We start from the raw sequence: 144,179 nt of genomic DNA, 5'->3' as shown, positions 1-144,179 counted from the left end.
ACTTATTTATCAGACTACAACTATATACCAGAAAAATCTTTCAAGAGCAATGCATCAAAGGTCAGCACTGAGCCTGATATCACTTTCTATTTTTTTAAATTACCCACAGGGGAAAACTGGTCTTCGTTTTAAATTGCTCTGTGGAATCAATATTGGGAAAGCATTGCAATGAGCTTCACAGAGGATCATGAAGCACTGCACACTATCGACAGATGCTAAAAAGGTGTTCATTTAAACATTCCGAAGTTAAAAGCAATCTTTTGAGATTCGTAGAATGCTGCGTGACTAATTGGTTAATTGCTTTATGATTTGGACATTGCGCACACTGTCTGAAAGCAGTTTCTTTGCACTGTTAGTTGTCCTATCCTGCTGACATGGGAAGGCTGCCAGGTTTGCTTTAAGAGATTTCAATGTGCACGTATCAGAATATCGCGGAGCACTGGGTTGCTCGTTTTTGGATGGTCGTAGACATTTCTTATGAAAATGCAGGAGTGACCAAGAGTTGAGAGGGATTCTGAAGCAGCTCTGGAGGGATGGGGGACAACTCACCAAGAGAACGTTTTTTTTTAAAACAATGAGTGTAACATATGCTTTTTGCAACACACTTTCTGAAATAAGCTGCACGAGCCGGACATGGTACAATCAATTTTGTAGAGTAACACATTAAACAATCCAAGAGAAACCATGTCACCAATAGTGCGTAGGGGCATTTTACAATTTATTTGCATAAAGCCTTTGCTCACAATATATGACAGTGTTCTCCGAGTATAAAAAAATAATGTGCATGCAAGTTGCGTGCATACATTTCCATGCTGGCTTCACAAATATATGCCAATAGTCCGACACAAGAACATAATCAGGTTGTCTTTGCCAACAACAACAATATAAGAAGACATATAAATGCCAGTATGACCCTTCAAGGGCATACCTCTGTTAGCTTTGCCCATAATGCCAATAAAACGTCATGCCACAGAAGGAAATCATGTCCATTGGTGGCTGCAACAATGTATGCCACAATGCCCACATAAGAACACACATTTTGTTGGCTTTCCCAAAATGTCAGTAAACATATAATGCAGCATAAATAACACCAATGTAGGTCAGGTTGTCCCAATAAGAACACCATCATTTTGGCTTTGCCATAATTTGCAGAAAGAAAACACCAATGTGGGCTAGAATTTCTGCATAAGAACAATCATTGTGGTGATTGTTTGTCCTGTAATGTCTCTAATAAATGCAATGCTGCAGAAAGAAAACTTTCAATGTAGGCCAGCCAGAATGCTCACATACAAACAGTCATCATGTTGCCTTTGCCATAATTCCAGTAAAAATGCAATGCCAATGAAATAAAATACCAGTGTAGGCCACAATGCCCACAAAAGCATACTCATCATTTTGGCAATAAAGAATGCAGTGCCAGTTATGACACAGAAATAAAACACCATTGGGCTAGAATGCCCATAAACAATCACTCAACATTTTGGCTTTGCAATAATGGCAGTAAATGCAGACAAGAATTGTTATGCAACAGAAATAAAACTCCAATATGGGCTACAATTCAAACATATATGAACACTTAGACTCCCTTTAAGAGGCTAGTCTGTCAGGCGACACTTAATTTTTTAATCCTACTGGTTTTAAATTGCTATTAATCCATTCAATCTGTCACGTTTTATGAGTTGGGTGGTAAAAGAGTCTGCTCAACCACCTTACCAATAGTATTTTATCCACATACTCAGAGTGCAAGAAATGCGCCAGACTATGTTATTGTGTTACTCAGCTTTTAATTTTTGCTCATAGTGATGACATGTGTTTCGGCTACTGAAAGCCTTCCTCAAATCAGGGCTAGTAGTACTGTCATCATACAATGAAAAGGTAAAAAAAAAAAAAAATACACAGAGATTAGGGGTTGGAGAGCGGGAGGATTGATGGGTGGTTTTTAGAAATTGGAAATAACAGAAAGGGTCAGATTTACACAGTGCACACAATAATAAAATATCATTCCATATTACTCTCGTATGGGTATGTGTGCTACTGATGGTCCACATTACCTTTGCAGCATTGTTAGAATGGCAAACGTTGTTAGGTATTAAACCAATTGTAAGGGTCCGATCCCCGTGGGTAAATGCCATAATATTGGATTCAGTGTCTATTACTGGTTGTTGCCAGAGAGTTCAAATAGATCAGATATTACAGTTTTATGCATCCTATATAAACTAGTCCATTTGGTCTTGTCTTTATTCCATTCAAAGCTAATGAGTGTTCTGTCTTCTCACAGCTACATTTCATCTAGTTTGTATACCGTGTGATTCAAGTATTTCAACTAATTGCATGCACACTTAGACTGCTTGCGTTCTTAATCTCTAGTCCAGAAGTGCCAGATCTATGCTTACATCATTTTCACTATGATCTAAACACATTTGATTTATATAGTGGTTTCCTATCTGTACTGGGGTGTGCTCGTAATGTATACCTTATATGGTGCTATTGATCCTCATATTATAGTGTCTGCGCCTTTGTACTTTCTTGATTGTTCAATAGATTAGCGCATACGTGACTCCCGAGCCTTTGAAAATCCCTTTTTTGTTTACTCGCGATTAATTTCCCGACCATACCATTTCGCATATCTATAGCAAAGTTGTTTGTTACACTGATGGTGATACGTTCCCATTATAAGATGCTAATGTCTCTATACGTATTCTAAGCTTGTTACATTACATTGACAGTCTCTTACCTGCTGATTATGCCCTCTTGCGTCCCTCACGTTGGCTCTGTGTTCCACCTCCCTTTCTAGCGAAGCTAATATTGACTTTCCTTTGTGTGTGGCCCGGGCAATGGTGGATGCCTGTGTCCTTCCTTTGTGTCTATCTTTGAGCACTGCACACTACGGCCACCATCTTTTGGGAATACACTTTCCTTGAATCTAGTAAACCCTAATTACATGTTGCCCATTCCTGGATAGTTACGCGTCTAATGCCATTGTGTCGTTATATTATAGTGTTAAGCCGCATATTCATATTCGTGAAAGCACATTTGATGATTAGAATAAATTATTGTGTATATATATTGCAGCGCCTAATAATAGGATGCTAGTGTTATTCGCGTCATAAGTTGTACCATAATATTATTCCACTGCATACTAGTATTCGCAAAGCGCATTTAGTGATTAGATTCTAATGTAGTGTATGCATGTGTCAGAGCCTAATCGTAATATGCTAGTATTCGTCACACCATGGAATTGCTTTTTAGTCTTCATTGTGTATGTTGTACGAATACATTACAGTTATTGGCTTTTCTTACATCCAAATATCAAATAAATGCATTTTAAATACCAATGATATGCATTTTAAATACATTGACTAGAGAAAGGACACCATCTCATTATCAGAGTTCAATCCAGTCACAGTACTGTTAAGTCTACAAATAATTCTTGCTTCTGCCTGGCGTAGTGCTTTCTCTCTGTCTACTCCTCTTTTGCACAATTGGACATACTGTAATCCAATATATTAAGGTCACTCTTCTTCTCCATTTGATGATATTTCTGCCAATGGGCTGCTAAGGGCAAACAATGGTCCTGGCTCCCAATTTTGGCCAGGTGTTCCCTTATTCTGATCTGCAGCTCTCAAATTGTACTCCCTATGTATACCATATTACATTCACATAATATTCCATATACTACATACTTAGTACGGCAGTTAATAGCTTGTTTTATTTTGATTTCTTTGCCATTTCGATCCTTGAAAGTTTCCGTTGGTTCACTTGCAAATTTGCACATTGTGCAGTTTCCACATTTTCGAAAGCCCTTGATAGGTGGTAAGATCCATGTCCCGGTATTACTCTTTTTAAGCTCTGGTAAGAGTGATGGACTTAGTTTGGTCTTCAAAGTGTCTGCTTTTTTAAAAAATAATGATTGGTTTGTCACCCTCTTGGGGTCTAATGTGTTCATCTAATTTCAAAAGGTGCCAATGTTTATGGAGTATCTTATTAATCTTGTGGCTTTCCTTATTGTTTCTGGTTATGAACCCCACTTGCCTTTGGGGATCACAGTTCTTGGTTTTAATGTTCTTTGGAGTTAGTGTTTGTTCCTGGGTCCATGTTTTAGTTTTATTATATGCTTTTGTCACACACTTGTCTGGGTATCCACGCTCAAGAAATCTGGTCTTTAATAGAGTACATTCTTCTTCAAAGGTGTTCTGTCCACAGCAGTTCCTTCTCTCCCTCACATATTCCCCCATGGGGATATTGAGTATTGTAGATTTCTGATGACAACTGCTTGCGTGCAAGGTCGAGTTAACCTCTGTGTCTTTTCTGAAAGTTCTTGTTTTAAAAGAATATTGTGAGGTCTAGGAAGTTGATTGTTCTGGAGTCGCAGGTTCCTGTAAATTGGATGCCAAATTGATTGGTGTTTATCCTGTTGGTAAAGTCTTTGTATTGTTCCAAATTATCAGCACACCGTTGATAAATCTCATCCATTGGATCAATTGGTTAGGGTAGGCTGTATCTTCATAGACCACTTTGTCCTCAAATAGCCCCATAAATAAGTTTTCCAGAACAGGGGCATATTTAGTGCCCATTGCTACACCTTTTAGTTGTTGGTAGAAGCTGTTGTCAAAATTGAAAATATTATATTCTAATGTCGATTTCAACATGTTCTTGATCATGTTCTTGTTCTTGATCATCTCAATTTGTATATACATGGATGCTGATTCATCTTTAAATGAGTATTCAATTGTTTTAATTGCCAGTGGTGGTGAATAGATGTGTATAAGGCTTTGACATCTAGACTGGCTAGTTTGAATTCTTCATTCCACTGAATATTTTTGAGTTTGATGATGACATCTGTGGTATCCTTAATATATGATTTGAGTTTGCTTGCTCTTGGTCTCAACACATGGTCCACATATTCTGAAATATTTTCTGTATCCCAGCGTATACCATTGAGGATGGGTCTGCCTTCAGGTATATTATTGAAGTTTTTACGAACTTTAGGCAAAAAGTACATTATTGGTGTAACCGGTTCTTTTATCATTAGGAAATTGCTTTCATCATCGGTTAGGAGTCCATCCTTATGCCATTTGTTAATCATTTTCCCTAGTTCCGATACAATGTCTTTATTTGGGTTGGTTGGTATTTTTTTGTAGCATCCCAAACTGTCTAAATCATTCTTGGCCATTTGTAACTAATCAGTTCTTTCCATAATCACTATGTTGCCCCCTTTGTCGGCTTCTTTAATCACCACAGATGTATCTTCCGTCAGGTTTTGAATGGATTTGTATTCCTTAAACGTTAGATTGAATTTGCAAGGTTGTTTGCCTTTCTTTTCCAATAATTTATAGAAGTCTTCCGTTACAACTTTATCGAAAGTGTCTATGACATTGTCAGGGGGTAGTTGAGGAACAAATTTAGACCGTGGTTTCAACTCCTTCATAGATATATTTTCTTGTTGGATATTCAATTCCTTTAAGATATCCTCTATACTAAAGGTTTCCAATTCTCCTACTGAGCTGAGAAGGTGTACATCTTCTATTTCTTGTATAGTAGTCTCACTCGGTTGTTCCTTGTCCTTTCTCACAAACATCACAGGGGCCCGAGTTGCAAAAAAAGTTTTCAATTTCATTTGCGGATACATTTATACAGATCAATGTGTGAGTCTATATAGTTGCATGTTGCAGTTGGAGCAAAGGAAAGACCTTTGTTTAGTAGTTTCCTTTCCTCTTCCATAAGTACTGTTTTGGATAAATTCCATATTAGGTCTGTTGTTACTTGTTTCTGTTGGTTTCTCTTACACTGGCTCTGGTAAATCTTCTGTTGACATTTTCTGAGCTCATTGGGTTTACTGGGTTTCTCCACCCCCCTTCCTCTCCTCCTGGTGTGGGTTGTGTTGGTAAGGTATTTGTTATTAATTGCAAACAGACCTGTTTCTGTGAGATGTTCCTGTTGCCTTTTTTGTATTGTTTAATCTGATTCATGAATCCTTGGTTATTCACTGTGGTGCTTGCAATGGGTGTTGATGTTGTGTCACCCTCTGATTCTGCATCTGAGCTTGCTGAAGAGGTGTTAGGTGTACTGTTTTTAGATTATATTTTTGAGTATTGTTTATATTTTTCTTGGAATGTGTAAACTCTGTCGTCTCTGTAGTCTCTCTCATCTCTATAACTTTTCCTTAGTTTCTGCAGTTTGACCTCATCCTGATAATTTTTCAGAATTTCGTGCATTGTTTTATAGTTTTTTTCTTTGGTGGTTTCCAGAGATTTCATTTCCAATATTTCTTTCCTAATTTTGCCAATGTGTTCTATTGCTCTTTTGTGTTCCCTCGTAGCATGTTCTATTAAGAGTTCTAACATTTTCTTTGAACTGCAATTTAAGTTTTTTTCCCCTCACTATCGTTGGTGAAATTTGGAAATATTAAGATCCGTAGGCCACATAATTCAAACATAAGCACACTCATCATGTCGGCGTTGTCATGATGCCAGTAAAGCATGCAATGTAAGTTATGCCACTCCAAAACAAAACACCAATGTGGGCTAGAATGTACACATAGGAAACCTTAAAAGGTTGCCTTTACTTATAAGGCCATTAAAACATGCATTGCCACTGTAATGGAACACTTTCATATTGACTACAGTACCAATTCTGGCTTGTCCCGCCTACCCCTATCACCTCACATATAGTGGCCCTTGTCTCTCAAACTTGTACACCGTGACTGCACACACATATAGAAATTACGTCTCCCCGCCCTTTCTTCCCTCCAGTCTCATCCACCAATTGCTTTCATTACCCACCTGCCCACCGACACATTACACAAATACACATGTGAGCATGAAATCACTATACATGTAAATACAGTATCCCACTTACCTGCTTTGACTCTCTGCTCGCTGTGCATGGTGGTCCAGATTATCCTCCCCTTCAACTTCCATTATTTGTGAACCATTGGGAAGCTGGCGGGGCCAGGATATCTACATTCCACTGGCCTCTTAACAGTTTGCTCTGTCTCTTTTGCGTATAGCCCATTGCACGTCACAAAAGAAAGTCCATAGGTGGATTTGAGTTGCTGACAAAGTTACTGCTCCTGGCTGCCTCCTAACTCAGGAAGCAGGAATAAGCAGTGAATGTATTAGCAAAAACAGGCCAGGCGAAACATGTTCACCTGATTAACAGGGGCAGAAACCTACCTTTCCAACAGACCAGCCTCCATTGATCAAGTCTGTGACAACCGTTGGATATCATTTTGTAAGAAGGAGACAGGTAGACATCATGGCTTGAGTTTCTGAGATTATGAAGGGATAATAGCCAATGAGTTTAGCTGCCAAATAAGTCATGGTATGAATATCAGCAATTTAAATGCTCGACAGGCTGATTCAAATAAGCCACAGCTGCATGCAGCCAACAAATGTAGTGATCATCTTGAATGAGAACATGTTCCATTTTTTTGACAAGACCATGAACTCTACTCTCTCCCTTTACCTCCTCCAAAGTACCTATCCTACTCACATGCCCAATTTGGTCTTCCTCTGCTCAAAGTTCAGACCTTAATATTCATCAAATTTGCTGTTTCTTGCTATGCTGTTTGCCTTCTAAGCAGTCCTACTGTTCCCCTTCCTCACGTTTCATAATGCCAAGGTACTGTGTGAAACACTGTGCCTCCCTCAGGGTAAGAGTCACCTCACATGCATCCAAAATTGAAGGAAAGTAAATAAATAACTCGGATAAACATTACAGCAGTGAACATGGATGCCTGAAAAGGCATTTGCCATATATATATATATATATATATATATATATATATATATATATATATATATATATATATATATGTAAACAAAAGGAGGAGAGGGGAAGGACCGCACTCTCCGTGAATTCATATCCAAGTAAGGAAAAAAGCGCAGCTCACACAAATTAGAAACAAAGAAAAATATTTAATCAATTATAAGCTGTGCAAATGCACAAAACAAAAGGCTGGGAAAACAGCATATACAAACAGAGGCAGGACGCCAAAAGGCACGGCCCGCTTACAACGCGTTTCACGCTCGACTGAGCGCTTGATCACGTAACACAAACAAAGGACAAAGGACACGGTTAAAAAGTGTATAGTCCATCTTCTATGTCAATTATGAAAAATAGGTGATGCATTTACATGGTGATTCAACAGTGGCCATCTTGAAACAAAAAGTCGAGCATTTGCCTGTCATACAGTAGGTCATGATTAATGACAGCATTTAGTTTGTGTAATCAGTTTAAATACACATGGGAACAAAAATTGTCAAACATCCCAATTATGTTTTATAAACAAATGCCACAAAATTGTTAAAGATGCCATTTCATATATCGTAATTTCCACCTTATGTTTCCATAATTGGCAAAGCCAAGCTAGATTGGCATTTAATTACAGACCCAGTACATTGACTTAAGACAGATAGTATCTGATACAAATACAGGCTACGGCTTGTATAATGCAATCAATTCTTCATAGTACCAATTATAAAGGGGGGAAATGTAATATCATCATATACAAATAGATTAAAAGAGGGAAGCCAGGTCAGGCTATGTCATTGTAGATGGTTTATCAAGGTAACCTCCGATTTGGCATTGTGCAAATATGCAAATTAGCAGCATCAATGTGCATAAATGGCATCTAATTACTGAGATGGAATAGAGCCTATGTCTCATGCAAAATTGCAAAGATAAAAACACATAAAATATGGTTAAAAATCCAATACGATTGCAGTATCAAAACTAGACATAGAAATCACAGTTCAAGTAACAAGAAAATACAACACAATTATAATTATCAAAAATTAATTATAAAAAAATGTATCTTTGGTATTTAACCTAATCATGTTTAGGAAGGAGGTAAAGTGCAAGTGCAAATTCAACAATGGCAAGCTAGGCGATATGCAGAATAGACACAGTTCTAGGAATAACCACGTTTAAAAAATGTGAAATCATCTGCGTATCACCGCTGCCAGTTATGCCAGTAACCTGTCCAGGACTAGAACTATATTGTCCCGGCCTCACAGACATAGATATAATCTAATTTGGATGACAATTACTTTTCTAGCTGTAATCTCAGACTAGACATATGTAAATCTGAGATCTTATGTGAAATGCACCAATAATGACATATTTAAACGAGTAAAAACCAGAGTGGAACTATGGACACAAAATATCACATTATTCACCCGTCCAGAGTCCTTTAGGTCGTGAATAAAGCAACATAAAAGAAAATTAGTCTTTCCTTTTTTACCCCCACTAACCCTATTATAAACCATAGTGGCAATTTAATCATAGGCACGTTAGAGGGAAAAGGAATTTTAGTACTAAAAACACAGGCCAAGGACCAATCAATGAATTTGAGGTATACAGTGATAATCAGTAAATTACTGGTTAGCCCACACTTAAAGAGCATAGATTAACTATATAATGTCAAAATAAAATAGTAGATGGAAATAGATCAATTCAGAAAAACATAATAGGGAAAGAACACATTGTTATGTACCTAGAAACGTATAAAGCTCCTCATCAAGGTTATGCCCATTAGGGGATTTTGTGTCAAAGTCCAAGATAAAACGGGTCTCCAACTGTCTCAATTTTAATACACGATCTCCACCTCTCGGATGAATCGGAACATGTGCCACCGCAAAAAATTTAAGAAAGGTAAGGTCATTATCATGTTCTAATCTAAAGTGCTTAGCCATGGGGTATGCGGGATCTAGGTTTTTAATTGCCCTGAGGTGCTGCAATATTCTAAGCTTCAATTTGCATGTAGTGCTTCCCACATACCATTTCATGCAAGGGCATGAAAGGACATAGACCACGAAGGTGGTGTCACAGTTTATCGAATACTTGATTAGTTGTTTGCATTTGGTGACCGGATGCACAAAGAATTTACATGCAGTGGCATGAGCACAAGCCTTACATTTTGAACATTTTGTAAAACCTATGGGAGATTTCATTAAAGATTGCATCAAAGAGGGATTAATGTCATTAGTTGGCAAAAAACTGGAGACCAGTTTATCCCTAAGTGAGGGTACACGTTTATAGGTGATAGTTGGACGATTGGCCAGCAATGGGCATAAGTCTTTGTCCACAGTTAGAACCTGCCAATGTCGCTCTATGATTTTGCGAACATGATTAGAGGCATTGTCAAAAGTGACTATAAGTCGTGGTTCATCATTCATAGCGATTTTGGCAGGTTTGTTACCATACAATAGAACATTCCTACTTAATCCGCGAGCTTTAATGTAGGCCATTTCTATCACTCTGCGTTCATAGCCTTGTTTGATAAAATCTACAGCCGCCAAAGAACAATGATGGTCAAACGATACTAGATCGGTACAGTTTCTACGGTATCGGATAAATTCACCATATGGAATGCTACGTTTACATGACGTAGGATGGCAACTTGTTGCATGCAAGGGTAAACCAGTGTTTGAGGGTTTTTTATGTAGTGCAGTCTTGAACCCAGATCTTCCAAGGGTCACAACTACATCTAAATATATGATCTCAGTCCTGCTATTGCACTCTGTAAAACGTAAGTTGACTGTGTTGATATTAATATGTTTTACAAATGATAGCCATTCAACTTTAGTCCCATTCCATATGACGAAAACGTCATCTATGTATCGCCACCAAGCGACGATATGCATAGCAAAGCTGGATGTAAGTAGATCACTGAGAAAGGTGGCCTCCCACCAACCCATTGTCAAATTTGCATAGGATGGTGCAAAAGTACTCCCCATGGCAGTGCCCCTTACCTGGTGGTAAAACGAACCTTCAAATAGAAAAACATTGTTGGTTAAACAAAAAAACAACATTTCAAGAATCATAGAGCTATGGCCATGAAAATTCAATGAGCGGCTGTCAAGGAAGAATTTACATGCTTTCATCCCAATTTGATGGTCAATGGAGGTATACAGGGAGACAACATCAAGGGTTGCTAAAAGCAAACCATCCTCCCACGGTGTGTTTGTAATGTGTTGCAAAAAATCCTTGGTATCCCGTAAGTAGGAAGGCAAAGCTGATACCAAAGGAAATAGTGTTTCGTCAACATATTGGGCCATGTGTTCAAGGAGGGAGCCACATAAAGTGACAATAGGTCTCCCTGGTGGATGAGTAAGAGACTTGTGAATTTTTGGTAAAAAATAAATAGTTGGTATAGTGAAAAAGGAGGGAACAAGAAATTTTACAAATTCGTCATCAATTAAGCCATTGTCCACCCATTTTGTACAAAGATTTGTAACTGCCAATTGTATATCAGCAAAGGGATTTTTCGAGAGTTGGGAATAGCATGATCGATCCTTTAGTTGACGATTAGCTTCTGCCACATAATGTATCCGATCTTGAATTACAATGTTAGACCCCTTATCAGCTGGTTTAATGATGATGTTTGATAAACCTTGCAATTCGATGATGGCCATAAGTTGGGCAGAAGTAAGGTTTTGTTTGTTTTTGATGGTACTTCTCCTTAATTTTCTCAAGTCGCTAATACATAGATCATTGAAAGCTTCAATGCAGCCACCAATTGGAAACTGGGGATTAAATTTGGATTTAGCCTTCAATTTTGTATGTACATCCCAATCCGGGTCAATATTAAAATCAGAAAGGCAGGCATTGGAAGGATCAAAGTCAGAATCTTCAAGACAGGCCAGATCCATTAAAGATGGGATATCTGAGATCAGAAGATTAGTGCGGCCCAACCGCGGTGTTGTCGGTTTGGGCACAATAGAATTCGATGAAAAGAATTTCTTAAGTCTAATCTTACGAATAAATTGATCAAGATCAAGGCGTGCTTGGACATAGTCAAATGCTTTAGTAGGACAAAAATTGAGTCCAAATGAGAGAACCGAGGTTTGTGCTTTAGTGAGCACATGGGAGGAAAGGTTAATAATTTGGCACAGCTTCATATTGTCAACAATTATTTTTTGGTCCCAGAGCGCGTAGCTCTGCTCTCTTGGCGTTTTTCTGAGCCGTTTCCCACGCTGGCCTCGCCGAATTGTTTTCCTCCTCGTGTCTTCTGTCCCCTTCCTCTTCCTTTCCCTCTTCCTCGACCCTTTCCATATTGTTTTTGATTCTTTCCATCCTGGCAAAGCAGCCGCATCTCGTCTAAAAAATTTAATCTGACGGTGGGCTCCTCATTGTCCAAAGCTGAAACATCTGATTCGGATGAAATCGAGCCAGAATCACCGTCAACAATGGGCTCAGTTATATATGTAGACATCAAGGAGAGCATGATTGGATTAGTGGATGCAAATTTGATGAAACATGACAGAGTGCTATTGCTATTGGTGGTCTGTCATGGGGAAGTACAACCTTCAATAACCTTGATTAATTTGGCATTTTAGCTGATGTGTGGCAATACCTTCCCTACTTCTGTGTTACATGCCTTTCCTAAAAACCTCAATACACTAAAAACAATGACTTCCCATGTATTAATCTAATTTCAGTGGGGACCAGGTCCTTGATCCGTGTGTCTTTATGTGCTCCTCTGTATATCAATATATCATTATATATATGGATCTTTCAATTGTCAGTTTGAAGGGTTGTGTTATGCAATGTTATGTTGATTTATAGTGCACACGACTGCCATTTTCATGGTCTCCAAATGCTCATGTGATATGATATGATATGATAGGTTATTTATAACATGCTTAAAACCCAGAGGTTTCTAAGCGCAGAACCGGTGATCGGACCTGTGTTGATCCGTGTCGTCTTGCTTCCAAGGCGAGCATGTTGCCCCTGAGCTATCCTCCCAAGCCTGTGGCTCTGTAAATAAATAAAGTAGGTAGGGTTTGTAAGTGAGGGAGAGAAGAATAGGATAGCGGTTGTTCTCTGATCTGCTGAATCATGCTGAACCTGGAGAAGATGGCATTGGTGTGTGTGAGCTTTCTCAGTGTGCTTTGTTATATGCACTGGGCTTGTTGTTTCCGCAATTGTGCTGTCCAGTGTCTGAGCTGTTTGTCGTCTGCAGATATTGGGTTTGTAGCATGATTAGGGAACAGTTTTTTGGTGGGTTGCTTCACTAGCCCTCTGTGAGTGTGTAATACATTAGAGTTGTGGGTGCGTGGAAAAGTGATTGATGTTTCGTTAGTTGACTACTGATGATCTCTGTTTTTTTGTTATGTTTTATTGTCAGTTTTTCATTCTGTATTATTCGGTCACACGTCATAGGAGTGTACGCTTTTTGCTCCATAAACGCTGTGGTTCTCCATGCCCTCTCTTATATTCCTAGCATTTGCCATGGCTGCTCTGCCAATACCAGGAACCTTTAGCCAGACTGCGTCCGTATCACTTGCATCCCCATTGCCTGGGTAACAGGAGCACGGCGGTATGTCATTGTGTATCACCGCCGTTGTTAAAAGGGGACGGGCGCTAAACACTGGCCCTTCTAATTGAAGTTAGCACGCTTGTGTTTACTCCTTGTTCCTCGTACTCCTGTTGACCTGCTTGTTTGACCCTGGCTTTCCCTACACAGTACTGTATTTTTATTCTGAATGTGTCTGAAACCGCTTCTGTGTTAACGCACTGCCTTTGGATTACTCTTTTGCCCTTGTTACTTCTGCCCGCTTGTTGTCAGACCTATGCTTTGGCTTACGGATTGAAATTGAATTTTCCACTACTTTGTACTACTGGAACCTGTTCACTTCAGGGTATACCAACGGGGATTGTCAAGTATTGGATTTGTTTAGTGAGATTGTCAGGAGAATACGCTTGCACTGGACATGCAAAACGTATCTCCATTAGTCATGAGTGCGTCCTCATTTCACCAAGGGACATGTACATACTAACTCGCTCTAACATTCTGTACAGTCTGCTTCTAGGCTCACTTCCAATAACAAGCTTCTGGCCCCTCATCGTGTCAACCAGGGTAGGTCCTGTTCCTTACACGTTATCAAATCTTGGTCCCTTTATTCCATCCTTCACATCTACCTTTATATCTTCCCGACTTAGATACCGGGCGATTCCACCAGATGTCCTTCCACATCATATTCAAATCCTTGACTAGGAATTGCCCAGGTCAGTCCTCCTAGTATCACATTCAGTATACCTTGGATTAGAATATGTGCTAACCCAATCTGTTCTTTTTTCCCACAACCTGGCGTACACCTGGTGGTATTTGCTCTTTCATGTGAACCTCAGCATTGTCTGTCCAATAGAAACAGACAAGCAGTGTTTTAATAGGAAAGGTTGCCATCCTTGGAGGAGATCCCAAAGTTGTCAGGTCAGAACACCACATAGGTCTTGCCTACTGCTTTGTGAGTACATTTCAGTCCTTGCCCTTTGCTTTGTAAGTGCATGATATATTCCATGTTTGCATTTGGTATGTAAGAGATTTTGTCTTATTGGGGTAAATTTGGGATTTGGCGGGATTATCTTACCGTAAAAATACTGGTGTTAATTTGGCAGTGAACTGGTCTTACATTTAGAGTGGGTCTGGTACCACACTATTATAGTGACCATATCTTGTTAGCTTGTATTGGTGGTAATTTTAGTGGTATCTTACCTTGCGGTATTTTCAGAATTATCTTATTCCTGTGGTATAGTGGTGAGTATGTTTTTTTTTTTATTATACTATAACCCCAGCATAAAACAAACCTTTCCTTTGTATTAGAATGCCTTCTAGTCGCCTCTAGAGAGCCCCAGACTTAGAACAATTCAGAAAACCCAATGAGTTTGTTCATAGCGCCATCTAGAGTTTGTGACTGATATTACTGGCTTATGTACATCCAGTAATCTATGTGCCGGATTAGGCACCCCTTCCCATCAGCATGTAAGGAAGGAATCACTCATCACATTGCACACAACTCACTACTTTGTAAATGTCTATTATTGAGTTTCTCTTGTTTGCTATTTTATCTACAATGATACATTGGTAAATACATGTAACGCTCACCTGATTCCCACGGAGGCGCAGGTCTGACTTCGAGTGCTGATGCTTCTTCAATGGTGAAGCGCAGGACTCTGAAGATGGACATGAAGGGCCCTCTTCTCTGGCTTCTCCGGCTCGCAGGAATATTCCCCTGTGCGTGAAAAGGGAGTATTACCTACTGACTGAGTTATGATCAAGCCTCCCACTCTCTTCCAACCCTCCACGATACCCTTCCACGATTCTCCGTGAAGTCTCACCTTAGGGTCAGGAAGGATGAGCTCTCCATCCTGCTTCTGATGCAGGGGCGCGTTGAAACCCAGTTACTTCACTGGATTGAGGATTGATGGGAGTTCAGGTAAGCTTGACTATTCAGGTAAGGCTCTGTAAAAGTTCTGTTGCAAGTTCAAAAGTCCAAACTTAATAATAATGTTCATTGTCTTTTTGCAGCAAGCGCTAATGCTTATGTCTTTTTTCCCCTTTGGGGCCGGGGTTCGGAATGCCAGAGATATGGCACCGACCCGAAGTGAAACGTGCAGTTCCAGTTCCAGTAAATGGCAGGTTAGTTCTGAATGAGTGCTCGGGAACTGACTTTGCATACGCTCATTCAATGTCTTTGTCTTTTTTCCCCATAGGGGTCGGGGTCCGGAAAATGCCTGGAAGCGGCAAGACCCGAAATGAAATGAGGTAAGTCTTATTCCCTTCCTTCTCTCACCTTTTATTCTTGTCTTTTTCTCTAGGCTCTGGGAAGTGGCTGTGTATCCGGATGATCGCTGCTGAAGATGGAGGAACCCAGGAAAGGTGAGTGAAATGCAGCGCTGCAGCGATCGTAACAAAATGCTTTTTAAAAATAATGTCTTCCCTTTCAGGATCGTCGGTGATGTCTCCGTGGTGCAGATTAGCTGGTAAGGTCTCTTGTCTCCCTTTGCAGGTGGCCCAGGATGCTGACAGGCGTGGCTGAAGTCCAGTTGCAGGAGCTGACACGGTGAGAGTCCAGCTGCGGCGAGCAGAACACCGCGAAGCGTGATTTGCTGATCGGGTGTGGTTTAAATAGCTTTGGAAGAAGTCCCAAGTGTGTATCCTTCCTCCGATCAGGTATGTATCCTTCCCCGACCACACCCGGTGGGAAAGTAGTCCCACAGGTAAAGTAGTTCCATTCAGGCCTCAAGAGGGCCTGGATGTGGCAGCATGGTCTGCATCAGGTAAGTGCACATGAAAACACTTGAACACATGTCTAGTTTTATGAGCCTGGCGCCTAAGGCACCAGGACTGCGTCCAAAGGGCCCCAGGTTGGGCCTGCTGGCACTCCCCTGGGTGTAATGATGCCTGCCTCTGGGGTCGCTGGGTCGGACCTGGCTCCTTGGAGGTAGGCATCATGACAATACACTACTGCACTGGTATAAACATCACTTTTGCACTTCATATATAAATGATTCACAGATGCATGAATGACAACAAAGTCACTGTTTTAAAACAAAAAAAATCATCTGCACTTTGTGTTACATGGCATTTACAGTCCATGATATCTTACCACATGATATTCACAGCATCATCTGCAAGATAAAAGAACAAAACAGAACAAGGAGGTATTTTGCAAACATGAATTAATGTTCCTACACTTTGAAAATAGAGAGAGAGATAAACATATAATATTCCTAACCTCCCTGCACTACAATAAATCCTAGCCACACACGTACGGCATACTATATGTTCCTCACTTAGCACTTATCTTACCAAGGCCAGTAATCTTTAAAGTCCCAGCACGACCTTGCTGTGTTTCGCAGTCCCAGTGCGAAATTCCTCCGTACATGTGTGGGGAGCGCCAATTTATTAGATTCAAAGTTAGCGCTCGACCCTTATAGATAGCACCGTCTGTCTGTCTCCTCAACCCAGCAAAACTCCCAACTCCCTCTTTTTTCTTCATTAGCAAAACTCTCATTCAGCCCCCTTGTTGATGTGGCTTGTCTGCCAATAATCCCTACCAATCAGGGTAAAAAGAATGTGCCCTGTGACAGCTTTCGTTTTCAAAACAATTAAGACTTGTAAGAAGATTCAATTCAACACTACAGCTAAGTCAATGCCTAGTCTGGGATACTGAATGGAAACCTTTATTGATATATCTTTATGTCCAGTTCATGAGTTCTGGATGACCACCCTTGCATAACACCCTCTCTTAGAATCCCCCTGACCCCACTGAGCCAAGAAGTAGTTCTGTTTTGCAAGTTTAAAAGGTTTATTTGAGAATTTAAACAATATATATATATCACACTTTATAATAAATTAATATCTGATAGTACACTTAGACATATGATGTTGATCAAAAATGGGTAATCTGGCACTAGCACACTTCTTTACAATCAATAAGGAGTCAGTATAGGATGGATAAAGTAGCAAAACTACTTTTATGATTTCAAGGGAAAAGCAATGAGGAATAAAATGCAGTACAGAAATACTTGATATGACTTCAACAAAACAAGCAATCACTTTTCTTTGACAATTCACCCCCCCTTTTTGCAATGTAAGGAGATGAAGAGGAGAACACACAGTTCTCAGGAATGAAATCAAATACAATACGAAATTCAGTTCCCCCCCAGCAAGTTTAGAGAAAACCGGTATGAGTTTTAAAACACAGGCCCAAGTGCTTTGAATGTGGCGGCAATGAAGTGCAAAATATGCCGAAAATGGTTTTAATTCCCTTTAGGAAGTTCAGGGTGAGTGAGAGATACTTGGGATGAGTGCAGGCTCACTTTAGCAATGATTCAGAGATGGTGATTAAGAGGCAAACGAATTTTTAGCAAGAAAAGAAATGACTGCTGATGGTTACAAGTGGCTGGATGTTTAACCAAATCGCAAATCGCGGTAAAATTTGCGAGTGCGTGAATCGTGATTGCGGAAAAAGTATAAAGAGTAGGAAGTCGGTTCTAGGCTTGTTGAAAAGCTGAGATTCTAAACGGTTCCAGAGATACGAACGATTTTGTAAAGGTCGTTTTTCGGATTTAAAGTAAACTCAAAATGACAGGTGACAGCTTTGCAGCTGCAGAATTGACAAGTGACAGTGGTGCAGCTTTACAAATGACAGGTGACAGTTAGTAGGCAGTTCTACTTAGGTTAAATAGATTGAATTATATTACTTTAAACTAAGAGATTTGGTTTTGCCCCGTCCTAGTTGTACTCACAATATATTTGGAAGGACTGGGTCTCGTCACGGATCTGATCAATCAGGCTAGCGGCACTTCACAGCGATCTGGTCTCTGGGTCTGCGGTTCTGCACGGTCTGGTCTGGTCTGGCACTGGTCTGGTCTGTCCGGATACAGCGGTCTCTGCACGTTCCGGTCTGGTCTGGTCTGGCACTGGTCTGGTCTGTCCGTATACAGCAGTCTCTGCACGGCTCCTGGATCTCTGCACTGGTCCTGGCAAAAGTTCTTGGCAAGGGATTCAAGCAGCTCGCCCGGCTGTGAGTAGCTTGCAATGATTTGAGGTTGCTGAAGCCTGCTGAGAAGAGTTCTCAGTTTGTGGGTTTAGGCCCTTGCTTTAAGTTCTGAAGTAAAGTTCTGGTCTTTGGAGATTGATGGATTTGAAGTCTGGATCTCTGGATGTGAAATCGTCGGTCAGCATGCTCCGCAGCAAATGGAATTGAATGTCTCTACCTGTCCCAGCAGTCTCTTTTTATGTGTTTTGAAAATGGGTGTGTGCCTGGGCCTAGCTAAGCCTGCCCCTCTCTACTTGTCATTGGCCCAATTCTCCCCTCTCCCATGATTGGGGGAAGGAAATGTGAGTCAGAGTGATGCTGTAGGTTTTATGGGTCAGAGGATCCTCCCCTGGTCAGTTTGCCCACAAATCTATATTTGATTCAAATACATATTGCACAGATACACAGTTGTTTAAAATTACATGCACCCATCACATATCACATGAGGTATACTCTGTTCAAACTCTGCTCTTCCTGGGGGCTTGCATTCAGAAATGTCAACATTTTGCGCTTTTTAACTGGTTTTGCAATATCGGACATTTACCCAAATTTACGCTCGTGCGCAAGGAGTATGGACATTAATTGATGAAGTGTCCGATTTTTAACATGCAGACATTTGAAGTGAGACCCTATTTTCCGCTAGCAACCCCCCAGATCATACCACCGGGTCCTAAAACTTCTTAAAATGTGGGCAGAAAAATCACAAGAATTATGGTATCATTTAGATAATTTTGACAAGTACGCACCATGAGTTATACATCTTTCTTAAAATCATATTCTGGCCAACAGGGGTGTGACTTCCCAGGTCACATGGTGGAGAAACCAGTCTATCCACTTTCTTTAAGCTCAGCCTGTCCTCAGAGGGGGCAGCCCCTCCCTGTTTCTGCCAAGAGGAAGCCACTTTTACGACGCCCCCAATATAACATTTGCCTGAGTCCAGGACAGGCCTTTGTTCAACTCCCTGTAGCTGCTCCACCCCTAATCTAATCAGAGAGGTGACAACTCCTTTTGGCAAGGGGAAGAGTGGCTGAGCAGGTTTTAACTCCTGTGGGGGGAGACGTCAGGCAGAATTGGAATCTCTTTAAGCAAGTTTTTAGCTACATGTCAATTTTTTGTTCCCAGTTTAAATCACTTACGATTTTTACATACACATTAAATAATTACTTCCTTCAAGTCATTTCAGAATATAGCTTTACATTGTATCGACCTCTTAGCAAGTCTTTCCTTGGTCTGGTTTTGTTTCATTTGTTCAGTTTTACACAAAAGTCTGGTGGTTTTAAAACGCCGGCTTTCTGATAGTGGTGAGTACTGGAAATGCAACCATTTTTGGGATTTAAGAAAATGAATTCCCCACAGTTCTGGGTTGCTTTTGGCAATCAGCATTGCCATTCCCAATGGTTTCAGGCTACTGTGTGGGTAGCCCAATGGTGGTTTTAGGCAGTGCCCTCCTGTGCTCACAACATGGGCAAAAATGGGTGGCAGCATATTCTTCATGCATTTCCCTGTGCATTTCCTGGGAAGTTCTGGCCATCATGATGTTTTCCATGCCAGTACTGCACAGTTTTCCTATTCTGGCGTACATGTGGGCTTTTTGGCCATCTTGGATTTTCTAAGCCCACAGCACAAAATGTTGCAGCATGATAGCTCAAACGTGGGTCAGGACACCCAACAAAGCCCCCCCACGCGACTGCACTTTGAATTTGAGTCGATGGGGAGTCGGGTGCACAGAATGTTTTGACCCACGCACTGGCATGTCCGCATAATCTTCTTCCAATTCTGCAAATGGCACAGTTCAGCATCTTTTCCTCCATCCGGTACTGATCGATCGGTTCTCCTCACCTGTCCTGATGGGATTTTTGGGCAGTACACCGGGCCCCTTGGGTCTCTGCTCCCGGTCTCCGGATCGTCCTCCTTGGCCAGTCTCCAGGTTTTCTTTCTCCTAGGACGACAAAGGAAAAGCGGCAATACCTATTCATGGGCATTTCTCCCCCACCATTGTTATAGTGGGGTGGCATATATATTTTAGAAATCAACAGATATGAACATGCACATTTTTTTAAATTAAGCGACAGGAACACATAAACTTGAGAAACACAGAATTTGATAGGCTATATGTAGGATATTTTAGGGCTGGAATTGAATTACTCTGGAGCGGTACCCTCTGGGATTACAGAGGACTCCTCCAGTTGCTGCAAAGTGTGCCTGGGATGGCAACACTTAAACTGGTTTATGTGGACCCACTTGTCTTCCCCCTCTGCCAAACCACCTTTGGGGATGCAGATATTGTAGGCCACAGGGGAGATCTTGTCTATAATCTCAAAGGGTCCCTTCCATGTAGGCAAAAAGTTGCGCTGTTTTGCCTGGTTTCTTTGGAAGTTGGATAGATAGACCCGGTCCCCCACCTGATATTCCTTCCTGGAAGTTTTCAGGTCATAGTGGGTCTTCATACTCTCGGCTGATCTTTCTAGATTCCGCTGAGCATAGGCAAAAGCATGTTGAAGGTGTTTCCTTAAATTCTCCACATACTCATGAGTTGTGGAGGCATTTATCAACATTTGCTCTTGGGTTCTGTAGAGCAAATGCTGGGGAAGCACCATCTTGCGTCCAGTCATCAACTCAAATGGTGACATTTTTGTTGCAGATGAAGGGGTAGATCTGATGGCCATTAGGACCAGAGGTAATCGGATATCCCAACTTGGCCCAGAATCTGCCACAAACTTTTTTAAGATGCTCACAATGGTTCGGTTATATCTCTCTACTGCCCCAGAAGAAGCTGGCCGGTAAGCAATATGTAACTTCCTTTTGACCCCCAGTATCTCCCACATCTTTGTCATTACTTCACTGGTGAAGTGGCTATCCCTGTCTGACTCAATCCTTTGAGGTAGACCAAAACGGGAAAAGATGTGGTTAATCATCAGGGCAGCTGCTGTTTCTGCCTTGCAGTTTGGGGCTGGGAGACATTCCACCCACTTGGTAAACAAGCATGTAACGGTCAACATGTACTTGTTTCCTCTAGACGAGCGAATCACAGGGCCTACAAAGTCAATTTGCAAATCTGACCATGGCAGTGTCACCCCCCTCTTTTGGAGAGGCGCACGGTGTGTGAGGGATGATGGCTGAAATTGTGCACACACAAGACACCCCTTCAAGTATTGGTCGAGGTCCTGCCCCATGTGTGGCCAGTATGCAACCTCTCTTAAGATTTCCAGTGTTGTGTGAAACCCCCTATGACCGGCGGTGGCCGCATCATGGGCGTGACTTAACATCAGGCTTCGGAATGAGGTAGGAACCACCCACTGATCGTGGCCAGCTTTGGATTTCCTTACCAGCAAGCCGTCTTGGATTCGGAACATTTTTGGACATTTCATCAACACTCTTAGGTCCTCTTTCCCAATGTAATCGGTATCCGTCAGGGGAAAGCTCTCAGGGTCCTCAAGGTGTTGGTAAAACTTACCAATAATTGGATCCCCCTTCTGAGCTGTAATCAAATCAGCATCAGGGGTCTCCTTGCTCCATTGGGCAGTTGAAAGAACATTGTGAGCATTTGTCTGGGACCTAGTGATAGCAGTGACCTGGATTTCCCCCAACAGGCACTCTATTTCGATTAGATCCCCTTGGATGGCCCCGGTTTTGGCCAGCTGATCAGCTAAGTAATTTCCAGTTTTGTCTGGTCCCTCTACTTTGGAATGACCCTTGATCTTTTTCCAGTAGATGGTCATCCCATTTGATGTGACCAGATCATCAATGTTTTGGATTAACTTCCCATTTTTCAAGGGTTTGGTATTAGCACATAACATGCCTCTGGTTTTCCAATTAACCAGGTGCTCCACGAATCCGTTCCGTACATAATCCGAATCGGTGATTATGACCAGTTTGTGGAGTTGATGTTGGACAGCAGTGAGGATGGCCTGATGCACAGCCATCAATTCTGCCACCTGACTACTTCGCGGACCAATTTTGTTTCCAGCGGAGGCTTCTGGGAACTCCTTCACCCATGCATTCCCTACGCCAGCCACCAGTTCTTTCTCCCCGTCGTTGTCAACATGGTAAGAGCATCCATCCACATAGACAGTGGGCATTCCCTCACACTTGTCTTCTTCAAAAACTTTGTGTGGGGAATTAAGGTATGCCTCTGTGTTGTCCTTGATTTTTAGACTTTCGTCCTCGAGACAGTTTTCTCTGGCACAATCATGCAAGTCAGCCAGACCTTGCGCGAGGGGACTCTTCTTGTTTTGGCCATATCTGACCTCCACAGGAAAGCCTTGCATTGACAGTATCCAGGAAGTAATTCGGGAATTACTCACATTTCCGGCCCGGATTCTGTCACTTTGGAGATATTGCAGAGGCTGGTGTGGAGTCTCCACTATGATGTGTTCCCCATGGATAAACGGGCGGTAATTCTTCAATGCCCACACCGTTGCCAGGAGTGCCTTCTCACAATCGTTGAATTTTTCTTCCACAGTGGATAAAGTTTTGCTCGCATAGGAGATTACTTTATTGACCTTGTCATGCTTTTGGTATAATACTGCCGTCAAGCACGTATTAGAGAACCCTGTCTCCAGGAAGAACTCCTTGTTTCTGACAGGGTAAGCTAGGCAGGGTGCTTGTGAGAGGCTTCTTTTGAGTTGTCTTACTGCCTCGGCTTGTTCTGGACCCCATTCCCACTTGACCCCCCCCTTCAGGAGATGAATCAGGGGTCTAGTGATCTCTGCGTAGCCTTCAATGAACTTTCTGCTGTAATTAGTCAGTCCAAGGAGGCTCCTTAGTTCCCGCAGAGTTGTGGGGTCTTTCAGTTTCTGGAGTGCTTCCTCTTTCTTTTCTTGGGGACAGAGACCCTGAGGAGTAATCTCATGCCCCAAGAAATTAACACGGGTTCTACACCACTGTGCTTTCTGAAAGGAAAGTTTTGCTCCGGCGGCCCTCAACTGTGTCAGAACATAACGGATCTCCGCTATGTGTTCCTCCACAGATGAACTTTTGATGAGGACATCATCTACATAAGCCAGGTTACCCCTCGCACCCAGGCCGGGCATGGCCTTATGTAGGAAAATGTTGAATTAATTGCCGGAGTTCAGGTATCCGAAGGGAGTCCGGGTCCATGTGTACTGCTGGCCCCCAAAGGTAAAAGCCAGTTTGTATTGGTCCTCCCTACTGACAGGCACGGTCCAGTATCCATTGGTCAGGTCTATTGCAGTGAATACCTGTGACCCCTGGATCTGGGCCAGCCCTTGGTCAATGTAGGGCAGAGGCCATCGGGAAGTATGGACCCGTTTGTTGAGCTCTCAGAGTCTCCACTGGCCGTTTGGCTTCAATATTCCCAGCACCGGGTTATTGAAGGTGCTGTGAACTGGACAGATTATTCAACCGGGACTCCAGGTTCTTAATTATTTCAGTAAGGGACTCCATTGATGCAAGAGGCAAGCGATATTGCTTCACAAACACTAGAGTCATGCCAGGGTCCGTGGGGATTGTTGTTGTGTGGATGTCGGTGCGACCACAGTCATATGAGTCTACCGCAAAGAGATCTTGGAAATCCAAGAAAACTTGTTTCAACTTTTGCTTCTGTTCCAGAGTCACACAGGCATCAGCTAGGTTGACTCTCTCTTCCACCATCTGCCTGAAGCCTGGAAAGACTTCTGGTTTGGCTATCTCAGCGGCCTCCTCCAGCTGGGTGGAGAAGTCCCTGGTCAGAGTGCTGATTTGGACTGGAGGCTTCAGGTGGGAAAGGCAACCCTCATGGACCTGGAAAATCACCTCATCCCTCCTGAAGTCGCAAGTCACATTTTCCATACCATAGGGGCAGGAAGTGTACACCAGGAAGTTCCCCCCATGCCGGGTAAAAATCCTGTCTGGTGTTGTATTGTCATCACTGTCACTGTCAAAGCAGTCCTTGGGGATTGGTCCTAACAGTTCATTTCCTAAATCGATGGAAAAATGTCGGTCATCAACCGCCATTCCAATAATGGTGCCTGCGGCTAGAGTAATACTCTTTAAGTCGCTGTTATCCACCTCTATTAGAATGGTGTCATGTTCTATGTTGACTAATGGAGTTGGGTTTACCCGCAACCCTTGCTGTTGGAGAGAAGCGTTTAGATGTATGTAAGCATCAGGGTTTTTCAAATGTTGTCCTCTTTTAACTTTCACTTCCAGGGAGAATTGTCGGGTCCTTTCTGGGATGGTGACTTCCTCTTTGATCTGAATTTCAACTGCATAAGGTAGCAATTGAGCTGACCTAAATGCTCTTTCTGGATCATCAAAGCCCATGGGATTATCCGCTAATCGGGACCAAGTTTTGAAGTTTATTAGGTCCAAACTAATGGCAAAGCGATTGAGAATGTCACTGCCTAAGTAAAAGGCGGCAGTGACGTCTCGCACGACCCAACAGTTATGGACTATGCTCTTGTTGCCAATGGAGATTTTGAGCATACACCTGCTTGGCAGGAGATGTTGGGAATTAGGTGCTTCCAGGTCCATTTCCCATTTGTCTAGCAGTTTGAATGTGGGAATGGCTGGATCTTTTGGGAGTTGGCGGAACATGGCTTCGCTGATGAAGCTCTTACCGTTGTTCACACACACTCGAGCGAGAACAGAGTCCTTCCCATCATTTAACTGAACAGGGATGAACAACTGCTCTCCAATTTGCTGAATATCAGCCAGGCTCTGAGCTGATTTCACATCTTTCTGGACTATAGGAGTGGGAGTGTCTGATTGTGGATTAGTAAAGAATGTCAGGGTGTTTCCTTCCAGTGTGGAATACCACCTTAAACTGGAAGGAAGGTTGATTTTCAGAAATAGAGAGGACCCCCCATCACCAGTCTGTTGTCCTACTGCTATTACTGTCATGTCTGGAGTTTGGTTGTTCTGGAAGTGAAATTCTACTTGGTCAGATTTTTGTTCAACCATGTGGCAGGTGCCATTTAAACTAGCATGGTTGACACTCTGTTTTAATTTTACTGGTCGGCTAGTCTGGGTCCAGAGGACCTTGTTTACACAATCTATTAGGGGTGACAACCTTCTCAGTAGGTCATTCCCTAGTAAACAAGGGGTGCCCTCTGGAGTCACTACTATGACCGGCTGTTTCACCTTGTGTCGCCCAATTTTAATGTCCAAGTATGCAGTCCCCTCAACGGGAATCTCCTTCCTGTCAAAGTTCTGCAGTTGTCCAGGAAGAGAGGTGAGAGGAATACAGTAATTCTCCCCCCTTCCTGCATTTAGTTCCTCAAAGGCCCTTTTAGGACAGAAGGGTAGCTTGGGATCCAGTGTCCACCAGTGCCAAAATTGTACCCTGCCCCTGTACTTGTACCGGGGCATAGTATCTTCCCTCCTTCTCCTCAAGGGGGCACAGATAATGCACATTTTTGGACAACTGGTGGGCTAATTTTCTGGTTTTGGACATTGCTAGCGAAGAGATTTGGGCAGAATTCTGTGGAGAGCCTTGGGAGTCTGAAAGAAAAAGTTGGCAACTGGAGATCAGAGCCATTGTGGGTTCCCCTGGTTCCGGTTCTGGGCCGCCCCCCCCCCTTTTTGGAGGCAGTCACCAGGATGGGTTTGAACCAGGGGATTTTGGTATTGTGGGTTCTGGGATGAGATGATGGGTGGCGGTAGCACAGTCTCCATATCTCCCCAGTCTGAATTGACATCCCCTGGGACCCATTTTTCCTTGGGAGGAGTTCCCCCATTTCTAAAGGAGAAGATCCTTTCCCCAGGATCCTCTGAGGATGTCTCTCCCTCAAATTAGAAGACCTGTACCTCCTCCACAAACTGGGTCTGTTTGGGTACTTTGTTTCTTCTACCTCCTCTCTGCTCCTTAGGTGGCAGACTTTCAGGGGTAGGAGATTTTGTTTCCGGTTCCTGGTTTTCCAGGGGCTGTTTACAAGTTGGGAAGGAAGCTTCCTCCAATGCTTTACACCCCCCTTCCCCTTGTGCCTCCTCCCTGGGAACCGGTGTGTTATCGGGGTGCTGCCCCCGTCATTGTTCTGGAGCACCTGGTCCAGAGTTTGGGGCATTCTGCGGTGGCATGCTCATCTGAGGGTTCTGTTGAGCCCTCAGTATGTGACCCAGATCTCGTGCCATATTTTGGACCTGGCGCTCAAGCTGGGAAACCCGCTCGGGCTGATACGGGGCTCTATTTTCTTCCCTGGGCTGATCCTGGGAAGGGTAGCTATCCCTTCTCTGGTAGTACCCCTGGTTGGGAAGATTTTGGTACCCCTCCACCCTTGGCCTCCCCTCTCCCGGATAGGTTGTCTGGGCTCAGGGAATTGGGGAAAGAAGGATGGATGATTTTGCGGCTGGAAATTGGGTTGATACCTGGGGAAAAAGTTCTGCCCAGGATTTGGAGAATTTCTGCCCTCCTGTGGGAAGTTGGGAGGGAAGTTCCCTGGGTTGGGTGCTTGGCTGGATCCCCCCCCTTGGGCTGGAGGAGTCCACACATAACCCAGGATTGGTCAGTTTCCCTTATAGCGGGGACTTACATAGTCAGGGGAGCTACCTCCTCGACTCCCTGTCTGTGACAGGCCCGAGGGCCTTCTGGGCTGTGAATTATTTGGTGCAGGCAGGTTTTTTGGCCCCCCCATCTCCAAATCTAAAACGGGGGCAACCTTTACCTCTGCCACCTTGGCAGCAGCAGAGGTGCTGTTGGTTTTGGGGTTTTTCGGCGCGTTATTTTTATTTTCGATAGGCTTCTGCACCTCATAGATCCGGGTAGCCTGTTCAATGACCCAGTCTAAAGATCTTTTCTCATGAAAATCTCTCACGAGCTGGGTCATTATATATTTAGGGAGAGCATGGAAAAATGTATTGACAAACTCTTTGCTGTCTGTACGCACCCTTCTGGTGGTCTGCGCAAAAGCACGCTTTAATTCTTGCACAAACTCTTGTGTTGCCTGATCCTCCCCACATTGCAAATTGTAGGCTGCCTTGCGAGCCTCTTGAGGATTTCTGTGAACAGAAAAATGTTTCAAGATGGCCGCCTTATAGGTGGACCATCTTAAATGATTTTGGTCCTCCAGCCCCGCAAAGAAACTGGAGTATTCTGTGGAGAATGTCCATTTGACGTACTGGATGCAGCTACTGCTGTACTTCAAATGGAAAGTCTCCATCATTTGCTCATAGAGCTCCAAGTGTTCCCAAACGGAATACTTGGCGTTCTTATGATAAGGCGTGATGACACTCCTTATTGCCTTTATTTGCTTCAATGGGTCCTTAAGCAAGGCCCTTTTTGCCTTATTGGCCTTTTTGGTTCGGGTAACCCCGGTCCATTCATCCTCTGACTCAGAGGCACTGCTCCCAGAGGTTCCTGTCTGCTCTTCCAGGTTTTCCCGGATTCTGCGAGCCTGGGAATGGCTGGCAGAATGTGGGGACCTGGTCTCCTGTGTCCTGCGCCATTCAGAGGAGTCTTCAGATTCCTCCTTGCTGCCAGGATTTGATGGGTACCCCCCCCCCCCCACTGACCTAACTGGGCAGAAGTTTTCAGGATGCCCTTAATGGGCCTACTCTCCTGGGGTTCCCCACTAAATTGCACTGTGTTTGGGGGCCCATACCCGGATGCCCGCCCCTCCATTCCTGGGAGGTACTGGCCTATGAGTCCCATACTTCTGGTTGGATAGTAATCTGCCAACCCCGTGGCCCTGGGCTCATGTGCGCGAGGGGACATGGGGGTGGCAGAGTCCAGGTACTGAGAGATATGAAGGCCTCTGGTACAAGGGCTTCTGAGGTTATGCTCAGGAGTCTCCCTCTCCCAGCGAACCTGGTCTCTATCCGCCCCTGCTCCCTGTTGCAATGCAAGAGCCTGCGTTTTCAGTTCCTCAGTTAAGGCCTTACTAGACTCTATCAGTCTCTCCTGCATCGCTACCTGTTGTTGGAGCCTATCATTGTGCTGACAGAGAGCATCATTTTCTCTCTCTGCCTCCTGATTGGTCCTGGAGTACTGGGCCAGTCTTTGCTGCAGGAGGGTTACCTCCTGAGTCCCTTCCCTACTGGCCTGCTCCTTTCTTGCCAGAGCCTCCTCCACCCTCCTGGTGTGCTCTAACAAGTTCTGGTGTTCTTTTTGGAGTTCACCCAGTCCCTGGAGGGCCAGGTGATTTTCTTCCATTTTCCTTTTTAAATGGCAGACTTCCTGGCCTAAGGTGTCCCTTTCCTGACTAAGAGTCTGCATCTGTGCCGCCAGGTCGTCCCTTTGCCTTTGGAAGGCACCAGCTCTCTGGCGCTCCTGATCAAACTCTGCCTGGATATCCAGGTCTTTTAGAATCAATTTATTGCTTTCTGCCTTTTCCATATCTAGGTGGCTTTGCAGGGTGACTACCTGCTCAGCACATACCCTATTGAAATCTAATTGTTGCTCCAGCTTTTTCTGGCTCTGTAGTAGGGAGTCCAAACCTTCTTGGTACTCCTTTTGCAAGGCCAGAAATCTGGTATCCTGGTCAGCCTTTTCCTGTTGCAGGATGTCCATATCCTCTTTTATTTTAATGATATACTGCCTACTATCATTTTCTAACTCCTGGCTCCTCTGCAGCCTCGGCTCAGAAGAGACCAGGTCAGATTGGACCTTCTCTAACGCCATCTGTCGCTTATTTGCCAGATCTTGGCTTTCAGTACATTTATCCTGCATGTCTCCCATATATAGGTACAGGTATGCTGCTATCCTGGCAATCTTATTGTGTTCATCTTTGGCTTTAGGAGCCATATATAGTTCACTCAGGGCCACATGTAATGGACCCTGATCTCTCCATATTTCTGACCCTGTTTCAGTGACCTGTTGCGCGATGGCCTGCAACCAGACCGTTTGGTCCTGGTGAGTCCACTCACCTCTCACAAATAGCTTATGTAAGAGGTGCTCCCTTGCTATTTTCATGTCTACCAAGGCAGTCATTCTAGAGATTGATCTCTGTCCTGACTTACAGAAATTAGTATTTTATTTTTGCAAAACAGACCTTTTCCTTAGAGTGTCCCTTTGAAGAGTGCTTTACAGCGTAAAACAGCGTGGTGATCCGACCGGATGTATGTATCCCGTCAGTTAGCACACTGTATTAAGCTGCACAAGTGATAGATCTAACCCAGACGTCCGGCTCGAGCCCCCAATTTGTAAGAAGATTCAATTCAACACTACAGCTAAGTCAATGCCTAGTCTGGGATACTGAATGGAAACCCTTATTGATATATCTTTATGTCCAGTTCATGAGTTCTGGATGGCTACCCCTATCTAACACCGCTCTCTTAGAATCCCCTTGACCCCACTGAGCCAAGAAGTAGTTCTGTTTTGCAAGTTTAAAAGGTTTATTTGAGAATGTAAACAATATATATATATATATCACACTTTATAATAAATTAATATCTGATAGTACACTTAGACATATGATGTTGATCAACAATGGGTAATCTGGCACTAGCACACTTCTTTACAATCAATGAGGAGTTAGTATAGGATGGATAAAGTAGCAAAACTAGTTTTATGATTTCAAGGGAAAAGCAATGAGGAATAAAATGCAGTACAGAAATACTTGATATGACTTCAACAAAACAAGCAATCACTTTTCTTTGACAATTCACCCCCTTTTTGCAATGTAAGGAGATGAAGAGGAGAACACACAGTTCTCAGGAATGCAATCAAATACAATACGAAATTCAGTTCCCCCCCAGCAAGCTTAGAGAAAACCGGTATGAGTTTTAAAACACATGCCCAAGTGCTTTGAATGTGGCGGCAATGAAGTGAAAAATATGCCGAAAATGGTTTTAATTCCCTTTAGGAAGTTTAGGGTGAGTGAGAGATACTTGGGATGAGTGCAGGCTCACTTTAGCAATGATTCAGAGATGGTGATTAAGAGGCAAACAAATTTTTAGCAAGGAAAGAAATGACTGCTGATGGTTACACGTGGCTGGATTTTTAACCAAATCGCGGTAAAATTTGCGAGTGCGTGAATCGTGATTGCGGAAAAAGTATAAGGAGTAGGAAGACGGTTCTAGGCTTGTTGAAAAGCTGAGATTCTAAGCTTTCGGAGGAAAGTCAAACCAAGTTCGTAACCAAACGGTTCCAGAGATATGAACGATTATGTAAAGGTTGTTTTTCGGATTTAAAGTAAACTCAAAATGACAGGTGACAGCTTTGCAGCTGCAGAATTGACAAGTGACAGTGGTGCAGCTTTACAAATGACAGGTGACAGTTAGTAGGCAGTTCTACTTAGGTTAAATAGATTGAATTATATTACTTTAAACTAAGAGATTTGGTTTTGCCCCGTCCTAGTTGTACTCACAATATATTTGGAAGGACTGGGTCTCGTCACAGATCTGATCAATCAGGCTAGCGGCACTTCACAGCGATCTGGTCTCTGGGTCTGCGGTTCTGCACGGTCTGGTCTGGTCTGGCACTGGTCTGGTCTGTCCGGATACAGCGGTCTCTGCACGTTCTGGTCTGGTCTGGTCTGGCACTGGTCTGGTCTGTCCGTATACAGCGGTCTCTGCACGGCTCCTGGATCTCTGCACTGGTCCTGGCAAAAGTTTTTGGCAAGGGATTCAAGCAGCTCGCCCGGCTGTGAGTAGCTTGCAATGATTTGAGGTTGCTGAAGCCTGCTGAGAAGAGTTCTTAGTTTGTGGGTTTAGGCCCTTGCTTTAAGTTCTGAAGTAAAGTTCTGGTCTTTGGAGATTGATGGATTTGAAGTCTGGATCTCTGGATGTGAAGTCGTCGGTCAGCATGCTCCGCAGCAAATGGAATTGAATGTCTCTACCTGTCCCAGCAGTCTCTTTTTATGTGTTTTGAAAATGGGTGTGTGCCTGGGCCTAGCTAAGCCTGCCCCTCTCTACTTGTCATTGGCCCAATTCTCCCCTCTCCCATGATTGGGGGAAGGAAATGTGAGTCAGAGTGATGCTGTAGGTTTTATGGGTCAGAGGATCCTCCCCTGGTCAGTTTGCCCACAAATCTATATTTGATTCAAATACATATTGCACAGATACACCGTTGTTTAAAATTACATGCACCCATCACATATCACATGAGGTATACTCTGTTCAAACTCTGCTCTTCCTGGGGGCTTGCATTCAGAAATGGCAACATTTTGCGCTGGTTTTGCAATATCGGACATTTACCCAAATTTACACACTTGCGCAAGGAGTATGGACATTAATTGATGAAGTGTCAGATTTTTAACATGCAGACATTTGGAGTGCGACCCTATTTTCCGCTAGCAATCCCCCAGATCATACCACCGGGTCCTAAAACCTCTTAAAATGTGGGCAGAAAAATCACAAGAATTATGGTATCATTTAGATAATTTTGACAAGTCCGCACCATGAGTTATACATCTTTCTTAAAATCATATTCTGGCCAACAGGGGTGTGTCTTCCCAGGTCACATGGTGGAGAAACCAGTCTATCCACTTACTTTAAGCTCAGCCTGTCCTCAGAGGGGGCTGCCCCTCCCCGTTTCTGCCAAAAGGAAGCCACTTTTACGACGCCCCCAATATAACATTTGCCTGAGTCCAGGACAGGCCTTTGTTCATCTCCCTGCAGCTGCTCCACCCCTAATCTAATCAGAGAGGTGACAACTCCTTTTGGCAAGGGGAAGAGTGGCTGAGCAGGTTTTAACTCCTGTGGGGGTAGATGTCAGGCAGAATTGGAATCTCTTTAAGCCAGTTTTTAGCTACATGTCAATTTTTTGTTCCCAGTTTAAATCACTTACGATTTTTACATACACATTACATAATTACTTCCTTCAAGTCATTTCAGAATATAGCTTTACATTGTATCCACCTCTTAGCAAGTCTTTCCTTGGTCTGGTTTTGTTTCATTTGTTCAGTTTTACACAAAAGTCTGGTGGTTTTAAAACGCCGGCTTTCTGATATTGGTGAGTACTGGTATTGCAACCATTTTTGGGATTTAAGAAAATGAATTCCCCACAGTTCTGGGTTGCTTTTGGCAATCAGCATTGCCATTCCCAATGGTTTCAGGCTACTGTGTGGGTAGCCCAATGGTGGTTTTAGGCAGTGCCCTCCTGTGCTCACAACATAGGCAAAAATGGGTGGCAGCCTATTCTTCATGCATTTCCCTGTGCATTTTCTGGGAAGTTCTGGCCATCATGATGTTTTCCATGCCAGTACTGCACAGTTTTCCTATTCTGGCGTACATGTGGGCTTTTTGGCCATCTTGGATTTTCTAAGCTCACAGCACCAAATGTTGCAGCATGATAGCTCAAACGTGGGTCAGGACACCCAACAGACTTCATGTCCAGAGTAACTGTTTCGTTTTTCTTCCTGCCATATTTCTGCTCTCCACAAGCTGAATAAAACGCTAATGTGCATTTCCTCGTGTAAAAAAATGAATTTTAAACAGTGCACCCAAGACATGGACTGTACCTCATTGTGCATAGAAGGCTGCATTATCATGTTAGAAATTAGCACTCTAGTAATGTTAATCAGTTATGTATTCTAATATAGTCTTCACACATGAAGCATCCAATAAAAATTGTGCACCTCATTATTTTAACCTGGCAGCACACTAAGTTTTATATATTTTTTTTTATTTTTTTTATGTGTGCTCTGAATGCCTGCAGTTTCAAACTGGGCCTGGCTGTGTTTCTCTACTGTATATTGTATGCTGGCAAAAATGCTGTATTTTGTATTCTGGCAATAAAAACCCATACATGTTCTTACATAATCCCTCCTTCTTCCGACAATTTTGGCCACCAAACCCACAATTGGAGTAAACCCAAATTGTTCTTCTTTTGTTTTCCATCATATGAATCACAATTGAAATAATAGCAACTCAATAAAATGAACATTTAAATATTTCATAATAAACCACTGCTTAATCATACAAAAATAAAACAGATCCCAAATGAGCCCATAAGTCCTCATAGAAATATTGTACATGTTTCTTTCCAACTGAAGTGTCCACGTATGTTTGAATGTCTTTTCAATCAATAGTCTTTACATGCGTGTGAAATCAACATTTCATATATGTTAACAAAATAACAAAATAAAATAAATAGATAAAATAAATGACTGATATAACTAACTAAAACAAATAATTAAAATAACAAACACGTGAGTCTCCATCACTCTTATTTTCAGTCACATAGGATAATACTATGCTTCATCAGCAATGCTGCAGAATTAAGTTCAACTCACTACTGTTCCCTTGATGGCATTCACCATCTTTATGACCGCACCTCTGAGATGTCCTGATTACCAAGTTTTCATTACATTGTTTGATGGAATTCTTTCATCCTGGCGCTCTTGGGTGTTTTTCCACATAAATCATGTCTTTTGGCATCCCATTCCCTTTGTCTTCACCTCCATACTTCGGTGCAGAGGCTTTACTTGGGCTTCAATCCGTGGACTCCAGGACTCCATCATCGCTCTTGTTCTCCGGTCCTGTGACCTCTGACCCCAATCAATGTTAGTTTGTTTTCTAAATTAAATAGAAAAGGGAGAGATTAAGTACATAGTACAATATCAATTTTACCCTTTCTACTACTTTGTTGAAAGCAAAAGTGTGGCTCAAAATATGATCTGAATACCTGCAACCAAGCACATGTTAAAGAGAAACCAACAATATATACATTTCACATTATCATTCATCAAAATAATGTTCATTCAGAACATTTCAGCACATTATATCATAGTAAGTTAACTTGATTCAGCACCTTCTACTAATATATATATATACTTCTACCAATATATATACATATATATATATATTGGTAAGCTTCTGTGTGAAGGATTTCCACTGTGGTCAGAGGTCAGCAGCCTTCTATGCTGCTCGAGTCGGAGGACCCGCACAACACAGGTAAGGCAGCTGTTTTCCTGACATTGTCATCAATGTTTAAAACATTGATTATTTGCACTTTCTCCATTTAAAAAACACAGATCGGCATTAACACGCCGTATATTCAGAGATTAAAACACACGTGGCAACACTCCTTTTACACCATGGGATACTAAATAAATAAAAAGACTATCGACGTTTCAGTCCTATCTAAATGTAATAAGGAAGAAAGGCGTTAACTCCATCCACAGCAGCAATGTGCATGTGTTTGTTTGTTTATTAAATCAAACGCACTACCACACTACAATGGCAGACAAGGAAGGCAGCAGAGATGCAGAGGCTTCCATTTTATTTAATGAAACCTTGCAATTACTACCCAAACAGACTGAGAAAGCAATGCCTCCACAAATGAAAACGATACAACAGAAGATGTTTAAATTGGAAAAACTGCATAAAAAGGAAACAAATAAATGGTGGGAAATCAAGTCCTTACAAAATTACTTGGATAATCGGAGAATACCTAGAGGTCTTAGAATTTTCACTATACCAACATATGAAGACCCAGACCCGGCAATGCTAAATGAATGGGGTGAAGCCACCAGTGAATGTTCTTTTAAAATGTTGACCATATTAGTTAAATATGCTAAAAGTGATAGAACCAAAGCGCTCAAGGAGATTGAAATACTGGAGCAGGACATATACAATGGTCCAGATGCTGAAGCAGCGCTCAAAATAAAGACCCAAATGCAAACTAATGTTAGCAAATATGAAGAAGAAATAAAGGAGCGCAAACAAAGGAAGTTTTTAAGAGACAAAGAAGACTATGATACAGGTCGTATCTATACATTTGCAAGAAAATATGATAATGTTCGCAAAATTATTCAAAAAAAGGCAGAGGTCAATGATGAAAACACGAGTCTGATAGAATCAGAAATTGAAGAAGATGCCAGCACTTCCACAGATGTCTCAAACTCAAGCAGTGAGGACACTCCCATTAGGTTACATTTTTTAGAGGAAATGAGACTTTTACATCAAGTGGGAAAAACAACACAAGTGCGAAATACAAACAAAAACAAGCAATTTCAAAAATCAACATCAGCAAAAGGAGGCCAACAAGGGGGCGCCGGGGAAAGAGGAAGAAAAGGGGAGCAACCGACAGGCCGTCTGACACGCTCTGGCAAAACCAAGAAGAATATTTAGTAAAGGATACAATGCAAGTAATTAATTTATCGGACAGACCCTTAACTCAACACGAACAGGAAGTACTAGGAAAGGGTCTGACTTTTTGCCCTACAGCCAACTTTAATTACTCCCAAGCAAGAATTGATTTATATTGCTTTATCCGCAAACTAAGACTGACTAAATTTCATGCCAATCTGAACAACGTATCAATGCCTGGACCCAATATAACTCCCTCACATCTAAACATCAGTGATATACCAGCCTTAAGAGACCTTGCAAACTTGGGGGAGTACATGACTACTCAGACTTCTCAACATGCAGTACAAGATGAGTGGCAAATCGAATTACCAACAGAAATAGATACCGGTATGGCAGCTCCCAGTGGTATGAAAAATAAGTCCAAATTTAATCCCTCCAATCTATTTTGTCCTACGATAGATCTATTTGAAGATCTTGTTATAGATGACCTCAAAAAAATGACGATCAGACCAAGCACAGTTCAGAATTTGACGAGATTGCAGCATACAGCTATGGAAAATTTACAAGCGGATACATCGATCATCATTAGATCCTCGGACAAAGGTGGAAATGTGGTAGTCCTTAACACCAAAGACTACCAAGCAGAAGCAGCTCGGCAGTTAAATGACACCAGTAATTATGTCAAACTGCCCTGTAACCCCTACCCAGAGTACAAAGTACAATATGATATCATGTTGGACCAATGGCATGGTTTGGAACTCATTACTACTAAAGAGAAACAATATCTAACCAAAGACCATCCCAAAACACCAATCATACACTTTATACCGAAAATTCACAAATCCCTGATTAGACCACCTGGAAGACCCATTGTGGCATCAATAGACTCCTTATTTGAAAATACCTCCAAATTTGTTGACAACTTTTTGTTCCCCTTTGTGGAAACGTTACCTTCATATACAAAAGATACCACAGCATTTTTGAACCAAATCGCACATATTCCTTGGCAATCCAACTTTCTTTTGGTCACATTAGATGTTGTTTCCCTTTACACATGCATTACTCATTCAAAAGGTTTGCAAGTAGTTAAAAGATTCCTGTCAACTAGATCATTGAGTTTTCGAGAACACTCTATTATGCACTTGGATATGCTTTCTTTCATCTTAACACACAACACCTTTATGTTTCATTCCAAATATTACAATCAAATCTGTGGCACGGCAATGGGTACAGCAGTGGCTCCTACCTTTGCTAATCTATACATGGGTGCATGGGAAGAAGACCTTTTTCACAATGACAACTATAAAGAACATACAGATAAAGTAATCATGTGGCAAAGATACATTGATGATCTTTTTATTATTTGGAGCGCGACGAACACTGAATGGATAACTTTCTTTCATACTCTGAATCAAAATCAGCAGACTCTACAATTTACAGAACATCATAGTAAAACAGAAATAGTTTATTTAGATATTAAGGTGAAAATTGTTGGAAACAGCATAAGTACAGAACTGCACAGAAAAGAAACAAGTACTAATACACTATTACATGCAACCAGTGCACACCCACAAAGTCTCAAAAACAGTATTCCATACGGAGAGTTCCTACGGGTAAAAAGAAACTGTAGTGAGAATGAAACATGGGAAGAAAATGCCAAAAAAACTGCGGCTAGATTCTTAATCCGAGGCTATAAGAAAACAGTTATTAACAAAGCCTACGATCAAACCTGCAAGAAAACCCGAGAGATGATTCTAGCCAAAAGAAATACAATAAAAAATTCAACAAAGGATCTACCGCATGAAGATTGCGCACTCAGATTCATTACCACTTTCAATTCTGGAGCAAAAGAAATCAAACAAATCTTAAAGAAACACTGGCATCTCTTGAAAAGAGACCAGGACATTACTCCATACTTGCCAACACATGCCACTATGACTTATAGAAAACCACCTTCGATACAAAGTAAACTATCACCGAGTATGTTCCGATCGCCCAAACAAAGTACTAACACCTGGCTACCCACCGAAATATCGGGTTTTTTTACTTGTGCTAAATGTAAAGCATGTCGTCATGGAATAAACATGAAAATATTTCTACATCCTCGGACCAAGAAAGAAGTTAAAATCAAACAAGATCTGAGATGTTTCACACAATTTGCCATCTATGTGATTATTTGTTCCTGCAATTTATGGTATGTAGGTAGCACTAAACTAGAAGCTAGGCTAAGAATATTGCAACATCTACGTGCAATCAAAAATCATGACATGTCTTACCCACTTGCTAAACATTTTAAAGAAGTACATCAAAATGACATCAGTTCTTTTAAGTATTTCATTATTGACTCAGCTAAAATTCACCCAAGAGGAGGAGACAGACTACGAATACTCAGACAAATGGAATCCAGATATATAGTAGATTTTAACACCAAGTATCCAGGAGGTCACAATCGTGACGAAGAACTATATGCATTTTTGGGATCCTAAACATTTAAAGACTTCAAATCTCAATCATTCATAGACCTGAGCCCTTCCGAATTTTTCCAATTTTTCTGCATTTTTCTGCATTTTTGAAAATTCTATATATATTATTTGCATATTTTGTGTATATCTTGTCTATTTGGTGGATATGTACAATGAAATAAGGTTTTTAGAAAATTGAGTCTAATTTGGACGCCTATGCATCCCTACACGGTTTTCCCTGCAAGCAGTTTTTCACTTTGATTGTGTGTTGTTTCATATCACCAATCATTTTAAATTAGCATCTTAGCTCAGGGAGAGGATGTTTTATCTTTAGCTCTACCAAGTGCTGTTTTTATCAATATGTAAAGTGCATTTATCATTTAGTTGTCAAATGTATTGCAAGTTCCCTCAAAACAATGTGCATCAACCGCGGGATTGTTTTAAATGTAACCGATGGGTTTGAAGTATGGGAGAAGGTAATAATTTGAATGTTAAAAATATCATGCCCCATATCCACTAAAAAAACTTTCAAGCATAAAACACCAACACATGAATGTGACATCCAGCACTATGCACCTTAAATCATTTGTACTTGAATTATAAGGAGTAATCTTAACATATAACATCAAGCAACTTAACTCTTTTTTAAAACTTTTTTCAAAACTTTTTTCACAATATGTCCGTACAACAATTTTAGAAGGCAATATTTATTCTTGCATTTGTATTAATTACTTTTTACTACCTTGCTAAATATACAGGTTGGCACAGTCACAATATATAGGCGCCCGCAAGGGTAACACACTGCCTATGTGTACATATTAGACCACCTATATGTTTTATTATGAATATTCATAATATATATCATGGATCGTATGTCTCTTCCAAGTATAGTTATGCACAGTAGAATCGACTGATATGTGAGGCACCCGCAAGGGTCATATACAGCCTCATGTCACAGCATCTGGGCGCCCGCGAGGGTAACACACTGCCCATTAATATCAACATTTTTGATACTTATGATATACAGAGATCTGAATGGGATAGAATACACATTAGAGGCACCCGCAAGGGTTAAGTACCGCCTCTAGATTTAATTCCCAATCACTTGCGATTTTGCAATATGCACTTTATACTATGCACTTTATTGATATCACTCAGCACTTTATCAATCAACCGTTTTTCAATGTTTACAAAGCATGCAGCACTTTATTACCTATAAAACACCTGCATATCTCAATTTTGATGTCTGCAACATATATGTTGTAAAACAATTTTTGAGAGCACACTTCAGTCCATGTTGAGACACTGTGTCGGCCCACTTGGGCTGAATTAAACAAACCCAGCACAATAGAAAACGGTGTACGATCGTCTTACCTAATTTTATTGACATTGGCAAATACCAAGATGAAACCACATGATTTAATATCAGTGATTCAATATCAGTAATTTCAGGCTTTCTGTCCACCCCTTACCCACTTGGGACATTTGGTTTGATCAAACAAACATGTTTCGAACCGCTACACTGTTTATGAAAATGCCGTGTCTCTTATAAATGCACTGAGATGTGTTGTTATTTAGGTTCCAACATGGCTGCATTTTTGTCTACCACTTGTTACCTTATTTTAGTGCAAAACATTGAAAAAGGACTCATATACTTGTCTATATAATACCACAGTCCTCTCTCTATGTCACTTACCAGACGAAGCCCGAGTAGGGTGAAACGCGTCGTTCCTTTCTTGCACCTAAGACCGTTGCTGCCTCCTTTGTCCATGTATCTTAAACAATAAAGGACACTTTGACTGCACAGAATACAAGTCTGTGTGTGGATTTATTGAAGACATCCAGCCTTTCGCTTTCATCACAGCCGGAGTGCCTATGTAACCCGGATTGGTTTCCAGTCCTTTTTTCTACATATATATATCTATATACTGCACCTTTCCAAAATGTGTATCTTTATTTACATTTATCTTCACACTAAACATTATATCTAGTTTTTTATGGCGTGAGGCATTATGAAAATAGTGACTGCATCTTTCCTTTCCATGTACTCAGGGCACTTAACCTGTTTCCACCTGCTCAAACCTCCTGACTTAATTTGGTTAACATGAGCAAATTGTTCTGTCACCATTTCACCCCCTGTCTTTAATATCTTATAAATTACTGGGAATAACTTGTCCACTTCCTGAAATGGCCTTTGCCATGCTGCAAGAAATTTAGAATTTTTATGCTTACCTTTTCCAAAATGAAACTTATATACCTGATCCCCTACATTATACTCTTTCACAGATGTCTTTTTTATCATAATATGACTTTGCACTATCAGCAGCTCTTTCCAAATTTCGCTTCACAAATGCAAATGCATGTTGTAAATGCTTCCTCGGTTCTTCCACATATTCATGAACTGTAGATACACTCACAAGTGTCTGCTCATGTGTCCTGTATAATAAATGTTGTGGCAGTACCATTTTCCTTCCTGTTAACACCTCATGAGGACATATAACCGTCGCTTTAGCCTGAGTCGATCTAATTGCCATCAATACCAGAGGCAATCGTAAATCCCAACTGGACCCTGCCTCCGCTAAGAACTTCTTCAGTATCTCCATGACAGATCTGTTGCCACATCTAACATTTCCTGCAGAGGCGGGCCGGTATGCGATATGTAGTTTCCTTTTTACCCCTTATATCTGCCACACCTTGCTCACTAAAGTGCTTGTGAAATGACTTTCTCTGTCTGACTCTATTCTTTGTGGTAATCCAAATCTTGAAAATATATGATTTACCAGCAATGCAGCTGCTGTTTGTACACTACAATCTGGTGCAGGAATACACTCTACCCATTTCGACATCAAACAAACCACGGTCAAAAGATAACGGTTTCCCCTACTCGACCTCTTAACAGGCCCTACATTGTCAATTTGTAAATCTGACCATGGAAGAGTTAAACCTCTTTTCATCAGAGGGGCTCAATGCATTGGTGAAGCAGGTTTAAATTGTGCACATACTAGGCTCCCCCTGGTATATAATTCCACCTCTTGGGACATGTGTGGCCAGTAGGCATAATCTTTCAGTATTTCTAAAGTCTTTTGTGAACCTCTGTGTCCTGCAATTATTGCATCATGTGCATGGTGTAACATTAGCCCTCTGAATGAAAGAGGTACCCCCCACTGTATCTGTCCTATTATGGATTCCCTGATCATAAATCCATCCTGTAGTCTAATCCATTTTTTATTCTTTAATAACACCCTCAACTCTTCTTTTCCTGTACAATCATTTTCAGTTAAAGGATTTTGTTCGGGGTCCAGCAAATAATTATCATAGATCCCCAATATTGGATCATCTTTTTGTGCCTTAATTAGATCTTGATCTGGTGTATCACAACTCCATTGCACTATGGGTTGTTCAACTTATTTTGGAGCTGTAGAGCGTGTAACTGCATATATTTGTATTTCACCAATCAGGTGTTCAACAACTCTCCCATAACAGCCCCAATCTTGGCTAATTGATCTGCTTTATCATTTCCCTCCTTATCTTCTCCTGGTGTTTTCAAATGTCCACAAATCTCCTCCAGTATACTGTTAAATCATTCTCTGACACCAATTTGTCTATAAATTGTATAATTTTCCCATGCTTGAGGGGCTTTTTATTATATGTGAGCATGCCTCTTGCTTTCCAGCCAGGCAAATATTCTACAAAACTATTTTGTGCATAATCAGAATCAGTCACCACGACAATTTCACTGAATTTGTTATCAACTGCAGTAGTAATTGCTTTATAAATGGCTGCCAACTCTGCTACCTGGCTACTCCTAGCCCCAATTCTCATCCCTATACTAGGAATATCCTCATATTTCAACCAGACATTTCCTATCCCTGACACCAAGTGTTTATTGCTGTCATTTTCAATTTGAAAAGCACATCCATCAACATATATAATTGGTAAATTCTTGCATGTATTTTCATCAAAAGCTTTGTGTGGTGACTGTTCCTGCAAACTAGATTCCATTTCTATTTCATCTGATACACATTTAGCTGCACAGTCATGTAAATCTGCTAACACCTGAGGAATTGGGCTCTTTTTATTCTGGCCATATCTCACTTCTACAGGAAAGCCTTGCAATACCAATGTCCATGAAGTAATTCTGGACTGTGCTAGATTGCCTGATCTAATCCTTTTACTCTGTAAAAACTGCAATGGTGATGATTTGTCTCAATGATTACCTTTTCCCCTTAGACAACGGGACAAAAATGTTGCAATGCCCACACAGTGGTAGAAGAGCCTTTTCACATTCACTGAATTTAATTTCCACCTGAGAAAATGCCTTACTCGCATAAGCAATAGTTTTGTGGTCCAAATCATTGAGATAACACTGCTGACATAAATGCTCAGTGAAACTTATTTCTATAAAGAAATCTCTGTTCTTTATGTGATATGCCAAGCATGGTGCCTTTATGAGACATTCCTTCAATTTAGCAACTGCCTCAGATTGCTCCTTTTCCCATTTCCAGGGCGTATTCAGCTTCAATAGTTTAATAAATGGTTGAGTAATTTCAGCATCATTTTCAATACATTTCCAGTTATATCCCGTCATTCTTAATACACTTTTTAAACCTTTCACATTTCTAGGATCTATTCATTTCTGTATGGCCTCTACCTTTTTCTTTTGCGGATTTAGCCCATGTGCAGTTATCTCATGGTCTAGGAAGTTCACCTTTTTCTTGCACAATTGGGCTTTCTGTAAAGATACTTTGGCACCCACCTTTTTCATTTGGTCAAGTACATGTCTAATTTCATCAAAATGACATTTTAAGTTTTTATTTTTTATCAGGACATCATCTACATAAACTATGGTTCCTCTTTCCGCTGCATCTGGCATAGCCTTTCTCAAAAATATGCCAAATTCGCTCCCACTATTGACATGCCCAAATGGTGTTCCAGACCAAGCATATTGTGTTTTATCAAATGAAAATGCAAATAAATTCTGAATATCCTCTGCCGATGGCAAACACCAGTAACCAGATGTAAGATCTAATGTGGTAAATACCTTAAACCCATGTGCTTGAGCAAGGCCTTGATCAATGAATGGCAGCGGCCATCTAGACACTGGCACTCTTTTATTTAATTCCCTCAGGTCTGCACACAGACGCCATTGACCATTTGGTTTTAATACACCCAAATAATGAGTGTTGGAGTACTATGAATGGGTCTGACAATTCCCCTAGACTACACATATTTAATGATCTCTGCCAATGACTCTAAGCATGCCAGTGGCAATCGATATTGGTGCACAAATACTGGATTTCTACCACACCCCTCTGGTAATGTACCAACATGTAAATTAGTTAGGCCGCAATCATATGCGTGATTGGCAAAAACTTCTTTCAATTCCATAAATATTTTTCTCAATTCATTCTTATCCTCTTCGCTATCACATGCATCTGCTAACATAATCTGCTCCTCTAACATTTTTGAACATTCTGGGAAATCCTCCAGTGGAGGAACCACTGTGCTTTCTTCCAACTGTGTGGCTGTATCTCTCTGTAACGCTGCCACGTTTAAATATTTTGGCATATCAGCTTCCATTTCAATGTGCTGATTTTCTGTTTCATTTTCATTTAAGTCAAATACTATACAATTGTCCTGGTGATAGCAAACTGTCCCATTGGAATCATAAGGGTATACAGATAGAATTTGGAAAATCCCTTTGGGCTGAGAATCCAGATACTCTAGCAACACACCCTGTGCATCTACATATTTTTTGTACGGCCATTGCTAATAAGGAAAACTCTTCTAAATGAATATCTTGACATCCTTTATTATCCACCATGATTTTTACGGGCCCCTACCCAATATCTATCAATGGGGTATATGCATAATCTAGCTCTTGCTGTTTCATGGATTCATTCAAGCACACAAATGCATCATAATCCTTCATTTGCTGTCCATTCTTGTACTTTAGTATTATAGCAACCTGCTTGGTGAATGCAGAGATAGTAATATCCTTCTCCACCTGTAATTCAATTGCATATGGGAACAATTGTGCACAATGATAAGACTTTCTCTTGTCTTCAAATTCGGGGTGGTAGATGTTTTTTTTTGTCCAACATTAACCTATAGCATGAACCTTCCTGCAATTCGATTTTAAAAATCTGGCTTGTCCAAACCAGAGATATATTGGTTAGTAATTCTAAATTTCGGGATCTCCCCCTTTCCATTATTCTCTGCAGTAGTTTCTCATTAATAAAACTCCTTTCCTGTTCAAGCGCCAAAGTGGCTTTTATCATTTTAGAATGGCCATTTATACCAATGTGAATCCATGGCTGCTCATCTTCCATGTGTATTTCAGCAAGGCTGGTGATGTGTTTTTCTATGGCTGCTTTAGGAATAGTGTTCTGTTTGCACTTTTTCTCTTTTAAATAGAAGTGCAACGTGTGTTCCTCTATTTCATTTTGCCATTTCTTCCTAGGGTCCAAATACATCTGTATGGATTGTTTTTCCCTTTCATTTTGCGTTTTGTCCTGACATATCAAAATAATGGTGACACTAGGCACACAGCTATTCTGTAGGTACACCTCCACTGCATCATTCGATTTGGCAACAGTATGGCATTCATTTACACTGCTGTTTTTTTTACTTTATTCTCTTAGGATTTAATGTTTCATTTTTCAATGAGAGGAGACAATCTTTTCAGGCAATCTGTCCACATCAAGAATGGAATTTCACAAATAGATGTGATCAATACTTCCTGTTTCATTCTGTGTTTTCCTATCTTTATGTCATCCTCGTTGACACCCTCGATAGGCACCTCCTCACTGTTAAAGTTATGTACTGGGCCTTCACTCTTCCTCACTTCGATCTGATTCTGTGACGATCTCCCTTCAATGATAGTTTTTACCAATTCTTTGGACATAATTGTGGCCTGTGCCAATCATTGCAAATGTATTGCACTTCTCTTCAACAGTAATGGGAGCATAATATCTGTCTTCAACTTCTTCTAATACACACAAAAAGTGTGAATTCTTACTGATTTCAGGATTCACCTTTCTCAGACCCTTCTCACGCTTGATAAGCACATCGGTAAATGAAAGGACATCTTTCCCTCCTTTCTGTCCATTTCCATTTCAGAAACCTTACTCATCTCCCCATATTCAGAGGTCCTTTGGAGTGTGGCCACTGTTTGCCCTTCCATCCGAGGATCATCAGAGTCCACACTACAATCCTCCAACTGAATATGTGTATAAACATCAGCTGATAAGTTGTCATGTTCTCATTTTGGATATTTGTGGGTATTTGGCATGATACCAGTCTTTTTAACTTCCTCAAAAATCTGTGGCTCATAGAACTCTTCAGGTGATTGATCTGTACCCTCCTTTTTAGTATGTATTACTCCTGCCTGTATTTTATTAGCATCTTGATTGTCTAGGGAGGGCATTTTAACATCCACACTTACTACCTGATCAGTTATTTTATCCATGCATGAGTTGTCTTTCTTAAATTTGTCTCTTTGTTCTTTTGGAATTTCATGTTTTTCTCGTTTTCCTTTTTCATTTGTGCAAGTTTACAACATTTCATTCAACTCCAGGTTAAACTATGCCTCTTTTTTAGATGTATAAGCAATTTCTGCTTCATGTTCATTTGCATGTATTTTTGTTTTTAAATCATTAAACACCTCAGAGTCATTATGCAAAACCAAATCAGGAAAATCTGTCTTTTTATCATTGCAGGTGTCATGAATATTTAGTCACTTATTATCGGAAGCCACCCGGTCAATACTATGGCCTTCTGCCCCCTCCTTTGATGACTGTTTTTGAGCCATACAGAACTTTCCTATTTGTTCAGCCAACATTTGTACTTGGGCCTCGAGACACTGGAATCTTTCCATCGCTCTAGAATCTTCTCTTTGCAGCCTATGTCTATATTGGGTATTTTCCCCCTGATTAAATCTACTCTGGTATCTCTCAGGAGAGTGATTCCTATTGGAGTCATTTCTTAACTCTTGATTCATGTGGGGCGGGGAGTGGGGTGTGCCTATTTTTTGGTTGTAATCCCCTGGTGGCGGTGATTGATTGTACTGATGTGGAACATAGTTCATATTCTGTCTCATGTCCAGTCTCTCATTTTGTGAGTATTGTCCCCTATGCTGATTCCCATTTTTAGTAAATCAATCCATGTACTGAGGTCTATCCTGGTTGCCATATACCATGGTGTTGGGGTCAAAAATGCTCTGTGTCCCCAGTGTCTGGTAGGGACCATTACTTCTTTGATACTTATTTTGTCTCTGATTATTGTTCATACCTGACATATCAGGCCGATATCCTGCCCGGTGTCTGTCTCCTAAATACCTAGGGCTAATGTAGATCTCCCTATTATTAGGATCATGTGACTGAAACATCGGTGCAGAGGGCGGCAACCTATGTGGAATACCCCCCAGTTCGGGTGTTACATTAATTTTGCCTGGACTTTGGGCAGACCCAAGTGACATTTTAGCTGACCTAATCTCCATTACCGTTGCCGAGGATTCTTTACATTTTGATCTTGTATATTTCATTTTATCACCCTCTCTACCCTGACAGTAGAGCACTTCATATAGTTTTGTAGTTTGGGGCACAATCCATTCAAGGGACTTCTCATGATCAAATTCGCGGACTAACTGTGATATAATGTCTTTCTGCAACCCATAGAAATAGGCAGTTTTAAACTCATTGGAATTGGGATCAAAAGATACATCAAAAGGAGAAAAATATCTTTTTAAGTCTTGCGAAAATTGGCGAGGCGATGTATTTGGGCCAGCTGTAATCGTGTATGCAACTTTTTTTGCCTCCTGTAATGACTGGAATGGAGAAAAATAACGTCTAATCTCTTTTTCAAATTCTGCCCATGTCATGCTCTGCTGTTCATTTAATCCTCTGATTATACTTGCTGTTGGAGCGTCCATAGTTAAGTGAAAGTATTGTCTATATTGTTCCTTAGGTATATAGAGGGCTTTAACGAGCCGATTCATGGAATTAATGTGCACTGAAATTTTCAGCGCAAGCGTGCGAAAGCGTGCGAATCGCAGTGCCAGTGCAAAAATCGCAGCGAAACCCGCGCACAGCGATTCATGGAAGTCCGTGCGCGAGGAAATTCCAGGATGTGCGTCAAAACTCTGCGTGGCGCACGCTGGTGCACACGTTTCCAAACAGCATGCGCTAAGCGCACAGCGAAATCACACATAGCGCGGCACACACAACAAAAGTAGGAAGAACAGGGGGCGTGACACGCGGAATGGGGAACAACTTGTGTAAATGTGGGCGACACCTGGGAAGTACAGGAGGCAAGTGCGCGGAACGCCCACACGCACGTTTAAAACACGTATTCATGGAATCGATCGGGGCTAACGCGTGCACCAAAAAAGATGCGCTAATCCGGAAACACATAGGCCAGCATTAAGCAGGCGTACGTGGATCCGCGCAGCATAAAAGTGCACGCAAACAATAAACAAGTACAGACGCCAGGATGAATATACCATTCCTAGCAGCAGTGGTCGTGGGATACCGCAGGAGGAGGAGGAGGATAGTCAGGCCCAGAATTTTTACACCCAGGACCAGCCTTTTTGGGATGCCTGATGACCAGGTGTATGGGAGGTACAGGTTTCCACCTCACATAATATTCGACCTGGTCAGTGGGTGGGAGGATGAACTCACATCACCCACCCTGTGCTCCCAAGCACTCAGCCCCCTGCATAAGGTCCTCAATGTACTGCACTTCTTGGCCACTGGATCATTTCAACGGACAACTGCTATAGTGGAGGGGGGTCACAGGTCACGCAGTCACGCTGCCTACACCAGGTCTTGGCCATCATGACTGCACGCCCATCAGTCCGCAGGCACATATACCTACCCAGAACACCTGCAGAAACGCAAGCTGTTGTCCAGGATTTTTAAGGGGTGTCACACTTCCCCAAAGTGCTAAGTGCCATTGACTGCACCCATGTGGCTCTACGTCCCCCCAGGGCATCAGAGCACATCTACAGAAACCGCAAGTACTGGCATTCCATCAACGTCCAGGTAGTATGTGATGCCAAGGGAATCATCACCTTAGTATATGCCAACTATCCATGGTCCACTCACAACAGTTTTATTTACAGAATGTCAGCCCTAAACCGGGACCTAGAAGCTGGGCGGCATGGCGATACATGGCTGCTCGGTGAGTATAAATGCCACAGCACATGCATGCATGTCAGATACCGGACAATGTCACAACCCCACTAATGATACCCATCACCACCTCCCCAGGGGACAGTGCCAACCCTCTGAGCACCCACATGATGACGCCAATTCGGAACCCCGCCACGCCACCCGAGGTAAGATACAACACAGCCCACATTGCAACCCGGGGCATGGTGGAGAGCACATTCGGAGTGCTCAAGTCACGTTTTCGCTCCATTGACCGTTCTGGCGGGCAGCTGTTATACGCTCCCCCAGTACTGTGCAGGATCATAGTGGCAGCATGTGTCCTGCACAACGTTGCAACATGCCGGGGCCTGCCCGTGGACATGGTGGTGCCCCCACATCCCCAACCACAAGAACGCCCGCTGCGCATGGGAGGGGAAAGGGCACGGGGTGAGGCAGCCCTTACACAGCTGGTGGATAATTACTTCACCTAAAATCACACCCCTGTGGAGTGCACACAGCCCTGGCACATGCCAGCTGACAATCAATGATGATGACATAAGGGACAGTCAACTGTCACAACCATACCAGCCTGAGATTGGTCACCTGGAAGTGTTACATTGTGTGCATCCCTACCTACACAAACACCACCAATGCTGTGTCTTCAAAAGACTCACTTCTATGCTGCAAAAACCATTACCCCCTTGCAAAATACAACATGACAACAGTGCCATGTCACCCAACTCCTCCCCAGCACCGCCACCCAACACACCATGGCATGTCATGCTATGTGAGAGCAAACAAAGCAATCCCCAAAACATCACACAAGTGTCAAAGTACAGTGTCCTCAATGGAAACTGCCCACACACAATATGCTCCCAGTAATGTAGAACTAACAACACACATGACCAAATACTTACCAACAATACAATGCAGCTACACAACCTCAAACATAGCATAAACATGACAGTACTAAGTTAAAGTAGTGGTAGTCTTACAACGTGATCATGCCAGCACATCAGCCACTTCAAACTGTACAGTGCTGCTGCCACACAAATGTCCAAGTGCACTGCTTACAACATGAACTCCATCTCCAAAGTAGACGGCCTTGTGTAGACATGAGGAGTTAACCTGCAAATTAGGCGAAAGACAGGGATGCACAAGCACATAGCAATACACCATGCAGTGTACAATTCAACAACAATATCCACTAGGAATGTATACACAGTATTGATTACTGACTGCCCACACAGCTCATGGGGGTCCTACGTCACTGTGTAAGTCAATGTCACTTGGGCACACCCTTTGCAAGCCCATGGAAACGGGAAGCAGGAGGGGTGTGTGTCTCATGAACCCAAGCATCTAACCCAAACTCAGGACAAGCCTGCATGTGCCCAGCTGGAATACAGTGGATGCCCACGGGAGCCACACAAGGCATCACACTGCAAAAAAAAAAAAAATCAAAAATCAAAAATGGCCATGTGGGGGCCAGGAGGGGTACACCCAGTAGGTCCGAGGACAGGGTGCGCACCAACACCGACCTGTGTGGATGTTGGGGAAAAAACACCTCCATGGGCTCATGGCCTGCACGGCTATGCCAATGTGGGAGAACTGCTGCTGTCGCTATCATCACCCTCTGCTGCTGCCACAGGAGGTGGTGCTGCCACAGGAGGTGGTGGTGCAATGGGAGGCAGCCCACGCAAAGCCCTGGTATGGTCCTCCATGGCAGCAAGCATGCTGGTGTGGAAGGTCTTGTTTTGGAGGATTATAGTGTCGAGATCCCCATGCAGCACCTGATGTGATGCACGGATCTCCTCCCGAGTTGCCTGCATCTCAGCTGAGAGCGAACGTGTGAGCCGCTCCAGCAGCTGTTCTGTCCTCAAGTTAGTGGAAGCCTCAAGGTCAACAAGAGTCTCCCTGAGGTGATGGAGTTCTACCCTCAGGGCTTCCCTGTGGCGCTGGGACTCTATTGATATCGATTGGCGTAGAGTCTCCAGTGCCGCCCATCTGTCCCTGTTGGACGCCAACATGTCCTACCTGTGTGATTGGCAAATGGAGTTTGTTGCCTGCTGTAGTAGCTCCATCTGCCTTTCAGGTGAAACAATGGAAGTGGCCACCCTCTGGATTGCTTGAGCCATCATCTCAACTGATGCTGCCTGTTGGGTTGCCATACCGTAAATGGATTGTTCCCATGCGGTATTGCCTGGTGGTGTACGGCCACCACGTCGGCGGGCACCACACCTGTTTGGGGCAAGGCGAACTGCGCCTTGCTGTGCCGGCACTGCCTGAGGCTGCAGGAATGCATTCCCCCTCTGATCTGCTGGCACAGGAACAGGATCAGATGTTGTGCAGTGTGACCCTGCATCCGTAACCGCCAAAGGCGGACTTACCAACACTGACATCCCCATAGAGGGTTCTACCCCTGGTACAGGTGGGTTGGACAGAACAGAATCCCTGCCAAAAACACTTACCTGCGATGGCACATAGGTCTCATCATCGAATCAGCACCTGAATAGAGGTCTGGGGAGGTGCACTCAGAGGCACCCCTCGATAGAATGTTCTGCAGCAAGATTGAGTTCTCACCCACCACCACACCACGTCGCCCACTGCTGCCCGGTCGTGCCTGAGATTCCTCCTGGGTCTGCACCATCTCCTCAACCTCAACAGCATCAAGTGCGTCATCCCCTGCAAAAACATGAAAGACAAAAAATGGAAACAGGCATTAGCACCATAGCACACAAATAGGCCTGACAAGCTACATAACCAGTACATGATTTACAGGATTTACACATGTCCCACATGACTATAACCCTCCCATGCATGCACTGTCACTGAGTTTGAAGGGGACCCAAAAGGCAGACACTGATGACACCTACATGGAATAGCAACACATTTTCTGCATGCTGGGTAGCACTGCCATCACACATTGGCCTGTGAGTGGCATGTCCAATACACATACATGACACATGCCATCACACAGATGGCATGTACCATAGGTATGGTAAATTCAACATGTCAGTGAATGAATACTGTCAGCCATCCATGTGAGATGGACATGATGAGATGAAAAATGCTACATAGTGTGACAAAATAGGCATGTGCCACACACTGCAGCACATCCAGTGTACACAAATACAGGGATTGCAGGCCTATTTACACATCAATGTTTTGACACTTCAACATGACAGGAAACAACTATCATGTTCCACATTCAAACAGGCCCCATAAATTCCTGTGATCAGGCTAATACTCAATTAGCCTGAATGGTCAAATCATTCATCTAACAAGGTAACACATGTGGTCCAATGTGGGGTTCATCAATGACAGAAGCATGTCACAAATGTGACAATAGGGCTGAAGAATGCGTAGCCAAAGTGGGAGAATTGAAACAATCAGCCTGAACGAACACTGAAAAATACAAACAATGTTGTTGCAAGATGACACATCAAGGGCAACTGCCGTAATGTTGATCCAAATTACTAATGTGGGCAGAAGGGATACTGTCACATCCAAATCCAAGGCTGCTGAATGTTTTGGATGAAGCACATGGGTGACCCATGCCACTCAGGCACACACACCCTCACCTAGCACTCAATCAGAACCTGTCACCCAAACAACATACACATGCATTACACACACATGCATGGGCACTCACCGGACAATGCTTCATGATCAGGTAGTCCTCCCAGACCTTGGATCTGTTCCTCTGTGACGAAGGCCCCAGCAACAGACTCATGCTCAGTGAGTTTGTTGTCCTCTTGTGGAAACCCACCGCCAGTCACCAGAGTACCGGCATAATTTGAGGCCAGCTTGTTCTTTGCTCTGCGTTTCAGGTCATTCCACCGCTTGTAGCAATCATCAGCTGAGTGCCTCACAAATCCAAGGGCACTTATGCGGTCGGCGATGGTCTGCCAGTGTGCCTTACGTTGACCAGGTGTGGTCTTGCACCCTGCAGTCACCACCATTTCGCGGCTATGTGCCGACACATAGCCCACAAGTGCATCAAGTTCTGTCTCATTGAAGCAAGACTTCCTTGAGGTACCTGAGTGTGTAGCCGTGTCTGGGGTCTCAGCCTGTCGTGCCATAGCACCCTTCTTCCTCTTCTTTAAAGGTGGAGCAGAGCCAGAGTGGCTTACGCCGCTCTGGTCAGTAGGGGCAGAATCACCGGTGGACTGGGTAGTAGGAGTGTGGGAATGCACAATGACCATAGGTCTTGATACAGGCATTGGTTGCAGGGTAATGTTGGCAGGGGGAACGTCAGTTTGATGGACTGGGACTGACACTGTCCTGGCTGGGAGAGTCAGAGCTGGGGCGGATGGAGCTGCAGCTGCCCCTGCAGCCTCCCCACCCTGCATACTTGGGTGCAACGGTGATGCAACATGGATGCTTGGAACACTGATATGTAGAAGATTGATTGCCAGATGTGACATGGATGCCGATCTCATCACTGCGACAGTTGGTGGAGGTGTACACATGCATGTAAGTGTGGTGGCGTGTGTGCATGTCTAGTGCACTCCCTGTGTTTCATGTGATGTCTGGCTCACCTTTGGCTGCTCATGCTGTTGTATGTGTATGGATGGTGCTGGCTGTTGCCATATGGCTGTGGAATTGCTCAGGTGTGTGAGTTGACATGCCATGTGTGTTGGGGATTGTGATGCCATGTCTGAAGTTTGACACTGCCACTCATGTGCAACTGCCCTGTGTGTATCAGTCCATTGTACAGTGTCCTGATGCCTGTCTCCTATCTCTCCCTGTCTGCAGCGTCAACTGATGAAGAGGGCGGAGAGGGTGCTGTGGAGCACAGCAGCGGGGATCACACCACCAGCCGGAGACGCAAGGCCCGGCTCCCCTCCCAGGTTGTGATCTCGTCAGGGAGTGAGGAGTCCGGTGCCGCATCCCAGGCCGCAGCTGCCGAGGGTAGGTCCAAGAGGCAGAGGTCGGAGTTGGACTCCTCTGCACCAGAAGGGGCAGCTGATACCCCACAGGGTCCGACAAAGGAAGATGGCACGGAGTCATCCAGGTTGGTGGGGGGTTTGGTGGAGGAGGAGGCCGCGCAAGGGACAGAGACGGGGTCTGGAGGTGGGGATTCCACTGGTGCCAGTGGTGCAGTGCAGGGGCAGGGACAGGAGGCAGCACAGGCCGCCGCGGAGGTGCCTGTGTGTAATCCTGTCCCCGATCCTGTGACTGCATCATCCCGCACCAGCAGGGATGCCTACTTCCAGACCCATTTTCAGGCAGGGGATCCACTTACAACAACTGGCCTTCCTCTCTCTGTGGACGTGGCTATCTGGGACTGGGTTGAGCCTGTCCTGGATGGGGTGGCGTTGTGTCAATGGGACATGCAAGGTGACCTGCAGTCTTTTCATGGGGAGACCGCACGACATCTCGAATGGCTCGTTGACCATTCAGCCTACTGGGACAGGTCATCCAGGCCGGATTCCTCTGTTTGCTGAACCTTGCTTCGACCCCCTCCTCACCTGAACCCCTATGTGCCACTCGTACTCCGTGCCATCTTCCCACCCATGTATCACCTGTGAAGCTGCCTCTGACCGTGCAGCCAGGCTGGTGGAGGACACAACCCTGCCACAGTCGGGAGTCGGACGTCAAGCAGGGGTGGCCACCTCAACAACTGCACCCCAGCCGGAGGAGGATGTGCAGGCAGCAGGAGCCAGGGCATGGGCACAGGCACAGCAGCAACAGCAAGAAGGTGGGAGCCATGATGGCTCTGGGCCTTCGACATCGGAGGGGCAGGCATCGGCCAGAGGGCAGGAGGACCCAGGATGGGAAGTGTCTTCCGTGTGGCAGCGGTTAGGCCATGCTATAGATGCGGAGCGGCAGCGGGCGGAAGAGGCATGGCTCACGATGGTCAGGGCGGAGAACTCCATGCAAAGGGCTCTGAGGCGGGCCGAGTGCCTCCAGGCAATACGCAGGGACCTGGAGGTCCAGATGTCATCGTCCCTGCGAACCCTCGGGGCCTTGGAAGAGGACTGCCTCCGGGACATCGAGCAGGAGTTCGATGATGCCCTGGCCCGGGAAATCAGGAAGTGAGCCGTCGGACTAGCCCGCTGCCATTGTATATAGTTAATTAGTGTTAGGTTTCCTTTTGGTTTTCATTTCATTTGGGGCACTTGGACAATGCCCCACCTTTTTGTATATAGTTGTTCATTAGGTAGGGTTTTTGTAGGTTTACTTTCAATGGTTGGGCTCATGTACCCTGGATTTGTACTTTATATATTGTTCTACACTGGATTTCACTTCATTTAAGTTTCTTTTTTACCATGGATCAATGGATGTGTCTTATTTTTACACTTTGGATTTGGTTGGACGGACAGACTCTTTGGACCCATTTGCTTTTGTATTGATTTGGATTCTGCTTTCACACATTTATTTTGAATATTTTGGACATGCAGCTTTTTCTTCATTATTTCCATTATTGTGTGTTTTTTTTTATTCATTTGGTTAATTATTGAATACACATTTATTATATACTTTACTGATGTGGTCTTATCTCTTTTGTTTTGTGCATGTCACAATGTTGATCTTTTCACAGTCATGTGTCACCATTGCGTGGGTCTGAGGGACATTGATTCATGGCCATGATGGTTATGTATTTTCTATCATGACTTTGGGAATTCAATGTGGGGTGTTTGAACTGGGGTGGGATTTGGGTGGCCATGAGGGGCATGGGTCTGGAGTGTGATGACCTGTCGGGGGGGACATGTGTGGGGGCCTGCTGGCAGGAGCCCCTGACTGCTGGGGGGTGGGGGTGCAGGGGGACATGTGTGGGGGCCTTCTGGCAGGTGCCCCTGACTGCTGGGGTGTGGGGGTGCTGGGGGACATGTGTGGGGGCCTGCTGGCAGGTGCCCTGCACTGCTGGGGGGTGGGGGGGTGGGGGTGCTGGGGGACATGTGTGGGGGCCTGCTGGCAGGTGCCCCTGACTGCTGGGGGGTGGGGATCCTGGGGGACATGTGTGGGGGCCTGCTGGCAGGTGCCCCTGACTGCTGGGGGTGGGGGTGCAGGGGGACATGTGTGGGACATGTGTGGGGGCCTACTGGCAGGTGCCCCTGACTGCTGGCGGGTGGAGGTGCAGGGGGACATGTGTGGGACATGAGTGGGGGCCTGCTGGCAGGTGCCCCTCACTGCTGGGGAGTGGAGGTGCAGGGGGACATGTGTGGAACATGAGTGGGGGCGCTGGCAGGTGCCCCTCACTGCTGGTGGGCGGGGGTGCTGGGAGACATGAGTTGGTGATCATATTGCAATGTGACATGTGGCTTGGCTGGGGGGCATGCCCATGGTGGATGGGCTGCCTGCGGGACATGACCAGGGTTGCAGGATAGTCCCCTGTGGTGTGGGCTGCCTGCAGGGGCCGTGGAGGGGGTAGAGGGGACACCTGGGAGAACCCACACTGCCAATTCACGTGTAGGACTCCCCGCGCACCCCCGAAATACGCGTTCCCCGCTCTGACAGCAAAATCGCGTGTGAAACTTCATGCGCAGCCCAGTAATACACGTACCCTACTCCAATCGTGTGTGAAACTTCCCGCGCACCCCTGAAATACACGTACCCAGCCCAATCGCATGTGAAACTTCCCGCGCACCCCCGATATACACGTACCCAGGCCAATTGCGTGTAAAACTTTCCGCGCACCCCCGAAATACACGTACCCAGGCCAATCGCGTGTGAAACTTCCCGCGCACCCCTGAAATACACGTATCCAAGCTAATCGCGTGTGAAACTTCCCGCGCACCCCTGAAATACACGTACCCAGGCCAATCGCGTGTGAAACTTCCCACGCAACCCTGAAATACACGTACCCAGGCCAATCGTGTGTGAAACTTCCCGCGCACCCCTGAAATACACGTACCCAGGCCAATCGCATGTGAAACTTCCCGCGCACCCCTGAAATACATGTACCCAGGCCAATCGCGTGTGAAACTTCCCATACCCCACTCGCACCGGCCCTTTCACGTGTGAAAGTTCCCGCGAACCCCGTAATACACGTACCCTGCTGAAATCGCGTGTGAAACTTCCCGCGAACCCCAGTAATACATGTACCCCACTCGCACAGGCCCCTTTTGCATGTGAAACTTCACGCGCACCCCAGTAATACACGTTCCCAGCTTGCCGTTTGCTGTTTGGCAGCCCTGTAAACTGGTCCAGGGTTAGCGCAGCCCTTTGCGCTGAATTGGGAATTTTGATGGCTTTTCCTTGCGCAAGAGCTTTCTTGGGGGCGTAACTGGCACTGCTGCAGGTTCGCTGCGGCACTCTGCGCCACAGCTGGTTTTGGAGGCTAAAATCCATGAATACGCTGTGCGCGGAAATCAATTTTAGCGCACGCGGCTGGCGCAGACATTCGCATGCGCACACTGTGCGCCAGCTGCGTGCGCCACTTTTGTGCAAAATTCTATGAATTACCCTGTAAATATATTGTGCACCGCTCCTAAGTGGTCCTCTGTACAGCACTTCCCTCCTTTTTTGAATGGTAAGATCAGAGCCTTGATTGATTTCATTATCTTGATAGGATAACTTTGCGCTATGTTTGGAATTGCACTACTCTGTAATTCAACCCTTGTTTCAGGCGTATGGGATTGGTGGCAGCCCCCAATGGGTGTGTCAAACCCCCCAAAAGGTGCTGCAACCAAGCTCAGACACCGGCACAGCCACTGGGGCACTATCCCCCATGTAGAAATGGAATTCACCTCAATTCCATTGAAAGTGGTCCTCTGTTGTTTATCCTGGGACCTGAAAGTGCATATTTGCTGTTCCAAATCCTTGCACTTTTTAAGGAGCCGATCTGCCTCCTTATGCAGGTAATTGTTTTCATCACCCATTTTATTAATCACATTTTGCATATTGCTCATTTGCATTTGGCATTCATTAAACTCTTTGTCTCTCTTGTCTCTTTCTTGAAATATTTTAGCGATCTCTTGTTCAGCAATCTGAAGCTCACCTTCTTTCTCGAAATGTTCTTTTTGTAAAATTTGCATTTCCAAAATACCCTTGTCTTTATCTTGTCTAATATGACCTACCAATCCTTTCAAGTGTTTTACTTCTTGCTCACTATCCTCAAACTGTTTCTTCCTTTGGACAATTGAGTGTAGAGCTCTTTACACTTTGATTGCATGTCCCTTTGGCATACCTCCAGTTCTGCTCTTAACTTTTCCTCCTGTTCACTAGCTCCAGCTAATTCAACTTTTAGTCTGCTAATCAGCTTGGCACAATTTTCTTGCATTTGCAGGGACCTATTTAAAATGAACCATGTTTTGGCACATAGCCATATCAGGCAATCTTTGTCTGCATGTTTATCAGCAGCATTTAATAATCTCAGAAGACAGACCTGAATTATGCTACCTTCTTCAAAAATGTTGTCCAATGGCTCTTTTTGAACTTCCCCATAGATATAGTCATGCCACTCTGTGGCGTGATTTGATGACCATGTTCCATGTGCATATAATTTTGCCTCCAGATGTTGCACCAACTTTGGGAATGTGGCCTTCATTTGAGACATTCTGAGATTCACTTCCAGTGTCACACTGCTCTCATAAAATGAGTTCCCTTTAATGCACGTATGGTAGTGTTAGACACACCTGCCACGCCCAGTAGATGCTCTAGAGTCTATTTTCCCAGCCATAGCACCATTATTTGTAAGCGATTTTGTCTTATTGGGGTCAATTCGGTATTTGGAAGTATTTTCTTACCATAAACATATTGGCAGTAATTTGGTAGTAAACTAGTCTTACAGTTAGAATGGGTCTGGTATTACACTATTTTAGTGACCATATCTTGTTAGCTTGCATTGGCTGTAATTTTAGTGGTATCTTATCTCGCAATATTTTCAGAATTATCTTATTCCTGTGGTATAGTGGTGAGCATGTTTTTTTATTATACTATAACCCCAACATAAAACAAACCTTTCCATTCTATTAGAATGCCTTCTAGTCGCCTGTAGAGAGACCCAGACTTCAGAGAACCCAATGAGTTCATTCATAGCGCCACCTATAGTGGCTGATATTACTGGCTTATGTACATCCAGTAATCTATGTGCCAGATTAGGCACCCCTTCCCATCAGCATGCAAGGAAGGAATCACTCATCACATTGCACAGTACTCTTTACTTTGTAGATGTCTATTACTGACTTTCTCTTGTTTGTTATTTTAGCTACAATGATACATTGGTAAATACACTACTGCACTGGTATAAACATCACTTTTGCACTTCATATATAAATGATTCACAGATGCATGAATGACACCAAAGTCACAGTTTTTTTTAAATTTTTTATCTGCACTTTGTGTTACATGACATTTACAGACCATGAAATCTTACCACGTGATATTTACAGCATCACCTGTAAGACAAAAGAACAAAACAGAACAAGCAGGTATTTTGCAAACATGAATTAATGTCCCCACACTTTGAACATAGAGAGAGAAATAAACATATTATATTCCTAACCTCCCTGCACTGCAATAAATCATAGCCACACACAAACGACATACTATCAGTTCCTCACTTAGCACTTATCTTACCAAGGCCAGTAATCTTTAAAGTCCCGGCATGACCTTGCTGTGTTTCGCAGTCCCAGTCGCAGTACGAAACTCCTCCGTACATGTGTGGGGAGCGCCAATTTATTAGATTCAAGTAAGCGCTCGACCTTTATGGATAGCACCGTCTGTCTGTCTCCTCAACCCAGCAAAACTCCCAACTCCCTCGTTGTTCTTCGAGGGGGCAAGGGGAAAATTCAGGTGGGGAGGGGGGATGAGGGGAGCAACACGGAGCATGGAGGGGGGTGGTGGGGGGACAGGGGAGCAACATGGAGCATGAAGGGGGGTGGGGGGACAGGGTAGCAACACGGAGCAGGGAGGGGGGTGGGAGGACAGGGGAGCAACACGGAGCATGGGGGGTTGGGGGGACAGGGGAGCAACACAGGAGCATGGGGGTGGGGCAGGGGAACATCGGAACATGGAGGGGAGTGGGGGGACAGGGGAGCAACATGGAGTATGGAGGGGGGTGGGGGGACATGGGAGTAACACAGGAGCATGGAGGGGGGTGGGGCAGGAGAACATCGAAGCATGGAGGGGGGTGGGGGGACAGGGGACCATCAGAGACACAAAGTGGAAACAACGGAGCATGGAGGGGGGTGGGGGGAACAGGGGCGCAACACGGAGAAATGAAGGAGCAAAGAGGGGGGACAAGGGGAGGAAATACAGAGCAGGAAAAATTAAAAGGGAGGGACTCACCGGTAAAACGAACAGGGAAACAAACAGGGCCTTAGAAGGCGGGCCTTGCGGAGGCGGGCCGGCATCCACCTGCCAGCGTCGGGATTGGCCCTTAAGTGGAACACAAAGGCCAATCACAGTGCAGCAGGAGCTGTGGTTGGTAGGGACAGCAGACAAAGAAGAAAGTAGCCATCATCTTGGAAGGTGGATTCAAGCATATGGCTCCAATGAAGCTGAGCACTACAAACACTGCAAACAAAGCAGATAATGTGGCGCACACTCACCAGGCTGGGTGAAAAGAGCCAGGAAGAGCGCGGAATGCGCACAATCATATTTTAAATGTTTGTGAGTCTCGTGTGCATGGGACTCCATGTTGAGCATGCCAGGGTCCATTAGGCAGCATTTCTCTTCCAAGTCAGGCGCAGCCTCATGCTGGAGGTGAAGTCTCCATGGGAAGAGGAGAAGCAGGTCCATAGGTGGTAGAAGAATAGATGGAATGGAGGTCCAGGGAAACAAACAGGGCCTTAGAGGGCGGGCCTTGGGGTGGCGGGCCGGCTTCCACCTGCAAGCGTCGGGATTGGCCCTTAAGTCAATGTCACTTGGGCACACCCTTTGCAAGCCCATGGAAACGGGAAGCAGGAGGGGTGTGTGTCTCATGAACCCAAGCATCTAACCCAAACTCAGGACAAGCCTGCATGTGCCCAGCTGGAATACAGTGGATGCCCACGGGAGCCACACAAGGCATCACACTGCAAAAAAAAAAAAAAAATCAAAAATCAAAAATGGCCATGTGGGGGCCAGGAGGGGTACACCCAGTAGGTCCGAGGACAGGGTGCGCACCAACACCCACCTGTGTGGATGTTGGGGAAAAAACACCTCCATGGGCTCATGGCCTGCACGGCTATGCCAATGTGGGAGAACTGCTGCTGTCGCTATCATCACCCTCTGCTGCTGCCACAGGAGGTGGTGCTGCCACAGGAGGTGGTGGTGCAATGGGAGGCAGCCCACGCAAAGCCCTGGTATGGTCCTCCATGGCAGCAAGCATGCTGGTGTGGAAGGTCTTGTTTTGGAGGATTATAGTGTCGAGATCCCCATGCAGCACCTGATGTGATGCACGGATCTCCTCCCGAGTTGCCTGCATCTCAGCTGAGAGCGAACGTGTGAGCCGCTCCAGCAGCTGTTCTGTCCTCAAGTTAGTGGAAGCCTCAAGGTCAACAAGAGTCTCCCTGAGGTGATGGAGTTCTACCCTCAGGGCTTCCCTGTGGCGCTGGGATTCTATTGATATCGATTGGCGTAGAGTCTCCAGTGCCGCCCATCTGTCCCTGTTGGACGCCAACATGTCCTACCTGTGTGATTGGCAAATGGAGTTTGTTGCCTGCTGTAGTAGCTCCATCTGCCTTTCAGGTGAGACAATGGAAGTGGCCACCCTCTGGATTGCTTGAGCCATCATCTCAACTGATGCTGCCTGTTGGGTTGCCATACCGTAAATGGATTGTTCCCATGCGGTATTGCCTGGTGGTGTACGGCCACCACGTCGGCGGGCACCACACCTGTTTGGGGCAAGGCGAACTGCGCCTTGCTGTGCCGGCACTGCCTGAGGCTGCAGGAATGCATTCCCCCTCTGATCTGCTGGCACAGGAACAGGATCAGATGTTGTGCAGTGTGACCCTGCATCCGTAACCGCCAAAGGCGGACTTACCAACACTGACATCCCCATAGAGAGTTCTACCCCTGGTACAGGTGGGTTGGACAGAACAGAATCCCTGCCAAAAACACTTACCTGCGATGGCACATAGGTCTCATCATCGAATCAGCACCTGAATAGAGGTCTGGGGAGGTGCACTCAGAGGCACCCCTCGATAGAATGTTCTGCAGCAAGATTGAGTTCTCACCCACCACCACACCACGTCGCCCACTGCTGCCCGGTCGTGCCTGAGATTCCTCCTGGGTCTGCACCATCTCCTCAACCTCAACAGCATCAAGTGCGTCATCCCCTGCAAAAACATGAAAGACAAAAAATGGAAACAGGCATTAGCACCATAGCACACAAATAGGCCTGACAAGCTACATAACCAGTACATGATTTACAGGATTTACACATGTCCCACATGACTATAACCCTCCCATGCATGCACTGTCACTGAGTTTGAAGGGGACCCAAAAGGCAGACACTGATGACACCTACATGGAATAGCAACACATTTTCTGCATGCTGGGTAGCACTGCCATCACACATTGGCCTGTGAGTGGCATGTCCAATACACATACATGACACATGCCATCACACAGATGGCATGTACCATAGGTATGGTAAATTCAACATGTCAGTGAATGAATACTGTCAGCCATCCATGTGAGATGGACATGATGAGATGAAAAATGCTACATAGTGTGACAAAATAGGCATGTGCCACACACAGCAGCACATCCAGTGTACACAAATACAGGGATTGCAGGCCTATTTACACATCAATGTTTTGTCACTTCAACATGACAGGAAACAACTATCATGTTCCACATTCAAACAGGCCCCATAAATTCCTGTGATCAGGCTAATACTCAATTAGCCTGAATGGTCAAATCATTCATCTAACAAGGTAACACATGTGGTCCAATGTGGGGTTCATCAATGACAGAAGCATGTCACAAATGTGACAATAGGGCTGAAGAATGCGTAGCCAAAGTGGGAGAATTGAAACAATCAGCCTGAACGAACACTGAAAAATACAAACAATGTTGTTGCAAGATGACACATCAAGGGCAACTGCCGTAATGTTGATCCAAATTACTAATGTGGGCAGAAGGGATACTGTCACATCCAAATCCAAGGCCGCTGAATGTTTTGGATGAAGCACATGGGTGACCCATGCCACTCAGGCACACACACCCTCACCTAGCACTCAATCAGAACCTGTCACCCAAACAACATACACATGCATTACACACACATGCATGGGCACTCACCGGACAATGCTTCATGATCAGGTAGTCCTCCCAGACCTTGGATCTGTTCCTCTGTGACGAAGGCCCCAGCAACAGACTCATGCTCAGTGAGTTTGTTGTCCTCTTGTGGAAACCCACCGCCAGTCACCAGAGTACCGGCATAATTTGAGGCCAGCTTGTTCTTTGCTCTGCGTTTCAGGTCATTCCACCGCTTGTAGCAATCATCAGCTGAGTGCCTCACAAATCCAAGGGCACTTATGCGGTCGGCGATGGTCTGCCAGTGTGCATTACGTTGACCAGGTGTGGTCTTGCACCCTGCAGTCACCACCATTTCGCGGCTATGTGCCGACACATAGCCCACAAGTGCATCAAGTTCTGTCTCATTGAAGCAAGACTTCCTTGAGGTACCTGAGTGTGTCGCCGTGTCTGGGGTCTCAGCCTGTCGTGCCATAGCACCCTTCTTCCTCTTCTTTAAAGGTGGAGCAGAGCCAGAGTGGCTTACGCCGCTCTGGTCAGTAGGGGCAGAATCACCGGTGGACTGGGTAGTAGGAGTGTGGGAATGCACAATGACCATAGGTCTTGATACAGGCATTGGTTGCAGGGTAATGTTGGCAGGGGGAACGTCAGTTTGATGGACTGGGACTGACACTGTCCTGGCTGGGAGAGTCAGAGCTGGGGCGGATGGAGCTGCAGCTGCCCCTGCAGCCTCCCCACCCTGCATACTTGGGTGCAACGGTGATGCAACATGGATGCTTGGAACACTGATATGTAGAAGATTGATTGCCAGATGTGACATGGATGCCGATCTCATCACTGCGACAGTTGGTGGAGGTGTACACATGCATGTAAGTGTGGTGGCGTGTGTGCATGTCTAGTGCACTCCCTGTGTTTCATGTGATGTCTGGCTCACCTTTGGCTGCTCATGCTGTTGTATGTGTATGGATGGTGCTGGCTGTTGCCATATGGCTGTGGAATTGCTCAGGTGTGTGAGTTGACATGCCATGTGTGTTGGGGATTGTGATGCCATGTCTGAAGTTTGACACTGCCACTCATGTGCAACTGCCCTGTGTGTATCAGTCCATTGTACAGTGTCCTGATGCCTGTCTCCTATCTCTCCCTGTCTGCAGCGTCAACTGATGAAGAGGGCGGAGAGGGTGCTGTGGAGCACAGCAGCAGGGATCACACCACCAGCCGGAGACGCAAGGCCCGGCTCCCCTCCCAGGTTGTGATCTCGTCAGGGAGTGAGGAGTCTGGTGCCGCATCCCAGGCCGCAGCTGCCGAGGGTAGGTCCAAGAGGCAGAGGTCGGAGTTGGACTCCTCTGCACCAGAAGGGGCAGCTGATACCCCACAGGGTCCGACAAAGGAAGATGGCACGGAGTCATCCAGGTTGGTGGGGGGTTTGGTGGAGGAGGAGGCCGCGCAAGGGACAGAGACGGGGTCTGGAGGTGGGGATTCCACTGGTGCCAGTGGTGCAGTGCAGGGGCAGGGACAGGAGGCAGCACAGGCCGCCGCGGAGGTGCCTGTGTGTAATCCTGTCCCCGATCCTGTGACTGCATCATCCCGCACCAGCAGGGATGCCTACTTCCAGACCCATTTTCAGGCAGGGGATCCACTTACAACAACTGGCCTTCCTCTCTCTGTGGACGTGGCTATCTGGGACTGGGTTGAGCCTGTCCTGGATGGGGTGGCGTTGTGTCAATGGGACATGCAAGGTGACCTGCAGTCTTTTCATGGGGAGACCGCACGACATCTCGAATGGCTCGTTGACCATTCAGCCTACTGGGACAGGTCATCCAGGCCGGATTCCTCTGTTTGCTGAACCTTGCTTCGACCCCCTCCTCACCTGAACCCCTATGTGCCACTCGTACTCCGTGCCATCTTCCCACCCATGTATCACCTGTGAAGCTGCCTCTGACCGTGCAGCCAGGCTGGTGGAGGACACAACCCTGCCACAGTCGGGAGTCGGACGTCAAGCAGGGGTGGCCACCTCAACAACTGCACCCCAGCCGGAGGAGGATGTGCAGGCAGCAGGAGCCAGGGCATGGGCACAGGCACAGCAGCAACAGCAAGAAGGTGGGAGCCATGATGGCTCTGGGCCTTCGACATCGGAGGGGCAGGCATCGGCCAGAGGGCAGGAGGACCCAGGATGGGAAGTGTCTTCCGTGTGGCAGCGGTTAGGCCATGCTATAGATGCGGAGCGGCAGCGGGCGGAAGAGGCATGGCTCACGATGGTCAGGGCGGAGAACTCCATGCAAAGGGCTCTGAGGCGGGCCAAGTGCCTCCAGGCAATACGCAGGGACCTGGAGGTCCAGATGTCATCGTCCCTGCGAACCCTCGGGGCCTTGGAAGAGGACTGCCTCCGGGACATCGAGCAGGAGTTCGATGATGCCCTGGCCCGGGAAATCAGGAAGTGAGCCGTCGGACTAGCCCGCTGCCATTGTATATAGTTAATTAGTGTTAGGTTTCCTTTTGGTTTTCATTTCATTTGGGGCACTTGGACAATGCCCCACCTTTTTGTATATAGTTGTTCATTAGGTAGGGTTTTTGTAGGTTTACTTTCAATGGTTGGGCTCATGTACCCTGGATTTGTACTTTATATATTGTTCTACACTGGATTTCACTTCATTTAAGTTTCTTTTTTACCATGGATCAATGGATGTGTCTTATTTTTACACTTTGGATTTGGTTGGACGGACAGACTCTTTGGACCCATTTGCTTTTGTATTGATTTGGATTCTGCTTTCACACATTTATTTTGAATATTTTGGACATGCAGCTTTTTCTTCATTATTTCCATTATTGTGTGTTTTTTTTTATTCATTTGGTTAATTATTGAATACACATTTATTATATACTTTACTGATGTGGTCTTATCTCTTTTGTTTTGTGCATGTCACAATGTTGATCTTTTCACAGTCATGTGTCACCATTGCGTGGGTCTGAGGGACATTGATTCATGGCCATGATGGTTATGTATTTTCTATCATGACTTTGGGAATTCAATGTGGGGTGTTTGAACTGGGGTGGGATTTGGGTGGCCATGAGGGGCATGGGTCTGGAGTGTGATGACCTGTCGGGGGGGACATGTGTGGGGGCCTGCTGGCAGGAGCCCCTGACTGCTGGGGGGTGGGGGTGCAGGGGGACATGTGTGGGGGCCTTCTGGCAGGTGCCCCTGACTGCTGGGGTGTGGGGGTGCTGGGGGACATGTGTGGGGGCCTGCTGGCAGGTGCCCTGCACTGCTGGGGGGTGGGGGTGCTGGGGGACATGTGTGGGGGCCTGCTGGCAGGTGCCCCTGACTGCTGGGGGGTGGGGATCCTGGGGGACATGTGTGGGGGCCTGCTGGCAGGTGCCCCTGACTGCTGGGGGGTGGGGGTGCAGGGGGACATGTGTGGGACATGTGTGGGGGCCTACTGGCAGGTGCCCCTGACTGCTGGCGGGTGGAGGTGCAGGGGGACATGTGTGGGACATGAGTGGGGGCCTGCTGGCAGGTGCCCCTCACTGCTGGGGAGTGGAGGTGCAGGGGGACATGTGTGGAACATGAGTGGGGGTGCTGGCAGGTGCCCCTCACTGCTGGTGGGCGGGGGTGCTGGGAGACATGAGTTGGTGATCATATTGCAATGTGACATGTGGCTTGGCTGGGGGGCATGCCCATGGTGGATGGGCTGCCTGCGGGACATGACCAGGGTTGCAGGATAGTCCCCTGTGGTGTGGGCTGCCTGCAGGGGCCGTGGAGGGGGTAGAGGGGACACCTGGGAGAACCCACACTGCCAATTCACGTGTAGGACTCCCCGCGCACCCCCGAAATACGCGTTCCCCGCTCTGACAGCAAAATCGCGTGTGAAACTTCATGCGCAGCCCAGTAATACACGTACCCTAATCCAATCGTGTGTGAAACTTCCCGCGCACCCCTGAAATACACGTACCCAGCCCAATCGCATGTGAAACTTCCCGCGCACCCCCGATATACACGTACCCAGGCCAATTGCGTGTAAAACTTTCCGCGCACCCCCGAAATACACGTACCCAGGCCAATCGCGTGTGAAACTTCCCGCGCACCCCTGAAATACACGTATCCAAGCCAATCGCGTGTGAAACTTCCCGCGCACCCCTGAAATACACGTACCCAGGCCAATCGCGTGTGAAACTTCCCACGCAACCCTGAAATACACGTACCCAGGCCAATCGTGTGTGAAACTTCCCGCGCACCCCTGAAATACACGTACCCAGGCCAATCGCATGTGAAACTTCCCGCGCACCCCTGAAATACATGTACCCAGGCCAATCGCGTGTGAAACTTCCCATACCCCACTCGCACCGGCCCTTTCACGTGTGAAAGTTCCCGCGAACCCCGTAATACACGTACCCTGCTGAAATCGCGTGTGAAACTTCCCGCGAACCCCAGTAATACATGTACCCCACTCGCACAGGCCCCTTTTGCATGTGAAACTTCACGCGCACCCCAGTAATACACGTTCCCAGCTTGCCGTTTGCTGTTTGGCAGCCCTGTAAACTGGTCCAGGGTTAGCGCAGCCCTTTGCGCTGAATTGGGAATTTTGATGGCTTTTCCTTGCGCAAGAGCTTTCTTGGGGGCGTAACTGGCACTGCTGCAGGTTCGCTGCGGCACTCTGCGCCACAGCTGGTTTTGGAGGCTAAAATCCATGAATACGCTGTGCGCGGAAATCAATTTTAGCGCACGCGGCTGGCGCAGACATTCGCATGCGCACACTGTGCGCCAGCTGCGTGCGCCACTTTTGTGCAAAATTCTATGAATTACCCTGTAAATATATTGTGCACCGCTCCTAAGTGGTCCTCTGTACAGCACTTCCCTCCTTTTTTGAATGGTAAGATCAGAGCCTTGATTGATTTCATTATCTTGATAGGATAACTTTGCGCTATGTTTGGAATTGCATTACTCTGTAATTCAACCCTTGTTTCAGGCGTATGGGATTGGTGGCAGCCCCCAATGGGTGTGTCAAACCCCCCAAAAGGTGCTGCAGCCAAGCTCAGACACCGGCACAGCCACTGGGGCACTATCCCCCATGTAGAAATGGAATTCACCTCAATTCCATTGAAAGTGGTCCTCTGTTGTTTATCCTGGGACCTGAAAGTGCATATTTGCTGTTCCAAATCCTTGCACTTTTTAAGGAGCCGATCTGCCTCCTTATGCAGGTAATTGTTTTCATCACCCATTTTATTAATCACATTTTGCATATTGCTCATTTGCATTTGGCATTCATTAAACTCTTTGTCTCTCTTGTCTCTTTCTTGAAATATTTTAGCGATCTCTTGTTCAGCAATCTGAAGCTCACCTTCTTTCTCGAAATGTTCTTTTTGTAAAATTTGCATTTCCAAAATACCCTTGTCTTTATCTTGTCTAATATGACCTACCAATCCTTTCAAGTGTTTTACTTCTTGCTCACTATCCTCAAACTGTTTCTTCCTTTGGACAATTGAGTGTAGAGCTCTTTACACTTTGATTGCATGTCCCTTTGACATACCTCCAGTTCTGCTCTTAACTTTTCCTCCTGTTCACTAGCTCCAGCTAATTCAACTTTTAGTCTGCTAATCAGCTTGGCACAATTTTCTTGCATTTGCAGGGACCTATTTAAAATGAACCATGTTTTGGCACATAGCCATATCAGGCAATCTTTGTCTGCATGTTTATCAGCAGCATTTAATAATCTCAGAAGACAGACCTGAATTATGCTACCTTCTTCAAAAATGTTGTCCAATGGCTCTTTTTGAACTTCCCCATAGATATAGTCATGCCACTCTGTGGCGTGATTTGATGACCATGTTCCATGTGCATATAATTTTGCCTCCAGATGTTGCACCAACTTTGGGAATGTGGCCTTCATTTGAGACATTCTGAGATTCACTTCCAGTGTCACACTGCTCTCATAAAATGAGTTCCCTTTAATGCACGTATGGTAGTGTTAGACACACCTGCCACGCCCAGTAGATGCTCTAGAGTCTATTTTCCCAGCCATAGCACCATTATTTGTAAGCGATTTTGTCTTATTGGGGTCAATTCGGTATTTGGAAGTATTTTCTTACCATAAAAATATTGGCAGTAATTTGGTAGTAAACTAGTCTTACAGTTAGAATGGGTCTGGTATTACACTATTTTAGTGACCATATCTTGTTAGCTTGCATTGGCTGTAATTTTAGTGGTATCTTATCTCGCAATATTTTCAGAATTATCTTATTCCTGTGGTATAGTGGTGAGCATGTTTTTTTATTATACTATAACCCCATCATAAAACAAACCTTTCCATTCTATTAGAATGCCTTCTAGTCGCCTGTAGAGAGACCCAGACTTCAGAGAACCCAATGAGTTCATTCATAGCGCCACCTATAGTGGCTGATATTACTGGCTTATGTACATCCAGTAATCTATGTGCCAGATTAGGCACCCCTTCCCATCAGCATGCAAGGAAGGAATCACTCATCACATTGCACAGTACTCTTTACTTTGTAGATGTCTATTACTGACTTTCTCTTGTTTGTTATTTTAGCTACAATGATACATTGGTAAATACACTACTGCACTGGTATAAACATCACTTTTGCACTTCATATATAAATGATTCACAGATGCATGAATGACACCAAAGTCACAGTTTTTTTAAAATTTTTTATCTGCACTTTGTGTTACATGACATTTACAGACCATGAAATCTTACCACGTGATATTTACAGCATCACCTGTAAGACAAAAGAACAAAACAGAACAAGCAGGTATTTTGCAAACATGAATTAATGTCCCCACACTTTGAACATAGAGAGAGAAATAAACATATTATATTCCTAACCTCCCTGCACTGCAATAAATCATAGCCACACACAAACGACATACTATCAGTTCCTCACTTAGCACTTATCTTACCAAGGCCAGTAATCTTTAAAGTCCCGGCATGACCTTGCTGTGTTTCGCAGTCCCAGTCGCAGTACGAAACTCCTCCGTACATGTGTGGGGAGCGCCAATTTATTAGATTCAAGTAAGCGCTCGACCTTTATGGATAGCACCGTCTGTCTGTCTCCTCAACCCAGCAAAACTCCCAACTCCCTCGTTGTTCTTCATTAGCAAAACTCTCATTCAGCCGCCTTGTTGACGTGGCTTGTCTGCCTATAATCCCTACCAATCAGGGTAAAAATAAAGTGCCCTGTGCCAGCCTTCGTTTTCAAAACAACAAAGACTTTATGTCCAGAGTAACTGTTTTGTTTTGCTTCCTGCCATATTTCTGCTCTCCACAAGCTGAATAAAACGCTAATGTGCATTTCCGCATGGAAAAACATGAATTTTAAACAGTGCACCCAAGACATGGACTGTACCTCATTGTGCATAGAAGACTGCATTATTATGTTAGAAATTAGCACTTTAGTAATGTTAGTAATGTTAATCAGTTATGTATTCTAATGTAGTCTTCACACATGAAGCATCCAATATAAATTGTGCACCTCATTATTTTAACCTGCAGTTTCAAACTGGGCCTGGCTAGGTTTCTCTACTGTATATTGTATGCTGGCAAAAAAGCTATATTTTGTATTCTGGCAATAAAATCCCATACATGTCCTTACAGGTACACAAGTATGGTTTGTAGATTGATTGATTGATTGATTGATTGATTGTTTATCTGTATAGCGCCTATACACAATGTGTTTCAAAGCACTTCAAGGAGGGAGGGAACATCTGGGGAAACAAATTGCATTCTTACAAGTCCTTGAAACAATTCAGAATCTGAAAATAACTATCGTACTAGGCCTGGTGACATTTCTGATAGTGCAAGTGCTGAAACATTTATGGAAGGGAGGGGGAGGGAACGAACATGAGAACAAACAAGCAGTAACATTAATGCATGATGACAATTGATGTAGTGCAAGTGAAAAACAAGAGGAAGGGGAGGATGGACAGACAGGCTGCTAAAAAAGGCCAAGTGACACATGATAGGAGTAAGTGCCAATGGCATGAGGGACGGAAAGAGGGGGAAGAGGGCAGAGGGGTGATGGAGGGGGGACAAGACATGCAGCCATCAAGCATGTCTAAGCAAGGATATGAGGTAGCAGAGTGCAGAGAGGGAGAGAGACCACACCAAAGGAGAAACAGTGGAGAGAGGGCAAGAGGGTCGTAAAGACAAATAACAGGGGAGGGGCATGGGATATGGAGGGGTAGGAGAAGAAAAGGGAGAGAGGAGGAGAGGGGCAAGGGGAAAATTCAGGTGGGGAGGGGGGATGAGGGGAGCAACACGGAGCATGGAGGGGGGTGCTGGGGGGACAGGGGAGCAACATGGAGCATGGAGGGGGGTGGGGGGACAGGGTAGCAACATGGAGCAGGGAGGGGGGTGGGAGGACAGGGGAGCAACACGGAGCATGGGGGGTTGGGGGGACAGGGGAGCAACACAGGAGCATGGGGGTGGGGCAGGGGAACATCGGAACATGGAGGGGAGTGAGGGGACAGGGGAGCAACATGGAGTATGGAGGGGGGTGGGGGACAGGGGAGTAACACAGGAGCATGGAGGGGGGTGGGGCAGGAGAACATCGAAGCATGGAGGGGGGTGGGGGGACAGGGGACCATCAGAGACACAAAGTGGAAACAACGGAGCATGGAGGGGGTGGGGGGAACAGGGGCGCAACACGGAGAAATGAAGGAGCAAAGAGGGGGGACAAGGGGAGGAAATACAGAGCAGGAAAAATTAAAAGGGAGGGACTCACCGGTAAAACGAACAGGGAAACAAACAGGGCCTTAGAAGGCGGGCCTTGCGGAGGCGGGCCGGCATCCACCTGCCAGCGTCGGGATTGGCCCTTAAGTGGAACACAAAGGCCAATCACAGTGCAGCAGGAGCTGTGGTTGGTAGGGACAGCAGACAAAGAAGAAAGTAGCCATCATCTTGGAAGGTGGATTCAAGCATATGGCTCCAATGAAGCTGAGCACTACAAACACTGCAAACAAAGCAGATAATGTGGCGCACACTCACCAGGCTGGGTGAAAAGAGCCAGGAAGAGCGCGGAATGCGCACAATCATATTTTAAATGTTTGTGAGTCTCGTGTGCATGGGACTCCATGTTGAGCATGCCAGGGTCCATTAGGCAGCATTTCTCTTCCAAGTCAGGCGCAGCCTCATGCTGGAGGTGAAGTCTCCATGGGAAGAGGAGAAGCAGGTCCATAGGTGGTAGAAGAATAGATGGAATGGAGGTCCAGGGAAACAAACAGGGCCTTAGAGGGCGGGCCTTGGGGTGGCGGGCCGGCTTCCACCTGCAAGCGTCGGGATTGGCCCTTAAGTGGAACACAAAAACAATCACAGTGCAGCAGGAGCTTTAGGCGGTAGGGACAGCAGACAAAGAAGAAAGTAGCCACCATCTTGGAAGGTGGATTCAAGCACATGGCTTCAATGAAGCTGAGCACTACAAACACTGCAAACAAAGCAAATAATGTGGCGCGCACTCACCAGGCTGGGTGAAAAGAGCCAGGAAGAGCGCGGAATGCGCACAATCATATTTAAAACGTTTGTGAGTCTCGTGTGCATGGGACTCCATGTGGAGCATGCCAGTGTCCATTAGGCAGCACTTCTCTTCCAAGTCAGGCGCAGCCTCATGCTGGAGGTGAAGTCTCCATGGGAAGGGGAGAAGGAGGTCCGTAGGTGGTAGAAGAATAGATGGAATGGAGGTCCAGGGAAACAAACAGGGCCTTAGAAGGCGGGCCTTGGGGATGCGGCCCAGCGTCCACCTGCCGGCGTCGGGATTGGCCCTTAAGTGGAACATAAAGGCCAATCACAGTGCAGCAGGAGCTGTGGTCAGTAGGGACAGCAGACAAAGAAGAAAGTAGCCACCATCTTGGAAGGTGGATTCAAGCACATGGCTCTAATGAAGCTGAGCACTACAAACACTGCAAACAAAGCAAATAATGTGGCGCGCACTCACCAGGCTGGGTGAAAAGAGCCAGGAAGAGCGCAGAATGCAAACAATCATATTTAATCATAGGGGCACATGTCTATGTTTAATCTCAATGAGTTGAACAGCCAGATAAATCCTTCATGAATATTAGGTGGTCTTACATCATTCTTATTTCCTTTGGTATCGAGTTCCATAATTTGGCTATCAGATAGGAGAAGGCGGTTCCTCCAAATGTCCTTTTCACCTAGGCCCTCATTACGACCTTGGCGGAGAACCATGGTGCAATTAGCACCATGGTCCATGGCGCTAAGTTGCCAACTCTGCCATGGTGGTTGGCGGACTTACCGCCCCATTCCGACCTTGGCGGGGCGGTAAGTCCCCAATCCCCATTTACCCTTCCCCATTCCCATTTTTGCCCCATAGGGCATAATGGGAGTGGGGAAGGCGTTAATTACGCCACCGTAAATTACGGTGGCGTAATTAACAACAAGTCCCTTAGCGCCATGGTTTTTACCGCCTGCAAAAAGCAGGCGTAAAAATCACCATGGCGCTACGGGAACTCGTACTCAGGCGGTAAGGGTCGGCGAAGTTTACGCCGGCGTAAACCCCTTACCGCCTGGGTCGTAATGAGGGCCCTAGTGTCTTGTTTCTATTTGGAGGTAGTTGCTCAATTTTAGGTCTCTTGCTGGTTGTTAACAGGTGATTTTAGCTTGGAGAAATTTGGTCTTGTGTCCGTTTAGTGATTTATGGGCAATGCAGAGGGATTTAAAGTGAATGCATTTTGTTACTGGTATCCAGTATAGACTTCCCATGGGCCAATGTGATGTGGTCCGTTCTATTTATTCTCGGGATTAGACTTGCAGTGGTATTTTGGATGCTTTGTAGTTTTTTTTAGGAATTTTAGCATTCCAAGATAAAGACTATGGCCCTCATTACGACCCTGGCGGAATTCGCGGTGCTAAATGCACCGCGGAGCACGGCGGAAAGCTGCCGATAGCGCCATGGGGGTTGGCGGATTTTCCACCCCATGCCGACCTTGGCGGAGCGGTAAATCCCCAATCCCCATTTTGCCCTTCCCCATTCCCATTCTTGCCCCATAGGGTATAATGGGAGTGGGGAAGGCGTTAATTACGCCACCGTAAAGTACGGTGGCGTAATTAACAACGAGGTCCCTTAGCGCCATGGATTTCTCCGCCCGGTAAAACCAGGCGGAGAAAGGCTGCATGGCGCTACGGGAACTCGTAGTAGGGCGGACGGGTCCGCCACGATTACCGCTGGCGGTAACCCACTCCGCCAGGGTCGTAATGAGGGCCTATGTATGTAGTCTGTTCTTGATAATGCCCAGAAGGCGATAGCAAAGTTTCTGTGTTAGAAATTGAGTTAAGGGAGGAGCCCTCTAATTAATCGCAGGAGCTAAAAGACAAACACATAAATGGGATTGTACCCTAAAAGCTTTGCTTCATCAGGAATAATTCAACCTGTATAATCTCTAAATTGTTTTCAGGTTTTGTCTGATAAGTTTGTATTCATGGGTTTGAAGCATACATAGTATCACTGAGGACTGGTTTCCCCTCCACTTTAAACTAGTTTCTATGCACCAAGAAAGGAGAGCCCTCAGAGAACAGAGCTCTATGGCTAGACACCACTACTCCTTAGTAGCCTTACTCTATCAGCATAGAATTATATTGCTAAAGAGTTTGGGCAAGATCTAATCAACTGTGACCTCCTCCGGGTATGCAATGCACTAGTGGAGAGATTTGCGGATCTAAAATCCATGAATTGGATGATTCTCCCAAAATGATCAGCATTTAAATGGCTTTACGCAAGTATTTGTATTGGCAGGTAATAAGATTCCCATTCTATAAATGATAACAACATTGGGAGTTATATTTGACTCCTCTCTTTCTATGCAAGCTCAGATTAATGCTATACTTCGATCAGCCAACTATCATCTCATGCTTTTTGGACAAATGTGTCAAACACTTTATAGAAACACCCTGTTCAGCTATTGAACATGCCAGCCATTATTAGGTCTATAATGTAATATTGCAATGTGCTTTATTAGGTTGCTTAGACCATTTTGATCAACCAATTACAAATCTTATACAATACCACAATGCACATAGTTCCCAACGCTTCTAAAAAGTGAACATTTCCCGAGCACTGAGGAGACTTCATCGGATCCCATTAAACTTGAGGATCATCTTTAAACTCTACTCATCCTTCATAAAGCAATTTATGTAAATTACCCTATCTATATAGCAACACTAAAAAAAAAGGCGTAAAACAAACTGCCCTCTACATTATAATGTATCCAATACACTTCAAATTCCCAGATATAAGTGAACAAACAGTCTATGCGGTGCCTTTCTGGTTGTGGTTGACCGACTTTGGAAAAAGCCAACAATAAGTGCTTGTGGCATTACTGATCTTTACATTTTCAGGAAAATGATCAGACCTCTGCATTTTTAAGGTAAGCATCCCTAGTTCTTTCTTGTTCCTTCATCATACACTCCACGATAGGGAGGGATTCACAGTACCAGTGAATATTGGGTCAATCTTTATAATCATCAAAGTTACCACTTGCAACATTTTGTATTAACATTTATATCCCTTACGCTTGCGAAAATGCACATGGATAGTTCCAACATCATCTAATGGTATATACTTCCAAGAGGAATGTATTACTTATTTTTATTTAGTTTATGCCTTAAAAGACATGCAGACAGTGATACAAAAATACACTAACAGAAAAATATGTTGGACTTGATTTTAAAGCTAAAAGAATGGAGGATACCGAAAATACACCATAAAAAATAATTGTGTAAACATAACAATTATAATATGCACCATCATCAACATGAGTTGCCCCAGATTTAAATACACCATGATTGACAGCTTGGATCATATTTCAAGGGATTACATTTCTCAACTTGTGTACAGACTATTTAAGTGCTCCTGCCGACTCCATAACACTGTTTCCGCTGCCCGATATCCTGGTGCCACCGGGATATAATGAGTGGTGGCGGAACGGTAAATCCCCATTCCTATGGAGTCCCATGGACTCCACGGGAATCGAATCACTGAAGCACCGCCACCATTGCTAAAAGTGCCTGTGCTTTCACGAAAACACTGCCGGTAGGGGCCAGAAATACGGGCAAGTCATGCCTGCTGTGAGCACTGTGCCCCTGCCAGAAGACTCGTAGTTTGGCAGTGCGGAAAGGTTGCTGGTACGTTGCTACCAGCACCCTTATTTCCTGAACGCCAAACTTGTAATGGAGCCCATTATCTGATCATATTTGCTGCAGGAAGTCTGTATGAATGTATGTATGCAGTGGATTTATAAAGCACTAAACTATCTGGGAAACAACTGAGCACTGTACATAAGGGGCACCTCCAGGGAGTTACAGGTACGTTGTGGGGGTAGCAAAATTAGCTGAAATTGGTATAGTAAGCAGGGGAGAGCAAGGCATAGGGGGATAAATGGGGTTGAGGGGAGAAACAACAATTGTCAAGATGTTCCTTGAAGAGTTGGGGCTTCAGGTCCAACCTGGAGAAGGATGTAGGGGGCAGTCTTCTCTGTTCTGGTTACTTGCTCCAGAAATAGGATGTGTACCTGCAGACAATGGACACCCACAGTCAGAATTACAGATGGTTCGAATACATCAATAGATGATTTTGCTCCAAAAGAGTCCGCATTTTATAGATATTCAATACTAGTTTCAGCAACTGTTCATGGAGAAGCTATATCTATGGTTTTTGAAATAGCAAATGAATGGCAGTGATCTTGGTAATACTACTACTTTTACAGACATGTTCATTGCTAGGAGATGGTCCAAACACATGAAGCATTTAAGTCTGTAAGATAGCTCAGTGGACAATTCAACCTCTGCAGATATCTGTGTGTACGTTCAAAGAGGTAGTTTCAAATCCAGGCAGGTCTTATCAAGCCCTCATACCTCTAAGATTGTTAAAAGGCATGCCATTGTGTTTGGAAATAATAACACCTGTTAACAACTGTTATGAATGCCTATGACTGGCGGCCTGGTTCTTTATGAATCTCACAGGATACCAGGCCCTCTAACCAGTCAACTCCAGCACCCCCACCCCCTTAGCACTGCCCTTGTGGGCCTCCTGCCTCGCGGCTGTGCATCCCAGCCTTGGGATTCCTCAGCATTAGTACTTTGCCAGAGGCTTCCTCCCTTGACTCTCATTTGCACTTACCTCCCAGGCTCGTACAGGCACTTATCCATACATTGCTTCTGACCCCCCTCCTCTCCCTTCTCTATCTCCTGCATGTTTCTACACTGCCCTTGCACGTCCGAATGTCACCAGGCCTAGTAGGACCATGATGTATATTTTCTGTTTTTGCCACTGTTATTTACTCCCTTGTTCCCTTCCCACTTTGCCTGGTGGTGCCTGGAAACACCATTCTGTTGTATAGGCACCTAACAAATGCACAATAAATAAATAAATAAATAAATAAATACATACATACATACATACAGACATACATACATAAATAAATATGATTCACATCCTGTAAAAGTGCACCACATTTGCCTAATGATGATTCACACTGTTTTAAGTACATCACACATTGCCCTTCAAACCTTCTACAATCCAGATACAAGTTAGGGATCGTACTATATTCCATTATAACTATTATGTTCGAAAGAAACACCTAAACAGATGCAGCCAATTGGGACACGCAACAAATGGTCAACGACTTTCTTTTTTTAATTAACATGTTTGGTTCATGAGCCAAACATGTACTTGCATCCTAACATCCCATGCCGACAGAAATATTCAGCATGATAGACAAATATGACCAATACTGATATTGTATAGCCATAAATGTAATCATGGCTCCTGGGAGATTTAGTGTGCCACAGATAAACCCAGTGTAGGAGTTTCAAAGAGGAGCAATGTGAGATGAATCTGAATCTTCAGATATCAACCCTCTTGCCACATGACACACGCATGTAATAGAGGCTGGTGTATTTATTTGTCGTGAACTGCCCCTTCCACATCATTTTTGTTAGCACGAAAACATGTACAACAGGCCTAAACATGGAGACTGGCACCAAAAGCCTACATTTACTCATCAAATATAGCTGGAAATGTGCAGATTTTGTCAAAGCATTGATATGTGCTTACATGGTCGGTGTAGTCCAAAGGTGAGACACAAACCTGTTCGCTAACAATTGTAATACACATCTGGATATCCATTATGGATTCACATCTAAATGGCCATTATAATGGCTGCAACATACAAGTACATGCTCCTCTGTATCCTAGAACTGCACACATAAGACCCATCGTGTCTGCTTCAAGGCTTAAGTGTTCCTTATTCATGAAATGCTTCCATCTAACAACAGTGGACTTTTAACACACACCCTTATAGACAAGGCTACAGCATGCATCCAAGGGGTCCATCCGGCGACCATATGTCACTTGTTAATCCGACTATGACTGCCACATCTAGTGGGAATACATGCATTAGTACAGATTCCTGACAACATCCCCAATTTAACCTACTCAAGTGATTGTACTCATTGCCAAAGAGGCGCTTTGACTAGTAACCACACGTCCTCATCCTCACTGGAACTTCCGGGATGGGCTTCCTTTTGGCTGGGTACTCATTGTAATTTCCTACCATTTGGTCACTGAATAAGTACAAACCACAACAACCAAGAGGTCGTGTCTGGCAGCTGACCGAGGATCCTCATAGTATTGATGTGACAAGGGGCAGTATTGCAACAATCGTCCTAGTCTTTGTACTCTAAGGCACTGATGAAGGCTCTCCCCATCTCTTCAATAATTCAGTTTTTTGTTGAATCTAGTAGACCTTTATTATACCTTTTACAGTTAAACAAATATAACGGTCTGTACAATATTAACCATAGACAGATTTTAAGAACGTGATTGATGAATTTATAGCATGTCTATCATGGTGTGCATGTGCGTAGGTTAGCTGTGCACTGCACACGTTGGTTTTCTTTTTTGTGAATTGTGTGGAGGTTTTATGAATGTGATATGCATGCTATTAAATAGTCATACTGTATGTTTTGCTTTTACTCAAGTGAATGATATACCTTTTTGTAGCTGATCATGTATTTGTATTGTTTTACTATATATTTTAATGTTTTCAAGAAGTGTGTGCTATGTTTTAATAAATAAATTACACTTTGTGAATTTTGAAATTATACACGTGGTGGCACACCGCATGACCAATAATTATAGACTGGGAACTTGCTCAACCATAACATATGTATAATACCTAACCTAGAGAATTTGCCTTGGTCCATGTATACCCTCCCAGATTCACATTGGGATAAGTTTTCAATTATTTTTGGGGCATATTCCTAATCCTTTCTAGCAGAGGTCACCAAACTTTGGCTCTCCAGATGTTTGGGCTTGCAACTCCCATCAGATCTATCCAACATATTCAATGGAGAGTAATCATAACAATAGTAGGCCACAACATCTGGAAAGCCACAGGTTGCAGACTCTTGCTTTAGAGGCGTGCCCCCGAACCACCAGTGACTGAAGCCATGATAGGAAGGGAACATTAAAGAGAAAAGTACAACCTTGCTTTTTCTGGTGTGAAGTGCTTCGTCATTAGGTGCAGATGAGACAGGCCATAAAAGGACAAATAGCACATTTTAATGGTATAAGCATAAAAAACATGCATGTCTTTCCTTCTTTCTTTCTTTCTTTCTTTCTTTCTTTCTTTCTTTCTTTCTTTCTTTCTTTCTTTCTTTCTTTCTTTCTTTCTTTCTTTCTTTCTTTTCTTTCTTTCTTTCTTTCTTTCTTTCTCCCCATGTCAAAGAGAGAAGGAGATGGAGTGTGACCAGAACATGATAAGTGGGGGGTTGGGGGGTGCTGATCATTCCAAGCTTTGAACCATTCCTGATCAAATGAGAACACGCAGGAGGGGTGGGTGACAGTAAATTTGACAAGTGAATTATAAAAGTTGAATATTTAATTTGATCCAAGTCACACATGCCACAATGCTACCTAGTGACCAACCTCCAGTTCAGAGCCACATCAGCAAGCCATTGGGCCTCATTACGACCCTGGCGGAGTGGGTTTATGCCAGCGTTATTCGCGGCGGACCCGTCCGCCCTACTACGAGTTCCCGTAGCGCCATGGAGCGTTTTCCGCCTGGTTTTTCCGGGCGGAGAAATCCATGGCGCTACGGGACCTTGTTGTTAATTACGCCACCGTATTTTACGGTGGCGTAATTAACGCCTTCCCCACTCCCATTATACCCTATGGGGCAAAAATGGGAATGGGGAAGGGTAAAATGGGGGATGGGGATTTACCGCCCCGCCAAGGTCGGAATGGGGCGGAAAATCCGCCAACCCCCATGGCGCTATCGGTCGTAATGAGGCCCATTGTGTGTATGCAAATACGCTCAAATGCAAATCTTTTACACCAACACATTGCTTTTGTTGTGTCACAGTGCTACTTTATACACATGCATTATAAAACACGTATTCCATTTATCTCTGTCTTGTACTGATGCAAAATATAATTAAGACTCCAGTCTTTATGGCATTGTTTTCGTCATTTTGATTTGTATTTTTATTTTGTGGCCATTTGATCTGTATTTATCCACATTTATTTTTGTTTCCTTTAAAAAGATCATTCGCCACCAGTATTTTGTTGCATTTATTTGAATGAAAACATTGCATTCATTAAAAAGCACAGATACAAAGGTCAGAAATTAGCTGGTCTATCCCGCATCGCTGTCCACTCCATTGTGCAATATTCTGATGTTCCTGTGATTGCTGCTGCCCTGCGACATGTGTTTCCCACAATGTAAAGAACTTCAAAGCTAGTTTTGACGCAGCGTTTACACTCACCGTGCTGCCAGTCTGAAAAGCCAATTACCCGCAATGAGTGATTGACAGGATGGGGAGCCAAGCACAAGGGCCTGCTGGTGTGTCGGTTTCAGTTTTTACAAGTAAAATACAGATGAAAGCAGGTTGATTTATGTCTGTATGTGTAAAAATCAGTAGAAGCTCCATACCGGGGGTCTTAGTCATAATTAAGACTCCCAGTGGTATGCTATTTATTTTTTCAACATTTCCATCTGTAATTATCCAGTTTATGTTTCGGTTGATATTGTCTGTATTTAAATACATTGATGTTCCTTTCTGTAAAAATGAAGGCTTCAGCTAGCATTTTTCCACAAATGTTAAAATGAAAAGAATGCCTGTAATGGGATGCTACCGGGCTGGGTTCTTGCATATCAAGCCATTTGTAACTTAAAAACAAATGGCCTGCTATTTATGCTGACAGGATACCTATTTCTGCAGTTATTTTATTATCTTGAAAGGGAAATACATAATTCTTAAAGCTTCTCTGTTGTGCCATTTCCCACAGCCACTGGCATGCAAGGCACGATTGACAACCTGTAGACCCAAGCAAAATACCTTAATATCCGCTATTTTTTTAATGTTTTTTTTTTACAAATAAATACTAAAAGGCAACACAGTGATTCCCGTATGTATTTTGTGTAAAAGAAATCTGCAGAAAATGGGAAACAGGGAGCTTTGGGCATAATATAGTTGTAGATGTGTGAACATGTGTCAGCCTATGAGCCTAGAGGTCTGCAATCTTTGGCACACCAGATATTTTGGACTTTAACTCCCATAAGGCAGCCAGCATATTTAATATAGAGGAAGAGTCAAACACATCTGGAGAGCAACAGGTTGCAGACCCCTGATCTAGGTTATGGGTAAGGAAAGAAGTAGTGAAACGGTGTTCCCCACTGGCCTGCCCCTCTCCCCACAAACCACACCGCCAAAACCTCTCCCGCGCCCAATAGAAACCCTTCAACAAATGCACCTTCTGTTTAAGGGAACGTTCATGGCAGTGCACTGAAGTGCAAGTTTCAACTGCTTCGTACACTTTGATTTTAAAACAAAACCATTCCATAACGATTTCTTTTTTAAGATAAACGTATTGGAACAGTAGAACTTAATTTTTTATAAAAGTAGCAAAGCACTGCTCCCACCCACCTGACCACTGCATATAACGTGCTCCTGGTCTGCAAGGTTATGTGTTCTTATTAACATAGGCCTAATTTATGTACACTGAATATTGCCACTGCACGTTTTACTTACATAGCCTGTGCTACAATACGATGTTTATGTGGATCTATGGTATAAACCTGAATCTATGAATATATCACGAAGGGGCTAGTGGAGAGGATGTAGAATTTGGCGGAGGAAGAGAGAGCGATGGGCATGTTCATGAACTCGCAGGCATCTAGCTTAAACTGCAGCAGGACATTAGCATGGGGTGCCGAACGGTATTCGGATGTTTTAAGTCGAACAGATGCGCGCGCACTTTACATAGAATTCAGCATGGGAAGGATACTTCTGCTGAATGGAAAACCCATTGGGATCCAAACGTGACCAATACATGTCACTAGGTCAGTGCAGAAGTTGAGAACATGTCACTTTTTATACTTACTTTGTGGATCTTATTCTGATATTAGGAAGTTGTCCATGAAATATTATTCCTTAAGTATGGAACTAGGTCCTGCAGAGAAGGGCTGGACTGCTGCTATCGATTAGATGAGGAAAATATAGTATATGCCGAGACTAAAGTCTTATTTAGGGCCTGGTCAATGAGACAAAAAGCATTGAATTTAGCCACATGATGTAATAAATTAGGATCTGACCAGTCTGGTTTTTGTGAATGACCTATCTCTAATGTATCTGTGTTTTGTTATGATCGGTAAATCATTTGTTTATTGCTATTTGAGTCAGATTTTAAATAAGTGCGTTTGCTGCATCAATTGTATGTCCATATTTATTTATTATTGTCTCTTTGATGGCATCGAGCTGAATAAAGATACTTTGATGATGATATTGATGATGGTGATGATGATGATAAGGTTAAGATTTCAGAGGACGAATGTTGCTCCTGCTCCTTTTATCAGGTCTATGGATGACAGATTCACAATGAGGCCTCCTAAAGGACCGCCAGCATTACTGCATGATAATCTCATCTCCTTTCTATCTAAATACGTTTCTGGGCTAACACATACATAAAAGTGAGTCTGAGTTTCCTACGGCATTTACGGACACACGTGTGCCGCTGAAGTTGATTGTATCATCTCTCACTTCTCAATAGTTCACGTGTTCTTTAGCTGGTGTACACATTCAGAATTGGCAGAAACCAATATTATTTCTTAAGACCTGTGTACAGTCAGACTTATGCTTTTACCCTTTCACCATCAGGTTAATTGTAGAGTCAGAAAGAAGATAAACTGCACAGTATCAGTGGTCTAAGTGAGTGGGAACGGTTGGGAGTGGTATTCCACTACTTTAATTTTTTTTTACTGTTAACAGTTCCACGATTTTTTGCAACCATTTTCATGATGCAGGAACTTTTCTATGTGAAATTAGAGCATACTTCTCCACTTTACTACCTGATGGCAGTCACAGTTAAACACAAATCTGTTTCAACCCTATTGGCTGCCAATCAGCATGGCACCAATCCTTCAAAAATGTGTTGTCCGCTGCTCCCTTCTGCCCACCATGTCCCCAGCCGGGGGGGCACAGTCCCACTACTTATTTTGGTATTCTTCTAACATTGGACAGTATGTATTCCTCTGCAATGCCCGACCAAGTCTTGATCCATATTCCTTCTAAGCTTACAGATTTAGCGCAGAAAGCCATGCCTGCGATGCTTTACCAAACCCTGATACTTCACTATCCATCTTCTGTAAAAGAAATCTCATCTCGACTCTGGCCAGCAATACTAGCATGCAATGCAAGTCTGAACATCAAACAGATGAGATCAATTGAATACTAGAACAATCATTCACAATAGTCTCTGCAAAGTGCATGGCCTGCTCAGTGGATGCTAAAAATGTGTTTTTTTATCTTTGACAATAAGCCGGGAGACACAGTGTGATAATAGAATACATCACAGCCTTAGATCATACAGTTTCCTTTGAAACCCATCCACTCTTCCGACTATGAGCTGGTCTTCATTGTGTATTCGTTATTAATGGAAAGCTGCACAGCCCTGGGGGATGTCTTCGGCACCACACACCGGTTCCAAATCGGTCCTTTAATAGGAACATTGGAATTCTGCGGTTAAGTGCGCACGAGATGGAAGAGGTGGCGGGGTCGGAGGGGAGATGGTTCGGGATCAATTTATTTCTGATCCCTTGATTTCAGAACCTTCCTCCAATTTCTCAATACTCATAGTTCATCTTCATTCCTGAAAGTCTATCTACAGCTGAGTTCTCCTAGTGTCTTTGTTAGTGTTTTTTTTGTTAAATCGCTTCCTGCATGCTTACCCATATGCTCAAGATGGACTATTTTTTCGTTGCATGCCCTATAAAAGCAACAACGTCCAGTTGTTTCCTGGAACTGATATTGCAGATTGTGTGCATGAAACATATGCTGAATTGAGGAAACTGATTTCAGTACAATTGTGAAACAGTGCAAGATTCACACTTTGCCGATCAGAGCGTGTTAACACTGCCACGTGCTTGCCCATTCCGTTGTTGGCTTCTCTTCAGTCGTTTCCCAGAAACGTGAACATTATTTGTTGCATTTGATGGCGTTTGTGTCAATTGGAAGTATGGAAAAGGAGCTCTTCAGTACAGGCTTCCCATGTAATAATGTCACCACAAAAATATCACCATACAAAAATATCGCCGAAAAATGGTCGTTTTTTGTGGCGACATTATTGCATGGAACATGCGGGGGACACCCCCGCAATCCCCACATTTTTTTTTGTTTTTTTTTTTGTTTTTTGCCCCTATCGCCACATATATGCTCACCCAAATAATATCGCCACGACATTTTCCCGGTGATATTATTTACGGCGACCATATATGTGGCGATATTAATACCTGATACCCAGTAGAGTGGTACATGTGCATTTATTTATTACAATGTTCTTGCTACTCAAGAGGAACATATCTTCAAATGCTCAATGTTGGCTTTCATCTTAGAGGTTGCTTCATGGCTGTTCATTCCTCATAGCACACTAAGGCAGAGAGGTTACAGGTAGAATATCAGATAACAGAACAATGTGGTTTAATTTCCAATGGTCCTGTGGTTGAAATGCCACTGATTAGTCTGGAAATGGCATATTGCACTGCTTTGAGTGGCACAGGGGCTGAGAAGGTGCCCTCTAAGAGAAACACATTGCATCTATCACATGTAACAGTACTAATGCTTGTCTGTAGGACTTGAACTCAGAGGGTGGAAAAAAAACTCTTATTTTGCACATACGTTTATTTGAAAACAAACACTTTGTACGTTCTTGGCTGTTTGATTTTGAAAGGATAGTTTGCTGTCGTTGATAATATCCAGCCATTCGGTCTTATGGACTAATTGCAGTGTGAACCCTTCGAGATTCACGCTGGATAGCCATGCATGGATACATTCTTGCTTGGATGGGTTATTGACGTGCACACACTCAGTATTAGTGGGGTTGTACTTTAGGCAGGTGTTTGAGATTCAGAATTGGATACGTTTGAGACAGAGATCCATCACATGAGATTCGTTAGGTGGAGATGGCATTGAGCAGATGTGAGTGTGTGTCAACCGCATGTCGATGGACTAAGATACAAGGGTCATTATGGAGAGCTCCTGGAGGATTCTGTGTAGATTTACAATGACAGGTGACCACGTGGAACTTTAGTGGCCCGTTCATTTGATTGGTTAGCATTATGAATGGACCAACTGGTGTCTGTCTGCTAGGTAGGAGTTAACCCCACCCAGAAAAGACCCTGAGAACCCTAATCCATGAGGGTAGTGTTGTGATTAGATGTCAGTGACTGACTGTGTCAAAAGCTGCTGGTAAGTCAAATAGGACCCGGAGACATGAATCCCCTTTGTCTATGATATGGAGTTTGCCATCAATAAACTGCATGACTGCTGTTTCTGTACTGCTCAATGGTCTGAACACAGTTGCTTGTCCTGAAATATACTGTGTTGCTCTATTTTTTATAAGACTGCATGGCTATGGTTTTCTCAGTGACCTTTCCCCAGAAGGTGAATTTGTTGTATCTGGTGGGGTCATTTTCAAGGTTTTCTGGGTCCATATTATTTGATGTGGGTGCAAAAGAGCTTGTCTCCTAATTGTTTTGATGCCAGTAGGTCAATGATGTCATTGTCACAGTTTCAAGGATGTAAGGATGTTGGTGAGTTTATCAGTAGTGATGAACTTGATGTCCGATTATTCTGTTATGGGCTTCGAGGAGGGAGACAGGGATTTTGAATATGCAGTATATGTTGTCAAATTGTGTCCTGGGTTTTCAGAGCTCATCCACAATTACTTCATTGATGGCATTGTCTCTCTACAGTCATTGAAAAAACGAAGAGTTTTTGTACAGAATTGCAACAACGATTTATAACCTAGAACAGGGCTCTGTGCATTTTTCAACATCTACTTTTGCTACAGTGAATAATGGGATTGTTGTAGTTTGAACAAGGGTGTAGCCTGTGCCGCACAGATTTTTTAAGCATATCTTGACCTTATTAATATTTCTTTTACAGTGAATCTTCTCCATTGGATGGTGAGTTTAATGTACGTGTTCTACTGACTGTATCAAGGGTTGGGGTGTTCCCCTCCGACACTGTGCAATATCGGTGGAACATGGTTTTCCACAAGCATGGCCATGCTGTCTTTAAAAAAGAAGAATAAAGAGTAAACCTCTTTTCTAGGATATTGAATAGCTTTCTTGGAACAGTGGAAAGAATCCAAATCTTCTGTGGGAAAGTTCTTCAAAGGGAACCATGTGTTTGAGGTGGCTGGTTGTTGACTGTAGTTGATAAATACTGTGCAGGTAAGGAGAATTGATATGGCGGTGCGATCTGTACAATTGAACTGCATAGGGTTGTGACAATCACAAGTAGGAGTAAATGTCCAGTAACAATTGGGAAAGGTTCAATTATGTGCTCTCTCCTTCAAAATGGATGCAATCCCTATTACAGGGTTCACCACTTTCAAGTTGTGTGTAGATATGTAATCAAAATACCTTCATCAACAAAATGGTATGCCATTGTCAATGCCAATGTCAACCAGATCTACCTTCATCCTGATGCCCCTCACTCTTTCTTAAAGCTAGCTATGCTGAATACCCAAGTATACTATTCCTGAGAGAGATCAACAGGAACACGAGAATAATATGATCGTGACAAGTTGTTTAGGTTGATTTTTATTTGTGTGATCTAGAGAAATCCACCTCTGTGTGGTTCGGCTATTCTTTTTCTTGTGAGGTGGTTTGTAATATACCCAGTATGAATAAAGGAGTGTGATGGTTGTGCATGAGTTTCGATTGTGGGTTGATTGCATAGGGATTGGTGTGGCAATACTGAATGTAACAAGATGCTGTATATATCATTCCTGGAGAACCTTGAGGGAAATGTGTTCTGTTGCTGACTCAGGAGTGATTTGGGAATGGTGTAGGAGCTGCACAATTGAGGTAGTATGGCAATACAAGTTTTTGAAGATTGTCTGTGCAATTGGTTGTAAATAAGTCATACACCTGTGTTTTTCTTGCTGTAATCAGTATGTCTTGTGACACACAGTGTTATTTAATGTCTTGTCCCACATGCCACTTATTTTGGACCATTTTCTCATCAGGCCTTTTAGACATCTGAATTCTGCAATGGAGGAAGTTAGATTTCAGAAGATCATTTGAGCTGTGTGAAATATCTGAAGGTTGGGCTGCCTGTATGCACTAGTTAGTGTACTTTGCACTATGTGGCCTTGCTGAAATTCTTTAGTGTAGAGATATTAGGAGTGAGGAATTAAACCATCCACACACTGGGTGTGTACTCGCTTGAGCTTTTCAGCCATTTTTAATTAAATGGAATGATGGTGAATGATGGTAGGCCAACCTCAGAAAAAGGTGTGGGGCTAATCCACATACATTTTCTTATGCTCATACCACAACAAGCGCATAGACCCGTGCACTCTTGGTGTACACGGCCTAGAGGCAGATTCCACTCTGTCATATTTAGTTGGAATGTGACAGCCAGAAGTACACTATGTCCTCTCCAGGAGGGGGGGGGACCAAGCTTCGCCCTGCCATGTCCAACCTGATTAACTAACAAAGGCTCCAAGGATCCAACCGTCTCTTCTGTTGGGCCCTGCAGCTGGTTGCAGCGATTAACATAAAAAATAGAGGGTACTTCAATCAGGCCCACATGGGGCCTGGATGCAGAGGTTAACAAAGGAGTCAGGACAACAAATAATCTTAATATGTAACTGTGTCAACCTGAAGCCAGCTCATGCCCTCAGTATCAATGACAGTGAGCTGTCATCTATTGGACTGCATGTTTACAATAGGTCAGGCCAGAATGGGTATACCCATTCATAAGGTACGATAATGTGGTTTGCAGGAGCCAGAGATTCTAGTATCACTGCAGCTTCAAGGGATACCTGCCACTTTAATCAGGAACCACAGAACAATACATTAACCAGATAGACTTGTTGATCAACAACCGACGGGGAGATGTGTGGGACTTAGTATCACAAGGTTTCACCCCTTTACCTTTCCTCTTGAAAAGCACTCTGGTTATGACCTCATGCATACAGGAGATTGTTGATAGGGATCCCAGGATTGGTTAATTAAGGTAGGTTTAGCCTACACCAATCACTCTGACCCACCTGTCTTTAAAAGAGGGCTAAACCCCCCCTTTCAGCAGATCATATGAAGACTTCACAATAAGTAAGAAAGAAGAAGTGATCATTAGACCTTGGCTGAAGGACCCTCCAGCTGCTCCACAACCGGTACCCAGCCAGCACATAACATGCCCTGCTAGGCATTGCAGCAAACATCCTAAATAGGAAGTGCCAGAAGGTCTCTGACCCTACAACCAAGGACAAAGTAGCTGCCTGCATCACATGCCTCAGCTTTGGGCCATGTGCCTTAAAGGACAACACAAATGCATTAAAAAAAACAAGGAAAAGTGCTGCAACAAGCCTCTGCCTACATCCGTCTTAAAGGACATTTTTGATCCAGTCGAGTTCCTTGAACTGCAACCGACTGCAACGCTGACCGTTGTCAAGCCGCAGTTTCTTAAAGACATGTGAGACATCTCAACCAGTGCATCAGAAATGACGATCAGCACTGAGACAACGATTCCTTATCCTGAACCTGCAGCCATTGGTCTTGCTTTGCTCACTGAACCACCTTTCCCCCTGATACATGCATCTGACTCTGATCTTGAACTCTGTCATAGAAGCCTGTAAAGTGCCCTGAAGCCAACTCAACCCTGTCGAGCACTAAGAACACCTACAGCACAAGGTACTTTGTGTTTCTTTTCCCCTGGTCCTTCCCGGAAGGCCCCTAAGGACATATTAAGAACCATTGCTCCCATTGTGCTGAAGCAAAGCAACCTTAAACTGTTGTGGTTAATAACCATACCGACTATCCTCCTGTCAGTATCCAGAGTGCATCCCTTTTCTTTCTTTGAAACAAACTGTTTGTCCTCTGCGTTCCTTTAAAGGTTGGGTTGCATTTCATATTTTTGCTATAAATGTCTGTTGTGACATAAATAAAGTAGATAGTTTGATACAGCCTTGACTGGACAGTTCCTTTTATCACTGGGTAATGATTGTATTGTCACTGTGTTGCAACTAACCACAACGATCCATGACCTTTCAGAGATTAGCTTGCTGTTCTGTCTACATTACCAAAATTGGACATGCAGGTTTATAATTTGATTGTTAATCCAATCTGCTTGTATCCTTTCTGGTGTACTAGATGTTTGGTGCTGATTGATGGTTTAGAAACTGGTATTCATCCCTGGACCACTGGTGCCACAGAGGTTAAATCCTCATATTTTTGACACATGGTCGGATCTAGTTATAGCCTTGTGCACAGCTTAGTCACACAACGATAAAATTATCTTTACAGTTGATGTTTAGGACACTTCTGGGTATTTGCAATAAGTATGGATTGTGACATAGAGACTGGGAAAGGCATGAGAAAGGATGTCCTGCATGTCCTCTGTCAAGAGAGGGGACTGCCCCACAGCACTAGGGTTAATAAACCTAAGTTGCAGACCAGCCTCCAAGATTGGGTAGAAGTCAGAGTGGCTGTGGAACTGGCCCAAATGGGCAGGCTAGGCCCTGTGTACCCGAATAAAGGAGACCTTCCAGGAGGAGCAGTGGAAGATGACGAGGAAGACAGTGTGGGTATTGATTCTCACCAAACATCCCTCTGGAGGGAAAGTATGGTTTCTAAAAACTCCAGAATGTCAGGGATATCAGGGGCTAGTGCAGCATCCCACAGATCCAGGCCTCTGCCTAGCCTCTAAGAGGCATAGCAATTGTTCCAGCTGTTAACAATGTAGCGGCTAGAAAGCTCCTATTGGAGGAGAGGAGACTAGTGCTGGAGGAACAAAAACAGCGGGGCAAGGTCACCATAGAGGGTGTTAGGATCGCCATAGGGCTTCGCAAACTAGCACTCAAAGAGGAGAAGGAGGCCAACAGATCCACATCTAGCAAAAGCAGTAGTTGTGACTCAAACAAGAGTACCTGGGAACATCCCTGAGGCAACATCCCCAAAGACTTACTGCAAGCTTATAAAGTGGGGAAGCACATTTTTGACTGGTTTGAAGTGCTCGAGCTTGCTTTTCAGCCACAGAAGGTGGAGGAGCTATTGTGTGGTGCAGCCCTAATGAGTCGCTTGCAAACCCAGAGGACTGATGTAATCCTTCAGTTACCTCATGAGGAAAGTGCCGTTTATGCGAGCACAAAGGTGGCCCTTCTCAGGAAGTTCTTTAAGACCCTTGAACAGTATCTCAAGAGCTTCAGAGAGCTTGCAAATAAATGTGTCAGACATTTGAAGTGTTCACACACTTGTCATTGAAATATCTGAGCGGGTGGTTGTCTGGTAACAACATGTACACATGTAAAGGGATGTATAATTTGATTGCGTGTGAGCATGTCCTGAAGAATTGTGAGGTTTACTTACAACAGCATCTTGTGGACAGGACTATTACAGACTCGAGGGAGCTTGCAAAGGCTGCCGACAGGTTTGTAAGTACTCAATGCCAGAAAAAGGCTGAGGCAAGCTCACTCAAACCAGACAAGAAATCCTCAGACAAGAAAAGTAACAAGGACGGAAAGGACAAAGGCCAAACCAACTCCTCTTCAAAAGTGAAGTTCCCAAAAGAATGAAGGGAAATCCCAAAACCTAAGATAAGCCGTACACACAATGGGTCAGTTGAAGATGTCAACCTTGCAATGGACCTGTCAGAACAGCAACTGACACTCTGTCACCATTTACTGGGACAGTATGCTGGTCTGTTTTCACAGACTCCAGCTCACACAGATTGGTGTACCCATGATGTGGAAAATTGGGGCAGTAAACTGGTGAAGATTCATCAGATGTCCGATGAGGTCAGGGACACCATCAAGGAGGACATTTCCAAAATAAAGTCCCCAGGAGTGATAGAGCCACCCCACAGCCCCTGGGTTCAGGGTCGGACTGGAACAAGAAATAGGCCCAGTCAACCAAAAAAAAGTGGCCCACCCCTCGCCTCACGACCCTTGACCTCTGATGACATCACCGGAAGTGATGTCATTTGACCCCACCCTGAAGTGACATCCGGGAAGCGATGAAACATGACCTTTCACCCCTTGACAAAACAGGAAGTGGAGTCAAATAGCATTGTCCCTAAGTACACTAAATTACTGTGAATCCAAGCAGACGTCCAAGGCCAAATGATAATGTTATTGTATAGCACTTACGCTTAAGCTCTTTTTTATAGAACAAATATGCATAGAATATCACTCAACCTGTGTTGGTACTCATTTACCTACCTAAGAAGGATGAAAGGCTTTTTGAAAAAATAAAATAATAGAAAAAAATTACATTTTTTTCAAATTCTTTTACTCCAAACCGGCCCAGGCATGGCCAGAAACCGGCCCCCACACCCACGGGCCGAAAGGTCGAGGGGCCAATCCATCCCTGCCTGTCCTTGACTGTACCACCCAAGGCAAAAGACAAGGTCTCCCAGAACAGGCATAGGCAGCACTCAATCAACATGCAAATGGTCTGTGATGCTGACTTGCTCTTCACGCCATTCCCCAGCTCTGCAGAGGACTCCATGATGCTGGCTCAGACCAATCTGCCCTGCATCAAGGAGGGATTGTAACAACACTGTGTATGGATGCTGGGTATGTACATAAAAACCACACTACTCCACAAAAACATGTTGTGAAAAAGAGTAACTCTTCATGTTTCCCTCCAACATGCACACACAGCTCAGCGGAAGCACACTATGGTGAAGGGAACATATATGGCATTATTTACGGAAATGAATGCTAGGCACATAAGACCCTTAACTAACGCTGTCTGTCATAAACGCAGGATGCATGTGCCTGTGGGGTGAAGAGTAATGGCAAGGTGTGGTCCCTGCCAAACACTTTACTATTACCTGTCCTGCAGAGTGGCATGTGCACATTCACACAGCATGCCTAAAAACACTGAGCTGGATGCCCATTCCAAATTGCACAGAATACTTATGTTACCAATTACACTTTCACAAGTACATGAATGATTCTGGCCATCATCCCCTCTAGTCAACTGGTGATTGTAGATAATCCATGGATGCTGGGCTAATGGCCATACCAGGAACACAACCCTGGCAGCAGAGGTTAAATGCTGCACACACCCAGACTTTCAAGATGATCCAGCTTTTGGCTTGTGCCATGAAGTACCACTTCTGGTGTCTTCACAGAACAGATGGAGACTTCATGTACAGACCAGAAAAGGTGTGCCAGATCATGCCCATGTGCTACATGCTGAACAACATAACCATGGGGCCCAATGTGCCCAAGCCTGGTAAAGAAAAGGATAATGGGTGAGATTGGCAGGATGGCCATGCATGTGAGGCTGGACGCCATGTCATTGTCAACAATGTTTCAGTTAGAGGTGAGTGCATCACTGAAACACATAACATAGCCTCCCTCTCCTGCCCCTTCGTCAAATGTCAGTGAAAGTGCAGGAATTTAAATGGCATCTGTAACTCTGAAACAAACCAACACTTTTTTCAACTTGGGGCCAGCTGTGGCAACAGCTGCAATGGGGGTATGGCAATATAACACAAACCAGTTTCTTACAGGGTCCAGAGAAAATCCAGTCTCCATGCACGGTTCCAAAGAAAGTCCAATGCATGGGGCAGACCATCTAAAGAAAAACCAGTGTCAAGAGTTGCCAGGAAAGGTAGATTGGGTATAATTAAACATAAATAATTTTTCCAGCTCAGAAGCGGATAAAAAAGGTCAGGAAAAGGAACCGGGAGAGGGTCGGCAATCACTTCTTCTCCTGGGTTAGCCCAGTGGTCTGTCCCTAATAGGACCAGTGGTGTGAAGATGGAAGTCCGCTTCTTTTTGCACTACAGGGGGCTCAGTTCTTCATGAAGAAAGATGCTCACCCCATTCCTTGGGCGGATGAGTGCATTGACAAACTTGGCGCTGCCAAGTACATGAGTACCTTTGAGTTCAATGCAGGGTAGCGGCGGGTCAGCTTGACACACAGAGCGAGAGAGAGAGGTCTGCATTTACAAACCCAGAAGGTCATTATTAGTTCACTGTGATGACCTTTGTATTGAAAAATGCCCCTGCCTATTTTCAGCAGATTGTTTACCAGGTTGTCTGGGTTGGTAAACTTCAGTGCCACCTATTTAGATGGCATTGCTGTGTCCAGACACACCAGGGAAGATCTCTTATCCCACCTGAAAAAAGTACTGCACTGCAGAATGCAGGTAGGAGTATCAAGGCCACAAAGTTCCAATAGCGCAGGGCACAGTGACTTACCTAGGTCACCTGGTCACTGGAGGTAAGATGCAACCTATTCAAGCAAAGGTACAGACTGCAAAGGATTTGGTCATCCCCACCATACAGACACAGGTGAAGGCTTTCCTAGGTCTCACTGGGTACTACCGGTCATTCATCAAGGGGCACGGGACCATTGCCATGCCACTGAATGATGTAACTTCCAAAAAGATGCCAAAGAAGGTAACTTGGACAAATGTAATTTCAGGATTTGAAGGATGGATTGTGCAGGGCCCTAGTTCTGAAAGTGCTAGACTATAGTCAGGAGTATTTATCCAGACAGACGCCTGTGATTTTGGGATTGAGGTATTGTTTGTGCAGATCATCTCTCAAGGGATAGAGTAACCTGTTGCCTACATTAGCAGGCAATTACCAAAAAAGGGAAAGGAACTGGTCCATCATTGAAAAAGAGGCTTACACAGTCATGTGGGCAGTAAAGAACCTGACACCCTACATATTTGGGTCATACTTTACTAGCCAAACAGACCAGCAGCCTCCTCAATGGTTAATGGCCATGCAAGGGCAGAACCCTAAGGTTTGGTGTTGGGCCATGAATTATTATGGACTTCCAGCACAGGCCAGGCTAACAGTATGGAAATGCAAATGGCCTCACCCAATACTTTCACCTAGATGACAAACAAGACCCTCAATAGGGTGGTGGTTCACATGTTGAGGCTGGAGGGCATGTGACAAATTCGACCATCCACAAGGTGGGTGTGCGCTCACCAGGGCTTTTTTGAAATGTTTAATTAAATGGAATGATGGTAGTATAACCTCAGGGAAATGTGTGGGTCTAATCCACGTACATTTTCCTATGCTCAGACCAGGACAAACACATAGACCTGTGTACTCTGGGTGGACAAAGCCTACAGGCTCTTGGCTACCCTGTCATATTTAGTTCGAATGTGAGAGCCAGGAGTATACTATGCCATCTCCAGGAAGGGGAGGACCAAGCTTTCCCGTGCCATGGCCAGTCTGATTAACTAACAAAGGCTCCATGGATCTTCCCTGCTCTTTTGTTCGGCCCTGTAGTTGGTGGCAGCGATCAGCATACCAATTAGATGGTACTTGAAACAGGCCCACATGGGACTTTGCTGCAGAGGTTAACAAAGGAGACAGGAAACCCAACAACCTATCATATGTAACTATGTCAACCTGAAGCCAGCTCTCGCCCTCAGTATCAATGACAGTGAGCGGTCATCTCTGGGACTACATGTTTACAGTAGGTAACCCCGATAGAAGGACTCCATTCACAAGGTATGAGAATGTGGTTTGCAGGATCCAGAGAGTCGTGTCTCACTGCATTTTTAAAGGAGACCTCCCACTTTAATCAGGAACCACAGAGAGATCAATTAACCAGAGAGACTATCAACAAAAGACAGGAAGATGGGTGGGACATAGTATCACATGTTTTCACCCCTTTATCTTTCCTATTGCAAAGCACTCTGGTTATGACCTCATGCACACAGAAGATTGTCGGTAGAGACCCCAGGATTGGCACATTAAGGTACGCTTAGCCTACACCAATCACTGTTCCCCATCTGGCATTAAAGGAGGGTAAAGAGGGCTGAGCCCCTATTTTGGCAGATCATCTGAAGACTTCACAATAATTAAAAGATAAAAACTCATCTCTGGACCCTGGCTAAAGGTAGAGTTTGCCACCATTACAGCTTCCACCATTGAAGGAAGGCCATGGCATCGAAAGAGGAAAGCAAGATCCCTCCCCTAAATGTCTGCCAGGGAACAGAGTTAGATATAGAACTCAGAGGACCATGCAGCCATTCCAGAACCAGAACCAAGCCAGCACACAGTGTGCCCTGCTAGTATCCGCAGCAACCTTTCTGAATAAGGAGTGCCAGAAGGTCTCTGACCCTGCAACCAAGGACATGATAGCTGCCTGCAAAACACTCCTCAGCATTGGGACATCCTCCTTAAAGGACGACACAAGCCCATTGAAGAAGCTGGGAGAAGTGCCATGATCAGCCTCTGCGTTAAAGGACATTTTCGAGCCAGTCGAGTTCCTCGAGCTGCAAGTGACAGCAACACTGACCATTGTCAAGCTGCAGTTGCTTATAGACATCCAAGACGTCCCGATCAGTGCTTCAGAACCGCCGATCAGCACTGAGACAACAATTCCTGACCCCAAGGCACTGCGTTGGCCAGCCTGCAGTAGTCCGTCCAGCTTGACTTACGGAACCATCTTTCCGCCTGATACCCACAGCGGACACCAGTCTTCAACTCGGTCACCGAAGCCTGCAAAGCACCCTGAAGCTGACTCGACCCTCTCGAGCATCAAGAACACCTGCAGCACAAGGTACACTGTGGTTCTGTTCCCCTGGTCCTTCCTAGAAAGCCCCTAGAGACATATTAAGACTGATTGCTCCCTTTGTACTGAAGCCAGGTAACCTTAAACTGTTGTGGTTATTAACCATACCAACTAACCTCCTGTCAGTATCCAGAGTTTGTTTGTTTATTAATTTATATAGCGCACCTGACCCGTAGGTATCTGGGAGATTTTACAAAGTATACAGAGTAAACAGGTACAGGCAGTTATTTACAATACACATTGGAAGACAGTGGGGGTCATTAGAAGTTTGTCGGTCCTGGAACTGTGGTACCGGTAGGCTTGCTGGTACCAAGATTCTCTATTGTGGTAGCAATGGATGAGCAATCAAGGCCTAGCTTCTCGGGAGGTGCTGCAGGCTGGTTCTTAAGTACAGTGTAGTCCCCAAACCCCCACAAAGGAATGTCCACACACTGTATTACGGAAAACACAGTCTTTATATAATTAATATTCAAAGGTATGTACACTATCACAACAACGCACTTTGTACTCAGTAATCAACAATGACAAATATATACAATTCTAAAGTGGTACCACCAATATTATCAGATCTCATTATAGTGCATCAACTATACTGTTAGAATGTCACACAGATCAATAACAAGGAAACTAGCAATAGAGATAGGAAGGAAAGCAAGATGGTTGACACAATTGGCAGAATACTGGCCCAGCTACCTAGACACAGTTCTGTGTGGAGATCCCCCCACCTGGGCAACCTGTAAAATAAAGATATATAGCACAAGCCCAGTCCATATATTGCTCAATAGTCTTATTCTCTCCTATAATGTTTCCACCCCCCAATGTACCTGGTGGAGCAGAGTTCTTCGAAGAAGCGTTGACGGATCCTTCTTGAGTGACTCCATTTCAAGCAGGAGCCACGGATCGTCGAGAGGTTTCGAAGATGGTGAACTTGCCGTCGACGGCGTCGATGAGAAGTTCGAGGGTGCTGAGACCACGGCGTCGATCCAGGCGGTGCTCGTCGGCGACGTCCTGCGAGGATGAGGTGTGCGAGGCACCTCGGCGATTGATTGTTCATGACCGCAACGAGTTTCAGACGAACTGTGGCCCAGGAAGGGCATCGAGTCGTCGAAGTCTTTGTGGTCTCTGGGTGACGGGAAACCCACCGGCGGATTCTCCTCAGCGCATCAGCAGCCTTCACTTTCTCCGGCAGGACAAAGCGATCGTCGGTGCGGACAAGGGAGTCCTTCAATTCAAATGTTCTTAGGCAAAGGAGCGGGCGGCTCCGGTCGTTGGCGGCACGGCGTCAAGCGGTCCCCTCTTCTGGGGCAACACGACTTCAACGGGCGTCCAGCGGTTACACAAACCTGTGAACCCTGTGTGATGCTGGAAATGCATCAGAGGGACAGGGCCTCTGAATCCTTGTCCTTTACTGCTTTTTATCGTGTGTTCTGTCATGTTTTCTGCCCAGGAGTCCATGTGGGACTCCTGGCAGAGCAGCCCTCTCTTTTGGTTTGGTGAACAGACCCATGGGATACCCTCTGGCACCCATGGGTAGGGGTACAACCCTGTACCCCTAGTGTATGTTTTTGGGCACCTGTGGGTGGCCCACAGAGCAGGGTATGGGCTGGTGGCAGCTCCATGCTGAATTTGACAGGTGCTCTGGGTGTCCTCCATTTTGGGATACCCAGGCCCTGCCATTGGGATCAGTTGATTCCTGATAGGAAACAAGATGGCCCCTGTGGCCTCTTGCTTTCTATTGCCTGTTACCTTGTTTTCCCAAAGTCCTGGGAAGCCCTGACTCTGTCCCTTCCCCCTGACTGACTGTTGGGTGGAAGTTCCATATATGGTGTTGTTGTGAAGGCCCAGCTAGACTGACTGGAGCCTTCCCAGTGACTGTATGTTGTGGGTACCTCCTGTGGGTGGGACCTGGGTGAATGGAGTGTGTGACCAATATACACTCCTTGTTGTGGTTGTCTGGTTTCTGGCATGAGAGACAAAGACTGAGACAGCCCTGCCCGAAACTGGCCTGAATGCAGTGTGTTGTGTTGAATGGCTGGGTACTTGTCCCAATCCACATTCCTTGTTGTGAGTGTCTGAAAGGGAGGAGTGTGGCCTGAATGCACTGTGTGCCTGATTGGCTGACTGACTGCATGAATGCCCTTCTGTATGATTGGCTGCTGAGTGTGTGCCAGCAGTGTGGATGAGAGACAGAATAGTATATCTGGGGACCTCTCACCAATGGAAATTGTTCAGAAGCTGTGTCTACACTTGAAGAGTAACCGGAACTGCTGATCCTCGACGCCCAGCTGGAAGAAGAACACTTGCTGTTGCATTTGCTTCGACCTGATGTGAAAGCTGCCAAACTCGTCGAAGACTGATCCGAGAGAGGACCTGGTAAGATGCCCTCTTCCCGTGCTCTGAGGACCATCGAGCTCCGCTAACCTTTGCCAAAAGCTGCCTGGAAGTCAGACCCTAGAAAGGCTGCCGACCCGAGACGGGACTGCTGAGGAGAACGAAGTGAAGCGCCATGGCTTCGCCGCTGTCGAAGTCCATTGCCGTCGACCAGGGTGTAAAGGACCGGTGGGGGGTGTCTGTACACAGGGTGTACCCACAACATACAGGGCCTCATCACGACTTTGGCGGCAACCCTTAAATCCGGCGGTAGCGCTATTACCGCCGGATTTAAGGGTCTGCTAAATCAGGACTTCGGCGGATTTCGCCCCAGCTCTGAGCTGGGAGGAAATCCGCCGAAAATTCACGCTATTACCGCCGGCGGGAAATCTGCCGGCGGTAAGAGTGCGAATTTTCCCCATTGAGCCCAATGGGGAATGGGGCATTCCCAAATGGGCTCAATGGGGAATGGGGATTTACTTTACCGCCGAACTCGTGATCCGGCGTTATTAGCGCCGGGGAGTTCGGCAGTTTGGCTAATACCGCCGGTGGTAATACTGCTGGCGTTACCGCCCAAGTCGTGATGAGGCCAACAGTCACTGGGAAGTCTCCAGCCAGTCTGGACTGGACTTCACAACAACACCATATATGGAACTTCCACCCTACAGCCAATCAGGGGGAAGGGACAGAGTCAGGGCTTCCTAGGACTTTGGGAAAATAAGGTAACAGGCAATAGAAAGCAAGAGGCCACAGGGGCCATCTTGTCTTCCATCAAGAATCAACCGATCCAATGGCAGGGCCTGGGTATCCCAAAATGGAGGATACTATGGGACTCAATGGGAATGGGGACTGACAATTACTGGCACCAGGCAATGGGTAATTATCCATTGCCGGGTGCCGGATAAAACACGACTCGGGCAGCAGCCGTGCTGGTAATTACCGTCACGGCTACCGCCATAGTCGTAATGAGGCCCAGTATTTTTCATATTACAAGACAGTACCATAGTGAAGAGGAGTGAAGTGCCAGGTTAGACATCAAGCAAAATAAGCCAATTTTTTTTTTCTTCTAAAACAGTAGAAGAATGGTATTGACCTTAACTGTACAGGGAAAGAGTTCCATAAATTGGAGGCTTACACTGGGAAGACACTTCCCCCTGCTCTCTTGAAGTTGTATCTCGGGGTCTTGAGGCAATGAGATTGTAGAGTTCTTGTCTGTTGAGCGGAAATGTTTTTGGAGAATCTGTACACTAAAGTTTGCAAGACATCTGTGGGTAAGGGTTAGTGACTTGAAGTGAATTCTGTCCTTTACAGCAAGCCAATTGGTGTTGCGTCTAGCCTCGGAGATGTGCTGCATTCTGGGAATATTAAGCACAGTTCTTAATGCATTATTTTGAAAAATGTGCAGTTTGTTGATGTTGTGTTGGCTGGACCCGAAGTATAGAGCATTGCACTAATCAATTTTAGTTAAGATTAAAGACCTGGCCAAGGTAATGCAGCTTGATGAGGAGAGAAATGGAGAAGTGGTTGATATACTTTTTCTCAATCTGGATCCTATTCTAAGGTTCCTAGAGAGTGTAGGGCTAGGTTGGTTTGGGGGGGTCGGCCTGGTCGCGCATAGTTGAATCCACTGGAGTGGTGATAAAGTGAGACTAGTATCTGTGTTAGGGCAGGATGGCTAAATTATGGTACTGCCAATAGGCGAGAAGATATCAGCGTCTAGGTTTAAGGGTGGTAAGAATGTTGTAGGTCTGATATATTCTGACAGTGGAAGTGATACTCGATTGTCAATGGTTGGATTGAGAGGGGGAAAAAATGTAGTGAGATTTATACGTATATTTTGTGCTAGTAATACAGACATGGTAGGGGAAAGGAAGATAGAGATATCCCTAAAGTGGTTTACCGTATATAAGGTAAATAAAGGTATGCTGTTGTGGTAAAATATTACCCAGAATCCTATGAATGATATTAGGCAGGAGTACATGACTTGGGAAGCCCAAGTGAAGCTCGAGAGGGAAGGAAGTTTTGAGTGCGGGGAAGGCAAACCCTGCTCACGTTCAGAGCCAGCAACTAGAAGTGGATGAGCTGATTCCCCACAGGCAGAGCTGTACATTAGTGGATAGTTGTGGCATAATACAACAAAAGGAACCCTACTGGAATTATCTGTGGCAGGCAATGGCAAGTGGCAAAACACAGATTAGAGGTGGCGTGAGGCTTACAGTCGTATCAAGCACATGGACAAAGTCTAGATTGCATATGGCAATGGGAGACTGTATTGTTTAGTACATGGAAAGGCCTGATACCATATACTCATAGCCTAAGGCCACAAACATTATTATTCATTACACAGTTGTGATATGCACATAGTGAGTGTAATGAATGGAGGCAATAAGTGGCTTGCTGTATAGCATAAGGGCAAGAGAGGGGCATAGCGCCCAGAAGTGGAAGCATGCAAAGCAAAATTCTAATAGTGCCTACGGCTGCCGTATCCTTTATCATTAAATAGGAACAAGATGCACTGTGCACACATCGTGGCGTAGGTGTTCAATAATATATAGGGAGAACAGAAGACAAGATATGCATGTTCTGAGCCATTGCAGTTGCTGGCAGTAAGATAATGGCAAAATACATATGGTATTAATACAGTAGTAATAAGTCACACAATGTAATGACAAGATTGGAGATTAGCTGTACAGCGGAGCAACCTCTGTAGTTGCCACTAATAGCATACGAAGTTCTAGTGAGACGTTATCAGTAAGCTACAGTAAACATAGGAATGTGAGACGTCAAGAAGTACGTTACTAGCAATAAGGAGCCACGTGATAAACAAGTAGTTAGAACGGTTAATTAAGAGCTTACCGCTAGCAGAGCCTGCTATGTCGGCATGAGTCTCGGTTAAGTCCACAAGCGTTGGGGACCGCCATAGGATATAGCAGATAAAGTTAATATACAAGGCTGAGTGGGCGTGGATGCAGACAGTGATAGGGCGACAGTTTACAAGATGCCAAGAAGGGGTAAATATGTGGCAGAGGTCTGTGGCCCTAAAGGCCCAGGCAGGCACAGACAGGATCTGGCCTTATGAGGGTTGGGCTCCTGCCCTCCCGAAGATGCTTGCTGATCTTTGACTAGACAGGCACAGACAGAATCCCTTTTCCTTCTTTGAAACTGGCTCTCCTCTGCATTCCTTTACAGTGTGTGTTGAATTTCGTAGTGTTGCTAGAACTGTCTGTTGTGATATATATAAAGTAGATATTTTTGATACAACCTTGACTGGATAGTCCTTTTTATCATTGGGTAATAATTGTATTTTCACTGTGTTGCAACTAACCAACGATCCACAACCTTATAGAGATAAGCCTGCCGTTCAGTCCAATGTTACCAAAAACGGACAAGGAGGTTTATAATTTGCTTGTTATTGCAATCTTTTTTGGATTCCTTCTGGTGTGCTAGAGGTGTGGGGCTGATTGATGGTTTAGAAACCGATATTGACCCCAGGAGCACTGGTGGCCTGGAAGTTGATTTGTCACATTAGGATTCCCAGCATGATTGCTTATGTTACCAGTTACCTCTCTTGAGAAATTCCTATTCCCATCCGTCCTCCGTTTATATACATGGTTACATGGTTACATGGCATAGCCAAAGGACCTGCAACATTCTGTAGAGAAATGCATTCCCTCTCCAATGCAGCATCGAGGAATACTGAGTCCAGCCTTCTCAGAATATATACAACTCACAAACAATTTCAACACTCACCACATGCCCCGCTGTGGTCTCGCCTCTGTTGGCGTCAGCAGATGGCAGCGTGCATTCACAAGCTGACACAAACAAGAAATTCAAGAAGGTGTACTCGCTGCTAGGAGAGAGAGAGAGAGGGAGAGAGAAAGAGAGAGAGAGAGAGCGGGAGAGAGAGAAAGAGAGAGAGAGAGAGAGAGAGAGAGAGAGAGAGAGAACATGCTGAAGCCAGCAGACAGAGAGAACATGCTGAATCCAGCAGAAAGAAAGAACATGCTGAAGCCAGCAGAAATATTTATACAGAGGGGCAGGCCCTTACAGACACAGACCAGCAGAAGGGAAGGGGTATACACGGGATGTCCCAGTAAGTGGAATTGTTGGCGGTTGGGGATGATGGTTATGGCAGTAGTTTGGAGCAAATTGGCGATTCTTGAAACAGGCCAGGGAGGAAGTATCTAGCAGAAAGTGAGGGGATAATAGGGGATAATAGAAGGTTAGAGAGGTCAAGTAGAGAAGGGTTATCAGGAGGTTGTCAGTGGAAGTCTTCTGGTGGTTGGTAAAAATCATAAGGTGGTGGTAATTGGACATTTTCATGAGTTGGGGGAAGTCATCAGTAGGTATTTGGTGGAAGTTATCATGACACTGGAAGAAGAGATCAGATGGTGGTAGGTGGAAGTGATCAGGAGTATTTGGTTTAAGTTGTTGCCAAGTAGTAGGTTAACTCCAATGTCTAGCCAGGTGGCAGCTGGAGGAGCATGAAGGAATGACAGGCATACATAGCCCAAGAAAAAGGGTAGGAGGAGTACCTCAATCTAAAAGTGTCAATTCTTCACTCCTAAGAGGAAAACATGTTCCAAGGCATTAAGGAGGGATAGGATCAGAAAAGTAGTGAGGTTGTAACAGGGGAAGAAATCATGACCCTTGAGGAGGGAGGTGATTATGCCCTCTTCAGCTTGTTTGTGGAGAGTGGGGCAGGTGCACCTGGTTGACTCTGTCTTGAAGTTGAAGAGAAGGGACATTTGTATCCACAGCTCATGACAGAGACACAGCTATGCCTACGGAATTAATAGAAGGGAGAGTGATGGTTGTATCTGTTGGATAAAATAGCCTGACTAACTTCCTACCACTTTTGCTATACCTTAAGACCTTAGCTAGGCATTTTGAGGCTTTTGTGATCAAGTGGTCTGCCACCGCGAAATGCGTCATTTTAGCTGTTTTCCTTAATGTGTTGACTGATATCCATTAAAAGCATTTTTTCAGTCTGGAGAAGAGTTGGTGTGTTTGTCTTCACGTGGAGAGTCACAAAGACGTCCTCCACTGTTCCAAGGAGTGCACTCCGTCTGCTTTTTGCCTGGTCTCATTGTAGACCAGACACAGAGGGGTTCTTTTTTTGAAAAAAAATAAAAAAAAAAAAAAAAAAAAAAATAAAAAATATATATATATATATATATATATATATATATATATATATATATATATATATAATATATTCAATCTCATCAGCAAGAACAGACAGACTATTCAACCAGGTCACTTGTTAGACATGAGTACATTTTTCAAAAACATTTTGCATTAGGCACATGTGTAAAAACCCACTCTACTTCAGCATGGTATTCGAAACAAATGTGCTTTCTTTCTGACCTCAGAGATCCTAACCAGCATTCATTTGTTATACAAGCAATAACATAGGAATATGGTTTCAGCTCTTGATAATTCTCCTTCCCTTGCTTATCATTGGATCATTGGATGGGCTGTTAGATTATGACCCCGTCCAAACTAAAGGGACAAATTCCTTTTCCAAGTTTTGAATCTGACTACTCCATTAATCTGTTGGTACCTAAAAGATGAAGGATGTTATGTCCTTTGTGTCCAGTCTGACACCTTGACAATTAGCCTGTAGGAGGGTTCCCAATTAAATGTTAACCTATTTATACTCACCCATCAAATGATTTCTGAACTCTCTGCCTTTCACAAAGGCCGCCCCACCGTGGGCTCTCCAGTACCCTTCCTGCAGCTAGGTATTGCCCTCCTCTGCCAGGACACTGCCCCACAGTCGAAACACAGCCTTTCAAAAATTGTCTCGGCAGCTTCAAATTCCCAGCTTCACTGATCGGCAGCCCAGCAAACAATCCTCACCCAATCTCCAGCTACACAGCACAGTCCTCTTTCTATGCAGGTTATCGCAGTCTATTTTCTATGCCTCTATTTCAAACCCTCCGTGAACACCTCCTCCTCTATATGATTATGTATATTTTCTTTAATATTTCCCAGCATCTTTGGGGATGGTGTCATCTGTTACCAATCCCCATAGCAGCTCATGTAATTTTGCAGCCACTGGATTTGGTGACCTTTGGACAGTATTCGTCTTAGCATGGCATCCTGTGGCCAAGGGGATATGTTGCACTTCTCTCTGTCTTTCTTTCCTTCCCTCCTGCCCTGCATGAACAATGAGTGCACTATTTGCAAGGACCATATCACTGTTACATTGCTCTGTACACCATGAAACTTTCCTTCACGTTCAGCTTTTAATTTTGCATTATTTTATGAATCTGCCAATGTTTGTGCACATGCTGCTATATCAGGACTTCTGCGGCTTGAGGCATAACAACTCGCAGCCTCTCTATTTCCCCCAATGTTAAGAGTTAAAGTGAAAGGTCAAATGTTAAATTACACACTTAAAATACTGCACAAAGTCTTCAGCTCCCAAATATTGTAATATACCCCAGTATAAACAATAGGCAAACCGAGAGGAATCTCAGGTAGAGATACTTAGAGACTGTGAGGGTACCCAGAAATGTTGTGATGTTTATTAGCATACCCTCGAACTGTTGGAACTGTCATGGCACGTTATAACAGGATAGTACCCTTTCATACTGAATAGAATCGGTTTAAACCTACTAAAAGTGTACTTGGCTTATTTGGGTATCCCACTTGGCTACACGATAGTACATGTGTACCTTTTATGAGTAATTATCTATCGGTGTTATCTTTTGAAATGAGGGACTAACGAACGCTAGTGGAATGCCAGGCATAGAAGCCATTTTATCCTCACTTGCAAATGCTAAACGTGTCTTAATGTGTACATGTGGTTCATGGTTACAGTCACTTTAATTTACGGTTAAGTGTGGTAAAAATGTAAATGAGCCCCAAGCCCTGCACCGAGTATGTAATTAGTGATGAACTCATGCAATACCTTTGCACAGAAATGCTGTACTACTTGTCCACTTCTTTCGATTAACAGTATTAAAAAGTCAACATTGCATAGCACATTTTTTAGGTTTTGATATTGTACTTCGCTCAGTAAGATAAGTTATGTGTACTACCTTATATGATGGAAATTATCATTTGAAAAGAACATTGGAACATCTTACAGACACAGTTCACAACATTAGTACAATTAAACATATTGAATTTTAATAGGCTATTTTGCAAGAAGACATACCATTTTGTCACCCAGAAATTGTCCTCCTTGTAAAAATAGTGGACTCATTGTAAAACCAATTATCTGTTGTATTGTATACTGGCCACTGAATGGTTGGTAGTGCTTCTGAACCTCTACATTTCTAACAGTTTGCACAACTCTTATAATTATTACAACAATAAAAAATAAAAAAACACATTTTAAACTCAGTTAAAGATCCTGCATCCTGGTCGTTTCAGGTCTCTGATCAAGTCTGCAAGAACCCCATGACCTCCCCAGAGTCTAACAAGTACTCAACTGAACTGTTAATGCACACTATGTGTTATGTCACTGTTCCTGCAGAAGACAAGCGATGACAGTGTATGTCCCCAATAATCAGGCTGTTTTCCACTTCAGGTGAATCTTCTTTCAGTGCTACTCGCATTCTACATGTAAACATTGCAACCCAGCACCCCACTTCAAGATATATGTGTTTTATTTCTCTAGTTGCAGTTCCATGCTACCCCCACACGGATCATGTATATGAACGATGTCTTCAAATGGCTGCTTCAATTGGTCTCCCCCTGCACAGCTCCCTGAATAACCAGGTGAACTGCACCAGCTCAGTTTGCATTCATTTCAATGCTGTGAGGAATGTATTATGTGTCTTGCATTGGGGAAGTGTTTTTCTAATTCAGATGTTCTTGGTTAGCATTCTGAGTTATATAATTGCAACCAGAGGTATAACATTACAAACTAAAGAAGATCCTACTTGTGGCTTCGCCCTCCCATTCTAGTATACCTTAGTCCAACTTATGTGTTGGTAGCCATGGTTACATTGTGGTCCTACTTTTATACTGATGGCCTGTTCAAAAGTCAGCGAGTCACCGTAAATGTCATCACACATCACAAACGATAAATGCAACGCAAATAGAATGATTGTACCACTAAAGGCACGTTTTGTCAGCCATTAAAACCACTAATTGGAAAGTAGATACACTTAATATCAAACTCGTCAGAGGTTTTCATGAAGGAAATCAAGGGCAGCTGCAATAAATGTCGTCAAAGCTACACGCTTAAAAATGCAGCACTTTTTAACAACATTGTACAATAAGAGACTGCATCAGGTTTTTGAGTGGCCATACACCAGTCTATTGCGACATTTTGTACATTTAATCTCATTCATTTCTACACAAGCCACCTTCCTTCCAAGTGATGTCCATTTCATTCGAAGCTATTTGTAAAATAACATTGCCCTTAGGAGCTCCGACCTGTGCCTGACTTACACCTGGAAGGGCCCATGTCATTCCCAATAGAAATAACAATGACTTTCACCTGTTAAGGGCTAGTTTAGTCACAAAAGACAAAAGGATAAGTGGGCAGCATAGACCCTTTAGCCAAACTTTACCCACTCTCACTAGAAACAAGAAGAACATGACAGTAGAAAGACTTATCCCTGACCTACTCCCCACTCTCAACTCACTTCCTGATAACCTGGACCCTGAGTCCTTAGTTGAAGAATATAACAAGATTATGGCCACCTCACTGGACCGCATCGCCCCCCTTAAACTGAGATCCAGTAAACCAAAAACGCACCTTAACAAATGGTACACACCATTCCTCAAAAAACTAAGACAGCAAAAAAGAAACTGCGAGGCCATCTGGAAAAAATCCCCTTCAGTCTCTAACAAACTAAAACTCTCCAAACTAGCTGCACTCTACAAAAAAGAAATCTACCTGGCCAAACGAGCCTCCTTTGACTCTCGTATATCCCAAGCTAAATCTAACATGAAAGAACTTTTCTCCATCCTTAAAGAAATAGAAACCCCCATAGCACCACTTGACACGTGCACCAAAGATAAAAACTGGTGCTCAGAAATTCAAAGAGCCCTAGCAAACAAGATTGCGACTCTTCAAAGTAAAATCACCAGCAAAAGAGCATCCCTGAATGACTCCCTCAACTCAAAAATTCCGGACAAGCCCATGCCCACTGACCTAGCCCGCTTCCAATTCGCCAAAGTCAACATACTGGAAGTCGAAAAAATTATCCTGTCCCTGAAACCGTCTAATTGCCAGGGAGATCTATGCCCTGCACAGCTCATTAAAGATGCTGCCCGCGACCTCTCCCCTTTCATTACAAAATTGATCAATGCCTCCTTTGCCACTGGCTCCATCCCTACTAACCTAAAACAATCCTGGGTACTACCTCTACTGAAAAAACCCACACTTGACCCAGCCATACCCACAAACTACCGTCCCATAACTACTGTTCCCTTTCTACTAAAAATTCTGGACAAGGTTGCCTATGTACAAATACAGAAGCACCTGGAAGAACACAACCTCTTAGGCTCTAGACAATCTGGATTCCGTCCCCAACACGGGACTGAAACTGCCCTTATTGACTTGAAAGCGCAGATCGATTCGCTCAGAGAGAACGGGCAAGCCGCCCTACTCCTCCTCCTCGACCTTTCTGCAGCCTTCGATCTGGTCGATCATTCTGTCCTTTGCTCACACCTCCACACTTCGGCTCACTTCTCCAGTGAGGCCATCACCTGGATCACATCCTTCCTTAACGGCAGGACTATGAGGGTCTTCTCTCCCACGGCGGCAGCAGACCCTATACCCATCACATGTGGTGTACCTCAGGGCTCCTGTGTCTCCCCCACATTATACAACATATTTACCAAGCCCCTTTTCGATGATTTGGATCATCTCGATATCACCTACACTAACTATGCAGATGATACTCAGATCCTCCTTCCGCTTTCAGGAGATTATGGAAAGGATTTGGCCTTGCTAAATAGGGTGTACATCATCATCCAGGCATGGATGGCTACTCATGGACTATGCCTGAATGATGATAAAACAGAACTCATCATCTTAGGCACCACATTCAGTATAAAGAAACTTGGCCCGGCCTATAACTCCTTCATGATTGACTGGAACAACATCAAAGTCGGACAAGAGGTCAAAACATTGGGATTCTATCTAGATTCCAATTTTTCCCTCAAAAGACAAGTGAGCTCCCTTGCATCCTCCACGGCTTACACGTGTAAATTAATCCGTGCAGCCAAACCTTTCCTGTCTGACACTAGCTGTCTGACACTCGCCAGAGCCCTCATACTGTCTCGCCTCGACTATTGTAATGCCCTCTACCTAGGATCCACCAAGGCCACCACCAATAAACTGCAAACCCTTCAGAACAACGCTCTCAGAGCAGCTCTGGGCATTTCCAGAAGAGAACACATTACAGGTTTCAGCCAACAGAACAATTGGCTCTCCACCAGAGATAAAATTCTCTTAAAAACGGCATCTCTCACCCATAAGTCTCTCAACAACGCTGCCCCAACCTACCTGATCAACAGGTTCCACAAACAATCCTCCTCAAGACCCGTCAGAACCGCATACAAAGATTGCCTATCTGTCCCCCACTACAAACGGGCCACCATAGGAGGCAACAGCTTCCCGGTAAAAGCTGCCAAGCTCTGGAACTCCCTGCCTCCAAACCTTAGAGTAGACTTGCCTTATCAGAACTTCCGTTCCAAGTTAATCTCCTGGCTGAAACTGGAGACCCACTAAGACTAGGTAGTGTCCAGCGCTACACGCACACATCGTAACCACGTCTGCCTCTTGCTTACCTGTATATTACATTACCGCCTGCTGGCCTTACTGATGATTTGTATATACTGTATATAACATTTGTGCACCTATTTTTGTATTATGTATATTCCTCGTGTACTGTAACCAAGCTTCGAAAATTCTTGTAAAGTCTGCGCCCTGATACCCCCGGGTTCGCTCGCGCATTATAAATAATAAAACAAACAAATAATAAACAAACAAAACCATCCCTGGCTTAGGATCGTGCTGACTGTTGACCAAGCGACTGAACGAGAAAAGATAATTCCTTGTGGAGCTTCACTAAGGCCTGGACTAATAGAGAGTAAAATGATTGACTAACCCGAGCTTCATTATCCCAGGCAAAGTCAGAAGATAAATATGAATTCATTAGCCACTTAATGAAGTCCTTCAAGCCGCATGTACGGAACTCATCAGCCATCCTTCATGAGCATGGTGCTGTCGTTTAGTTTTATGGTCCTGTAATTAATCTGCTGATGCTCGTCTTTATTGGACGCTTCTTTCTTTCCACTGACAAATTAAAATTACGATTTCATTTGGAGGTACATGGTGGCTCTCACTGCTTGGCAGCATTTTCCTCTAATTGTTGCTTTCATCAGCCCGCCTCATTATTCTCACGCTTACCGCACTGTCTGCCTGACATTCCTTTTCAATGGATGTTGCTGTCTGGCAAGAAAGTACTCTTAATGAAAATGGCAATCCGACTTCTCCACACAACCCACACGAAGCCCAGGCAACAGTTGTAGAATAGACAAAGCACTCAGACTTTTTTTTTTCTTTCGCCAAATCGTTCAAAAACATTCCATTTAGTTCATCACATTTCAATACACCCACCACCCAAACATCAATTGCTTGTTGATTTGATCAGAATCTTAGCTAAAAATCTTCTTCAAACCTATACAATTATATAAGAATTCAATAAGTATTTTGGAGTCCTATACATTCTTATTAAGTTATTGTTATTCCCAAAATCCCAGGAGTTCCTCGCAAATTCTTATAAACTACCTATAATTATCTAATAAGCCCTTTTTGTACGGGGCAGCACTCAGCATCTAATCCACAAACTATTTAACCATTTCACTGTTTTCAGTGCAGATATCCACTTGTGACCTAATGGTGTGGCAATATCTGCAAAAGGAGATTATGACAGGATCTCCTCAAAGTTTGGGCCCTGCCTCACCTTGGGCACTGGCTGACACTTCCTGTGGGCGGGCGGGTGGCAGTGTGGATAGGAAGTGCAGGAACAGTGAAAATATGCTTTACATTACATGTGCTCAGGAAACACATTATGTAAGACTGGCTGCCATAGTGTTGAAGAAGGTGAGCCTTTCAGGGAAAACAGTGAGCGGCAACGAACGGTTGGATGTTTACTTCAGTAAGTGCCTGAAATTGTTCAAGCACCAGTGCTGCCAGCATGCCTGTAGCAAACACTTTTAGATGAGTCATATATCATTGACACTTGTTGGTTTCAGTGTCAGCCAGAACCTCCTGATTTGTATCTATATCCATGTTGTTGATTGTTGCATTATCCTTAAATGGCTATGTCTCTCAGTGTGGTACTGTGCCAGTGATGTCTTTCCGCAGTCAGTCTGTTTCATGACAGTATTTAAGTTTCCAGAAAGTTAATGATTGTAGGGATTTTCTTCAGACGAAAATGGAAGAGATGGCTCAGATTAGTTAGGTTAGATCAATGTGTCATTTCACTTTTTGGAAAGGACATCCTAAAATCTGAAGCCTAACATTTCAGAAGCTATTCTATGTTTTTGGAAGTCAAAGTACTTCCAAGCGTAACATTTTTGGTGAAAAATGTCAATGTTTTTTATAATTATATTCATTCCGGGTTTGGCGGTAAGCCTGCCGGTGATACCGTCGGCTTGCTGCCGGATCTGAGAAAACTTACTGGCGCCTTACTTCCCGGTAACACTGGAGTATTACGACTCCAGCAGCCGGGAAGTCAGGCGCCGGTAATTTTTGTAAGCCCCCATTTCCATGGAGTCCTATAGGTCTCCATGGGAATGGGGACCACAAAAACACTGGCACTGTTAACAACGGTGCTGATGCATCATTGAAACTCTGCGGGAGTGTGCCGTTCTGCCCGCCAGGTTTGACCCTGGCGGGTGGGACGGCACCCTCCCACAGAGTCGTACTGTTCCAGTCCAGTAACAACCGTGCTGGTAGTCTTACTGGCACTGTTGTTACCCGAGCGGCACAGTCGCTATAAAGCCCATAGTTTATCTAAATCTTTATACATGTTTTCATCCTAATGCAAACATTTCAACAAACGATCATTATTATTACATACACATAAACAACATTCAATTTCAATGTTAAAACATTGATCAGAAAAACCTTTTATCTCTAAAATTATAATATGGCAAGATGTCAGTGAAAAAAGGCATGCTTCCTTCTGTGGGTGGGGTGCTTGGATGCTGATATGTTCATTCTTAATGGTTTTATGGATCGGATACATTCTATGGAAACATTTGGGGAAACCTTTTTTGGTGCAGTCACAATAAGGTGGCTAGTCACTGGCCAGTAAGACATTGAAGACAAAGCTTACTCCGATCACAGACAGGTAGCCAGAGAAGTAACCCTTGCAAATGAGGTAATTGTTTCTCGGAATGTATTCAATTCTTATACTGGCAATACATTTGTATTTTTGTATTTCTGTTGAAGAAAACACAACATACATTGCATAGAAGAAAGCATGGTATAGGTAATCCCATTTCTGGAAACCTTATAATTGGAAGACATGACGGTGGTGTAGGGGAACAGAAACCAAAGTGGAGTTGTTTGGAAGTTTGGAAGAGACCAAACACTACACACATTAACTTGGGGGAAGTGAGATGGGAAATGGGGCACCAGAACAAGCCACTGGAGAAGGGGATAGGGGTAATCAGAATCATCCATTAAAAGAGGGGAGGAATAGTTTATGGTGAAGGAAGAGGTGACAAGAAGTAGCCAAGGGAGTATGAATGAGGGGATACCCCAAACCAGCCAGGAAGAGGGGTATGGGAATTGAGCAGCAGAGACCGACTAGGGAAGGAGGTGGATGAAGCTCCAGAACCAGCCATAGGAGGAATAGTGGACAAAGGAATGGCATGTCAAAACAACAACTGTCTTGTCAGTGAAGAGCACAGAGGTGATCATGCAAGGGGAACCTGGTGAAGGGTGAGGATGGTGTGAAATCAGAGAAAGAGGCCAATCAAATGGGCTGAAGTGTGCCGTCCTTCATCTCCCTGCCCAGCAAAGCACCATGGTGTAATTCCAAGGAGCCAAGGAGGCCTTGGACAACATCCAGAAGCAAGACAGATAGAATACCCTGCTCCCTTAATGTCAACATGAAACTGGGGGGGAAAGTGGGCCCTGGTGTGTAGTGTAGGGTAATGATGTATATGCCCACTGCAATGCTCTTTTATTTCCATGCTTGCACAGCCTAAATTAATCCAGAGGGCCTTCCACCCCACAGCATTTTGAAACTACAACAATGGCAGTATGTGCTATACAAACATCAAATAACAACTACATAACTGCAGAGACAAAATCCCAACAGTTGGCCACCACAGTGCTAGTTGTGAGCACATCAACACTAACTGAGCCACGATTACGCTCTCCTCATTAGCCCTCTTGCACTCTCCCACATCACATGGTAACCAGACCCAAAGCACTGTAGTCTATCAGAGCTTGGGCTCTTCCCTATGGATAGCATAATTCCTAGTTTGTCCTTCAAACCCATAGGAAGCAGATTGGCACTCGGGAACCAGGTACTTCCAACCTGCGCCCATCAACACCAAAGGTTTCGCATCAGCCTTTCCCAATGTCCTACTAATAAAGGTTCCCCCTCCATTTTTTCTTTCAAAGTCAAGCACAGCACATCCACAAATAGGGCAGATGGGTACCCTACAAGACCAGTTACATTACATTACATACTACCTATACAAAAGCGAAAACTTGTATCTGTGTTAGTACTTCCTTTGACTTGAGAGCAAGGAACAGGTGATGGGCACAAATCTGTCCTACTTTAATTAAAACAGAAAGTCATGTACATGCATAGTTGAGGCATTTAACTTCAGAAAACTACTAAAAATAACACAGGCAGGCACTATACGACACACAACTTGATGTCCTACATGATAAAAGCAGCTAGAAATCATGGAATGGACACTTCACAAGCACCACCATTTCACCATTTGGACCTGGCCATAACATGGCATACAGCCGGAAAAGGGTGCAAGTGCCAGATCAGATGACACTGTCCCACACATCCCTTTGTGGGTATGCACATACATGCCAATAGACAGGTCAGGGTACAATATATCAGCTATTGCAGTGACACTGTGCAGCATCACACCCAGCTTGCACAGTGGCCTAGGCACTTAAATGACTAGTTTTAAGCACACAGGTGCTGTATTGCTCACTTTTCAGGGAGCTGAGGACTTCTCTGTGTTGCACATTCCCTGTTTGAATTTCTTGGCAGTTTTGGCATGGGACCAACGGGGGTGGACAGGGATCCATTGCTTTTGTGCTTGTAGAGGGTGCACACAGCCGCTGCCCAGTTTGGGAGCAGTGTGGATTTCTTCAGCTGTCTTCTCTGACATTTGCACAATACATCTTGCCAACGTGTACAAATGTTGCAAATGTAATTCAGTCAACACTCCAAGGAATTCAGAGAGACCTGGCAGCCTCTTTCCAAGTTCTCTCTCTTGTGTAGTGTAAATAGCTGTTAATGGGTGAGGCAGAACCTTCCCTGGCTCCAGGAGTCCACTGTGGGGAGCAGCTCACACCGTGTGCATATGCTGACCCGACAACCCCTCCCTACCCATGGAACATGGAAGGGCAGCCCTTAGAATCTGGATGAATAAAGCATGGGTGTCCTTGTCTGCTTCCATCATGTCAGCTGTGACAAAAGTAAGGAAAACCCCCTAAAACCCTTACCTAAAAAGGGGCCAAAGAGACTGCAAACTCTACATGACAGAATTATTGGCATGCCCATCATATGCCTCAGCCCCATGAACCCACTTGTTCACTGCCAACACACTCTCTTCACCATCCTGCAGCTGTCACATTCCCTGTTCCCTTTTTTAAATCAAGGTGCAAACCATGTTTGAGGAATCCCAACCTCAACCTCCATCTTTTCTGCTCCACCTTTCATCATGAAGAATCCCCTGCAGTGTTGCAGCATCCCTGATATTGAAGGTCTGGTGCCAATTCAAAACCTGGAAAGTCTGTGTCTGTCTGGATCAAGTCTCCCGGGTAAACCTTTCTTTGCAGAAATATTCCTGAGCTTCAATATGATATTGTAAGGGTCTGGTTTGAATAGAGGGTTGTTATGAGAGAGATTCTGTAGGAAGATGTGCATTTTGATCACCTACAACCCAATGTCTTAGAGGCACTATAATCCAGCCATGTTGACAGAAGAGTCATGTGCAGGTGTGTTTAAAATGATAATGATAAGGCGATAAGGTTGCCCTTTGTCATTGTAGATTTAATTACAAAAAGCTTATCTGTGAAAAGAAAAAGGAATATATGAAAGATAAATAAATGGTCATGCCTTAAAAAGTCTTATGAAGAGGGAGATGCTTGCGGGCAAGAATACAAATGAGGAAGCGCATTTTGGGTGCTGCATATCTGGAAGACCTTAGATTTAGAGGGAGCACTTTTCGAGTTTATACGACGATCTTCAGGGAGTACCCTGTGGCGAGTGTGCAAAATGTACAAAATGTGGTCTGTTCACAGAAGAGTGGCAAGACCCCCAGGCCAGATAAGGTCCCTTCGGATCTTATCAAAGATGAACTTAGTGTCTGCGATCGTAGTCTGTGTAGGTTGTTTAATGCACTTATACATCTCAATACGGTCCCACCTTCATGGCAATGAACCTTAATAGCACTGAGATATTAAAAGGGAGGTAGAGCGTCTCCGGTCAATAACAGGCCAATTTCACTTCTTGATAATGCAGGAAAAATCTTTGCGAATGTAATCTGGTCTTATTTGCCAATCTGGGCAGTGGAAAACAACTGCATTAGCGATCTCCAGGCTGGTTTGCAAAAACAGAAAAGCACCATGGACCAATGATTGTTTTTAATGACCAAGAAATATATTTAATTAAGAGGTGGAAAATGTTTTCTGTCTTCGTTGACCTCAAGACATCCTCAGATAGTGTGCCCAGAGGAAAACCTTGGGACGTTTTTAGGAAGAGGAATGTTCCAGCTCATTTGATTTTAACTTGCATGTATATATTCCTGTTTTATTGTTTTATCTTATGAATATATGATGAACTGTTATGGTTTTTTATTGAAAAAGAAAGTTGATAGATTGATAATGATTTCAGTAGAACACCCAACCCAACATTGTCTGTGATAGAAAACAGCTATGCTGAAATCTCACTTAGTAGTTTTATGCTTGACCATTAAATTAGCATTACAAGACATCTCTGGACTTGCGCTTGTACCCGTGTCTGCACAAGGAGTCAGTATGTAATGAAATGCCAACTGATGCTGCCAGGCAATGCAGTTCTTCTGAAGGAGGTGGTGCACGTGGTTACATTTATAAATAAAAAGAGAATACGTTATCAGCCTGTTCATGATTAAAGACTGAAGTCATCAATTCCAATTATCCTCTACCTTTCAAAAATATGATTGCTTTAGCCAAATGATACAATAGCAAACGCTTGCCATGGTCACCGTTTAACTATAAGCTGCAATCTATATGTTATGATTCGAAAAGCCACACATATTAATTACATTATTGAGCTGAGACATGTAATGGAATTCTCTCGGTTGGTATGTGATGATGGATATGCCAATTCACGTTTCTGCATTGAGTTTAATTTCTTAGCTAGATGTTGAGGGTGTAGTGTTTGTGATGCAAATTAGAAACAGCTCATTTGTCACTAGAAACAAAGAAAAATGCATCTCCTTGTGAAACTGACAAACTACACTAGTCATGTTTGCCATTTCTTCATCCAGTTAATGAAAACAGCATCCGCAAGAAAGCCGCAGTTAATCAGAGAACAACATACCTAAGCTAATTGGAAACTATAAGCAAAATATCCATTGTTTTTTATCATGTCTGCGCCATTGCAGCAGGGGACCAGTCATAGGCAAATTAGTCTTGGTCCTTCCACAAATGGGATCAGTCCAGCCTGAACCCCTTTGACACTTCCCCTCTATACAGAAACACAAGAAGCCCCCGATATGTGTCTGCCTATCTTGGCATCTGTTAGTTGTGGCATGGTTTGTGATGGCACAGCAAGAAAGGGGCCAACATCTGGGGATACCCTCTCTCACTTAGGGTTGCAAACTATAACAAAAAAGTGAAATAGGTGGTAGGTTATGAAATAATCTTAACCACAGGCATTGCTCTGGGTAACTTTCCACACCATCGTATTTCTCTTTTGCTAAGTTAATTGGAAAAACACAATCGGTGGTCTTGGAAATACCATTAACCAGTGTGCTAATATTGTTTTGGTCAATGTTTCTGGACTGGTGAAGTGCATGCTTCTTGTGCCTGTTGAGTATGGTTAGTTTTGTACTGTCATCGGTTGCTGATGGTAGAACAGATTGATACAGCAGGGTAGAATTCAAGTGGAGAGTGTGTTGAGTAAAGTGAACACATTGAACTGGTAGAAATAATTTTACCCACAGACAATAGGCTAATGAAGCAGAGTATGGTAGTACGATGGGGGGCATGTGGTTGTTGAGTGGTCATAATGAGATCAATTAATGCTGGACACATGTGAAATGCTAGATGCAAGGGAAATACACAATAAATCACAGAGTCCTGACCTCCATCCGTCAGGAGACCTGCAGTCACCCATGCTGGGAACAAGATGGCTGGGTAACCTTCATTTGATATCTAATATAGATGTGTCTTTAAATCATAGTCTGTCCCTGTGCAGAGAGAAGCCAGCCCTATGAGAATACCCCCAGTTTCACTACACTGGTGGCATTCAGTGAAAAGTTCAAAACCACAGACTTCGTCCAAAGCCTGCTTGGTGATATGGTGAAAAGACCTCTAGATGTGTTGATCCAGCCTCATACCCATCAAATCTCTCCAATCAGCATCCAAAGAACTTCTCAAACAATCCAAAGGCAGATCTCGAAGAGCTGAGTTGAAGACCTAAAGCCTTGCAGATACAGTAAGATGTTTTATGTAGATGTTGACGCGAGCTGAGATTTGTTTCAACGGTCTCTCTTGGGGTGACATTGTAATGCTGAATGTAGTTAAGGAATGATTGCAGTTCAATTTTATTTTTCGTTCTATACATTGTGCCTTATCGCAAACCATGATGCTTCAAAGCATCGCTTTAAAGTGAAGTAGGAATCAATGATGCCTCATGTGGAAGCAAGTACTCTTGATGGTTTTGGCCATGTTGGTGAAAGAGGGTTAGACCCAGCATTGCCTCTGGTGGGAAGTGATTACTGATGTTAACTGTGTTCAGCTAGCCATCTATTTAGTACAAGGAGCTTGCAATGAAGTTGGAGTCGAAGCCTCAATTTTCCCTCCGTAACCTGTCCCCTGTCTGTAAACCTCTGAAATATTTCTGTCTTCGACCTCTTAACTTTACCCTTGATCGTCAATGACACTAATTGTATCTATATAGACACGATTTCTGTAGTCCCTTATTGTACAGCAGTCCAGTGTAGCACTGATTGCTTTGCACCATTTAAAATCCAGTGCATAGAAACATAGACAGTGCATACAATGGCACGTCTTTACATCAGTGGACAAATGGCTACTGGCGTTTACATTTTTATTTAAAGGACATACACAATTCAATTGTTCTGTCACATTCTTTGGTCTTCCCTGTTCACCTCTCGCTCCTCTTAAACCAATCTGTCATTCTTCTGTTGGCTCACTCGGTCTTCTTTCTTATCGGGACTTGATCTCTTCCTCTCTTGCCTCACTGCCTTGCCTTTCTATTCTCAGCTTAAATATAACTGTCTTTGTTTAGTCTTTAAATCTCTTTACTGACTTGTCTCTGACTATCTTGCATCTCTCCCTTCATTTTATTCTCCTTCTTGGTATCTCTGTTCTTCTGGTCTTTTTTGGTTGAATGTTCCCCGCCCCCCTTGTGCTCAATCATATTTTCGTTCTTTTCAGCTCCTTGCTCCTCTTCATTGGAACATGCTCCCTCTGTCTCTTCATTCTATTACTTCTTACTCTTTGTTCCGTTCCTCTCTAAAAACTCACCTGCTTCAGTCCTCTGATTGATTTTTAGTGGCAGTCTCTGAACAATGATCTGCACTGTTGATTTTATGTACCGTGGACTTTCTAATGTAAAGCGCTTTGGACAAAGGCACTTTATAAATCACAACACAAATACAAATACACAGTTATGTTACTTTTGCTCATTTTCAGGGAACAAGCAAGCAGATTTCAAAAGGGGTGAAGGACTTAGGATAATCTGGCATTGGTAGAAAAGGTTAAGAGGTGTAGTACAAAACATATGCATCCTGGCACGCCATTAAAAAAAATATCAATCCAAATCCCCCAATCAAAATTCACTGATCCAACTGCATAACGATGCAGAAGCAGCAACGTAAGAACGGGACGCATACATACTTTTTGGTAGCTGCTATTGATGTTGGTATTGGTCATGTAATTAACAGGCAATTTGTTGCCGTCAATGGTGGGTCACGGGGGACTGGCAATGTTGGATGCACTCGTATAGCAGTTCTATAATATAGAGGGAAGATTGTCTGATGCCGCTGTGCTTAAAAAAGAACATACATTCTTGTGGCCATATCACACTAATAGCCACATGTCAGACTTATTCCCAATTCCCCTTTTCAACCAAAGAAAATTCTTAAGGTTAATTAGTCTACATTGATGCATCTTGTCTCAGAATCTGCATAACAGACTCATAGCATACATATTGAATTCAATGCAAACTGAGAAGAGGAATTAAAATGCAGATGCTGAAGGTGAATAGTAAAAGTATGTGTTTTGAATAAGGCAGAAGTTGGCCAGTAAAATGAAGTGTTTTAAGTAAAATATTGGTATAATGGAAAAACAGTTTTGGAATATCATTGAACTAACCTGATCGCATGTATGCAGCTTTTTTGGGTCTAGGTGCAGATCCAGCAGCAGTCCAAAAACGTTTAAGAATGCTCCAAAGGTGAAGAGTGTTTTTAGTGAAGTAATATTCACCATGTTTGCATTTAGCAGCTATTACTGATATTGGTTATAGTTGGTGAAGAAATATTATCATGAGGATAGACTCAATGGTGTCTCCTTTGGGGAACTGATAAAGGTTCTGGTTTTGGTAATCTGGTTGGTGATGGCAGCCTGTAAAAACATGTTGGTCAATGTGTCTCATGTAAGGTTCTGCTAACGTAGACGTTTGCCATATATAAGTGGAAGGAGAGAGTAATGTAATACTTTGCATCTCATGTGGCAGACAGTAATTATGTTGGCATTATTTGGTTAGCCACTAAAGGGATCTGGAAGTGATGCTGTGTAGCTGATATTGAGAGCTGACAATGATGTGGAACTATGATGGCTATATTCTTGAATGAACTGGTAATCCTGTTGGAGTTGGTTAGGTAGCTAGGTTCTGTAGCTGTTGACATTGTTGAAGGTCATTTTCTGCATGGCGCTGTATAGAATAAATGTCAACATCATAAACTTGAATTAATAATGATATTGCTCTTGGTTCTGTAGCTGATCAGCAGGTTCTCAGATTGCAGGATTTCTTAAACACATTGTAGCTTGGTGGCTGAGTGAACCGAGTTCTAATGGTGAGTGTGCTGGCCAGGTAATTGGGTGAGATGACAATAATAGTGATGTTCATATTATATGGTGAGGACACCTTGTAATACAGTTTGAAATGCTTTGCCAGCTGATCAGTGAGGCTGGTAATGATGCCAGTGTTGGGTAGGAATTGATCAGATGAATTGAATAAATGGTGGCATAGTTTGACAACTCGTAAGGGGAGTAGAATTGATGGTGAGGTTATTTTGGTAGCATGTAGTAAGAGGCGGGAATGCTGTTAGTGCTGGTTTGGTGGCTGATAAGGGACAAAACATTACTGTAAGTAACTGGTTGGGTGGAAATATTGATATTGTAAAGTTGTTTGGGTTTATGGATCCTGGCTGCTATTCAAGAAAGAAAGCATCAGCAGGAAAGTACGTTATAGCCCAACTTTATTGCTAAATGTGGATGCTCAAAGTGTTCCTGTGAAACATTCTCCTGGAAAGAATTGCCCTTTGGCTAAAACGATTAGCTCTGTGAAGCGGTGATGAGATAATGTGAACGTTTTGGGATCTTTGGCTGTGCTGTGGATATTCCATTGATGACCCCTAGCATTTTTGGTTCTCTATCCATTGTGTGGGATGCATAGAGCAGGCCTGAACTTCATGCATTCTGTACAGACATACATTTGAGTTACTCGACATTTCATCTGTGTACATTTTTTCAGTGACTTCATATATTTTGACAGTGAAACAGAAAAGGCTGTACTCCTTCAGAACCTAGTTACTTGTTGAAGGAAAGTTTCTGTTGCAGACCTGAATATTCTACGTAAAATATTCTGTTCCTATGGAATCTTTGTCCATCAGTGTCTTTTGTGGGAGATCTTAAGCATTTATAGACTCTGGTCTATGAGGACGATGAAGACACTCCAAAACTCAATCTTTTCCAATAGCAAGTTGAACGTTCCCTTTGTCTCTGTGTGGAAGATCCTCTTTGGTTTCACCTTGTGGCCCTACACAGTGGGCTAGTTTGAACATCCATTGATACGACTGAATGCATAGATCATTAGAAAAGCTGGACGTGCTAATACATCTGCTGGAACATTATGGGTCACCCACCAGGCCATAGGACCGAGTCCAGGAAAGGATGGCACATCCTGATTGGAAGCCTTGAAGCATCTTTATCATTACTACCTGGAAATGCCACGATGAATACAAGGCATAGTCATGCAACCCATTTTGGAATAACCGGAGGGGAAGCGGGGGCTGTAAATTGTGTGGGCTAGGAAGGTGTAAAGCATTTTGGATTGAATTATTCATGTAGTTGTCCATTTCTTACAGTATTAATAGTGTTTTAGCAAAAGAGAGAGAAACATGCATTGGAATAGAATCCATACTGATGATAGTAACAGACTTTTCCTCCTAGTTTATCTGGTTCCTAAAACACACCTTGTGGGCATTGATCCTCAGAAACTCCAGTAGGGCAAACATGCAGCTGTTTACCAAAGAGGTGGCTGCAAACATTAATCCATGCCCCTTTCAAACCAATGGCAATAAAATAGTCTGACAGGAAAAGTGTGCAATGCTCAGTTGATGGAGTTGCTCATTTTTGTAGTTCGACATGTGGCAGGATTTAAATTTGATGCCAACCCACCATCCAACTAAATTACAATTATTCCTAACAGGCAGACCCAGTGCTACATTTCAAGCACTTTGTCACAGATGTTAGGGAGCCTGCAAATGGTCCAATCAATTGCAGCCCACATTAGCAGCCCAAGGAAGTGTCCTGGCTGTTTGGCTCATGGATTCTGTGAGTTTTCTTCTCATAACCATACCACCGTATGAGCATGCACATGTTCACTCTATAACCTCATTCTATAACCTCTTTTCACTTGCCACGGTGTGCATGGTTTTTATCCAATCTTTCCCATGATCAGTTTCTTACTCATCATTGGCCTCACACAAACAGCTCTGACTTCTGCCCCGGGGCAGGCCCCTCGAGGTAGCACAAGCTCTTCTCCTGCTGAATTGCTTCACACTATAGTAGTGATTGATGTCTTTATTAGTGATTGCTTTGAACATCTGCGTGGGTGTGACCAGCACATGGGCACTAAACCAGCCTTCATGTGTCTCTTTGAATCCCCTAATTAATCACATCTAATTATTGGAAACAAGAATCCCCAACCTCCACATGTACTGTCCTGAAGAGGGATGGTCCTGGCTTTTGCAGAGGAGCGGGGTAGCCAGAAACTCGAGTTGATCGTTCATTTATCTGGGAAACATGAGATTACTGTTGTTTACTGTTATTTCTCTCATTTGAAATGTCTTTCATTGTTCAGTCCCATCAGCAAGACCTATACATTCACCCTTGTAAATTGTTAAGCCTTAGGTTTGCTGCAGTGAAGTAAATTAATTATTTACATCACTTATGATTAGTTGCCGCCTTGTTCATTTGTTCACAATCTTGTGTTTGTTGTGTTATTACATTGCATTTGTTTCTTGTATGTTGAGTTTGATGGGTGTGAATGTGACACGATTGTTATGAGTGTAAGGTTGACGGCCGGGGGGGGGCTTCTCCCTCCTCATGTTTTGTAGATTTGTTTTGCATACATTGGCCCTCATTACGACCCAGGCGCTGATGGTTTAACGGCGCTGTAAAAGGCGGCGGCACCGTTAAACCATTAGCGCCTGATTACAAGGTCCCTTTGCGGGACCCGTACTTAACGGCTGGTGTAGACCAGCAGTTCAAGTGGGTGCCGCAAAGGTACCTTGGCGATAATTACGGCAACCGCTATTAGCGGTGCCGTAATTATCGCCTTCCCCATTCCCATTATGCCCTATGGTGCAAAATGGGAATGGGGAAGGGCAAATGGGGAATTACCGCCCCCGCCAACCTTGTGATGGGGGCGGTAATTCTGCCATCCACCATGGTGGAGACCGGCATGGACCATGGTTTTAATAGCTAATAGCACCATGGTCCAGCGCCAGGGTCGCAATGAGGGCCATTGTCACTTGATTGTTGTTTGATTAAAATGAATTGTTTTCTCTCTAAGACACGGACAGCAAGACATAATTCTGTTTGCATACCTGCCATATGAATCAGTTTGTCTTTATATATATTGATCGAACTATTAATTTTGTTTTTCAAAAAAGATTAAACCTTCTCATCAGAGTAACCCATTGAAGTGGAGCTTCCTTCCTGCATCCGGATTGCTTGGTGTAGGGCTATACATTTTCTGAAATTCCAGATTGGGGTCCATTAATGTTGTTCTTGTGTTGATAAGCCTAACACCCCATCTGATACAAATATATCATTGGCTTGATCCACCCTGTTTGTTCTTCACGGATTTTAGTGTGGCTGACTTTAGTCAGTATAGTAGTTATTTTACTGTGTCTGACTTAGTAGGTAAAATACACATAGCGTTTCATACCAGAAAGTTGGTTGCTTGTAACCAAGGTTTCAATAGAATGCTCTGAACACTAGAGGACCAAGACCTGCAAAGCTGCCTGGCTGCATGAGGGTGACTGTGGCTACATCTGTTCTCTCTTGGCACCATGCATCTGGCCACGCTCTGTCCTCCGTGCCCAGGTACCTACTCACTCTGCCACCCTCCCGCACTGCCTCTGGGCCACCACTTGCACTGGGGTCTGTATCTGTACCCATACAGCCCCCCTTTTTCTTCCTGAACTTATCAGACCTACGCTGTCTGCTGCCTTAAACCTAGCACTTGCAAATTGCTGGCGCACAGCCACTGTTTGTTGCCTTTATTATTTATTTATGTATTTATTATTTATCTGATTCTCCTCTGCTTTGCACTTTCCACTTCTCCCCCCTTCCTTGCACTTTTCCCCTCCCCCTCTCCCATGCACTTGCGCGTTCTCAATGTCACTGAGCCTAGTAAAACCGCTGTTTTGTTCTCCCCTGTTCCTCTCCCTTGCCTTGTCGCGCTCTGAAACACTTGAGCGCGATAGAAATAAAATATCAATACCAATATCAATACAACAAACTTGATGTACCCAGTTCTACTATTTTGGGTTATGGGACTCTGCACCAGTGCATTGTACTATACCGGAGAACCACAATTTCACAATGTGGATTTGTTAAAATGTGACTTTTGGATTAGTGACGACAACGTATGATAATTACCCTGGATACTTATCCTGTCTGTATGCTGGCATAAAAAAGAGATTGCTAGTGAAAAGAGGACCTGCTACAAAAGGTCATGACCAGTTTATTATGGTTTGCTCCACCTGCCAACCACTGGAGCACAGATTATCAAGGGGTGGAGCCCTGCAGGGATGGACTGGAAACCAAAAGAGGCTCTGAAAATCATTTTCAAAGTGGCCCCATATTATACATGTTCAGCAAGCCCAAACCTTTTCCTATGAAAAACATTGGAAATAAAATAGGTTAACTCATCAAAGAGGCCCAGGGTGCAGAGGCCTGCCATGAAATCTTTAGAGATCCCTATAGGTCAGTTCACCTCTGGAGCCCAGCAGACACACATTCAGGAGTACTGGTGAGGGTGTAGCACCAAAACCCATCCCTACAGTGTGCACCATGTGATCCCCTGAGAAGTGAAACCACCTACTGGCCTAATGCATCTAAGCAACCTTGGGCACCCTTAGGTGGCCACTCTGGCTAGGGAGCACATCCCTGTTTCCATGTATGGACTAACTCTAGTGTACTTGCATCCATTGTATAAGGTCAAAACTGTGCCACTGCTCCCTGGGACAATTGCTCCATCGCCTTCTTGGAATAAGCCTCCTGCTCCCTTTTCTTTGGCTGCAAACAGTGGTGTGCCACACTCTTCCTGCTCTAATATCTAAAAAGAAAGACACCATCTCACTCTGCACTGTTTTTCGTCTTACGTTGATGTCCTTTTCCACCAACAACTGTAAGGGACACAGGAAACCACGTCCCCAATACTCCTGCCCCAGAACACGTATGAGGGTGGATACCAAAAAACTGCAGTAGCAAATTCATCAATCCTTCCTGTTCCAAAGACTGCTTGAACACTTTGATCTGTGAGTACATGAACGGAGAGAAGCTGAGTTCCTGTGCCGAATTACCTTAGCAAAACTGCTTAATTTCTGTACGAGAATTGCATCCAGTGACTACACATTTGGCACTGGCAAGAGCCTGGTCCCTCCTAAAGTTACAGGTAACTGAAAACAATTAGCAACAAATACAGAGAACTTCAATTCCATACAAAAGCATAACCATTATCAATAATTGTCAATAATAACAGGTTGCTTTCCATTTCGATGGTAGCCCCTACATTGCCGTAGACCTTTTTTAGGGCCAACAACCGTAATTTATTAATTGATTAGGCATAGAAATGTCTAGAGCTCAGGCTGGTTGGTTACATTTCTGTATGCTATCTCTAGTTTAAATGTGAAGAGTTGACTGGAACTTCATCGTTATTCACCTGGTAACTCTGTCACATTGCATGTTCTACTAACCCATACACCGCTCAAAAGATGATGGAGCCTTTATTGGTCAAGCATAGCTACTAAATGTGAGCCAGGAAGGACTGTGTGAGGAATTTGTATTTTTAAATTTGCATGCATATTTATTTAATGAAAATGAAAAGTGTTTCATAAGAACATCACTCTACAAATTGCATTTTCATGGTTGGAGTAGCCCATTTGCAGGGTTGTATACATAGTCATGATATAGTTGTGATATAGTACTGTAGTTAGCTATGTCTCTGCTTGGCGTGGGACCCTCAGGCCCTATCAACTGCTGGTCCTCTGGTGTTCATGCACACTACACATGCACCATGTCTTGAACATATTGAAGCCGTTGTACTGCAGGATACTCTTATAATCAAATGGCCATTTTGTGGATTTCAATCTGGAAAAGGCAGAGAGCTCCTTATGTTACAGGGTCCCCTTATGAGCATTGATCCTGCTTTTTGTTACATTCTGCTGGAGACTGGGAGATGTGAATGTCACAGGACCGCCTGATGAATGGGGACCCTTTTCCGGATTACAGTCTGGAGAAGGGTTGGCATTCCTAATGTTGCCAGATTGCATGGTGATTGAGGATCCTGCTCTTGCTTAAAGTCTGGTGAAGGTTTTTTACTACTAATGTAACAGGACCTCCTGGTGATCGTGGATCCTACTCTGTGCTACAATATGGTGAAGGATTGGTACGCATAATGCTGCAGGATCACCTGACGATTGTGGATCCTACTCTGGCTTACGATTTGACTGCCATCCAGGATCCATTAGACTCAAAGTATTTGTATCCACTAGTTGCTTTACACCTCCTGCACACTTCAATCCCCAGAAGAAGCCATTAGTCCTAGAGGATCCTGCAACAGAATAGGCTGCACACCATTGCAGGATTGTATGTAACACGTTATGAGGTCTGTTCGATCGAGACACCATATGTTCTTCACCTTGGCCACAGTATAATCCTGAGTGCGATCGATTAAATCTAGAGGTCCCCACATCATAGAATTCACACTTACTTTCACAGCCTACTTCCAAACAAGGTGTCCCCCTGTCTCACTGTGAGCTAATATACAGTCAATCACAACATGGAATAGGATCTTCATAATAACCCTTTTGACATTTAGGTTCCAGGTCTTCTTAGTTTGAACACTCAATTCCCTTACCTTCTGTAACCAACAACATTCATCTTTATACACAGTCTATTCATCACTATGCCACTCTTGGCTCAGGTTTAGCAGTCAAAGAATTACAATTCTGGAGTTGTTCTGGCATTCAAACTATAGAGGCACCCAAGTAAATAAGACACCAAACTTCCAGGATACCTCAGTCAGACTTCCGGGCCCCCCACACATCCAAAATTACATAGTGTACTAACCTAAAATACTCAAAATCTGCATTGGGTACACAACCAAATTATCAGAACACATTACAACATATCTGCCTTCTCCCTTTTGCAGAACAGTGGTCCAGCTAACATGATTGACATTCACCCATTCTATCCTAAAACATTGTTATCCCACTGCATCCCTCCTTCCATCTGTTTGTAGCATCTATATCCTGTTTTCCCATCCTCACATCTTCCCCTCACTCATTTTCTTTCTTCCAGCAAACTAAGGTCTGGATACCTCTGATGGGGACAAAATGCGCCACTCCACACACAAGACATGGAGCTCTTATACTACTATGGAGGTGAGTTGAAAGTATAAAAGCATTTTGGTTCTGTAACCAATCAGCTGGCTTGGATTAAGGGTTGAATCCCACAACAATCACGCATTCCAAGCAAGACTAGACCTTCGAGTGTCCGCTGCACCATTTTCCCCCACATCGCCCTCCATCTGCTCTTTGCTCCTGTACACTCCACTCCTCCCCAACCCACCCTACCCACTTACCTGATTCCTCCTTCTTCGGAGCCACCTCTGGGCTACCATGAAAAGCGAACAGGTGCTCCACATGAATGATTTAATAAGCAATACAGTATGTACAAGGATTGTATGCAGCCTCAGGCAAATTGACACTTTGGCACGCCCCTCCCAGGCAATATCGCCAGTGCTGATGCTTTTCAAGTTCAATATTGTGCTCCCTGGCACCACCCTGCTGGTGGCACTATGCAGCTGGAATAGGCACATTACAGAACTGCCCTTACAATCTATTAGTAAGGAGATGAGATCTCAATGGAACTTAGTTCATATTATACATGGTGGGTTATATATGCATACATCACCCACCAATGCATGTCAAACATTCACATTCATCACAAAGGAGAGATCGCTTGTCATTTCAAGAAATATCCCTTGGCAAATGGCATCCCCGTAGTCTAGATGTCTCAACATGAAAGTAAAGAAACATGCACAACTGTTTTTCGCTGGCAAAGTGGGTGTTAGGCAAAGATTACTTAGAGGTTCCAAACCCCACCTCTTGACACTTGAAGCTGAGATGATCGCATATCATGACCCTTAGCTTCCTATCCCCAGACCAAGCAATGCCATTAGCATTGCCCCAGAGGTACAGAGTCCAGGTCTAGCCAGGAACGGTCTGTCAGCACATCCTATCCAAATGAAGCAATAAGAAACACCATTCCCACCAATTTCCATGTCACTACTCTGCAGGGAAGCGTGGGAGAGTTGGCAGAGGAGGCCACATAGGTCTTCAGTTTAAGTCCCATTTATGTTCTGAGTCCCAAAGATCTCAGAAGAGACCTATGTGGCTCTTGTTGATGACATCATCACAGCGCCTGGTATTTGCATTCTTTGGTTTGACCCCAAATGACTAAAACATTAAAGTGGTCGTGAAGGTATAAGCTTTTAAAATGCTAGCCTGTCAAGCTGGTTTCAATTTCCAGTGACTGAATCATCACGCTCATTGAACACCATCTCTCAGAGACTTCACCAATATCCCATCTGACTTAACTTCTTCTCTCTCCCTCCTCCATCATCCTTACTCTCCTTTGCTCGAATTTTCTAAAAACTGAGTTCCTTGTTTCTTGTCCTTTTATCCATAAAGATTTAATCCATCCACCTATCCACCGTACATCCATCCGTCCGTATAACCTCCAATCTATTCATTTTTCCACCCATCCATACCCATCCATCCATCCAGACACCCACCCATTAAACCATGTAGAATTTCTTGAAGGGAAATAGACAATTTTGAAAGAACTAGCAGTTAATATTGTATAGTCTTCATGTCTTTCTCAGGATTCTGTTTCAACAGATTCCTGCAGTATAAGCAAGAATACAGGAATACATTAATTAATGAATCTCTCCCGGTGAGGTCACACTTGCCTCGACCCTTAGGGAGGGTGTTGCGGAGCGGGCACACCTACCTAACCTCACAGGGTGGCATCCCCGGTGGGGAGAAATGACAAATTTCCTTAATTCATCATAGGATACAATTTAAGACTTTTTAAATATACAAGTTGTATCTGAAACAGCTCTTTGTGCATCAAGTTAACCCTAGGAAATGTAGGTTAAAACATCCTCGACCAGACAGAAGATGTGACATTTTGTTAGTGTGAATGCCATGCTATGCTATGTTATGTTATGCTATGTTGTGGGATATATACCACACACCATTACAATTTACATTGACTCCAACAATTTAAGTTTTCTCTTGTACCTTTCCCCATTTGTGTCACAGTATAAACATTACAAAGACAAAACAATGTTTACACACCTTCATTGGTTCCTTAAAAACACAAAGAACACAAAATACATGTTCCCTTCTGTGTGTTTTACACACTTTTGGGTTTTCAGGTTCCCACATGAATGTTTTCCAGCTTTTGCGGCGGTTATGATATGATATAATATGTCAATTTTAACGCACCTGTACACAAGTGATTCTAGGCGTGACAAGAAAAAGGGGGAAGACAGAGGAAGGACATGACACTGATCTTACAAGGCCTTGAGTCATTCAGATTGTGCAAGTGTGACAGTGCAGACGTGCATGGAGAACGGAGAGGGGTAAGTGTGAGGGAGAGGGAAAGGGTAAGTACAATCAGGACAGCATTGCTCTGAGTGAGTGCAGCCAAGGCAATGCGGCTCTGGGTAAATGCAAGGAGGCAGGGGGCTTTAGAGTTTACAGTTACAGCACCTAATTGTGCTGTAGGACCGAAGTCAGTGCGGGTGAGACTGATCATGGAGGAGCTTGGTGTTAGGCAGAAACCTGTGCAGTTCCCTCTGGGACCACTGCAAAAGGTTTAAGACCACAGGAGTTAGCAGTAAACCCAATTGGTAGCAGTCCGCACCACCCAGATTTACCCAGTAGGTACAGCTGGTAAGGCAGACAGAGGGGTAGGGGAGACAGTTTCATTTGCCTCTCCTTCCGCTTCAGCCTCTTCATCACTATCATCAGAACTTTGATTTAGATCAACACCAGTACTGTCATCTACATTTGCTGGAGAAGTTGGTTCCTCTGAACCAGTACCCAGACTTTGGTTTTCCAGCAATCTTGCTATCAGTTCTATTTTCTTGCCTTTTACAGAAAGATTCTCTTGTCTACAGAGAGCACTCAAACTCTCAGTAGTTTTACCTGACAAGGACTCTTGACTGTAAACTTCCATAGTAGACATGTTTTTAGAAAGTTGCTTTTTAGTGCTAAGCTTTGTGGTTAGTTATCATAAAGTGTTGAAAAGCACTCTAAACTGTATACTTGATACAAATCCCACCGCTGTACACCAGTGGCTGTGGCTGAGCAGTCAGACTTCTCTCAAGACGAGTTAGGCAGTATATAGAGTATACAAGATAGGGCAATTTACACAGTAGAACAAGCAGACACTGATCAGAGCTTGGGTGTAAAGATATATAATTATTTATTTAAAAACACATCTATGAAAAACACACTGGCACTAATTTGGCAAACAACTTCAATCACAGTTACTATAAGTATATATCAATCCCATAGCAATATTTCGACAAGTCTAGGTTCAAAGACACCACTTATTTGCAGACAGAGGTGAGTGCTTAACCTAGATGGCACTCGAGTATTCGTTAGAAGGGGAGAGAAAAAGGCAGGGTATGAAACCAACTCTGTACCAACTCTTTTATGAAGCAAATGCAAGGCAGGCAAGGCAGGGTCTACGGTAGATCACAAAGTTCAGAGGCCAGGCCCACTCGGAGAGAGGCAGAGCGGTATGTCCCAAAACTACCACAGTGGAAATGCACTTCAAGTTTTTGTAGCAAATTGTCACAGAAAGGTTGGACCAGTTTTAGAACAAAAGATAAGAAGGTCTGGAAGCGACCCAGTGGAAAGGTAAGGATTTAAGACACCTCACGCTAACCTTGACAAGGGAAGCCAGGCGGACACAGTACCTTGAAAGTGGAGAGACAGCTCCGGCGGGGGCAGTTGTTCCTGGTGGTGGGTGCAAGTCGGGGCTTCGCCAGAAGAAGAGATGATCTCATCGTAGAGGAAAGTTGAAGATCGTTGCACCACCAGGGAGGAGACCAGCCGCGGAGTGCTCAGTCACAAGGTACCACCTTTTGATCGCGATACAGTGGTTAGTGGCTATCCGGTTGCCGGGGTGCTCAGCACGGGCAAATCGACCACTAGACGTCCTGGAAGTGAAGAAAAAGCAAGGGACTGGTTGTTCCCACCAGTCAAAGGGAAGAAGACTCTCCAGCAGGGAGATCTCCTCTGTTGTTGGGAAGTGGTGAGTCGGTTCAGCAGGGCTCCACCGGTGGTGTCGTCGTTGCAGGTCGGCTCAGCTTCTCCCTCATCGGATTCTTAGGTCCTGTGGCGACTTTTGAAGTTCCAGTCCCCAAAGCCCTGCTTTTATGCAGAAAACCCCCATTCGCTCAGCCTAGCTGTCACTCAAACATGCTAAGTGATAAGCCGGCCGGCTCACCACTTGGGCCAATCACACAAGAGTGCGACCTGAGTTACCAAGGTAACTCGGTCCAGGGTGCCTAAACTGCCTCCCACACCCCCTGTGGTACCCAGACAGAGTGGCACCACTTTTGGAGGCTTCTGTGCAGAAGCACGCCAAAAAGTGGAACAAAGGGCTCGACCTTTGTGTTGGAGTTACAGAGGCAAACACAAATGCCATTTTAAAACCGAGTTTTGGCAGAAAATACCAACCGGTGAATTTATTTTTAAATAAATAACCCGGCGGTATGTTAGAGACTAATGTGAAAAAGTATTAGCCTCGAAGAATGGGAAAATCCCATAGAGAAATATTCGCAGTCGAATATAACAAGTAGTATCCACTGCCACCAGCCAAAACTCGACGAGGGGGGACGGGACAGTGCCCCCTCGATCAACAGACCCAGGGGCAATCGAATTGCCCCTACCAGTACGTCCACAATATGATGGCTGGTACTGGTTCTGTTAGTAAATTTGGGACTAGTAAAGCCAATGGTGACTTTACATGCCCTGGGAGACAGTAGTCAGTCCCAGGGTATGGAGTCTATGGTGGGGGTCACCTAGGACACCCCTGTGTTACTGCACGGAGGGTGCTCTGTAACACACATAGTAAAAACACATGAGACCCTATGGAGTAAAGGACCCCATAGCCCATAAAACACATTAACATTAAAAGGAACACCACAAATCATGTCCAAGAGTGGGAGAAAAAAGAGTCTCACTCTTGGCAGGAGAAAAAAAACAAACTCCAGAAATCCAGCAAAGCTGCTGGGGGACTCACTAGGTTAGGAAATTCAGCCTAAGCAGAGAATTCTCCCTAACAATCGCCCCCCCCCCCAGACTAAGGAACAGGAGGATTTAATCCACTCCTGGATGAATCTCATACCTCTAGTCCAGAGGTCGCCAAACAGTCGATCGCGGGCGACTAGTAGCTCGCCTGAGCCTTTTCAGTCGCCCGCGCTGAAGATACCGAAAAATAAACATTTATCTTAAGTTATATTATTTAATGGTGATTTTTGCAGCCATGTTGCAGGCAGAGAGCTTGGCTACTGTGCCACTTGGAACTGCTTATAAATCCACTGACAAATGTCAGTATCAAGTTATGCTTCTGCAGGCCGCCTGTAGTACCACAGTTGGCCTTGTGCGCCCACACGACAGAAGCAGAAGCATTTGTGATTAACCAGTTTGACAAGCATATAACATCTTTCTTAAGCAAGCTGCTCTTGTTTGCCAGAGATGTTGGAGGGGCTGGGGCAGGATCAGGATCATTGTGACCACGCAATGAAAATATCACGGTAGCACTGCTGCTCGCCTGGAAATGTTCAAAATAATATTTTAAAAAATGGTGCAATTTCTTTCCAAATTCCACACCGTACATTTCCACTTTAAATCACTTCCATGACACAAGTACACCCACTTTTAGTACATTAAGCAATCCATAGACACGCTGTACAGTAGAAGCCTACCAGGGTAGTTCAGCAGGTTGACAGACCGATGCTGAGATGTTCTATATTCAAAACTACAGGTTGTTAATCGTATGACTTTTTGCAATGCATTATAAACAAAGTGCTATACAATGTGTTTGGCCAGGGTATGGGTGGGCTGGTTGCTTGCTTATATTCAGGGCTGAGGTGAGGATATTTCTGCCCCTGTGAAAATCAAAAGTTGGCACCCATAAACCCACAGTTTAATTTCCTAAAAACTGCTGTCAGCATAACAGAAGCATTTGTGATTAACCAGTTTGACAAGCATATAACATCTTTATAAATATAACTTGTGCTAAAACACAGAGGGGCACACAAATAATAATGATGTGTTATTTATATAGCGCCTTAATCCAAAGCGCTTTACAGAGCACATATTTAAATGCAATATCACCCAACTGAAATTGGTACGTGTATCGACCTCAGAAGGATGAAAGGCTGAGTTGGCCTTGCCGGGATTTTAACCTGCGACCTGCAGATCACGCTCAGATAGCAGCAGCGAGCGCTCAACCCGCTGAGCTATCTTACCGGCAAATAACAGAGTATGTGTGGTGTCTGACAAAAAAAACATTTCAAAGAAAACTTTTGAACTCAAGCAACATTTTTCAATTTGGAAATTACTTTTTTTTTATTTGGAAAATAATAGTGTGCCTAGCATGTAGAAAGCCTGCATAAAAAGCAAAGGAAGGGGCACAAAAATTACAGGATATTTGTATGGTAGTCCAACAAATATCTGTCTTTTTGAGACAGCTACTAATAATAATGCAACAAAGAGGTTTTTGAAGTTCTTAATATATTCGTGAAGGCATAGGTTATTCCATCTGTTTATAGAGGGGAAATAATCGAGCCAAAAAAATATTGGTAAAAATTCAGAGGCTTATAAATATCCCCACCCCAATATCGTCCGCTAGTAGCTCTCCACTGTTGGCATCCACTACAAGTAGCTCTAGCTAACGTAAAGGTTGGAGACCCCTGCTCTAGTCGATGACATACATCCTAGAGAGACCATCAGCATTTTGGTGGTGACACCCTGACATGTGCTCAATGGTGAAATCAAACCCTTGCAGGCAGATTGACCATCTCAATAGTCTTGGAATTTCCCCTTTCATTTGTATTAACCATCTCAAGGGTTGGTGGTCAGTCTGAATAACAAAAGTAGAACCATACAAGTATGGCCTAAACTTCTTCAGAGCCCACACAATAGCAACACACTCTCGTTCAATGGTTGCCCACCTTGTTTCAGGATCCTTCAGTTTTCGACTGATGAAGCAAACGGGGTGCTCCCTACCTTTCCCATCCAGTTGACCGAGTACTGCACCTATTCCTACATTTGAAGCATCTGTCTGCACAATGAAAGTGTGGTGGTAATCAGGAGCTCTGAGTACTGGGGCTTGGCAAAGAGCCTCTTTCAGGTTTTCAAAGGCCTGATTGCACTCCTCATTCCATCTAACCTTCTTAGAGAATTTTGGAGAGGAGATGACATTCAGAGGAGAAGCTATGGTCCCATAGTTCTCAATTAAATTCCTGTAATACCCAGTGAGACCTAAGAAGGCTCTCACCTGGGTCTGATTAGTAGGTGTTGTCCAATTTTGCACAGTTTCAATCTTACTGAGCAACGGCTTTATTTCTCCACCTCCTACCTCATGTCCAAGATAGACTACCTTACTCTGTCCAATTTGGCATTTACTCGCCTTTATGGTCAGATTGGCTTGTCCAAGAGCCTGAAAAACATCTCTTAGGTGGTCCACATGTTCTTCCCAGGAATTGTTGAACACTGCTATGTCATCCAAGTATGCCATGCAGAAGTCCTCCATCCCATTCAGAACCTGGTTTACCATCCGTTGAAACGTAGCAGGTGCATTTTTCAATCCAAAAGGCATTACCTTAAACTGGTATAAGCCAACTGGGGTAGAAAATGCAGTTTTCTCCTTGGCATGGTCTGTCAGGGCTATTTGCCAATAGCCTGACGTCAAGTCAAATGTGCTGAGGAACTTGGCTGAACCAAGTCTATCCACCAACTCATCTGTTCTTGGCAAAGGGTGGGCATCAGTCTTGGTGACTGCATTAAGAGCTCTATAGTCCACACAGAATATAAGTTCTTTAGATCCTGCCTTTGGTACTAACACAACTGGGCTAGACCATGGACTAGTAGAGGGCTCTATTACCCCGAGATCAAGCATCTTGCTGACCTCACCCTTGATGTGGGTTTGTACGTTTTCTGACATTCTGTATCCTCTGCTCTTGACTGGCAGACAGTCACCAGTGAGTATGTCAGGCTGGCCCCAAGGGGTCAAGCCTGGTGAAAGTGAGAACAGAGAGGCAAACTGATTCAACATAGATTTGCACTCTTCTTGTTGCTCAGGTGTCAGATTTGAAGAGAGATTCGCTCCTTCAATCTTTTCGTCTAACGGTAAGCCTCTGAGGAGATCAGGAAGATCTTCACTCTCTTCTTCTTCCTCTGATGATGCTAGAAGCAATGCTCCTACATCAGGTCTTGAGACATACGCTTTGAGTCTGTTGGTGTGGAAGACTGTTATAGCCTCCTTGGGATTGCCCAAGTCCACCAGATAGTTGACCTCTCCAAGTTTACCCACAACTAGGAAGGGTCCCATCCATTTGTCTTGCAAGGCCCTCTGCCTTGTTGGGATCATAACGAGAACTAGCTGGTCTTGAGTGAACTCAACCATGTTAGCCTTTTGATCATGCCAGTGCTTGACCAATGCTTGTCCAGCTTTCAAGTTATCACTTGCTTCTGCCATCATGTGTGACATTCTCCTCCGGAGACCTATCACGTAGTCAGTCACTCTGACTGGCTTGGGGGAAGGAGCACTCTCCAACGCCTCCTTAATCAGGGCCAATGGACCTCTGACGGGATGACCATAGAGAAGATTGAAGGGAGAATAACCTATTCCCTCCTGAGCGACTTCTCTATAAGCAAAGAGAAGGTATGGCAGTAGAAGATCCCACTTTCGTTTAAGGGGGTCCTCTAAAGCACCTATCATGCTCTTCATGATTCGGTTGAACCTTTCAACCAATCCATTGGTTTGTGGGTGGTAAGCTGTTGAGAACTTGTAAGTAACTCCACAGGTTTTCCACATGGCTTTCATGTAGTGGGACATAAAGTTTGACCCCCTGTCAGAGATTACTTCCTTAGGAAACCCAACCCTGGTAAAAATACCAAGGAGGGCCTTAGCCACAGCCGGCGCTGTAACAGTCCTCATAGGAATGGCCTCAGGATACCTAGTAGCATGGTCTACTACAACAAGTATAAACCTGTTGCCTGAGGAGGTTGGAGAATCAAGGGGACCAACAATGTCAATCCCTACTCTCTCAAATGGGACTCCCACAACTGGGAGAGGCACTAAAGGTGCCACATTCTTGGAGCCAACCTTACCAGAGGTCTGGCAGGTGTGGCAGCTCCTGCAGTGTTTTTCTACTTCGGCCCCCATCTTTGGCCAATAAAAGTAGAGAGAGAGCCTTCCCTTAGTCTTCTTGAAACTCAAGTGACCAGCCAAAGGAATCTCGTTGGCGAACTGCAAGAACTGTTGTCTGTTCTCTTGGGGTACTACAAGTCGTTTGTAGTCTCCAGGTTCAGACTCTGTTGGTTCACTGTAGAAGAGGCCATCTTCCCAGTGCAACCTGTATTTCCCATGCTCTTGCCCAACAGCCTGAGCTTCTGCCTGGTGGCGAAGACCTTCCAGAGTTGGACATTCTCTCTGTCCCTTACTGAAGTCTGCCCTGTTGGGTCCACCTTCTGCCAGTAAAGACTGCAGCTCAGGATGGTCAACAGGATCCAGCTCTCCAATGAGTTCCTGGCCTTCCATTAGCTCTTCCTCAGATTCTAATTCTACCACACAGGGTTGTACCACCCTCTCAGCCTCAGCTGGAGGGGGAGTTACTGGTGTAACTTTGGACAACCGAGGGGAAGTCCTTGTTGGCTGCACTGAAGTGCTGGCTGCTGGTTTCTGTTTAGAAGTTTTAGGTTTCCCTTTTGCTTCTGATTTTCTTGAGACAGCAGCTGACAAATCCAGTGGAGCAGGAGTGATATCCTTCTTCATCACCTCCTTGGGAGTACCTCTCATGGTTCTCTCCCTTGCAGGTCTGGTTAGCTCCGTAACCGTTTACTAGGAGGTCTGGGGGTATGAGACACAACTCCAAGAGTTTTTTAATCATTACCCAACAGAATTCGTCCTGGTACCTCACTTTGTATGCTGACAGGTATCTTCACAATCATGTCATTACACTGTATGAGAACTGGTAATTGGGGAAGCATCTGCACAGGCCCTCCAGCTAACTTGGTGAGGCGTTTGGGTGCCTTAGCAACATCCTCAGCCTGAAAAAAGATTTAATCACCACAGTTATGCTGGCCCCAGTGTCCCTAATGGCAGGAGTCTCCTGACCATTCACCTGGACACTGTCCTTATAATACTCTTTAGTATTATCTGAGATAGAATTATAGACATCTAAATTCTGTTGTTCCCATAAACCCAGAGACACTAAAGAAACACTGGCTGAGACTCCAATGGGTTCATCAGCCAGCAGTAGAAAATGTCCAGTTGCCATTTGGACTTCCTCCTCTGGAGCAAAGGCTAAGGAGACAAGCTGGACCCCTGAAGGTTTACCCTTGCATCTGGGATCTCCTTTCACATGGTCAGTAGAGGCACAAACAAAGCATTTACCAAATGCTTTCTGTAATGGTGGCTTGTTCTTGCCTCCCTCTGGTTTGGCACCAGAAGGTACACTATTCTGCTGTGGTTTTCCTTGTGGCTTACCCTTATGGTTTTGTTTGGGGCCCTCTTTGGAATTTAGTTATTAGAATTATCTTCTGAGTCTTTTTTAGGCTGTTTTCCCTCATCCATTTTCTGAGTTGCCCCAGAATCCTTATGAGTAGCCCTGTTGGCAACCCACAAGTCAGCAGCCTTAGCTAGCTTTCTGAAATCCAATTCCTTTGAATCAGCCAAGTGCTGTCTGAGCTCAGGAAAGCAGGCATCATAAATTGACTCCAACATTACAAGATTCTTCATTCGTTTATAAGTGTTAACCCTGTAACCCTTAATCCATCCCTCTATGTTTTTCAAACTTTCACTCACCCAGGTAGCCCAAGGGGTACCATCATGCTTTTTGAGGCATCTAAACCTCTTAAGATACTGGGAAGGGGTCTTCCCAAATCTAGCTATCAGAGCTAGTTTCACCCTTTCATACTCTTTCCTATCCTCCTCCCCCAACTCCATTACCGCATCAGTTGCAACAGGGGGGAGCCTAGAGAACAACCAGGTAAGTAACTCATTACCTGTGATGTTCTGGAGCCCATGATTATACTCAATCAAACTCAGCCAATCCAACACATCCAACTTTGGTTCATACATACCAATTAATTTCGGGGTCTTTTGGGACTGGAACTTCTAGAGGAGCCAGAGACAGAAGCAGTTTCAACAGTCAACTTTTTCATTTCTAACTCATGCTTGAGCTCCATTTCTCTGAGCCTAAGAATGTGTTGCATTTCTTGGTGTTTCTGTTCAGTTTGAGAGGTAATTCTTCTGAATTCCAAGTCTATTTTAATTTTTTCTAGTTCAAGGACTTGAGGACTTAGTGTGGGACCTGCTATAGGCCCAGTAGGTACAGCTGGTAAGGCAGACAGAGGGGTAGGGGAGACAGTTTCATTTGCCTCTCCTTCCTCTTCAGCCTCTTCATCACTATCATCAGAACTTTGATTTAGATCAACACTAGTACTGTCATCTACATTTGCTGGAGAAGTTGGTACCTCTGAACCAGTACCCAGACTTTGGTTTTCCAGCAATCTTGCTATCAGTTCTATTTTCTTGCCTTTTACAGAAAGATTCTCTTGTCTACAGAGAGCACTCAAACTCTCAGTAGTTTCACCTGACAAGGACTCTTGACTGTAAACTTCCATAGTAGACATGTTTTTAGAAAGTTGCTTTTTAGTGCTAAGCTTTGTGGTTAGTTATCCTAAAGTGTTGAAAAGCACTGTAAACTGTATACTCGATACAAATCCCACCGCTGTACACCAGTGTTAGGCAGAAACCTGTGCAGTTCCCTCTGGGACCACTGCAAAAAGTTTAAGACCACAGGAGTTAGCAGTAAACCCAATTGGTAGCAGTCCGCACCACCCAGATTTACCTGGTAGCTGTGGCTGAGCAGTCAGACTTCTCTCAAGACAAGTTAGGCAGTACATAGAGTATACAAGATAGGACAATTTACACAGTAGAACAAGCAGACACTGATCAGAGCTTGGGTGCAAAGATATATAATTATTTATTTAAAAACACATCTATGAAAAACACACTGGCACTAATATGGCAAACAACTTCAATCACAGTTACTATAAGTATATATCAATCCCATAACAATATTTCGACAAGTCTAGGTTCAAAGACACCACTTATTTGCAGACAGAGGTGAGTGCTTAACCTAGATGGCACTTGAGTATTCGTTACGAGGGGAGAGAAAAAGGCAGGGTATGAAACCAACTCAGTACCAACTCTTTTACGAAGCAAATGCAAGGCAAGCAAGGCAGGGTCTACGGTAGATCACGAAGTTCAGAGGCCAGGCCCACTCGGAGAGAGGCAGGGCGGTATGTCCCAAAACTACCACAGTGGAAATGCACTTCAAGTCTTTGTAGCAAAATGTCACTGAAAGGTTGGACCAGTTTTAGAACAAAAGATAAGAAGGTCTGGATGCGACCCAGTGGAAAGGTAAGGATTTAAGACACCTCACGCTAACCGTGACAAGGGAAGTCAGGCGGACACAGTACCTTGAAAGTGGAGAGAAAGCTCCGGCGGGGACAGTTGTTCCTGGTGGTGGGTGCAAGTCAGGGCTTTGCCAGAAGAAGAGATGATCTTGTCGTAGAGGAAAGTTGAAGATCGTTGCACCACCAGGGAAGAGACCAGCCTCTTAGTGCTTAGTCACAAGGCACCACCTTTTGGTCGCGATACAGTGGTTAGTGGCTATCCGGTTGCCGGGGTGCTCAGCACAGGCAATTCGACCACTAGACGTCCTGGAAGCAAAGAAAAAGCAAGGGACTGGTTGTTCCCACCAGTCAAAGGGAAGAAGACTCTCCAGCAGGGAGATCTCCTCTGTCGTTGGGAAGTGGTGAGTCAGTTCAGCAGGGCTCCACCGGTGGTGTCGTCCTTGCAGGTCGGCTCAGCTTCTCCCTCATCGGATTCTTAGGTCCTGTGGCGACTTCTGAAGTTCCAGTCCCCAAAGCCCTGCTTTTATGCAGAAAACCCCAATTCACTCAGCCTAGCTGTCACTCAAACATGCTAAGTGGTGAGCCGGCGACCTGAGTTACCAAGGTAACTCGGTCCAGGGTGCCTAAACCCCCTCCCAAACCCCCTGTGGTACCCAGACAGAGTGGCACCACTTTTGGAGGCTTCTGTGCAGAAGCCCGCCAAAAAGTTGAACAAAGGGCTCGACCTTTGTGTTGGAGTTACAGAGGCGAACACAAACGCCATTTTAAAATTGAGTTTTGGCAGAAAATACCAAGCTGTGAATTTATTTTTAAATAAATAACCCGGCGGTATGTTAGAGACTAATGTGAAAAAGTATTAGCCTCCAACAATGGGAAAATCCCATAGAGAAATATTTGCGGTCGAATATAACAAGTAGTATCCACTGCCACCAGCCAAAACTCAACGAGGGGGGACGGGACAGTGCCCCCTCGATCAACACACCCAGGGGCAATCGAATTGCCCCTACCAGTACGTCCACAATATGATGGCTGGTACTGGTTCTATTAGTAAATTTGGGACTAGTAAAGCCAATGGTGACTTTACATGCCCTGGGAGACAGTAGTCAGTCCCAGGGTATGGAGTCTATGGTGGGGGTCACCTAGGACACCCCTGTGTTACTGCACGGAGGCTGCTGTGTAACACACATAGTAAAAACACATGAGACCCTATGGAGTAAAGGACCCCATAGCCCATAAAACACATTAACATTCAAAGGAACACCACAAATCATGTCCAAGAGTGGGAGAAAAAAGAGTCTCACTCTTGGCAGGAGAAAAAAACAAACTCCAGAAATCCAGCAAAGCTGCTGGGGACTCACTAGGTTAAGAAATTCAGCCTAAGCAGAGAATTCTCCCTAACACCTGTACCCAGTGAGACTCTGGGGTTAGCCACACCACCAGTCAGCGAAGCGGGCATGTAGGTCAGCAGGGGAGAGAGAGAGAGAGAGAGAGAGGGAGAGAGAGAGAGAGAGAGAGAGAGAGAGAGAGAGAAAGCAGAGGATAACATGAAGGTCTTGAGCAGCCTTTGCAACTTCAGTCAGTCTGGCTCAAGATTCAGAGGGGCAGGGAGGCCATTCCAGAGGGAGGCCGAGGTAGAGGAGAAAGATCTACCCCCACTCTCTGCCTGGAGAAGCGTTTGGCCATAGAGAGTTGGAGGTAGCTGAGTGAAGGGCTCGAGAAGGAAGGTATTTTGGAAGTGAGAGTTGGATGTAATGTGGGCTCAGGCCTGTTGGGTGTTCTGACCCTTGTTTGGACTATTAGGCTACAACATTTGGTGCTGTGGGCTTAGGAAATCCAAGATGGCCGAAAAAGCCCACATGTGCGCCAGAATCTATGAAAACCGCGCAGTTGTGCACACTAAAATGGTTGCCTAACTTGCCACCCACCAATGCAAGCAGGATGGGCCGGGTTGCCATGAGTGAAATGTGTGCCAAAGGAAAAACCGCACTTTAAAATCACCTTTTGTTTCTCTGAATGCCAGCTCAAAATGCCTATTTGCAACACATCCAAAAATCTCACTGAACACCAGCGGACATCTGGCAGAATAAAGTATTGTGGGCATACAAAATCTGGAAAGAGGATGAAAAGTTATATTCTGAAGTGACTTGAAGGTTTATAACAAGATTGGCTGAGCTGTGGATTTCAGCAGTTTAAGTAAATTTGGACTGAAAGACACTAAAAATCTAAATGTTTAAAAGAAATGAGTGACCTACTTTTGAGTGTCACATAGGCTGCAATTGTTTAAATGTCATAGTTTTAAACTTAGAATCAGCATTCTAGCTGCATATGTAAAAAATTGTTAGTTATTTGAATGCAGAAAACTGGGGAACAGAAACGACATGTGGCTAAAAACTGGCTTAAAGAGATTCCAATTTTGCCTGGCGACTACCCCCATCAGGAGTGAAACTTGATTCACAAGTAACTTCCCAGGCCTGGCTGTTTCCTGCTGGCCACACTAAGGATATGCCATCTCTCTGATAATTGAATTAAGGGGAGCCCCCACAGAATACAGGAGCTCTGAACAATGCAACCCCCTTCACCAAGGCAGATGGTTTATTGCAGATGTCGTAAAACAGCTTCCTCTTGGCAGAAGCTGGGAGGGGCAGGGTCGCTGAGCTTGGCAGAAACTGGAAAGACTGGTTTCTGTACCATGTGACCTGAAAGGACACAACCCTGTAGCCAGAATATGGTTTTAGAAAAAGATGGATCATTCATAGAGCGGACTTGTGAAAATTATTTAAATGATACCATAATTCTTGTGATTTTTCTGCCCACATTTTAAGACGTGTTAGGACCCGGTGGTATGTTCAGGGGGGTTTTAGCGGAAAAGAGGATATTACTCAAAATGTGTGCATGTGAAAAATCTGACACTTCATCAATTAATGTCCATACTCCTTGCGCACATGTGTGTAAATTTGGGTTAATGTCCGATATTGCGAAACCAGTTAAAAAGTGCAAATGTCGCCATTTCTGAATGCAAGCTCCCAGGAAGAGCAGATTTGGACAGGGTACACCTCCTGTGATATGTGAGGGGTGCATATGATTTTAAAACAATATGTACCTCTGCAAATATGTATTTGGTTCAAATCTAGATTTGTGTGCAAGTTGACAGGAGGAGTGGACTTTCTGCAGGCTGTAAAATGACATCACTCTGACACAACTTAGCTCCCCCAATCAGGGGAGAAATGAAAGCTTGGCCAATGACAAGTGGAGAGGGGTAGAGCTAGTGATGCTGCACACACACCCATTTTCAAAACACATAAAAGCAGACAGACAGGACAGAGAGGGACCTTCAAATCCATTTGCTGCGGGACGCTCTGCCGGTAAAATCCATACTTTACCTCCATCAATCTCTAGAGAAAGCTGTGCAGAAAGATCCAGACTTCAAATCCATCAATCTCCAGAATCCAGAGAGAGAGAGAGCTGACCCAGATCACTGTGAAGTGCAGAGACCAGACCAGAGTCCAGTCTAAAACCTGACCAGATCCGTGGCGAGGCCCATTTAATTCAAGAATATAGTGTGAGTACCCAGCAGAACTGTGCAGAACCAATCTTCTAGTTAAAATAATATAATTCAATCTATTTTAATCTAAGTAGAACTGTCTCCTAACTGTCACCTGTCATTTGTAAAGCTGTCACCTGTCATTTTCTAGTTGCAAGCTGCACTTGTCACTTTGAATTTTAAAATTCCAAATCCGAAAAACTACCTTTATTTAATCGCTCATATCTCCGTGACCGTTTGTCTTAGAGACTTGCAGTAACTTTCCTCTGAAAGCTGGGAATCGTGGCTTTTCTACGAACCTAGAACCGCATTCCTACCCCCGATACTTTTGCCGCAATCGCGAAAAACGCACTCGCGAATTTACCGCGATTTGCAAATTTCTCAACGTGTGAAAACAGCAGTTTTCTTGCTTTCAGTTGCCAAAAATTCGTTTAACCTGCTAGTTACTCCTAGATCCTTGCTAAAGTGAGCCTGGACTAATATTAACTTGATACCATTCACCCTGAACCTCTAGAGGGAATTAAAAGCATTATAGCATATTTTTCACTTCATTACCAGCACATATAAAAGCATTTTGGGCCTGTGTTTCCAACTTCTGTAGTCTAAGCTTGCTGGGGTGAACTGAATTACATTTGATTGCATTTCTGAGAACTGTGTGTTTTCCACCATTTCCTTGCATTGCATAAAGGGGGGAGGGGATTGCCAGAGAAAAGTGATTACATTGTTTTGTTGAAATCATATTGAGTCTTTTCTGTATTGCATTTTCATTCAACATTACATCCATCTGAACTTATATAAAGCATTCTCTACCACCTTATTCTTCTGTTCCTATTCACAAGTGTGCTAGTGCCAGACTATCCATTATTGATTACTGCTCAGATTCAGTGTGATATCCAATTATTAATTTATTATAAAGTGTGATATATATCTATATTGTTTAATTTCTCAAATAAACCTTTTAACTTGCAAAACAGAACTCCTTCTTGGCTCAGTGGGGTCAGGGTTATTCAAAGAGAGGGGTGTTATATAGGGGTAGTCATCCAGAACGCATGAACTGGACATAAAGATATATTAATAAAGGTTTCCATTCAGTATCCCAGACTAGGCATTGACTTAGCTGTAGTGTTGAATTGAATCCTCTTACAAATTGGGGGCTCGTGCCGGACGTTTGGATTAGATCTATCACTTGTGCAGATTAATACAGCGTGCCAGCTGACCAGATACACATATCCGGTCGGATCACACGCTGTGTTACGCTGTAAAGCACTCCTCAATGGAACGCTCTAAGGAAAAGGTCTGTTTTGCAAAAATAAAATACAAACTTCTGTAATTCAGGAAGGAACTCAAATTCCAGAATGACGACCTTAGTAGACATGAAAATAGCCAGAGAGCACTTCTTACATAAGTTATTTGTGAGAGGTGAGTGGACTCACCAGGACCAGACGGTCTGGTTGCAAGCAATCGCACCCCAGATCACGGAAACAGGGTCAGATATATGGAGAGATCAGGGTCCCTTACATGTGGCCCTGAGTGAACTATATTTGGCCCCGAAGGCTAAGGATGAACAAGACAAGATGGTTAGGATAGCGGCATACCTGTACCTATATATGGGAGACATGCAGGATAAATGTACTGAAAGCCAAGATCTGGTGAATAAGCGACAGATGGCGTTAGAGAAGGTCCAATCTGACCTGGTCTCTTCTGAGCAGAGGCTGCAGGGGAGCCAGGAGTCAGAAAATGAGAGTAGACAGCACATCATTAAAATAAAGAGGGATATGGACATCCTGCAACAGGAAAAGGCTGACCAGGATACCAGATTTCTGGCCTTGCAGAAGGAGTACCAAGAAGGTTTGGACTCCCTACTGCAGAGCCAGAAAAAGCTGGAGCAACAGTTAGACTTCAATAGGGCATGTGCTGAGCAGGTAGTCACCCTGCAAAGCCACCTAGATAGGGAGAAGGCAGAGAGCAATAAACTGATTTTGAAAGACCTGGATACCCAGGCAGAGTTTGACCAGGAGCGCCAGAAAACTGGTGCCTTCCAAAGGCAAAGGGACGACCTGGATGCACAGATGCAGGCTCTTAGTCAGGAAAGGGATACCTTAGGCCAGGAAGTCTGCCACTTAAAAAGGAAATTGGAAGAAAATCACCTGGCCCACCAGGGACTGGGTGACCTCCAAAAAGAACACCAGGACTTGCTAGAGCACA

Source organism: Ambystoma mexicanum, chromosome 10 (genome assembly GCF_040938575.1).
Source record: "Ambystoma mexicanum isolate Mex_15411 chromosome 10, UKY_AmexF1_1, whole genome shotgun sequence".
In the NCBI taxonomy this organism is placed as follows: Eukaryota; Metazoa; Chordata; class Amphibia; order Caudata; family Ambystomatidae; genus Ambystoma; species Ambystoma mexicanum.
This window is presented reverse-complemented; position numbering follows the sequence as displayed.